The sequence below is a fragment of the Vicugna pacos genome, chromosome 11, assembly GCF_048564905.1.
Source record: "Vicugna pacos chromosome 11, VicPac4, whole genome shotgun sequence".
NCBI classification, from domain to species: domain Eukaryota; kingdom Metazoa; phylum Chordata; class Mammalia; order Artiodactyla; family Camelidae; genus Vicugna; species Vicugna pacos.
Genome location: NC_132997.1, coordinates 61050555 through 61157447, shown reverse-complemented (window position 1 = coordinate 61157447; position 106893 = coordinate 61050555). Strand labels below are relative to the sequence as shown.

Below are 106893 nucleotides of genomic sequence, written 5' to 3'. Positions count from 1 at the left end.
CAATTCAACTGCAAAAATAAGTTCAAAATGGCAATAAACACACATCTATCATTAATTACTGTAAATGTTAATGGACTAAATGCTCCAGTCAAAAGACATAGGGTGGCAGACTGGATAATAAAGCAAGAACCTTCAATATGCTGCATACAAGAGACCCACTTTAGGGAGAAGGACACATATAGATGGAGAGTGAAAGGATGGAAAAGGATATTCCATGCAAATGGAAAAGCCAAAAAAGCAGGTGTTGCAGTACTGATTTCAGACAAAATAGACTTTAAAACAAAGGCCATAAAGAAAGATAAAGAGGGACATTTTATAATGATTAAAGGAGTGATACAAGATGAAGACATTACACTCATTAATATATATGCACCCAATATAGGAGCACCTAAGTACATACAAGAATTACTAACAGAGATAAAGGGCGATATTGATGGGAATACAATCATAGTTGGAGATTTTAACACTGCATTAACATCACTAGACAGATCTTCCAGACAGAAAATAAACAAGGCAACAGAGAAATTAAATACTACAATAGAAAAACTAGATTTGGTGGATATTTTCAGAGCATTACACCCCAAAAATAGAGTATACATTCTTTTCAAGTGCACATGGAACATTTTCCAGGATCGATCATATACTTGGACACAAAAGGAACCTCAACAAATTTAAGAAGATAGAAATTATCTCAAGCATCTTTACTGACCACAATGCCATGAAACTAGAAATCAACAACAGAGAAACAAAGGAGAAAAAAAGAAAAGCATGGAGATTAAACAATATGTTATTGAAAAAACAATGGATCAATGAGGAAATCAAAGCTGAAATTAAAAAATACCTTGAGACAAATGATAATGAAAGCACAACCACTCAAAACCTATGGGACACAGCAAAGGCAGTGCTAAGAGGGAAGTTTATAGCGATACAGGCCTTCCTCAAAAAAGAAGAACAATCTCAAATAAACAAGTTAACTCACCACCTGAATCAATTAGAAAAAGAACAACAAAAAGCCCCAAAAAGCAGCATAAGGAAGGAAATAATAAAGATCAGAGAGGAAATAAATACAATAGAGATTAACAAGACCATAGAAAAAATCAACCAAACCAAAAGCTGGTTTTTTGAAAAAGTAAATAAAATCGACAAACCTCTGGCCAAACTCACAAAGAAGAAAAAAGGGAGAGCACAAATTAGCAAAATAAGAAAGGAAAATGGAGAAATTACAACAAACAAAATAGAAATACAGAATATCATATGAGAATATTATGAAAAACTATATGGAACCAAACTGGATAACCTAGAGGAGATGGACAAGTTTCTGGAAACATACTGTCCACCAAAACTGAATCAAGAAGAAACTGAACACTTGAACAATCCGATCACTAGAAAGGAAATAGAAATAGCAATTAAAAACCTCCCTACAAATAAAAGTCCAGGACCGGACGGCTTCACCGGGGAATTCTACCAAACATACAAAGAAGAACTCATACCAGCCCTTCTCAAACTCTTCCAGACGATTGAAAAGGAGGGAATACTCCCAAACTCATTCTACGAAGCCACCATCACCCTGATACCAAAACCAGGCAAAGACACTACAAAAAAAGAGAATTATAGGCCAATATCACTGATGAACATAGACACCAAAATCCTCACCAAAATTTTAGCAAATAGAATCCAACAACACATAAAAAAGATTATACATCATGACCAAGTGGGGTTCATCCCAGGGACACAAGGCTGGTTCAACATATGCAAATCAATCAATGTAATACATCACATCAACAAGAGAAAGGACAAAAACCACATGATCATCTCAATTGATGCAGAAAAAGCATTTGATAAAATTCAACACCCATTTATGATAAAAACTCTCGCCAAAGTGGGTATAGAGGGAACATATCTCAACATAATAAAAGCTATATATGACAAACCTACAGCCAGCATAGTTCTCAATGGTGAAAAACTCAAAAGCTTCCCAATAAAATCTGGGACAAGATAAGGATGCCCACTATCACCACTCCTATTCAATATAGTCCTGGAAGTCCTAGCCACAGCAATCAGGCAAGAGAAAGAAATAAAAGGGATCCAAATTGGAAAAGAAGAGGTAAAAGTGTCATTATATGCTGACGACATGTTACTATATATAGAAAACCCTAAAAGGTCCACACAAAAGCTACTAGAGCTGATTGAAGAATTCAGCAAGGTAGCAGGTTACAAAATTAATGTTCAAAAATCAGTTGCCTTTCTTTACACTAACAATAAATCAACAGAAAAAGAAAGTAAAGAAACAATCCCCTTTAAAATAGCACCCAAAGTAATAAAATATCTGGGAATAAATCTAACCAAGGAGGCGAAAGAATTATACACAGAAAACTATAAACCATTGATGAAGGAAATTAAAGAAGACTTTAAAAAATGGAAAGATATTCCATGCTCTTGGATTGGAAGAATCAATATTGTTAAAATGGTCACACTGCCCAAGGCAATCTACAGATTTAATGCAATCCCTATCCAATTACCCAGGACATATTTCACAGAACTAGAACAAATCATAATAAAATTTATATGGAACCATCAAAGACCTAGAATTGCTAAAGCATTACTGAAGAGAAAGAAAGAGGCTGGAGGAATAACTCTCCCAGACTTCAGACAATACTATAGAGCTACAGTCATCAAGACAGCATGGTATTGGTACCAAAACAGACATATAGACCAATGCAACAGAATAGAGAGCCCAGAAATGAACCCACAAACTTTTGGTCAACTCATCTTCGACAAAGGAGGCAAGAATATACAATGGAATAAAGACAGTCTCTTCAGCAAATGGTGTTGGGAAAACTGGACAGCAGCATGTAAAACAATGAAGCTAGAACACACCCTTACACCATATACAAAAGTCAATTCAAAATGGATTAAAGACTTAAACATAAGACAAGATACAATAAACCTCCTAGAGGAAAACATAGGCAAAACATTATCTGACATACATTTCAAAAATTTTCTCCTAGAAGAAATAAAAGCAAGAATAAACAAATGGGACCTAATGAAACTTACAAGCTTCTGCAGAGCAAAGGAAACCAGAAATAAAACAAGAAGAAAACCTACGGAATGGGAGAAAATTTTTGCAAGTGAAACCGACAAAGGCTTGATCTCCAAAATATATAAGCAGCTCATACGACTCAATAAGGAAAAAATAAACAACCCAATCCAAAAATGGGCAGAAGACCTAAACAAGCAATTCACCAAGGAAGACATACAAATGATCAAAAAGCACATGAAAAAATGCTCAATATCACTAATTATCAGAGAAATGCAAATCAAAACTACAATGAGGTATCACCTCACACCAGTCAGAATGGCCGTCATTCAAAAATCCAAAAATGACAAATGCTGGAGAGGCTGTGGAGAAAGGGGAACCCTCCTACACTGCTGGTGGGAATGCAGTTTGGTGCAGCCACTATGGAAAACAGTGTGGAGATTCCTCAAAAGACTAGGAATAGACTTACCATATGACACAGGAATCCCACTCCTGGGCTTGTACCCAGAAGGAACCCTACTTCAGGATGACACCTGCACCCCAATGTTCATAGCAGCACTATTTACAATAGCCAAAACATGGAAACAGCCTAAATGTCCATCAACAGGTGACTGGATAAAGAAGAAGTGGTATATTTATACAATGGAATACTACTCAGCCATAAAAACCGACAACATAATGCCATTTGCAGCAACATGGATGCTCCTAAAGAATGTCATTCTAAGTGAAGTAAGCCAGAAAGAGAAAGAAAAATACCATATGAGATCGCTCATATGTGGAATCTAAAGACTCATGGACAGAGAATACAGACTTGTGGTTACCAGCGGGGTAGAGGGTGAGAAGGGATAGACTGGGATTTCAAAATTGTAGAATAGATAAACAAGATTACACTGTATAGCACAGGGAAATATACACAAAATGTTATGATAAATCACAGAGAAAAAAATGTGACAATGAGTGTGTATATGTCCATGGATGACTGAAAAATTGTGCTGAACACTGGAATTTGACACAACATTGTAAAATGATTATAAATCAATAAAAAATGTTAAAAAAAAAAAAGAAACAATAATATCATGACATTAATAGGTAGCTCTGAAATACGTGCCAATTTAAATTCAATAATGTGCAAATGTTTCTCTTAAAGTGATTTATTTTGTGCTAGATGTTTGAGGAAACATTTAAGAAAATAAATATTTATGTTATGAGCATAAATATATAAACAAGAAGGCATAAAAGAGCAAACTTTGTAGATTATAAAAGCTAAAATATTGAACAGCTCTTTCAGCTTAAACACATTTACTAACACAGATATAACTTACATTATTGTATATACTTGGAACATAATTTTAGCAAATGATTTACACATTTTATTATTACTCTTCCTCCCTATACCTCTTTTACAATATCTGTTTTTCCCACAAAATCCAAATTTATCACTCATAAAAGCCTGGGCAACATGTTTCTTTGTGCTATCTATGAAAAAACAAAAATAAAAAATAAGTAAATCAATAATATCAGCAAGACTGAAGGTGAGCATTTACCTGCCTAACAGAACACGCTGTCCTGTTAGTCCGTGCATTTCAGCATTCTCTAAGCAAATACTGTAAGTCCGGAACTGTGCTGGGACCTAGAGAAAAATGGTGAACAAAACAGATTCTTCCCTAAAAGAATTAACCCCTCATGGAGGACACAGGCTCTTGAACAACTCAATTTAGTAAGTGTGACACTGCTTTCAACAGAGCTGTGTGCTAGGCGCTAAGTCAACTCAGAGACAAGCAAGAGGAGACAGAATCAGGGAAGGGAAGGCTTGGTAGAGAGGGTAAGATTTGAGTCTTGGGCTCTGAGAAGCTTGAGCGGCAAGAGAGAGGAAGGACTAGCATGTCAAACACAGGGAAGCTCCTCACAGGTAGAGGCCGAGCTTCCTAAGGTCAGGGCTAGTCTGTCCTGCTCCCCACTCCGGATCCCAGCCCAGTGCCGGGAGCTGGGTGTGCCTCCAGCTGCACACACTCCCCCTTTTTCTCGGGCTCCCTGTTTTCCCAGCTACCACGGGTCAAGAAAGTATTGCTACATGGCTATTTTAGCCCTTTATCTGCCAGGCCCCCAGGTGTTTCAGGGGTCAGAATCCAGTTTTAATTAGAATTTCTTGGCTTCAAGATTTCAGTAACAAGGGGATATTATTAATGAAGATTCAACTTGCCCCTGCCACAGATGGGGCTTTAATTTCTTGCTATTGTTCCACCCAGATTCCTTGTCAGAGACTTGCTTCTGTAAATCAGAATGGTAGTTCTTTCACACTTTTCCATAGATGCTTTCCTATACTATGCATGGGTCTCAGTAAGTAGAAGGAAGACCATTTAATTGGCTTTGACATACTAATTATTCATCATTGTTATCTATTCTTAGAGCAGAAACTCTAGTTATTAAATATTTTGTTAGCATATTTCTGGCCAACATGTGAATTTTAAAGATACAAAGCTACACTTCTTTCAAAAGAGCCCATCTGTCTTTTTGTTAATTTAACTGCAATATCCCCCCATTAATTAATTCCCCTTAACCAGCGGAATTTGCATTGCATTTTTGCTCTACCTACTCAGAGAGGCTGCTGTGGGCAAGGTGCTACCCAGCAGTAGAGATATGTTATACTAATAAGCATCATTTATCAAATACTTAGTAAATACTAAACAAAACTAAACTCTTTACTGTATCGTTTTACTCAATCTTCATAACAACTCTATATTCTAGGTTCTTTTAAAATCCTTGTTTTACAGAGGCTTAACAGTTAAGTGACTTGCCTAAGGTCACACAAGCTAAATGTCAGAGATAAAATTCCAGTGTGGATTTGTTTGACTGGCTAAGCCCAAAGATTAATGATTGTACTTTATAGCCCTTCAATGTGAATACAGAGAGTTAGAAAAAAATTCCAGCAGCATATATCAGTCCTTGCACACTGTAATAACATTATCTGTGTTAACACAACAACTGTATAGATGTCCAGTAAATGTGGGATGGATAAATATATGTTAAAAAAATTTTCCTCTTGGAGATAACTACTACATGTGTCACTGATATCTGTGGAAATCTTAAATAAAGAAAAAATGGCAAACTCAGAAACAGGAGAATGGTGATTGTCAGGGGCTATGGGATGAGGTAAACGGGAAGAGGTTGGTCAAAGGGTACAAACTCTCAGTTATAAGATGAATAAGGTATAACCTGGTGATCATAGTTGATAACACTGTATTGTATAATTAAAATTCACTAAGAGAGTAGAACTTAAGTGTTCTTACCCTCTCCAAAAAAAGTAAATATGTGAGGCGATGGATATTTGATTAACTGAACTGTGGGAGTCCTTTCACCATGTATATGTATATTAAATCATCATGTTGTACAGTTTAAATATATTATGATTTTATTTGTCAACTATACCTCAATAAATCTGAAACCATATCTCTCATAGTCTTATTCCCATTACTAATTTTTTCATATTTTTTATAATGCATAGTCATGTTGAATGGAGAATTGAGAAGAGGGCTCAAAATTCCAGCCCATGCATTTGCCTCACTGCTTTCATTTTCATTTCAGGGGGTGGGGAAAGTGGAGAGAAAATAATAAGAGGCTGAGAATTATTTGCATCAATTTTGCTGCATTTCATGCCAGTGGATCATTAGCTCTAATGCGCCAGAAGCAGTCTCAGTCACTGTTATTATAAAGAAGAGTTGAAACAGGAAATCAGAGATGGGAGTAGTCCTGTCTGGTGTTACTGCCTGGCCCTTTAAACTGAACTGAGGGATTCTTTTACAAGAACTGTCCCCAGTGCCCTCCTTATGAAAAGAATGATATGTATCTTTATTTAAAAAGTCATCCCTGTCCTTTCCTCTAAAGCAAGAGTGAATTTCCTGGATATTCATTGCAAAATCTGCGATCAATTTGGTTTAAAAGTTCTTCACACAAGTATGCCCAAATGCATTGTATTTACTGCTCTGAGACAAGAATACTGCCGTTACAGAACTGTTTTCTCTAATGAAATCGACATTTCTCCCCTGATGATTAATAGCTTCAGGCACCAAAAACAATAAAGAAGAAGAGAGCTGAAACTTGGCTGGTCAATCGCTATTTCGACAGAGGCTGCTAGGGGTGAAACGAGGGGCTCCCCTTGTTTCAGAGGTGATCTACAACTACGAGCCACTGTGCCCAACAATGGGAAGAATCTGAAGGCAGAAATAACGCCTTTAGCCAACTCCATCCTTACAGAGAAAAGTAAGAAACTGTGAGCGGTGTACATTTCCAGCAATAAAGAATGAGCGCTGAAAGGTGAGGCCACGGAACAGTATTTCCTTCAAGCCATCAGTCTTTTTAATAAAGTGGATTTGGGACAAGTTTTTATAATCAGAAGCGATTGATGGTCTTATTTTCTCAAGATAACTCATTATAAGCACAATTAAATGCAATTAATGGTCTCCCTGATATAGATGAGCACAGGAAGTATACCTAAAAATTGTGCCCATTTTTTATTAAATAATGAGCGTTGCGTAGGTGACTGCCAAACCATCACAAGGTTATGGTGAAATCCCAGGTGGCAAGAAGGCCAAAATTAACCCAAAGAACCACATCAAATCTTGCTGCCTCCAACCTTCCTCACTGCAAGCCATCCTACAGTCTTACAGACAGAAGCATCTCCCTCATCTTCGCAGATGACCACTCCCCTCAGATCACTTCACAGCTCATTCATGTGCTCAGGATGGCATCATGGTTAAGAAGGAAGACTCAGAGCCAGACTGCCCAGTTGAATCCTGCCTCAGCTTTTTTGACCTAAGCAATGTACTCAGCCTCTTTTGGGATGATACTTACTCTAGGGTTATTGTAAAAACGTACACGCAATAATCCCACAGAGTACTCTTACCAAACACTCCTTTTGTGTCCCCATTCCGGAATGTACAAATCAAAATCTCAAGAAAGTCTCAGGAGGCATTCGTTGGGCATATGTGTCTTAAAAAAAATCTCTTCTAGTTACTTCGGTTAACAATAAATACGACTTCTATTCAACTGACAACCCTAAAACTTGGAACAAATAATTCTTTCCTAAAGAACAGTTTATCCTCTCGTCCTAAGGAATCAGGCACAAGCCTCATTTGAAATGCTATTAAGCATTACCACTTCTTCTGTGAAATTATCCAGAATGTAACTCATTTCTACCAACTGCTTTGTTTACTCTGATTCCCAGACATTTCTATTTTATTAAAGTTCATTGAGTATGAACTATAAACTTTACACACTATAAACTTTTCCTGGGGCAGATGGGGTTGGCAATCTCAAACGCGCCCACAGGAGCCAGGCCAGTCATGTAAATGAGTGAGGTGTAACACCCAGGTGTGAGATGACAGGGGACACATGACCCTCAGCTTCAGTACCAGAGGCACAATAGGGATTGGCGGGGACTATGGAACAATGGAGTGAAGTTTTGCAGGGCATTACGCAGCTCCAACAGCAGGAAAACAGTAGGAAAGCTGGCCCAATGCTGCCCAGAAATAACAGTTTTTCAAGAGGAATTAGAAATCTGGAATGTTATATGAATATTCGTATTATTAACAACTAAATCAAAATTTAAATCCTGTATGGGTGAACGACATAGATCCAACGGCACTTGTCTGCAGGCAAAAACCAGCTTTGGGGCTAGCAATTATAATCTCCACTTTATATGTTCTTGCTCTTCTGTGAGATGCTCAAGGGTTCCCAGGACACCTTCTTCATCACACTCCTCACACTGCCTGGGTTGTTGTTTACTGTCTGTTTTGCCCATGCTAAACTGTAAGCTCCGTGAGAAAAAACAACCTCTACCTTATCTGCCAGGCACAGAAAAGGTGCTTGGTAAACATCTGTGGACTGTCTGACTGAAGGCAGGGCCTCATCTCTAGCTTCCTCTGTTAACTCAAAAGGACCTGACGACATGTCCTGCATGCAGTGATGCTGCAGGAGTACAGACAGTTCTTGTTCCACCTGGCTACTGTCCAGATTGAATGTACAAGGGACAGTAACCAACAAGGTCCACTGGAGATTATAAAGCAAACTTTCAGCCTCAAAAGCAAACTGGAAACTAGAGGAATTTATGCAAAACCTTGGAAAATAAGATCAAAGTTAATCTACTTTGGGGTTCACGTTCCTTGGTATACCAGGAAATATACAAGTAGCATCTTGAGCATCATTTACCTCAGATATTAATCAGAAGTACATTTTTATGCAGTCTCAACCCATATCCTATTTGTTACCTCTTAAAATATAGGTAAGCAATTATTTTGGCTTTACTCTGTATTTCTTGTCAGTGTTTTGGGCACAGGTTGTACTACTATCAGATTGTACTTGCTATTTTTTTCCACAGGTATTTAACAAAAAGCTAAAAAAAAAAAAAGAAAAGCCCCATAAGACCCCACCTTGGGTAAGTGATTGTTAAATATTGTACAAATAAAATGTATGCTATCCCCATTCCATTCCCAAGTTAAATTAAAAAATAAATATGGTATGATTTGCAAAAAAGAAAAAAAAAGATTGGCATTTACAACTTGGAATGGACATAAACTGTAATTTCTTGAACAGCAATACAGATGACTGAGCCAAAATCCACAGCCACAGCCTACTCAGCTGGCTCCAAGTGATGGTTCAGAAGGTTTTAAAAACAGAATCCAAAGATGCTCCCTTGATAAAGGTTTCTTTTTTAAAAATTTGTGTGAACAGTAATAGCCTGACATCCATTTTGCTCTAGCACAATGCAGACAACGCTAAACCAACACACACTGGCATGCCACCACGGTGTGTCATGGTCACCATGGGTCAGGGCACAGGGAAGTTACAAGAGGGCCATCCTGCTAGTGGGGCCATGCCCAGACAGTGTATCCTCCACCCATTCTGCTGTGCAGCATCCTGAGCTAAACCAATTTAAAATGGCTGTTTTCAGTAAACCAGCTATGACAATTTATACTTGGGTAGTCCTGTCTCTGCAAAAAGAGACTTGCCATTTTCTATATGACAATCCTTCCTTCACCTGGAAATTAGATGTGCATGTACGTGTGCATGTGTGTGTGTGTATGTGATAAACTGGTACCAAGGATGCAGGGTACCACAGGGCTTAGGCTGGTCCTTTCCTAAGAGACAATATATATAAATTAAAAGGAAGAGAATGAGATGATCAAACATTCTTCATTCTTTATATCTTATACCGTATCATGAGAATTTTTTGTATTTTGCTGCTTTGCAACATTCTATTAAGCCTGCCTCCCATTGCATCAAATGAAGGATGGACAGTTGTAACTGAATGCTGTCACCTTGGGAGTAAAACAGGGAGTCAGGTCACCCTTGACCCCAAGGAAGCAGTGACCAGGTGGCGCAGACAGAGGTAAGTAAGACTGGGGGAAAAGGAGAAAGGACAGGAATATGTTTGGCCTTTGGAAAGACTATGCTGTACACCTGAAACTAATATAATACTGTAAATCAACTATACATCAATTAAAAAAGAAGACTTCAAGGACTGAAACCTCACGATTAAAGATCTGACAAAGCAGCTGAGTTTATATGTGATTACTAATTAACACTAAAAACCTATTTTGATTGCTGTCTCCCTCAGAGTGCTCATTTAAAGAAAGAACTGTTATGTAACTAAGGAGCTGGCAAGAAAGGGAAGGAGATCTCTTCTGATATTTTTAGTCGGGAATTTTCCTAAAACTTTTGCATTTCCTCTGGTCGTACAGACCCAAGTTGATGGTAATAATGATAACTAACATTTATTTAGAACTTACTATGTGATTTAACTCTCACAACACCTGTATGAGATGGCATCAGTCTTAGTTCACCTGTGCTCCTAAACAACCCATGCTACTACAGTTTCTGTGTGAGAATAAAAGAAAAAGACTCTGTTAAGTATCTGCTTGAAGAACAGGGTCAACATGCATATAGAGGGGTCAACATGGATATAGAGGTGTCAACATGTAATTCAACCTATTTTACAGAGAAATAGGGTTTTCTCTATTTTTCATTGGAGATACTTCATTAGTATTAAATACTGAATTTAGACCTTTCTTAACATGGAGAACACATAATTTTAAAGGAAAGCATGTTTTCCTCAATCCTGCCTCTTTGCAATCCCCTTGAGCATTGTAGGAAACTCACTGTGAATATTAGGTCTTATATTAGTTTTCTTTTGCTGTGTAAAAAAAGAAAATCACTATAAATGTAACAGGTTAAAACAACAAAACTAGCTCACGGCTCTGTAGATCAAGAGTCCAGAGCCATACGCCTGGATTCACAAAGCTGAAACCCAGGTATCACAGAGCCACATGTCTTTCCAGAGACTCTGGAGAAGAACCTGCTTCCAAGCTCTTTCAGGTTGTTCATAGAATTCAGTTCCTAGCAGATAAAGGGCTGAGGTCCTACTGAGTTTCCTTACTGGCTGTCAGACGGGAGCCACTTTCAACTCCCAAAGGCTGCCTACCTTCCTCTCACGTGGCCCCTTCCATCCTCAGTCAGCACCAGGAAGTCAAACCCTTCTTGAATTTGCAATTTCCCTGACTTCCTCTTCTTTAAAAGGACCTAGTGATTAGAACATGCTCACTTGTTCTCCCTACTTTGCAGTCAAACAATTTGGGACTATAATTAGATCTGTAAAATCTCTTCACAGCAGCCCTTGGGTCAGCCTTTGATCGACTAGCCAGGCACAGGAATCTGCGGGAAGGGAGAGGAGCAGAGAGGAGGCATCTTTAGAATTCCACCTACCATAGGACTGTTCGCTAATTTTCTGAAGCTAAGCTTCTTGACAGCAAGATGCTGTTCTGTAGAATCTGGCCACAAGGCTTTTACCAGAATGAGCCTTCAATTTCCTTACCAGGGATACTTATAATCAGCAACTACCCCACCCTACCTGGTATTTCCCTACTTCCAAGCTAAACCCATGGCCTCAAGATGGGGCTCTGTGAGACGAGCGGGCGGGCTGTGTCTGAGAGTGAAATAAGTGATCTGGGGAGTAGGCAGTAAGGGGCAGCAGCAGTTGGAGCCCCATCCCATCTCCCCATTGCTTCCTGCATATTCTGTATACCACGGGACCACTTTCCTCTCCTTCGGTGCAGTTTAGTGCCTCTGATCAGTTTCTGCCTTCCCTCCCCCTCCTCAGTTTTCCCCAATATTTTTTTGCCCCAATGAGCATGCAACTTTCTGATTAGGATACAACCGTACAAGAATATATGGGGAGAAAGAAATCCTCCTATGGATTCTGCCACACTCTCCCTTCTTTTTTTTAGATTCTGTGCACGTGCGTAGTAACAGTTGATCTGTAGCTGGTTGAGAGGCAGATTAATTTACACATCAAAGCAAAGGGAGACTCCAGGTGTCCTGGGCTTCTTAAACCTCATAATTAGAGCAGGGGAACCTAAACAGCAGGCTTGGGTCCTGCAGAAGAAATAGGGAAACAAATGAGAAAGTTGGTCCTGGGGAGGGTGGGGGATTTACAAGTGATGAGGGAAGTGGAAAGCAGCGACTTCATTCCCCATCACTGTGTTTTCCACCCACCCCTGGCCAGCCCTGTACTGAGAAATGGGACCTGGGAAGGCAGGCAGGAGTTTTGTTTTCAGGCAACATTAGAGCAACAGCTGGTCTTCCCACAAGGAAGCGGGCTAGTGTTAGCACATCCTCTGCCCTTGGGCTCACAGGAATTTCTTACCTAAGACTCACTCAGTTGGAGGCTGCTACCTCATTCAATCCCAAATCAACAGTATCTGAAAATAGGCTCTGTGGTGTGATGAACAAGCATGCCTTTGAGGATCTACGTGTCATTTTTATTTTTAATTGGTACATATTTTACTTCCTATGGGATCCTAGTGCTCAGGTAGTCATTTAAATGTTCCAACCACAAATAAATATAAGAAGGATGAGAAGAGCGAAAGCCCTAGCTGTCCAGGCCACACCCTGAGAAGGCAAACAAGCCTACCAGACACCCAGGAAGCTTTTCTGCATGTCCTTACTCTCTGAGATTTAGTCCCTGTCCAGCAAATCTGATGCAGTAACACTCCAGAATTCTTTTCTCATCCCTCAGTTTCTAAAGGATCAAAAGGATGGCACAGCTTTGGACACTCTGCAGCATCTTACCACAGCTTAAAATTCTGTACCAGGTTTCAATTTCCCAGAAAGACTTAACTCTTTTAGCAGGGGCAAGTTCATTTGTTCTCCCTCCCTCACTAACACATTAGAAACCGAAGGAAAAATTAGCACTCAACACCCGGGCCCAGAAAGTGGAAAGCAATTTGATTTATTGGTTACACAATGGATACTGATGGAAAGTGATCCGACTGCTTCGTGGTTCATCTTCACCAAAGTGAATTAATTACAACCAGGGACTAATTTCTAATTGGTTTCTTTCCACCTCCGGCTATCCATTAAAAGGTAAAGATCACTTTTCTGTGTGAGAAAGTGAAAAATAGCCCCAGCACATGACAGCTAGTCCTTAATGTTCCCAGGGAAACATAAACAACTTTTGCAGAATATAAACAAGAACTGGGCAAGGCTGCACTGTGAAATGGTCCAACAAGACAGAGCTAAGATTTCCCTGACTGTGTCTGAAACTAGACCGAGACAAGGATGCCCTGCAGTCACACAAGTATCTGAACACCCCTCGTGCTGCTCACATGGGGGACTGCTGCTTCTCGACCAGTGCACAGGGACCCCACTATAATCCCTTCACTTCCAGAAAAAATTCACCAAAATACTCTCTCACTTCCTGACAACGGCCAATACAGAACTGTACTCTGCTTCCCTTAAACCCTACTTAAAATCACCCAGCACAAGCCCAAATTCTCCAGGTTCATCCCAACTCCTTATTAAAATGCCCAACAGGTCCTCTATATGCCTCTTGCTGGCTGTAGTAAGTGAAATAAACCTAATTTTGTTTGACCGCAGGTAAGTCTCTGGTGGTCTTCAGCTGATAGGCTTCTTCATACGACTACCTGAACGGCAGGAATTCAAAGTCCGGTATCTCAAGCATTTGCTCTCCTAAGCAGGAAATTCCCCATTCTACATATCATCTGCTAGAGATTTCTACACATCTTTCCAGAGATGATCCAACAATATTTCCCATCTGACATGCTCTGCTGCAGTACGAACTTGCCATTCCCCCATCCCAAAGTAAACTCTAAACCCCCTCTCCTTGAATCTGTACTCACTTTACTGACTCTCCAAAAATCAATGAAATGCAATGGAAGTAATGTTTTGTGGCTTTTGAGTCTGCATCTAAAAAGTTCATGCAACCACCACCCAATTCTCTTGTAGCATTAGCTCCTGGATGACCCCTCCCCTAGACACGTCCTCTCAGAATCTAGCCGCCATGTTGTAAAAGGCCCAAGCCACCTGGAGGGTCAGTGTTTCATACTACAGTTAATAGACTCAACTGAGTCCAGCCTTCAAGTCATCTTGGCCCAAGTGCTAAAACATGCAAATACAGAAGCCTCTACAATGATTCCAGTCTTTAGCCATTGCAGATCAGCCTGGCTGAGATCTTGGACATCATGGAGCAGAAACGAAACCTTGAGCTAATGCCATAATAGGAGGAAACACTGGAGTTTGGGGAGGGGTGTGTTTTGCATGGGAGAGGGATGTGCACTCTTGTGACCACAGGACAGATGAGGCAGAGTGTACTTCAGAGATGGTCACAACAGTTTCTCCCATCCCATGTGCTCTTCTGTATTGTGATCTTGTCACACTTGCTTCAAGAGGCGGAACTGAATCTCCCTCCTATTAAATCCTGGCTGGATTTGGAGGCTTGCTCATAACCAACAGAATGAGGCAGACAGAAGTGACATTTCAAGACTTCTGAAAGTAGGTCAGAAAAGGCCACACAGCTTCCCCATGGTTACGGAACACTTGCTGCCAGGATGCTTCTTCTTAGAATCTAGGCACCATGCTGTGGCAAGCCCCAGCCACAAAAAAAGGCCACGTGCAAGTGAGCTGTCTGGTTGACAGTCCCAATGGAACCTAGTCTGCGAGTCATCCCAGCCCAGGCATCAGATATTAGAGAAGCAATTTCCAGATGATTCCAGCCCAAGCTGAGTCACCCCATCACTTGCAACTTCCCAGCCTGGGCTTCAAAAAGCCATCCATGCTGCCCTGTCTGAATTCCTGATCCACTGAAACTGTGAGCAAAATAAGTCTGGGTGGTTTGTTGCCCAGAAGGAGATAACCTGAAAAGTCTAGGCATTGCATTGTCCAATATGCTGGCCTTTACCCATATGCACTTATTTCCTTTGCTCTCTCTCTCTTTTTTAATGTGGCTATTTAAAATTCAAATCAATTCAAATCAAGTAACATTAAAAAATTTAGTCTTCAGTCACACAAGCCATATTTTGAATGTTCAAAGGTCACATATGGCTAATGGCTACTGTATTAAGCAACAAAGACATAGAGCATCTTCATCAATACAGGAAGTTCTGCTGAAGAGTACTGGTCTAGAAGATACAGGTTTTCTTTAACAGGGGGTGCAAACTGAAATGTTTTCATGATGCGAGGCAGGTAAGCAAATGAATGAAACAGACGATGGAAACGATAGAGACAGCTAGGAAGTTGGCAAACTGGAGATCATATGCCCTAACTTATAACTAAAATTCTAAGCACCCTATGGGACAAACAAAACACATAAAATAGCTGCATTGGCCAACAGTCCATTAGTTTTTAGCCCTCAGTTTATATGAGCAATGTAGTATATACCAGAAATCAGGACCATCCCTGAAAACCAGGAGAATGATTACAATTGGTATTTTTTATAGAACTTTATAGAAATGTTGAGCTGATCGAGAGGGATATTCATTTATTGTCCCTTGTACATTGTACCTCAACCATTAAGTTCTCCAACTTTGAACTGAACATGTGAAATTGCAACTATCAAATAATTGCCTCCAAGATCAAGGTAAGAAAAAAATAGGAAATTCAACAAGAAATATTAAACAAAAAATTTAAAACTCCAAGATCAATAGATTGTTTAAGTTGAAAGGATCCTAGAGAATCTTAAATCTAATCCATTTACTTTATTCATAGAAAAAATGAAAGGCAGAGATATTAAGTGGCTTGTCTAATACCAAACAGGTAGCTATTAGCAGAGCCATCAGGGGCCTTCTATCTGCAAACAACTGTGAGAGATGAAGAGGTTGGCTCATCTGATAATTAAAGACTGAGTGTTGAAGTCACAGGTCACTTGCCCATCTCCACCCCAACCCTAACATAGCAAATTTACATTGAACTGAGTTTTCAATAAAAAATGTCTTTTTAATTTAAAAAGAAGAAGAAGAAGAAGAAGGTTTCAAGGCTACTTGTGAAATCCCTTGGATCATAAAGGTTTCAGGACCCCTCAAATAACATTCAAAGCCAACCTTGAACAACCAAAAGGACCCTGAAAAATAAATCAAACAGAGCTACACCAGCTGATTAAAAAGGAGCTTTCAGAAATAAAAGACACTCAAAATAGCCCTGAAGTTTGAAGTCTCCAGGATGTTTGTTGTACTTTGTGACCTGTATGTGCCTACAAACTCACAAAATTTCCTTAGGCTTTCTAAATGCAGTTACTGCATACAGCTACCTCAAGAAATCTGAAATTGGCTTCACTTTCATGGTGATATTTGATTCTCTTGTCACCATTCCCACCGTGACACAATTCTAACAGCAGAGAAACTGTGAGCACATAAAATATGTTAAAATTACAGGAAGCAAATGTATGTTATGCTACAGTTGCAAGATACTTAATGCTATCTCTTGTCCACATGAGCAAACTGGCAGAAAGGAAAGAAGGAAGGAAGGAAGAAGGAAAAGGGAAAAAATATTCCTCTGGCATAGCTTTTTCAAGTGGTAAGAGATTCCACACTCTAATTAAGGCTCTGTAAAGGGGCCTGACCTTCAGTGATGAGGTGCTTATTAAACTGCTTTGGTCTCAGCCTCTTACTGTGATAGAACTAGATAAAAATCTTACTTAAATGCTAATAAGAACCCATTTTAGTTGAGAACTTTGATGTTACATGTGCACTGTGGATTGGAGACTCTCACTTAATACATAATTAACAGGCTGGGTTTGTTTTTCATATGCCCCATTCTCCAGACCAACTACACTGACACATTTTTGTTTTCTTTGACATCACTTCTTACCTAACTTTAAAACAGACATGACTCATTCTACTATATCTAGCAAGTTTGTTTTGTTTTGCTGTCTCTTTTTTTAATTACACAGAGGCAAGAGAATTGCAGGGTCCGAGTGATCAAAAAATACTGATTTTTAAAAAAATACTGTGACTGAAAAAAGATCAGGATCAGATGGCCAGATTTAATAAACAATATTAAAATTTGTCAAGGGCAACAAATTAAAAATTTTGCATGTCGACAAAAATTCACCATGAAGTCAGAAAGCTGTAGACATGGTGTGCCTTTTATTAAGTTCTGGGGACCATCTACAATCAGAATCACCACAGATTCTTCCTATTTTTTCAAATACAGATTTTGGGGCTCCACCCTAGATTTACTGAATCTCTTTCCTAGAATCCATATTTTAATAAGTTCTACATAACCGACTTACTAGAACATTTTTGAAAATCACCTTTGTAGAGGGACGTAGAACACTACTTTCCTACTTCCTCAAGTAAATTTAATCTAACTTTGTGGTGAGCATTTGTCCTTGGGATAGAAATTTTATTTTACTGTAGTAATAGGAACTGGTCTATCAGATTACCATGCACAAAATAATTCAATAAGTATAATTAATAAATGCAGTTCTATTAAGATCTTCAGCCATCTAATGCACTAACTCATCCATTTCTTTCTTCAGCTAAGGTGGAAATAGAATATTTATTCATATATTATCAAAACCAAACTTACAGAATTCTACAAGAGTTTCCAGAGACAACCGTGGAAGAATTAGGCTCTACAACACAGATGTTAATTAAGTGGGTTTGGGTTAATTGTGCAAATGACTTGTCCTGAATGACTATGGAAGATAAAGGCTTATTAGCAGAGAACAAGGACTTTGAGGGTAGAACAGAGTGGAGAGACGCAGTGGTTTGGCCAGCTACCTCCCTTCTGGAATGCTGCAGGACTCAATTAAAATTCTACTGCAGTTGTGAATGACATGCTTTATTAATGCGCTTCCAGTAAATGTTTGCTCTTGACGATCCTAATACAATTTACTGAAAGCAAAGCCCTTATGTGAAAAAAATGCTATGTTTCACAGAGAGCTGATTTTGATTCTCTGCAAATTATTTTGCTACCTCCCCTGTCCTGGAGAAACATATTTGCAATTACCTGCAAAATGGGCAAGTGTTTCAAAGGAAATATCTATAAAATAATTACAGTAAGTGAATCGGGAAATTTTACATGTATTAGCATAGTATTTTTTTAGAAGATAGTTAACAAAATTAACTGTACATTTATGTCAAGAAGAAATGAAATAAACAAGTTACATTAATGTTATAATGTGATTTTAATAGTCAGTAAGAACTTAGAAAATATCTGCCTCATCAAATTCAGCCCCCAAATAACAAGTCATTGCTTATGGTCCTTAAAAGCAACATGCAAAATTAGATTAACTTATTAATCTTTATGATTGGATTACTGCATTCTGTCATTTCTTATTTTGTAGTTGGCTTTACTCCTTTGATACCTATGTAAGTTTAAAAAGCTAAAGATATAATCTGTTCTTAGGAACAACAATTAGTACATATATGTAAAATAAAAAAAAGTGCAGTAAAATGTATATATGTATTTACATGCCATATAATGTGTATATGAAATCAGAAAAATAGATTAATTTACTAACTTAGATTAAATTATGACCATTTGTTTTGTTGATTTTTATCAATAAATCAAGTACTGGAAGCCTTAGCTCTACGCAGGATACTGTTTTCATTGGAGAGGGACACACAGTTAAGGAGTAGCTGATCTAAATTGGTAATTCTTGATTTAAAAGAACTGGGGACTATTGTGATTTGTCATCCTCAGAATGCTTTTAATAATAGGAAAGCCCTTATGAAGGAAAATTTACCTTTAACATTGACTCATTTTTTTCCTGGAGTGAGTTGAGAGTTAGAAAAGAAAAAAGAAAAAAAAAAAAGCAGATTTTTCTATCGTTATCTCATCACCTGCCAACTTCTTCCATTACTGAGAAAATTAGTCCTGTGAGTGTTCCAAAAGTCAGGTCAAATAACAAGAGCCGTGGACTCAAAATCAGCCAGCTCATTTTGTGCCTCAGCGTTGACTGGGCTGCCAGTCAGACTGCTCTTCCCCTGTGACAAAGCACAGTCACGCTGCCCACTGGTGTCCCAGCACGGTTCTACCACAACGGCAAGGCCTCATCTTCTACTTTAAAACCTCACACGTGGCGTGGTCCGCTGGGAGTCCGAGGTCTGGCAGCCTTGTTAATAATCCCAGAGTCAACCTCTCTCAGTCATGGAGGAACCATACGTTAACATGACGAGGAAAACACGGAACAGGTAGGGCACTCATGCATCTTGACAATTCTTCTTGTTTCCATGGGACTTTGATTACCACACCAGAAACAAATTCTTACCATCGGGAGGAAAAAGAGAATCAAGAATTCTTAGGACTTACTCTCTAATAACTTTCAGTATCAACTGATCCACTCTTAAGGAGCTAGGGTTTTGGTTCCCAATTAAGGATGGTTTTTCAAACTACTGGCCCATTCTTGGTGGAGAGATGAAACTGCTTTCTGAATAAACCACAGGGCCAAAAAGGAGTTGGCCCTCCCCCGATCAATAACTAAAACAATCTGCCCACTGGCTCAAGGTCTTGACTTGGAAGTGGAGCTTCCTGAGCTTTGGCTAAAAAATCAATCGTGAGAATTCAAAACACCATATTTGCCCTGTGCGTAGGAGTGGAGCCCAAATTCTCACCACCTTTTCACTACGCACAAAGCATGAAAACCCAAGTGGAGAAACTAATGTAAAAAGTATCTCTGTCGTCCAAAGTGCCCACTGGACTTTCGCAAAAGAAAATTCCCACTGAAGATGAGCGCGTAAACAAAACGAAAAAGAGCAAGAGGAAACCCACCAGCACGAAAGACAGGCAACCACAGAGCGAATGGGAGAATTCACACCTCATGTGGTGAATGTAGGATAATCCAAAGCAGCCAAGGGACACATCCAAAAGTTAAAAGCATGTCACTATGAAAATACAAGTTGATGTGGGATGGGGAGGGATAGGGGAGAGATTCTAGAAATGAGAAAGAGTCATGGAATTTTTTTTAAATAGAATAGTTCAATAGTGGGCTAGACACCTTTTAGGAAAGAACTGGTGATTCTGGAAGATAGAGCCAAAGTAATTATCCTGAATGCAACACAGAAGAATGGAGCAGAAATACAGGGACAGAGCGGGGATGTTTCAAGTCTAACTACTGTTGGTAGAACACAGGGCAATCTAACCTTAATGAATCCTCTGACACCAAGGGACAGGCTAGGTGCTTCATAATAACCTGTTAATCCAAATAGCCTGGGGAGAAAGCATTGCTAAGTGCAGGCTGGTTCCCGAGGGCTTCATTTCTAGAGTTGAACCTCATCCCTAGGGAGACCGGAATGGGGTGCTCTCACACCCTGCAGTGATAGCAGGGCCCAACAGGAAGAAGGCTCCTTTCCCGAAGAGGACTCCACCAATGAAAAGCCACAGACTCTTTCTTTGCTCTCGACCTCCCAACTTCCTTGTCCTCTCTAGAAAAGTGTCCTTTTTCCCATTCCACATGGGAACTTACCCATGGTTCACCATGGTTGCAGACCCTGCATTGCAATTTTCTGTTGATCCTGAATAAACCCATCTTCGCTGAAGAAATATCTGGCTGCCTATTTATTTCAGGTCAACATCGCCAACCTGCCTCATTGTCCAGGTTCCAGAAACCTCTCCCCACTACTTCCCCTTGTATCTTCGTGGCTGTTAGTTCCTATCTTGCTACTTCTTTTTAATATTTTCAATTTCAAATCCATGGGCTTGAGTCTCAGCTACAGAACTATAACTTAGCCTCCCATTAAATTTGCTTAGAAGGATGGACTTCCCCTACGTGTAACCATGACTGCTGGGTTCTGCAGAACGTGGGTTTGGGTCCACTGTAGCAGTTTTTGTTTGATTGAACATAAAGAGACTTTTAATGTCTTACTTAGAATGGGAAACAGCTACTACAGTTTCTGTCTCACATATTTACTCTCTTCAGTGGACTCAAAATTTTTTACCTATGCTGATTTCTTTCAGAAAGGAATTCTGTGCCCAAGACATCAATTTAAGAAATCTCTGCTTTTTGAAAGACTGACACAGTATAAGATGTCCCAAAACTTGGAACCACACAGTCACATAAGGAAGGACAGGGCCATATAATTTGAAGAGCAAACTGAAGGAAGCCAAGAAGTATCATCTGGCATCCCTAAGTCTCCTTGCCAGGAGGAGGCAGGGAGCCCACAAAGATGCTGTTTTGCAGGATGATCTACATTAGGACCAACAGGACTAAAGTTCTTTTCTTTTTTTTTTTTTTTTTTTTTTTTTTGGAGTGACTCACAAGCGCTTTTGTGATCCTGAAATCTGTTACAAACAAATTCTTGAGCTGAGCAACGCTCCGTAAAACAATAAAAAGGTGCTGCAAGGGCTAAATGATATCTTTCCCGTGACAGCATTTTGAAAACTGCAAAAGATTACTTACACCAATAAAATTTGCGCTTATTCATTTGGAATCAGAGGAGAGTAAGTACATTTTATCAGTTACTTGGATTTATGATAGAAAGTGGAATAGATTTCATTCAAGGGAGGGGAAACAATAAATTAGAAGAATTTAGACTTAAACATTTTTTAGTCTGACATCTTTTTTTTCCTTTAAAAAGAGCCAAACCCCGTCACTTTGTTATCAAAAAGAAGGTCACTTTCAGGAAGATTCAGAGCTGCTCTCTCCTGATACCTGAGTTCAGCTGTGACCTCGCAGAGTCCTTCCACCCAGGAGTCTCCTACCTCAAAACCCTGTTACAGAACAATCCAGAAAATGTCCATTCTTCCCTTCTGAAACACTCAACTCCAAGTGAGCCCCCTTAAAAGATATCAAGGCAGATATTAAATTATCATGGTCTCCTTTTAATGGTGGAAAAAAGGCATAGGGGCATGGTTCCTAGACAGTTAGCAGCTCTTGTCAGACACTGCTGGGAAAGAACCCCTCTCTTGTGAGGGCAAGATGAAACAATAATAAATGTCCTGTAACTTTTAAGAAAGTAGGGCCTATGTATATACAACCAAGGCTGCAGCCTTGGAATCATCAGCAAGTCAGGCAGAGCAATGAGTCAAGAGACCGACTTCATTTATTTTATGTGCTTTGACCTTCTGGACAGAAGACAAGCTAGAAAAAAACACGTAGGTCATCAGATGTTGCTCTCTGATGTAACAGGTTGTGCATGTCAATGTTGGCCTTCATTGTTTTAGTATTTAAGTGTGGTTTCTTTGTTTTTTTTTTTTTTTTTGGCTCCAGAATAACCTCTAGCTTTTCTTTGAATAAACATATAGACACATAAAATATATCTTACTTATATATGGTAGCTTTTAGAAAACAAGAATTGTTTTGCACTTTCTTATACAAATTATATATGGAAGAGGTCTTCAGAGTGGAACTTAAATAGGAATTCTGTCCATCAAAATCCTAGTAGTCATCGGCATAACAGCTGCCATTTGCCCTCCCAGGCAGGGCCACTGTGCATTGGAAGCCGCATCCCATTAATCCCCACAAAATGCCTGGGGGTTGGTGCTATTATTATACCCACTGTGCTGCCCAAGATGGCCTTAACATCCCCTCAGCTTGAATAAACCTGAGACAAGCTTCTAGCCTCTGACCTCTCTTTTCTTAGCGCATTTGTTTTAGAAAACTTGTCATTATAAATTCTTTCCCTACTCTCTGAGATATAAATTGCCTCTCAAGGACCTGGGAGTCGTCCCTTCAAAACGTAATCATCAGGAAAGACAGCACCCTCATCTTTGGTCTCCGTGGTTCAGGAGCTTAAATTCTATAAGAGGAAATTAACAAGCACAGAGGCCTAATAACCTTGACCAGCCTCCTCTTAACATCCTCCAGTACTTTTCCATTAGCTCATACCACATTTTGTCACAGCAGAGTTGAGTTCTCCCCTATTGCCAGAGCCTTGAAGAAAGTCTTTCTTGCCTGTTTAACTCTGTTCAGTGCATTTTTTTCTTTGACAGTTCAGATAAAGAGAATGAGCTCCTTAACTTGCCCAATATCACCCCCTTAGCTGTGAGGCTATAACTCAATCCTTATTTCAATAAGGGTAGAAAAGGATGCCCAGAGGGAACTTGCTGAGCCCTTTATCCTCCACCAGAGAAACTGAAAAAAACTGAGGAAATGTTTCCATCCTGATCCCTCTAGAATCTCTTTGATGCCTGGTGAGAAACTGTGATTTCACCTGCCCCTCTAGGCTCCGACTGCCAGCTGTACCTCGTGCAGGCCCAGGGAGAACATGGGGCAGGACACACTCTCATAGCCTCCTTGCCAAGTCTCCCCAGAGCCTCCTCTGACTCTGCTCCCCAGAGCATCAGCCCCAGGAGAGGCCCAGAGGCACCCTTCAGAAACCAGCTACCAGCTCAAAGCTAATAACAGGTAAGGGGGCAGCCCTTCCTGCAGAACTGGGCCTGCTCTCACTCTTATTCCTGCTACCCTGAGAACCACAAGGAAACCTCCCTCCATCCCTCCCTCCCTGCCTCTCTTTGTCTCTCTCTCACACACACACACACAATTTAATTCCCACAACCTCAAGGGGAAAAGCTGGCTTCTTCCACCCTTAATATTTACCCACACGCCTGCAACCTTCTGACCACCTACCTCCAGTATCTGAATTCTTAGTTAATGAGCGCTTGTCCGCAGCCTCAAAAGAATAAATAAAACATTTTGTAAATATGATGAATTTAGATAAAACTGTCCAGACTCTTTTCCCAAATGTCAAAGCCTCTACCCAGACGCCCCTCAGCTGTTCACACAAGCCCCTGTATGGAGTCTGAGCCACCAGACGCTTCCCTAGGAAGTTGGGTGGGAACCCAACCCGACCTCCCCCCCACTCAATTTCCTGGGTGATTCTACATGCTCAAACAGCAGAAATTTTGGAGTCTTTCTTTTAAAGAATCCAGAACATTTCCATTTATTTTTTCCAAGCTGTAGTCTGTCCTATGGAAAAAAAATTTTAAATTTTGCCAAAATTCAGTCTTCTCAGTCTGTTTTAGTCCAGGCTCCATACAGAAAATTTTCAGCCTGAAAGAACTGCAAAATCTGTGCCCCACAGGAATAACAAGCCAAGCCAAACCTTGCATGGTCCCTGAGTGCCATCTAGTGTCTAAAGGTCGAAATGACAGCCTCCAGATCCTTTCTACGGAACCGCTCCTCCCACCCCCACCCCCGCCCTCACCTCCCCGCAAAAAGGCAGGCAGGATGCCAGGGGACACCCGTTCCTTCTCCTCCCAGAGTGGTCGAATCAGCTGGCCACAACATCCACATACATGGTGAACTAAGGGGGCTGGGAAGCCCTTAGGAGGTTTAGGTTAGAAGAATAAAAGGATTTAAGTGCATGTTAAAAGGATCTCTCCAGAGACCGTGGAAAACAACCCTAAAATTACAAAATGAGTAAAACAGATAAACAACCAGTTTCTTCTGTATAGCACGGGGAACTATATTCAATATCTTATAGTAACCTATTATGAAAAGGAATAAATGTGCGTATGTGTATCACTGAAATATGCTGTTTACCAGAAATTGATACAACATTGTAAATTGACTATAATTCAATTTTTAAAAAAAGAAAAAAGAAACTACAAAATGAAAGTTTGGAGAACAATTGAGAAAATACTGAACAATTCCAGTGACAGCCACTTACGGGTTGCAGAAGGGACGAGGTGGTGAGATTCTGGGTATACTTTGAAGAAGAGCAAACAGGATTTGCCGAAAGGCTTGATGTAAGGTAAGAGAAGAGGGGAGGCAAGGACCACTCCAAAGGTTTTAACTTGATCAATTAATGGAATTGTATTGTCAGTTACTAACTTGGGACAACCCGGGTGAATCTCAATCTAACGTAATCCTGTAAGTGTATAAATAATATTCTATTCCCATGGGCTTGGACTGTATCATTAACTCAAGGCGTCTCTCACTAAAATAAGGGTTGATGGTTGTGAGGAAGACAGGTGAGACTGTGCAGACGAACCCATGACAACCCATCAGTACCATCAAATATGCTCAAGAGCTTAGAAGATTTTTCTACAGCAACAATAGCACACTGCACAGAAAAATAGATGCAAGTCCTTTAAAAGTTGGCCTAGATCATAGCCCAGTGGGTTAGCCCCAGGTCTCTAGACTGCAAAGGATTAGAAGAAAACTCAACAAACATGCAAATTCCAGTAATTTAACTTCCCACCGCCTCTGGATGAACTACAGACAGCGTCCCTGAAGGTGGCTAGTGGGCCTTTGGACATGGATCAGTTTTTGTTAGTCTCATCCAGGACACTCATACCAACACCAGATACTTTCAGGGCAATTCGGAGCCCTCTCCTCGCCATCTGACCTGTGATTATGACCTCCACCCAGCAAAGGTAGCTCTAGTGATAACAGGCCAGATCAAAAGATGCCCTCCTTCTAAGGTTTATCGTTCTGTCTGAAGTTTAACAGCTCCTACCTACACAGATGCCCCCAGAAGTGGTTTGTCACATTGGGGCTGCTGCCTGAATCACTCACTCACTCACCCCACTGTGTTCCACGGGGACTACAGCACACACTGTATTTGCAGAAGGAATCACTTCGTATGTTCACTGTTGTGATACTTATTAAGGACATATTAGGTGCCTGACACTGTGCTAGAGTCTCAGGTTGGATGGGGAGACAGTCCCTCTTTCAGGGAATCTGATGTGTTTCATTCTCTGCTCAGCATATAAACACGCATTAAGTATTAGCTTATCCAAAATCTCAATTCAATATATTTTACCAAAATTTAAAAGAGAAGGAAAGGAGGGGGGTGTCCCTCCTCCTTCCATCTCCACTTCCCTCGGTGTAACTCATTCTCCCAGGGACCCAGGGTTTTGAATCCTCCTTTCCTGTCCCTCCTACATCCCACCAGCCGCCTGGTCCTCTCACCCATCTGTAAAACGTCTCTTGCATCACTTCCCACCTGCCTTTGCTTACTCCCCATCACCCACTAAATCAGGTAAAATCCTCACCCTGACATTCTAGCCATAGCACAGTTGCAACGTTTTCAATCTCGTTGCCCACGACTTCTCTGACCATCCTCTGCCTCCTCAGTCAAACTGGGCTCTCACTAGTCCCAGAGCCACCTCCTGCTTTTCTCTTGCTGTGCCATTGCCGGAAATCCTTTTCCTGCCATCATGACCAGTAGAGGTTCTATTTACTTTTAAAGGCCTGCTTCCTCTATGAAATTTTCCTTATTTCCCAAATTGGATATGGTATTTTTCTCCTTTGAACTTGCGTGGACCTTTCTCCATAAGCTATTTTGCTATGTCATGTCCTGCAATTATTTAATCCTTTTTCATCTCCTCCCCACTAGCTTGTGCATTTCCCAAGGGTCTGTTCTAGGCCTCACTTACACGAGGAGGTAGAGCAGTGATTAACAGCATCAGCCTCCAATTCAGACTGTCCGGGTTTAAATTTTGGCTCTGCTACTTGCTAGCTGAGTGAATTGGCAAATTACTTAATTAACTTCCTTGTGCCTCATTTCTTCATCTGTAGGTTTTCCGTATTTGAAAGAGTTAATGCATGTACATCTGAGGTCAGCACCTGGCACGTAGAATAAAAGACTATTAAAGTGAGATTTCCCTTTCTCAGTTTTGGTCAATACACAGACAAGAGATGCCATATTCCAAGTAAAAACACCACACAGGACGTACAACAAAGAGATGGAAGAAAATCAGTATTGCAACACTTAGCTGACCATCCACCTCCAGCTCTTGAGACGTTTGGAGAAATTAAAAGGAAGAAAATGAGTACAGAGATTTTGGAGTGGATAATTGGTATGTCAAGGGAAAGAAATGGGGGGCCTGCCTTTTTCCCTCAAGGCTACTGTGGAGGCTCCAGGGAGACCACACAGACAGCCCATGCCCCCCACAGCTGGAGAACACAGCAGACAGTGTCCGCTGTTCATCTGAGAGCTCTGAGGCCCAGCATTTGGACTTGCCAGGAGCTGATGACAGATGGATCGAAGGAGGGGAGGCTGTATCACCAGTCATAGTCTCAGGGCTTGTGAGGGAGAAAGAGTCCCTGCATGAGAAGCGGGTCCGGAGAGAGATCAAGAACAGAGAGCCGACCAGCACTGCATTGTCTTAGATGCCGCCTGAGAGGGCCGCCTGGAGCGGTAACCAGGCCTCAGCAGAGAGAAGCTGCAAGTGCCACCGAAAGGCCAGAGGCTGAGGAAGGATTAGCAACAAGCTGAGAACACCTCACTCACAGCAAGGGAACAGGAGGCATGAGGTCCCAGTTGCTGGAGGTGAGACAGGGAGTGAGGGGGTGGTGGGAAGTAAGTCTACAAAGAACCTGCAAAAGAGCCAGTTTAAACACCTGCCTTACCCAGAGAGCACAACTCCTGCTATGCTGGTTCTGGCCAGGTAGGAACTTTCTTGTTCCCCTTGTCTTCTGGATATGCCAACACTAGGGGTTCAGAAACCATGATGATCCAGATGGCTGAAAGAGAAACAAGCATTCGGTGAGGAACAGGAGGGAGCCACCTGCATGCCCTTCTTTGTCTAACTGCATACTTCCCCTGTCAGGACTGAGCTGGGGGAGAAGGAGAAGCCTCAAGGTTAAATCAAGTCCAACATTTTCACTGTAACATAGGAACGAAATTTTAATTACTTGCCTTACCTAAACATAACCAATGACTTAGAGGGACAAAGAGAAGCAAAGTCAAGGTGTTTTATAAGTGCCTCCTGTGAGTCACGCTTGTTCAAGGTTACAGCTAAAGAAGTGGTCAGGGAGTGTTCGCTATTAGTATCCATTTTGTTCCCCCTTGTTTTAGAGGGTCCTGCACGAGCAGGTGCTCATTTACGTACTCAGCCATTCAGTTACGTCCCTATGTGCCGACACTTCACGCCGGGAATCAGAGATGGAGAAATGATGATGACGCAGCCCCTATCACATAAGGCTAATGCCATCACTGATGGATGGCTATGAAATGGGTAACGATGAAAACAGAGAGCAAGAGGTGCTCTGTAGCAATGTACTAACAGCCCCTGGAAGAGAAAAAGGAGTTGGGGAGATGACACAGTAAAAGACATGGTTGAGCTGCTCAAGATGTATTCCTAACTTTGAACTATGCACCTTTTCCTACCTTGAAATTTAGAGGGGGCAGGAAATGTGGATGGTCCCCTTCATTTGAACAGTGATGACCAAGAAACACTGGTGGAAAAAAGCTGAGTTGCTCTCTTCCAATGTGCCCAGGGTAGGGCTGCTGCTCTGAGATTCAGGGAGCCAGATGCGTGGCCACAGCAAACCCTTGGCCCTTGCGGAGAAAGCAGCCTCACCATCAGGAGACCGCCTGTGGGGCAGGGGGTGTATTTCAGAGGCACCTGGCTGGTCCCTCCTGTCAGGCACCCAGAAATATTCTCCCATTCATTTGCCTGAAATTCCATACAGAGCCATTTATTGCTTTGTATGGCACCCATGAAAATGAAGAAGTGAATTATTACATTTACATTTATTTTAGCATGAAGGAATTATTGGACTGTTTCCTGAGGACAAGTTTTGATGCAGAAAAGGGGATGGAAATGCATCACATCTCAAGGGACTAAAGGGAAGGTAAAGAGCACTTGGCCCAAGTTCTCCAGAAGACAGTGTCTTTGCCTTGAGATTTGCATTCAGGAAGTTTGTAAGGGATTGCTCTGGGAGCAAGAGCTGTGAAGGATGAGAGAGGCAGGACTGAACAGACATAGCGCTGAACTGCAATGCAGTTGCAAAAGCAGCACCAGCAGACCCTCCTGGAAGCTCCAGAGCTGGGATGGCCCTGCAGAGCTGTCCCAGTTGAGGCAGGGGGGCCAGATTTTGGTATCCAACACTGACCAGTCACTGGATAAGGCTGCCTCTGTGGGTGGGGGTTGTGAGCTTGGCAAGGCAGCTTTCCTCAGCCAAGGGCAACTCCTGGAGAAGGACTCAGCCTTCGGCCATCAGCAAGTGGAGAACTAAGTGCCTCTGCTGTAAAAGGGATTGCAGCGGTTCCCCACAGACTGCACCACAGCACCACTGAGGCCAGAAACACACACAGGAAACAGCGATCACAGCTGCACACAAACTTCCCCTATTCTACCAGGTAGCCCCACTCTAATAATTTACTTCTCTACTCATTTGAAGTCCTCTCAGTATTAACTGCCAGTAGTTTCTCCTAGCTCCTGAATATTCCAGCCTCTCCTCAAGAAAACCAGTGAGAAGTGTTATTAACATTCCGTACTGCCTCAGTTTCCCCAACCAAGTGTGGAGAACAAAAAGAAAATAAGTCAGAGATTAAAGTAAGCATGAGGTTTATTAGGCCCTCTGGTTAGAAGTATCCAAGAGGGAGGGGCATAGCTCAGTGGTGGAGTGCGTGCCTAGCATGCGTGAGGTCCTGGGTTCAATCCCCAGCACCTACATTAAAAAGTAAATAAATTTAAAAATAAAAAAAGATAAGGCAATCTTTAATCTTTTTTAAAAAAAAGTTTTACTGCTCTGAGGAGGGACCCCTGACAGGCTAGGGAGTAGCTGGTACCAAACTTACCTTCACATACATCACCAGCATGTCCTGAGTTATTATTTCTAATCCTATAGGTCTCTGGATGTCTTTAAGGCACTTCATGGGCTGTAAACCCCCACTGCACATTTTACAGCTCTCTACTGGCAGGAAATCTGCAGCAGCCCATGGGCCCAGTCCATTGGGCTTGGCAGAAGCTGATATCCAAAGCCGCTCTATGAGGAAATAATGCCTGTATCCATTTATTCGCCAAACAAACATTTCCTTAGTGCCTACTCTGTGCCAGGAGAAGTGGATGGCCAGGGGACAGAGAGACAAGCAAGACATACAGCAGCTTTCTAGGGCCTCAAAACACTCTCACAGAAAAGGCGCAGGTGGGACTTAATGCTGTCAAGCAGGATGCTACCAACTTGTTGGACAGGAAGCCAGTCACCAGGCCAAGGCAATCTGTTCTTTCAACAATGCACTGAACTCTGCTAAATTATGCTAACAGCCCTCATCAAAATCTCACCAGGAAACACTATAGCCAAGAGGTGATGTGATCCCTCTGGAGGAGGGGCAATATTTAAACTCCTCTGTAGTAGCAGAGTCCTTTGTGAAGCGTACAATTGGCATGATGATGCTGGGTCTCCGCTGTCCAGACTACCAAGTAATTGTACCTTCATGCCAGGCCCTTTCTTCCAAGGCAAGGTCAAGTGGTTGGAGTCTGCTCCCGTTTAAACAAAAGCACTGAGATTTGGCATCGTCTGCCAGGGAATACTGCTGCGTCTCAAGCTCTGGCTCCCCAGAAGAAGAAATTGAAATTTATAACTGCCTGTTCACCTTCCCAAATTTTCAGTCAATAATTAACCTGTAGTTCCAGACCACATAATTAACGTAGGTCACAGAAAATGTAATTTTGCACTGTTCAAATCACCAAAATTGGAAATAGAAATTGTTCAAAAAAACCCAAAAATCCCTCATTCTTCTATGAAGGAGAATTTTTTAAGGTTCTTTTTTACTTCCAGATGGGTCATCAAAGAAATTACTAAGTAGCTTGTGTAAGTTAGGCGTATCTGCTCCTCAATTCTACAAGTGTTTATTGAGGGCAACCCTGTATGATGCCACGTGCAAGGCTCATAAAACCTGTTGGCACAAATGAAACCAGATACGGGAAGGCCTAGGAAGCCAGGGTACATGATTTGTCCTCAATTCCCCAGGAGGTGAAGAGCTAATGAGGCTTTCTGAGCAAGCAAGAGGCTTGATGAAAATGAATTTTGGAAAGAGCAAACCACAGAAGAGGGTGCAGGGTGAACTAATGGAATTGGGACAGAGTCCAGACTGTGCCCTGTTTCCAGCAAAGACGGTGGCATAGAAAGAGGGACAGAAAGGAAAGGTAAAATAAAAGAAGGAACTCAAAGGAAAAAAATTCAACTTGTTTGGATTCTGATTTTTTTTCCTTAAAACTTTCTTACCTGCTCTGTCCCTTAGTAGCTGAGCCTCCTTGAGGAAGCTAATTAGCTTCGCCAGCCCTCAGCTTCCTCATCTATAAAATGGGGATGTGAATAGTACCTTCTGCCTAGGTACTATTTTTACTTTTACGATCTGAAATGAGGTAATATATTGACAGGGAGTGAGGAAACAGCAGAATGCCTGCCAGCTGTCAAGTGCTCAAGAAAGGATAGCGAATATAATTTGTAGTCAAAATACAAATGACGTAAACCTAATTTTTCCCCTTCAGATAATATGCAGCCTTTAGGATTCACCACCTTTTCAGAACTTCAGATGCATTTGAACAAATACATTTCTATGTACAGAACATCTCTGGAAGGCACAGAGGGAACAGTAACAGTTATTGTCTGGTGGGGTACAGATGGGGAGCGGGGAGAGGGGATGGAAACGGACGGGAGGGAGAGAGAGCTCTTACTCCTAATCTTTAGTACTGGTGGAATATTTTTTACTATGTGCATGTAGTATTCAAGAAAATACATTAAACAAAGTAAGCTGTGACCACCCAAGAAAAGAAATAATGTATCAATTTTGTTTAGACATTTACATCAGATGAGAATAGTACAACCATAAAAATAACAATTACTGTGTACTGAGCACTTATCATGGGCTTGGCACTGTTTTAAGCTCTTTGCGTGAACTCTCTTGATCAGTCCCCACAATACTACATGAGGTTAATAGGATCAGTGTCCTTAAGCACACTGGTGTATTATTAATATCCCCAAGCTACAGATAGGGCACAACAAGTTTTAATAACTTGCAAAAAGTTACCCAGCTAATTAGTAGCAGAACCCTGACTGGAGCCCAGGCAGTCTGGCTCCGCAGAGGTACAGATGTACATATACATCACTTGAAAAGCCTTTTGCTAAGTATCTGTAGGGGCTAAGGAGACATGAGGACCAAATGCAATGTGGGATCTTGGATTGGATCTTGGAACATAAAAGGAACAATCATGGAAAACTGAGGAAATCCAAATCAAGTCTATGTTTAGTTGTAAGTATTGTACCTGTGTTAATTTCTTAGCTTGGACAAAGGTAGCATGGGTGAAGGGGAACTCTCAACACCATCTTCACAACTTTGCTCAAAATAAATTATAAAAAAAAAAAAAAAAACAGCCTCTGCTTGAGCACAACTGCCAAGCCTGAGTGCAATTTCAGAAAGATGCTTCTCTGAGGGGAGGCGCTTGCTTGTTTTCAGATTCTGGTCTGTGCCATGCTTGATCAGCCCAACTCCATGGCCCAGTGGCCGGCCACGTCGGAACAACTTATTGATAGCTCTGGTATTTTAAAGGAAATCTACAGATTGAAACCATTTTACAGGAGAAAGAATAAAAATCTAATTCACCTTTAAAAAAAATTAAATATTTCTGATGCCAGAACACACTGGAACTATTGATCCTCTTCGTATCCAAATTAAATGTCAGAATCCAAGAGAGAGTAAACGGTACGTATTTCCCTCGTTCTTCCAAGATGTTGCAGTTCCTTTTTAGATGTGTCTGCTCTGCACCTGCCAACTGAATTATTGAATATGTGAAGGCGAAGCTCAGCCAGAACTACTGATGAGTGAAATTGGGTGCAACTGGCTGGAAGAGCTGCACTGCCGAGAACTCCAGCAAATGGCAACATCACTCAAAGTGTGCAGGATTCTCCACAGTGTGGAAACTGCATCACTTGGCTGCCTGGATGCTTAAGGCTCAGGGGAAAGGTTATTTTAGGAGCCTCGTGAAACTTCATTATGCTGGGTCCATTGCTCTTCAAAGAAACACGATGAGAGTTTGGGAGAAGGGTGGCCTAACTGTGGAACTGGACTTCATCTGTCAAGATGCTGTTCTATCAAAACCCACTCTCTAGAAAACAAAACCTGGAAAAATATTTTTTAATTTGCCTTTAGAGAACTACCTAATTTCACAATCTTACATTTAACTACCATCATAGGCAGACATTCAAGGCAAAGCGAACGTCATAAATGTGTGCGCTACCCTAAAGGGGCAAATTACTCTGTAACATTCAGCTGAGGTTCCTGAGGCATCGGATGCCTAGGATTTATTCTCAGCTTCGTGGACCCTGAGGTACACTCTAGAGATCATACACCCCAAGGAAAAACTACTGATCTACTTGCTACTCATTTTGCTTTTTAAAGCAAGACAGTTAAAGGCATGTGTTATGGTGAGATATCTGTGAGAACTTCTACAGCAAAGTACAAGTGTTTATTTTTATGGGAAACCACAGGCCACTTGCTTCTAACCTGTCAGGTCAGTTACCTAAAAGTTCTTCAATCAGGTTCCCTCGAAGCAGCACCTCCGTTGAGAAGAGCTCATGCGCAAAAAAAAAAATGATTTAGGAAGTGCTTCCAACAGTAACCAGTATGGGAATGGGAGAAACAGGACAGGAAAGCAGAGGAAGCCAAGAAAGGAAGGGATTTCAGTAACTTCAGCCTAATCCTGCAGGGAACTCAGAAGCTATGCCCCAGAATTTGTCCTGATTTGGGGCAAAGTTGCTGGGCTTTGGTATTGTCTGGGCACCAGTCAGTCGTTGGCAGAAGCTCAGTGTGTGTGCTGGTAAATCCCCAGGCATTTCTGCAAGCAAAGGCAAAGCAGCTTCAGTACCCAAGGGCAGGCATCCAGAGAGGACCACAGATGTGGGCCACAGAAGCAAAGGCACACAGAAGCCAGGAAAGGGATGCACAAAGGGTGAGAGGATATGAGAGGTTCTGGGCACAGCTGGCAGAGCACACTAGGTCTTTGGCAGTTGCAGAGTTTGGTATTCCTATGCCACACGTCACAATTGACTGCAAAACCGTACGTTCACATAGCAAGGCTCTCAACAGGCACCTGAGTGTAGCTTGAACTCCCAAGTTTCTTACTGAAACATGATGACCATTGTGTTGTGTTTCATTGTTTTCAGTTGTTGCCATTTTCATTTTTAATTCTAACTTACTGCTAACAAGACTGCATTGTATACTTGAAATTTGCTGAGAGTAGATCTTAAATGATCTCACCACCAAAAAAAAAAAAAAAGATTAACAATGTGAGGTGTTAATTCACCTTATTGTGGTAATCATTTCACAATCTATATGCATATCAAATCATTGTATTGTATACCTTATGTTTATACAATGTTATTTCTCAATTACATTCAATAAAGCTGGAAAAATTTTATTAAATAAATTATAAATTACTATTAGTTTCATTATCATCATTATCAATTTAGTTGTAGTGGGTTGTTTGGTTAACCCTATGGTACACAGTAAAGTGTATTTGCATCATCAGTACTTTTGACCTATAGTTTTTCAATATTGAAATGTCTATGAATCACGTATGTATCAGAAAGAAGTGTAGGAATTATCATATGCCTGTTGCTGAAGCACATGTATGTATAATCTCCCAAAATATATTTGTTCAGTGGCATATCATATCATCTTTTTCAAAAAGTGGGGCTGAGTCTGGCAGGAGTGAGGAGAGGGGAGCCCAGGGTCTGTTGCTCCTTAAATATTTGACATCCTTTCCCGAAAAAGATTATCTTGAATCCCTGAGCATAAAGCTACCAATTATACCATCACTCTCTGCATGAGGGGAAAGACCATCCATTCTGTAAAGAAGTCCATGCTTTTGAAAGGAAAGGACAGAATTTGGACAGAATGCCACAGGACTCCCATTCTCTGAAGAAGAATCATAGATATTTCTGGTTTCCTCTATGAACTTTTGCCTGCTCAAACTAAAGAAGAATATACTTCTGAAGAATTCCTAAACTAACAGAAAACATGACCCCCGATCTACTTAAAACATTTGAAACTACCATTTCCTATACCAACAATTTATAAAATATTTAAATGGAAGGAATTTTAGGCATTATCTCTTATGACATCTCCTCATTTAGCAGTAGGAAAACTGAGGCTCTGGACAGTTGTGACTTGTCCTGAATATGGTTCTATGTATTTCCAAGTCAGTGATTCCTACATAACTACAACCCAAATTCAGTAAGTAATTGTACCTTGCCAGAGTCACAATTAATAACCAAAAAGAAACATACAACGTTTAGCAAGTCAACTCAAATATCTTTGTTGTACCACCACAAAGTAAGTTTATTACATGAGAATTAGGGTTAAAGAACCCTATTGACAAGCCCTTTGCATTGTAATTCAACTAAATGCTTACCAAATAGGAAGTTTTCAGCATAATTTTCCACTTGCATTCCCTCCATTAGGCTAAATTTACCAACTGCACCTGCTGTCCCATTCACTGCTGGCACTTCTTTCAAACTGGAATTGCTCTCCATCACTTAGTACTCAGGAGTTTTTTAATGGACCAGGAAATGAAAAGTACAACACGGTAAGTTCAGAAATTCAGTTTTTTAAAGCAAATGTTTTGGGGTTTTTTTTTCAATATCTCTCCCTAAGGAAATGCACTTTAAGATTTATAAATTTCTGGTATGTTCCAGGTCATGGCAATTTATTCAAACACCTTTTGTCCATTTGCTACCTACACAGGGTCTCTGGACCACCAAGTCAACTCTGGAGCCCCACCTTGACTAATCACAGTCTCTAAGTTCATCCCATTCTGGCCCGCGTACTTTAAGGAGTTGGTTTACAATTTCAAGCCTGTACTCCTGAAGAGCCTAGGTATACCCACCTCCATGAGTTATGGAGTCTTGGAAATGCCCAATTAAATCATCAAAACCAACATGAGATGCTGATGTCTTGTGATCAGGCATTTCTTTGTTCAAATCCCAAGCCTGCCAGTGAATTCCCATGTAACTCCTCTCATCATCAGTTTCTTCATCTATAAAATGGGAGTAAAATTACCTACTTCACAAGACTATGGTGAAGATTAGAAATAATGATCGTAAGTTGCCTTATAAATGTCCAGTATGTAGTAGACACTCAATAGGTGGAGGTTAATAGCAATGATTTAAATATTGGTGAGCTAGAAAAAGGGAGAGTGGTCAAGGGCTATCTATTGGGAAGTATTTTGGGTACCTCTAACTGGGTGGAGATGTTGGTAGTTCCAAGCACACCCATCCACTACTTTGCTTCAACTTATTTGTTGTATCTTGCTAGGCATTAAATGCCCACCAGTGACTCTGCTCTGTGCTCAGGAATATCACCCACTTCAATCCCACAGATGGGTTCTGTTCAGCCCAAGTGAAACAAAGCCAAAGACTGTGGATCCTGCTATAAATAAATCGATGACCACAACTTGGACCGTGTCAGTACCCACATTTCTATCTTCAGCACTTGGCAAATTCCCCCTGTAATATGTGCTCTGAAATCTTCCTTGGTGAATGAGAGAAGAGCTCCATACCACACTGAAAGAGAAGTGGAAAGCTACAGAAGGATGCTGGGCTTTGAAATCCAATCCTGACTCTACAGCTTAGTAACTCTCAACTTAGTGCAGCCTTGCTGGCATGTTTCATGTCAGTGCACCACACTGGCCTGTTACTTTACCAAGGCATTTAGAGAGCGGCACTTCTTTAGTACCTAGTTACTTATCCTCTCTTACCCAATGTCCTCATCTATAAAATGGAGATATTAGCCTCCCGCCAGACTTGCTTAAGGGTTAAATGAGATTGTATGTAGACCATCAATATGGTACTGCCCTTGTATTGATAAGTGACTAGTATTTTGTTGTCTTTATTCACTGTTACAACTCTATCTTCGCTCATATTTTGGACTCTCATTTTCCTCTTGTTTCTAAGTTATTTTCATTAAAGCTTGAGTACACCACCTCTCCAACCTCTGAGGCAGAACCTCTGCTATTGCTGCTCTTCTGGGCAGTCTTGGCATCACAGACTCCCCACAGGGTTAGAAATCGGGGACCCTGACATTCCAAGCATTCACCTATGATATGCCACAGCCCCCCCAAAAAAGCCAACCCATTTCCTGGATCACTTACAGGTTAGTATTCCACTAGTTCCATCCAACAGTCAACAACTAAGTCCATTTAACTGACAGCTTCAGCACAGAATTAAATGTAATTTGTACTGACATACCTCAATGATTTACCAAAGCTGTCCATTTTCCTTGACATATATATACAGTTATAACTATATATATATATATATATATATATATATATATTCCAATGAAAAGGTCACACACCTGGGATTTGAAACTTGTCTTCTGCTAGATCATTCTGCCTCTGACAGATCACAGGGGGAAAAAAATATGAAAATGATTCATCTGAGCTGTGCCTACATAATACTGAAAAATCAGTTAAAGGGTATTATGATGCCAATGACTCCTCCTGGTAATAGTCACGGACTATTTACTGAGCACATCCACTCTGCCAGGTGCTGGTTGTTTACCATTATCTCTGGTTAATTTTGCATTAAAGCCTTGCCCTGAATATTGGGTGGACTGAGTGCTGTGCAGAACTACACAGTGGAACACCTGTGCCAGTGCTTTCTTCCATGAGTTCCCTCTGCAGTTAGTTTCATGGTGTTTTGCTTTTGCTAAAATACACCGACACCATCACATCCCCACCCCTGGCCCCTACCAACCTGCCTGGAATTCCTATGAGTGTATAAGCTTGGAGTCTGACGTGCCTGTCCAAACTTCTGATTTGTTACGAGATTATTGGAACGGTGGGACAAAATTTAATTAACAGAAAATTATAATACAAAGTAATTTATAATAGCCAGTCTATAATGGGAACATTACAATGAGGCCTGGAGATCATTCCTTCCCAACTAAAAATCACTCCTTTCCTAGGAATAGATAATTAGATCCACACAATTCATTCTCTCTCTCTCTCCTAAACACTGAATTAAACACAACCACCTTCTGTATCTTTGGAAAAAAGTCTCCATTCTTTGAAGTCCTTGACTGGGCTTACAATGACTTAAGGTGGGGGAGTCTTCTCAGTTGTGCTGCATCCTCTCTGATGTAGCCATATGGAAATTTCCATTCATTCAGTCAGTCAGTAAATACTGGAAACCTGCCAGGACCTGTGCAGGTGCTGGTGGTGGTCTCTGTCCTTGAGGAACTTACAGTCTGTAGGATGGTAAAGACTTTAAACAATATGAAGTATAAAACGTGGTCACTGCTTTCAGTAATTCAAGGAGCCACAGAAAATCCCATCATCATTGTTACTGTCACATTCCTTAATTTTCGAGATTATTTTAATCTCTTCTATCCTCCCCCCATGGATTATATTTTCTTTTCCTAGAACTGCTACAAATCTTCCATTTGCTCTCAGACCTACTCTGCACCCCTCTCTACAATGCTATGTGTCTTAGGAAGTATAGAATATGCCAGAAGGCTCCCATGCCCTTGACTTCCTATTGGGTTCAGCCAAAGGGGAGTACTAACCAGATATTTTTTTAAAAAGACAGAAAGTGAGATTTGCATATTTTTCACCAAGTCTCTCCCTCAGCATCCTTGTGGGGTAGCCAAAACCCTCAACTGAAGCCCACAACCCTCTCCATACAGGTCTCTGCCCCTAACTGTCCCCATCTTTGCTCCCCCTTCACCCCACTCAGGTTCTGGTAACAATGCAGGACTCCAGGTTCTGTACTGTCTTTTGGATTTTTAGTAAAATCTCTCCATACCTGTGTAACTAGTCCTTCTTTAAACTCTCCTCAAATTACCCCCTTTGAATGTAGCATCTGTTTTCTGGAAGGACTCTGACTATTACGGCTACTCTGAATGTCTCCTTCATTATGGCTTTTTTCTGTGCAGAGAATTATTTTTGACATTTCCCCAAGTATTTTGGCCGAACCAGTTCAATAGACCTTTACTGAATGCCCACAATATTCTTCACTCTTCAAAATACTGAAGATAAAATGGTAACAGAGAACCTAAGTTTTGCCCTGAAGGAACCTGGTCTAATGACACAAATTGATGCATAAATAAGGTGTGCCAAACTTTGTTCTCTAAACTATAACAATTTTAACAATAAAGGAATTGCTATTAATAATTACACAAGGACAGCAAGTGTAAACCATAGCAGTCCCGAGTTCAGTCTAAGCATAAAGACATCGTTGCATGTTACTATAATGTGCACGCGGAAGGAGTGTGGCCAGGCCCCCACAGGTGAACAAAGCTGAGACACCTAACTCAGCCATGAAGAGGGATCAAGAGGAGGCTTCCTGAAGGAGTCTCAGCTCTGATCTGCCTCCTGAATACCCCACCTCTCGGGAGCACCCTTGTGTCACACCTCCTTGGCTAAAGACTCACTATGGCCACAGCTGACACATTGTAAACTCGGGGCTAAGTACAGCCTTATTTCAACAAGAAGTAAAAGATTCACTCTCTGACTTCAGAAATAAAACATTTTCTTAAAGTATATGTGTAAATAGTCACACCATGACAGACACTTGCAGCTTGTAAATACACCTTAGTCCACAAATTATAGAGTGAAAGCATTATTACATTTTAAAATTTCTTAATTCCACCGGATGGTTGGGTGCATTGTAATAGAGTCAATCCAGGTCCCCCCCCCGACCCCTTTCTCAGGATTTTGGGGTATGCACCTGCGTGTACTGGGGTGAGGCTCCATAGTACGGAGGGTGTATTGACATTGGGCCTTGATGCTGTCACCCATCCACCAGTGAGTTGTGTTGGGCCCCAAAAGTCACCCCTAATTTCTTCTCCTGCCTCCCCACAAAACATCTTCATGTCCTCTCTCTCAGTCTGTGAACTATGTTTCTTCCCCACTCTGGTGCATGAAGACTATCTGGGGCTGGACCAAGGAGGACAGGCCTCCTTCTCTGGGTCTCAATGGCTTTGATGTCCTGGCAGCTCACAACCAGGAGAATCTTCTTCACGCCTAGGGTGCTCTTACTTCCTTTGTATGCTTCCAAATCTGTGTCTTCTGTATCTGGGCCTATGATACTGAATCTTAAGGCTCAAGGTTTTTTCCTTTGTTTCCATGACCTGCTTCATCATTTCTTCAATGAGCAAATCAAGACAGACTGCTCAGCTGTCCAAAGGAAGGAGGGCAGCAGCCACAGGCAATGACCCGTGGGGGAGAGCAGCGAGGCACCGATTCATATTTATAACACTTTTGCACCCCAGATTCATCAAGCATGATTCGTATGTCCGAGAACTGGAGATACAGAGATGAACATGGGAAAGTGCCTGCCCTTTGGAAGGTCACAGCCTATTAGGAATTGTAGAATCAAATTGCCAATGTAACACATACTTTTGAAGAAATAGACTTTCCAGAAGGCTGAAAACTGGGTGAAAAGAAATATTACGGATACCTGGACATTAACTCTACTGTTCTGTTCAGGGATCAGAAACGTTATAGACATTCTTTGAAACTGAAGCATATGATCGCCAGAGTAAGTTTTGTCCTAAACAGTTCAAAATTACTGAGTGCCCACCACATGCTTGGTCAATTACTGGTGTAGCAAAAATTGAGGTCTCCAGACTTGACAAGACTCTATCATGAATGGTGTCACCAGCAGTTCTCAAACTTGGTGATTTACAGTCTCGCTGACCTGAAGTAAGTATGTTCTCGATGAGACGCAATGTCCTGGCTTCTCTGATGAGGAGCAAGGATTCTGCTTCAGCAATCACTTCAGGTCATAACTCACCTTCCCCTAGTCTTCAAATAATAATTCATTCACAGAAGAATAGAGCTGGGAAGGCACCCTGAAGATCTCTGCTGAGTTTATTAATACTGAAACTACTGCCAATACATACAGGCCACATTCCTCAGGCCACTGGTAGGGAGATAACTTAACTCTTACCCAGTTCCATGCCAGGTCCACCTCTCCTAGGAGTTCATTTCTAAACTTGCCACAAAAGGAAAAGTGTTTACTATATGATCATTTCCCCTTTCTCACAGGAAAATTATTGACTAATATTTTTATGACGTGTTTGGAAGCTTTCGACATTTTCCGGGCTGTAGCAATTTGACACAAAACTTCAGAAGTGCACAAGTGGAGATCTGGTTACATTTTCAGACAGAAAACTTCTATTACCCAGACAATCTTTAAGATTAAATGCCGTATAGTCACCGATTTATATACAGAGATAGAGTCTGCTCTCAGTCATAAAATGAAAGCAGCTGCTTGTCACCCACATAATCCCTCCAGATCAGTGAACTGGAAATCTGAGAAACTTCTGCCCTTCAGACCAAAATATCTGGACATAAACTTTGAGGGGACAGTACCTTAGATTTAGAGCTCTGCTTTGATTTAACCTTAATTCTTTTTATAAAAGAAAATCTATCTTTTCCCCCCCAAAAGAACTTCAGCAGCTATCCTGCTAACTAAGAAATCTTACTGACAGTTATAGAACAGCCAATGTGAGAGTAGCTGTGAAGGAACTGACACAATTGAATTGCTATAATCTTTGCTGACAAACAGAATTCTAGAAAGGGTGCCCTTGCCTCTGAGTAGTTACAATTATTCTGCAAGCCTCAGGGGTGGACGAGCTGAGAGGTATTTGCAACTATTGCAAAAGAAACAGACAATAATTGGCTGTCCCCTTATCCTCCCTCTGGCTCACTCTGTAAATTGTTACCACTGGAGCAGAAATGGTATTCTGAATGCTGAGAGGCTTTATCTCAGGGGAATGAATTAAAACTTTTGATAATGTTATGAAAATATCAATCATTGGATTGTCATAAATTCAGTTGAAATAAATAGGATCAGCCTCAACTTACTGTTCCATTTTCCGAATTGGTGCCTAGCATTTTCATCAGCCAAAAACTCAACAGAGGAGGGGTACTTGGATTTCATCCACACATATAAATAGATTTTAAAATACAGAACACAGAAAGAATCAGAGTCCTAAAGAAAAAGTCATCAAACCACTGAGGCGTCTGCTTATCAACTAAAAGTGCCACATGCAGCTGGAGACATCATCTGGAAGTCAACACCAGGCTAACAGAAAGATCAGGTTAAAAAGCAAATGACAGGGAGCAAAAGCTTTGGAAGAAAAGTTAAAGTTAAGAGTTGTTTTTATTTTTCCCAAATGAAATCTGTGTGGAATATATTCAGCACTGATCGCTGATACTAAAAACCCTTAGCAAAGTGTGAAGACAAGGAGAACGCCTTTACGTGGCAAAGGTACTGCTAAACACCGACAGGAAGCTGAGTAGTGATACGGTAGAGGACTCCTGTCTGAGTCAGTGAGCAGCTACGAGGCCTGCTATCATGCTTGAACAAATTCGAATGGAAGGCCCTAGGCAGTGCAGAAAGGGGGAAAGGAAGGGAAGGAGGGAGAGAAGAGTGGGAGACGGGAGACACGAAGGAAGCAAGGGGGAGGAAGAGAGGTCGAGTGAAGGAGGACGGAAAGAAGGAGAAACAGTATAAGGATTGGAGGAAAAGAACAGCATTATTTCTTTTGGCAAATAATGTGTAATTTTCTACATAGAAAATTCAGGAGAGTCTTCAGACCAAAAATTCAAGACAAAGAGCAAGTTCAGAATGTTGGCTGAACATAACATCACTGAAAAAAAAAAAAATCAATCACATTCCTGTACACAAATCACAATCCATTAGAAAATGTAATTTTTTAAAGATACTATTAAAAGGACTTTTAAAATAATTTATAAGATACTTGGCAATAAATCTAGCAAAAGATATGCCAGAGTTTTATTGAGAAAAGTACAAAACTCTATGGAAGGACTTAAAATGTAACTATTCATGATGGCAAGACTCAACATCTTAAGGATGTCACGTATTACCAAATTAATCTATAAATTAACTGTAATTCCAGGCAAAGTCTAACAGGCTTTTTAATGCAACTGACAAGTGCTTCTAAAATTTATATGGAGAAAAGCAGATAATTGTAAGCAAAAAGACAATTTTGATGGAAAAGGACAACGTAGGTGATTCACTATATCTTATATAAAGACGTTATTCAGGGATAGTAATTAAGAAATTATAGTATTTGCAAAAAATAGACAGTTAGAGCAATGGAACAAAATAGAGAGCCCAGAAACAAATTTTTGCTTAAATGGACCTAAGATTACATAATATAACAGAGATGAAGTCACACATCAAGGCAGGGTGATGGACTATTCAATAAACAATGCTGGAAGAGTTAATCAATCTGGTAGACACTAACACTGCTCAACAATGTCTGATTTTCCTCTCCTACTAGACAGACTGAGGTCAACATTGCCACACCACCTTGCAACAGGTCAGGCCATGCGATAAGGCTATGGCGACAACCTGTGGCAGAAAGACTATGAACAGGAGTGAGGGCTCCCCACATCCCCCTCCTACAGCACTGACAGGGGATGCTCTGTAATCTGGAAGAAAATGGCACAGCTACCTCTGCTTGGGTCCCTGAGAGACTCAAGGAGCAGAAAACCAACTGGGCTCACCCCACCCTAGAATGGCCACCAGTGTCGGGTACTCATAAGAAAGAAACAATGGCTTTGTTGTGTCAAGCCATTAAGATTTAGAGCTTAGTTTGTTACTACAGCATAACTAGCTTATCCTGAGAATACAATTATCCTGTGTGCCAACTAAAGAATGTGGCTCCCATCTGACTCTGCAAGGATTAGGTCATGAGCCACTGAAGGCGCTGAACTTTAACACACCCTGAAAGGAGTGGAGGTGGAGATGAGGAGCGAGGAATTCTGTGCTCTGGTGAAAACTGGCAGAACAAGCCTTCAGATAGTTAGATATTTTCAGGAGAAAATTTTATAAACCCAATTTCTTGCATCTTCTCATACCAAGAAAAGCACCAAAATCATTAACAGAGACATCTGCTCTTCGTGACTAGCAGCAACCTTCTACCAAGATGTGTGCTTGATTCCATGTACCCCATTCACCAAAATCATGTATACGCTGACCTAACCACTGCCTCTCCAGCGCAGTTCCTCAGGCTATCTGAGAGGCTGTTTCCAGCCTAAAGTCCTCGGTTAAGTCCCCAAATAAAACAACTCACAGCTCTCACATCGTATTTTTTTTTCAGTCAACACGTGGAAAAAAAGTCAATAAAGCTAGATCCTTACCTCAGGCCACAAGTGGATTTTAATTTAATTTAGACCTAAATATGAAAAGGAAAAACTTGAAAAAATTATAGAAGAAAATATAGAAGGATACCCTCATGACCTTAGGACATAAAGGATTTCTTAAATAAAATAAAACAAAACTCAAACCATAAAAAAAAAGAGATAAATTTGAGTATTTAAAAATTTTTTAAACTTCTCTACAACAAAAGACACTATAAACAGAGCAAAAAATAAAACTTAATTTGGAGAAGATATTTGTAACCATATAACTGAAAACAATTAGTATCTAGGATAAATAGAAATCCATAAAATGATACTATAGTACACCCTGAATAAAGAATATAAATAAATATTCATATTCTAGCAAATATAATTTAAAAGTACATGCATTATATATAAATTATATAGCATATATTACAATAAAAATTAATGTAATACAATAATATTTAATGAAATAAAGTAGATGCAAATGCTTGTGATCAGGAAAACCACGTAAAAGGTCTGACCTGTGGCCCTGATAATCTGCTCTGCTCCTTAGCGCTTCTCTGTGCTAGAGATCCATGGACCAACTTTTTTTTTTTTTTAAGTCTAGTCCTTTTATGTTTGTTTCCCTTAGGAATTTTTTTCCCCTAATGAGATTATAAACTGTCAAGGATGGGATTGAATCTGCAACCCCCATGCCTATTCTACCTGCAGGTGTTTTTGGCTTACCTGACATGATGCTTTTTCAAAGATTTAATTTGACTACCTCTAAGTAAAGCTGCGAAGCTCCTCCATTCATAACAAGCCCCACTATTCTCCACAGTCTTATTTTCAACCCTTGTCACATATTTCTTACCTTCCTGATCTCTGTATGCATTAGAATTATGACTTCTGCCCATGGGCAGTGATTAGCCTTCATTCTTTTAACTGATAAATCTATAAAGTCACTAATGTGACTATTCGCTGAAGCAATGCAAATAAAACACAGTCTCTGCCTTTGTTGGAGCTCAGAGTCTATTAGAGTGAGACATAAGTAAATAAATTATAACACCAGTGAGTGCAATTACAGCTCTACACAAGGTAGCTGCCATAGCTAGGAGAGACTGAATACAGCAAAGGGAGGGCGGGTGGAGGGGTGGGTAGAGGCTGCTTATAAAGGAGCCTTAGAGGGGATGGTATCTGAATTACATTTTGAAAAATAAAGACCCAGGCAGTCAAAAGGCAAGTGAGCATTCCTGGCTGAGGGAACCTCATATCTAAAATCACAGGTGACTCAGGATGGGGAGCAGATCAAGTGTGGGGGGTGATGGGACATGGGGCAACAGCTCAATTACAAAAGCACCTCGTACAACTTCAGTTAAAACTGTGGCTCTAATGCTTGTTAAATAGGTAACTTTAGACAATTTACTTAACCTTTATGAGTCTCAGTTTCCTCAAGAGTCAAGCAGAGATAACATTTTCTTCCCGTGTTCTAATGAGGATTTAATGTGATAATATTTGGTTAAATTCTTAGCGTAGCACCTAGTACAATGAGATGCTATCAGGAAATGTTAGCTTAATGGAACCCTTAGGGCAGTTTTCCAGGCCTTTTGGTCACTTTGATGGCCTTTCTATGGAGGTCCACTACAGCATTTCTCCTTAATGTTTACCTGTATTTTCTAATTTTTCAATGATAAACATATATGTCTTTCATAATAGAATTAAATAAGACTTTTTTTTTTATAATGCATGACTCTTTTGGCAGGCATGGACAAGACTATTTTAAATTTATATCGAAAGGCAAAGAACTTGAGATTGGTTAAACAATTTTGGAAAACAAGAATAAAGTTGGAAGAATCAGTCTATTTAGACCAGGATGTCAAGACTTACTCTACAGCTACAGCTATCAAGAGAGTGTGGTGCTGGCAGAGGGCTAGACACACAGAGCAATGGAACAGAACAGAAAACCCAAAATGGACCTACAGAGAGAGAGGGAGAGAGAGATTGACTGATTAATTTTTTAAACTGGCTCACTTAGTTGTGAGGGGCTAGAAAATTCAAAATCTTGCAGGGCAGGCCAAGCCAGGCTGAAGAACCAGGGAAGAGCTGATTTTGCAATCTTGACTCTGAAGGCAGTCAGTCTAGAGGCAGAATTCCTTCCTCCCTTCGGAATCTGAGTCCTTTCTCTTAAGACTTTCAACTGATTGAATGAAGTCCATTCACATTATGATGGTAATCTGCTTTACTCAGAGTCTGGTGTTTAAATGTTAATCACATCTGAAAAACATACCTTCACAGGAACATCAGACTGGTATTTGGTAGGGGAGTGGAGTTCGGGTTTTTTTGTTGTGTTTCGTTTTGTTTTTGAGAGATAAACGATTTCTTTGGGTTTACATTCTCCTATGAAATACAAATGCTGATTCAGTCTGTCAATGTATGAGAGAAGACCCTTTTAATGATACCATCTTTATAAACACTAATTATCTTCCGCAAGTCTGGATTTCCTGGAAGTCACATCACTCACAATGAAGCTTGTCTTTCATTTCTGTCATTTAAAGGCTGGCGTACTTCTAGCCTGAATCAGGAAAAATGTACAGAACCCACCACAATTTGTCCAGCAGGCTGACAGTGTTTTATGTCAAACTCTGATCCCCGCCCTGTGATTAGTAAGAAAATTTTGCCACTTCACTCCTGACAGTCCCTGCTGCGGGCAGAACTGGTATCAGATGTTCTCTGAAACATACTGTCTTTCATCTAGACTCAGAAGTTAGATATACGAGAAGGAGGAGGAGGAGGAGGAGGAGGAAGAGAAGGAGGAGGACAGCCATCAGCCGTGGTTGTGGAGGAAGAGACTGACAGACCTAAGCCAAACAGGAGAGAACAGAGGTAGTTCTTGCTACAGCACAATGGAGATGGATAACCTCACAGCTCCCAGACTCACAGACTTCTAAGCTTCCAGCCACCTCACCCGTGCTCCACTCCAGGAGTCATGTTTGGCATTAGGCGAGCTGAGGCTTATGGGCTTCTCCTTGTGCTTCTTCCTGTGGTTTCAGCTGGGGGCCAGGGATCTTTACTATCTTAAGGATGGGCTGCTTAGGGAGCTGCCGTGGGAGGACTGTTGCATAATTCAGCTCCCAAAGGGGTTTATCAGGTGCTTTTCAAACATAACATACTCCAGGACATCATTGGCCACACCTTCCTGTCCATATATTAACCGTCCAAATTGATCATAGATGGTCAGATTCTGCTAAGTGTGTATGAGGACAGCGATGTGGCCATTCATGTTGTCCTGGTTCCGCATGTCTGAGAAGCAAATCTGAACCACTAGGGTGGCTCTGAAGAGTCTACAAAGCTCCAGCAAATGGTCTTATGTTTGATGTCCCAGACCACGTCCAGGAAACAGTTATCAATTACCAAGCTATGAAGCTGATCATGATCTAAATTGTTTAGAAAAAGGTGAGCATCAATAAAGATAGCCTCAGCTTTCTCAGGGAAGTCCTTTGTTTTCAAATTAGCATCATATTCTTTTACCTTCTGAATGGACAATTGTGAAGCTACATTCTTCTTCAGCTGCTCAGTTCTCTGTGTCAGTCCTTTCTTTGAAAGAGATGACATGAGCGCATTACCCTCAGGAGGAATACAGGTGTCAAAGATACCAGCTCTACAGGCCAGGTGCACGGGATGCGCCAAATGTTCCAGAGGCATGGCCAGTCCTGCTTTCCCAGCACATTCTATAAACGCCTTTTTCTGATTTGTATTTGGGTTCAAAAATAGGGGGTGTGAAATGTGTTTTAGTTCTCACAGCTGTGTACTGAGTCACCAGGACTGACCACAGAGACCACTATTCAGAAGCTCTGGATAAGTAAGACAACCTCCCCCGGCATGGGGGCTGCCGCTTCTTTCACACAAAGCCCTCTTGAATGGGGACTAGGAGTGAAGAGCCGGGGGCCGGAGAGAAGGCACATAGGGAGGGGCTAGCTGCATATGGAATCCAACTGAGTACCATGACCTAGCCAAAATGACACACAAAATCAATAATAACAGCAACTTTTTTCCTAGCAAAAAAATGGAAACAACTTGAGTGTCCTTTACCAAATCAGTGACTAAGCAAACTTGTACATCTATACCACGGAATACTACTCAGCAATAAAAAAAGAGCAAGCAACCACTGATGCAGGTAACAACTTAGAGAGAACTCAAAGGCATGCTGAGTCAAATAAGCCAATCTCAAAAGGTGTTGTATGATTCCATTTATAAAACATTATTAAAATAACAAAATTATGTAGATGGAGAATAGATTGGTGGTTACCCAGAGTTAGGAATGAGGACAGGGGATTGGTATGGCTATAAAGGGATTGTAGGAAGGACTGATGGAACAGTTCTATATAGTGACTGTGGTGGTAACTACACAGATCTACAAATGTGATGAAATTGCATAAAACTATACACACACACGTGCACATGCACATGCACGTGCAAAACTGGTAAAATCCAAGTAACCTCTGTAGATGGTACCAATGCCATTTGCCTGGTTCTAATATTGTGCTATGGTTGCTACTGAGGGACTGAGTGGAGGATACATGAGACCTTTTATATTGTTTTTGCAAATTCCTGTGAGTCTAAAATCATTTCAAATTTAAAAGTTTTTAAAAGTGCATGGGTTTAAAATTGCTTTGTCTTCCAATTTTTAGTTTGCACATAACCAAATTAATTATTCACCAGTATCTATGACTTACTCATTGTACATCAGCTATATTACACAGACTTTCTATTGGCAATTTTGTGCTCCATTAAAAAAAAATCCAAGGGCCTCTGAATGCTTCTCCAAAATCTTTAAAAGATTATGCATGGTCAGCCCTATACGCAGACACCAAAAGAAGCTTCTAACCGTCAACCTCTATGCCATTGCCTAAGCTCACCTAATGTTAATCCTCTAGTAACTGTTAAAATACAGACGGACCTTGTCAAAATGGAAAGATGTCACCCTTGCTGGACTAAGAATGGCCTTTATCAGGGTCATTTGGGAGTCACCAGGTGTTACTGAGTCCCTCTCTCACTACACAAGGTATGTCTACAAAATCCTCCTGTTGCCTCTGGAGGGCGCTGATCCCGTTTTTCGTGCCTCCAAAGTGAAATTCTTTCAGAGCCAGACAGAGCCTAGAAAATCACAAGGGTCCCTCATTACCACCACAGGGCGACCTTTGCCAAGTGCAAAACAAAATCATCTGCAGAGTCTCGGCTGCTGTGTTAGTGCCTCATTCAGCACCACAGACTTCGGTGCACGGTGGAGCAGGGCCACATTCACAGCCTAGCTGTCCCTGCAGCCCAGTGTTCCCAGGCCCTGACGCCACCTGTGCCTGCTCATCTGCAGTGACCTCGCTTAGGTGGCTCCCCTCACGGGTTTCCGAGGCCCTCGTTGGGGTGAACTGACTCAGGGTTCCCTGGATGCTTCTCTTCTTTCACCCCTGATTTCCTATGCACGCAGGGAGCAGGGCAGGGAGTTTTCTTTGGCTGACTCGGTGTTTGGCAGCCACTTAGGAGTGAAATTGCTCCGTGCTGGGCAACTGAGATGAAAACCAGCAGGTGCAGCCAGAGAACAGGCCTGGAAGACAAAGATCTATTCCTTGCACACAATGCAACTGCAGTAATGACTACTAATATGGTGGGAGGTGGGGAGGGGCATAGTTTTTCCATTAGTAAAATTTTGATGACAAGGGGGCCGGGTGCCCGATGCAGAAAGCAGAGGGATGGTGATAAAAGGAACCACCTAAAATTAAACTGTGAGTAAACACTAGGATCAAATTATGAGATAAGTTTCAAACAGTGATCAAAGTTTGCGGACGTCCTAGGTGCATTTCCTGAAAATGTAAATTGATATGTATTTACATATCTTATATGTGTCTATATGATTCCCCAATTAGATTATAAGTTTCTCAAAAGTAGGACCCCGAGAATGGCTGGTCTCTTTTGCCGCATGTACTAGAATTCAATAAATTACAGAAGGCTACTCACATTTGCCCAGTACCTAGTCTGTGTTCTTTTAAAGATGCAAATTCATTCCATTTAATCCTCACAGCAATGCCATTAGCACATATTATTGCCTGCATTTTGCAGATGTGGAAAAGCACTCAAAGTTTTAGTGACACGCTCAAGGATTTATAGGTAGTTAAGTGGGAGGATTGACATTCAAATACAGGTCTGTGTATCTAACCCTAAGACCATGTTCTCTCAACAGCACCAGTCTCCCAAATATTTATTCATTTACTTCAGTTCAAATGTATGCAAAATATATATGTGTATATGTACATTTTAAATGCCTAAGGTAACCCAAAATAAATCTTTACTAACTAGCTCACATTGAAAGAAGGCTAGGTTCGTGATTATAGTTCTAATGACACAAAAACTTCCTTAAGTGCTTCCTGAATCGAGCAATAATAAGTCATGCTCTGTATCATTTGTGTTAATTGAAAATGGGAAGTATGGGTACAGTAACTCTTTATGAAGAAGGTAACTTGTCTAAAATGTTTCCCAATATTAAAAAAAAATAATAATATTAGTTGGAGGGAGACAAGGGAGATGGAGAAACCAAAAGGAGGGAAAAAAAGGTTGCTTTTGTGCTGGCTTCAGAAAGGAACTCCAGCGAAATTTCAGAGCACTGTGGGGTTCTTTCAAATTCTGAATTACAGCAGCTTGCTAGGCAGTTAGATAGAGATGAGCACTGGGCACGGAGAGAGGAAGGGGAAAGGAGCAACCCAGAAAATAATGGTATGCCTGCACTCAGGACAAGGGGCTCCAAAAACTTTCTCTAAATGAGGGCCAACAAAGAAGACAGCTAGGATCCAATGCTGCATCCATGCAATAGAGAGAAGGAGCCGGCTTAACCTGGTCCAATGCTCATTATAATGTAATTAATATTAATTTTGAGCCCCCTCCCGTGGGTTTCTCTGTGTGCTTCATGGGTAAGAACCTGCCCAAAAGGGGATGGGTGCACCTGAGCACAAGGGACCTGAGCCGTCAGTCAGCCTGAGCACTCAAACAACCTGAGCCGTGAATCAATCAATCAATCACGAAAAACACCCCTAAGCCAGGATATAGAAACAGGAGAAATAAAGGAATGGCGCCATTCTTCCTCTCTTGGACTGGCCCGCTCCCAACAATTGGGAGCGTACTCTATTTTACTACCTTTTTGCTTTACTAATAAAATCTAGTTTATATCACACTTTCTGTCCCTCATTAAAAATTCTTTTTTTTTTTCGAGTGACTAAGAACCGAGGTAATTCTTATTTCCCTCCTCCTGGTAACACTTTCAGTTACAAAAATTTTTGGTGACGTCTTCGCTAGCGCAGGTAGTATTGTTGCCGATAGATGGAACCGGTGTTCCAGGTTCTTGTCCCGTCCCAGAAAGAATTCAGAGACAAGACGTAGTGGTTAAAAAAGGTAAAGTGAGGATTTCTTAAAGGATGGATAGTACACTCCCAAGGGGAGAGCGGTTAGGCTCAGGTGAGCAGCTGCCCTGAGTTTCTTTGGCAAGTTAGCCACATAGGGTGTAAAAATGAATGGGCGGAATATTCATTAGCGAGGGAAGCGTTTGGGGTTGTATTCCCTGATTATCATCCCAACTCCACCTTCCCAAAGTAAGGAGAGATTCTTGTCCTTATTTAGTCTGGATCGGAAGTGTCATGGCATCGGTGCATGATGGGTACTTCTGATCAGCAGGGCTAATTTTATTGAAATGAGTGCATAATGAGCAAAAGGTTACATTCGGACACTAGAAATTCCTGCCTTTTCTCACCTTTCTTTGTTCTTCTCCAGGCCACCTGTCACCCCAAAAGGCATGATCCCTTATCAGCCCAAAGGTTCCTGCTTTTCTTTCTCTGCCCAGGAACCCCTGCGGCTAACACGATGTGTGGTTTCCTGCATTTGGCTTGTGCCCCTCCTTTCTGCCCAATTCCTGCCATTTGGTCAGTGTCCCCCTTTCTCTGCTCATATCTAGCTACCTGTCTGCTCTACCAGTATTAGGAACTTGTGTGTTGGAGGACAACACAAATTGCTTGACAGAAGTGACAAGCTCTGCCCCATGCAAAATCTTACTTCCACCTGCCAAGTAATTCCAGAGGCTTTTTTTTAAATAAAGGGTATTATAAAACAAAAAAAAAATCTGATACAGTCTCTCAAATACAGCACAGGATTAGAGCTGAAGTCTGATGTAAAATATAGCATGAACTGCATTCGCTGCTGAAAACGTAGAACTTTACCTGAGCCTCAGATTCCCGGAAAACAGGGATAGTCAATACATCCTTTCATATTTCAGAAAACAGTTTATTGCAGAGCAGCATCCTTTCACATATGACTTGTATAAAACCCATGGACGACCCCACTGTGTGTCTCTGCCAAGCCCAGGCACAGGCTCTTGAAATTCCCATTCTTTACCTAATAAATGATTGCTTGAACTGTTTATCCCCACTGAACAGTCCGGACAAAATGCTCACTAACTTGACCTGACCAACTTTCATCCGGCTTCTCTCTTTCCCCCAGAATCCTGAACTTTGGCCCACAGTTGCGCGCAAGCAAGCATTAGGAGCTTAAGGAAGCACTGGAATACAGAACAAAACCCCTTAACAGCCTCTCCTGAGAATCAGCTGACCACAAAAACAGACATTTTCTGCTCAACTGACCAACCAATCCCCGGCTCACCCCACTCTCCACACCCAGACCTTCCTAGCCTTGTTTATTTCTCCCTTTGAAATGAAATCCCTTTCTGCCTGGCCTTTGAGACCCTTATAGATAAAATGGTCGGAGCCTTCTGTTGCAATAGTTCCTTCCCTCCTACTGTAATAGCCCCCCTCTCCCAACTCCCATAGTCTTTTCAACTGAAGTCCCTCCTTACTTGAGTCTGGGTTTGTTTTTTTTTATTTGACACTGCCTGAAGATATAGTTTCTAATATTTTTGGAATTATTTTCTCCTCTGTCATGTTTGCTTTTATTTATGATTTCACTTTTATGGATTTTAAGTATTCACGGCTGATACAGAAGCCCCACAGGCAGAGGGATCAAACTCTCCAAGGGTATTAACAAGCTCCCCACATACCTCTTAGGTTAAAATGGAAATGAATAGATAGGTAGGAGGGCTGCTTCCATATGCAAACTCCTCCAGATAATCAATTCTATTCTAATATCTTGCTGGCTGCAGAATTACAGCTTCTGGGGCCATTTAATTCACTTCCAGCTAACGCCTAAGGTGCCAATGCATAACAAAGGAAAAAGAAAAAGTAGAGATCAAACTAAAATATTTCATTAGATCACAGCAAGTTAAAAGCCTGGCCAACTCTAAGTTTCACAGAGCATCTCTGTCATCTCATTCCTGAACTGGCCCAAATGAAAGGTTTGCTAGTGTTTACAAACTATCAACTTTGCACCTTGAAAATACTTATGTTATCATAGGAAGTTCAATGATATTATTTTAAACAAAAGTTAGGTTATACAGACTGGCAAAGGATGTTTTTTGACAAGTGTATTTAGTAATAGATAAAACCATAAGTTAAAAATTATAAATCACATTTAATTATACATATTTAATGAATTTTTCACTGAAATCATAGCTAAATTTAAATATTCAGATTACGTAGTATCCGTAGTCATAGGGTGCTTTTGCTGGTTTTGAGACAGGAAGAAAGGGGACAGGGCACGTCCATTCAAGGAATGACACAGCAATTGACACCAAGATTGAGGAAGATTCAACCCCCAGTGGGCCTTGAGGCTCAAGATGGTGGGAGATTTGACTTCTGGTAGACTTTGAGCTTCATTATACGCTCATTGTAATATATTAGCGTGGTAAATGGCACTCCCATAGGCACAATGACAGTTTGGAGGCTGACCATAAAAGGTCAAAAAGTGGATGGTGGTACAGTTCCTGGGAATCCCAGCCCCTTCCTCAAAGTAGCTGGAATAATCCTCCCACTTGTTAGCATATAAAGTTACCCAGCCTATAAAAACTAACACCCGCCACACCTCATGGCTGCTCTCCCTTCTGAGTGAGACAGACTGCACTCTGTCTGTGGAGTGTGTAACTACTCTGAGCACCCAACCCCCACACCTAGTGGCCTTTCTCCTGCCTTCTGAAACAGCCTGCACTCTGTCTATGGAATAAGTATCTCTTTGAATAAATCTACTTTTACTCAACTGTGGCTCACTCTTGAACTCTTTCCTGTGCGAAGCCAAGGACCCACACTTGGCGGAGCACATCCCAGGGACTCAACAGAAGTTGCCTTGAAGTCTCTGTTCTTTGTTGGAGATTTGCAGATTCGTGGGGGGTTGGGGGGGTTGGTTTGTTTTTGTTTTCTCGTCATTCTATTGTGATATAAAGAAACTAAGAAGCCTAATGAAAAAATAAAATGCTTATGTTGGGACACAGACATCCTCTCGCCCCACATTCTTTTTCCTGTATCAGTTTCCTGCTCAGAAGTTTCTGGTACACATTGTCATGGTTACCAGGATCAGCAGTATAATGAGAAATGTTTAAAAACTGGCTCTGGAGGAGAGGGGATGTGTAGCACTTGCCGATTTCCATGGTGTAAATACTCCCACCATGGTCAATTTCAAGCTCGCAATGTGACTGCACTCGGAGTTGAGAAAGAGATGCTCAGCAATCAACCACACAGATACAATAGATGTATTGTAACCTCAAGAGCACAGAATAATAAAATGAGGTAAAATAATTAGGAAGTGATGAGTTTTGAGTACATATAATTTTTGGTTTTAATATAACTTAATTGTCAGTTTACATAATTTACATTTTATTAATGGCTATGTGAAACAACAGGCTTGCAAAATTCCTGGAAATTTAAGTCAGCTTCTGTATGCTGGCACAAGCTGGTACCAGTGCCTGCAATCCCTAGAAGCCCAGGTAACATTATTTAAGACAGAAATGATTCAGCTCACAGAAGCTTAAGCTTTTACTGACCAAAAGGCATATATCACCTGTGGTAGTTTGAATGGTGGCTCCCAAAAGATATGTCCAACTGGAACCTGTGAACATGGGCTTATTTGGAAAAAGAGTCTTTGCTGAAGGAATTAAGAACCTCAAGATCAGATCATCCTGGATTATCTGGATGGTCCCTAAATCCAACAGCCCTATGTCCTGATGAAAAAAGACACAGACAGAAGAGAACACATTGACACAGGGAGAAAGGCCACGTAAAGAAGGAAGCAGGGTGGGTAGGGTATAGCTCAAGTGGCAGACCACATGCTTAGCATGCACAAGGTCCTGGTTCAACACCTAGTACCTCCTCTAAAAATAAATAAATGAATGAACCTAATTACCTCCCCCTTCAAAACAAAACAAAACAAAAAATTTAAAAGAAAGAAAAGAAGGAAGCAGAATTTATGGTCAGTTAATACACAACAAAGGAGGCAAGAATATACAATGGAGAAAAGACAGTCTCTTCAACTAGTGGTGCTAGGAAAACTGGACAGCTACCTGTAAAAGACTGAAATTAAAACATTCTCTAATACCATATACAATAAACTCCAAATGGATTAAAGACCTAAATGTAAGACCAGATACTATAAAACTCCTAGAGGAAAACATAGGCAGAACACTCTTGGACATAACACAGCAATATTTTTTTTTGTAACCAGCTCCTAGAGTAATGGAAATAAAAGCAAAAAAAAAAAAGGGATGTAATTAAATTTAAAAGCTTTTGCACAGCTAAGGATACCATCAACAAAACAAAAAGACAACCTACAAAATGGGAAAAAATATTCGCAAATGATGTGACCAATAAAGAACTAATTTCCAAAATATACAAACAACTTACACAGCTTAACATCAAAAAAAAAAGCAACCCAATCAAAAAATGGGCAGAAGAACTAAATAGACATTTCTCCAAAGAAGACATACAGATGGTCAATAAGCACATGAAAAGATGCTCAACATTTCTCATTGTCAGAGAAATGCAAATGAAAACTACAAAGAGATATCACCTCACACCAAACAGAATGGACATTATTAAAAAGTCCACAAACAATAAATGGTGGAGAGGCTGTGGAGAAAAGGGAACCCTCCTACACTGTTGGTGGGAATGTAGGTTGGTGCAGCCACTATGGAAAAACAGTATGGAGATTCCTCAAAAGACTAGGAATAGACTTATCATATGATTCAGCAATCCCACTCCTGGGCATATATCCAGAGGAAAATATAATTCAAAAAATTACATGCACCCCAATGTTCATGGCAGCACTATTTAAAATAGCCAAGATAAGGAAACAACACAAATGTCCATCGACAGATGATTGGATAAAGAAAATGTGGTATAGGTATACAATGGAATACTACTCAAGCATTAAAAAGAATAAAATAATCCATTTGCAGCAACATGGATGGATCTGGATGGAGACCATCATTCTAAGTGAAGTAAGCCAGAAATAGAAAGAAAAATACCATATGATACCACTTATATGTGGAATCGTTAAAAAAAAAAAAAAGGAGGGGGGACACAAATGAACTTATCTGCAACACAGAAACAGACTTACAGACAGAGAAAACAAACTTATGGTTACCAGTGGATAAAGAGAGTGGGAAGGGGTAAATTGGGAATTCAAAATTTGCACCTCTTGGGGAGTGATGGAAATGTTAGCTATCTTGATTGTGGTGGTGGTTTCACTGGTATATACATTTATCAAAACTCATCAAATTGTTCATCTCAAATATGTGTAGTTTACCGTACAGGAATCATACCATAATAAAAGTGTTTAAAAAAAAAAAAAAGAAGGAAGCAGAGACTCGGGCAACCTATCTACAAGCCAAGGAAAGCCAAGCATTGCCAGCAGCCACCAGAAGCTAGGAAAGCACCCTGGAACAATTCTCTCTCTGATCCTCCAGAAGGAACCAACCCTGCCGACATCTTGATTCTGGATGGCTGGCCTCCAGAACTGTGAGAAAATTAACTTATGTTGCTTTAAGCCACCAAGTTTGTGGTAATTTATTATGACAGCCTCAGGAAATGAATATGCTACTCCATGACAATTAGCCCTGGTCAAACTAAACTCAAAGAAAGAGGCTTTCCAGATTTTAAAAGCTTTAAACTAATACCTTGGAAAAATTTGCAGCCCTGTAATCACGTAGGATCACAGTGGAGAAAACAGGTAAAATTTAAAAAGAAAGACAGCTTACTGCTGGTATTCCTTTTTGTCGTAAAAAGTCATCTCATATCTTAGTACTCCTTATAGGTCAGGCATGACTAGACTTCCTGGTGACCTAGACCCAATCTCAAAACTACCAATAGCCAGAGCTTATTTACCAGGTGGGGAAAACAGATGTTCTTAAATTTCTCAGCCGTAGCCTTCTTTTTATGTCCTGTTTTAATTGTATTTAATTCCTGTTTCCTAACTCTATTAATTGGGAAAGAAAAGAGTAAAGAAAGAAACTGTGATAGGTGAACATCCAAGAGACCTTGTAAAGGATAGCAGGCTTGAAATTTTCCCATTGATTGTCATTATTAATCTGACTACATAATTGGTAGGGCCCAGTGCAAAATCTCAAGACAGTTACAGCAGAGCATTAAACCAAGCAGGAGCCCTTCTAAGCACGGGTCTTGTGCAACTGCATGAGTCACGTGTCCATGAGTCCAGCCCCATCAATGGGATATCAAGCCGAGCTACTACAGATTAGAAATTTTGATTCTTGAATCTAATATACTACTCTCAACTTTTTTCCTAGTTCTTATTTCAATTTAGAAATGACTTGCCACGTTATCTGTTGCAAATAAATATTGATATGCATTGAATTTTTTTTTAGAAGCTTTATTCACAACCACCAAAAAATGGAAACAACCCCAAGCTTTCATCTGGTGAATGTAAAACGAACTGGTATATCCATACAATGGAACACTGCCAAAAAGCAACAACATGGATGAATCTCCACGATGTTATGCCCGGTGCAAGAACCCAGCCTCCAAAGGTCACATCATGCATGATGATGTGACACCCTGGAAAAGGCAAATCCATAGGGATGGAGAACTGATCACTGTTTGCCAGAGGCTGGGGTGGGGCAAGGGCTTGACTCCAAAGAGGAAGCACTGGGGAATATTTAGGAGGAAGGGCCCTGCTTTGTGTTCCTATTGCAGGGATGGTTACATAACACCATACATGTGTCAAACCCTTAGGACTGTACAACCAAAAAAAAGTTAATTTTATGGTATGCTAACTTAGGAATTTTTTTGAATGAGAAAAAAATTGGCCATATATATCCAAATACATTTTTCTTATAAAGTACTTTAAAAGAAATTTTCCATCTGAGTTTCTGCCAGAAAGGCTGCTTTGAGGGGCTCTGCCACATCAGCCCTGGTATTCTGTGGGACTGTTTTTCCATCTGTGAAACAAGATCTGTCCAGAGCAGTGATTTGGCATTCATTTTCCTCCCCAGTTTCATCCCTGGGCACTCCTTTTGTGAAAGTGAGGCAAGGGCACATTTGGAGATGAAGAATGTTCAGCATCCACCAGGCTCCAGACCCATAGCTCTATATCAATTGGAGCAGTCGTGCTTTTGTTTATTTCGTGTATCAGTTGTCTGCAGAACTTTCATTCAGAATAGCTGTTCCCAAGCCACATCCTTAGGTATCTGGGGAGTTTGAACAATCCCAGATTCCAGGCCCTAGTGGTGGAGTCAACTCGACTGTCCGTTGGGCAAGTGCCCCCGTGGATCTTGGTGGTTAGCCAGAATGAGGCACTGGTTCTAATGGTCAGTGATGTCAAACTAGATGTTTCAGGGGGAGCAGGAAGTGTGGGTTCTTGCTTCAGAACCTTTGGATACATAATTGGATTCTGAAAAGGCTGCTAAGTCTAGGCCTCCCCTGACACAGGGTCTGAAAGGACCTTAAACTTCTCCCTCCCCCCACAGGACAATTTTAGAGAAGAGCACTTTGTAAACAATAAAGAGCTGTGCACAGATGGGGGAAATGCTGTTATGAGGTTGAAAGTGGTGACCAAAGACCAGCAGGACCAGGGAGTATCATTAATAACAAGAGCTGCCCTTTACTCCAAGCAGGTGCCCTGTGCCAGTCCCACTGTTAGCGATCCTTTTACCCTCACAACAACCCTGGGAGAGAAGAGCTGTCATTGCAGAGAGGGGTAAGGAAACTGAACCCCCAAGAAGCCCCAGGTCACAGGATGACAGAGCTGGGTCCCAGCCCACACCCCCAACCGTCTGGGCCAAGAGGAAACCTTGAGGTCTGACATCAGGCCTGCTCTCTCAGCACGGGCCCCAGAGAAAGAGACTGATGCTACCTTCCATCTAAAGGCTGGTGGGAAGTCACCAAAGGCACCTTGAGACCTTGCCATCTGGAATAGCTCTCAAAAATTACTTTCAAGTTTTATATAACGAAATGCTTTCCTCAAAACCTATCTTATGCTTAAGTCTAACCTATAAACCCAGAGTTGGGCTGCTGTGGTTGAAGGTGGGGGGCAAGGGTGGCCAAAGGTTCCCAAGGCTCCTAGAGCAACACTTGATGGCCACTTACCTAGTAAATTGGCACTTCCTGTGAGAGGTATAAGAGCCATGATGCCTAAGGCCCTGGTTTTGGGTTCCAAAGAATGAAGTGGGACACTGGCTGCCTTGCTCCTGTGAAGTCCATCCCGGGAAGGGCTGCAGGATTCCAGGCCTGCCACATGCAACAAGCATGGGGGCAGGTGCATCTGAATGGGCAGCCCCTGCTTCCCCCACTCTGGCCTGGCCCCAGCGGTCGTGCCCTGACACTCACAAGATAGGAAACTTATTTTCACCATCTTACTTTTAGTAAGAGTTTTACTCCTCAGAGATACGGATTATAAGGTTAAAAACTGCAGTCGCCTTCCCTTTTTTCTTGGCTTTATAAGAGCCATCATCTGATTTTCTCTATCAACTAAAGTAGAATGTTCAAGCTCAGATCTTGGTGTGGAATCAACGGCAGATCCGCACCTCTGACCCCTGGGGCAGGGGCTGGCCAGGACGGCTCACTGTTTGGCTGCCATCAAACGGACTTCCTTCTCATAGACGTCGATGATCACCCCCATGGGGAGTGGACTGTATGCTCAGTGTTATTGCCAAACAGCTGGAACTCGTAGTGGACAGCCGTTCCCAAAAACCGATGTTGGGCGGGATGACGGCCGGCGCGGCTTGGTCCAGGCGTCGTCCAAGCAGCGCGGTGGCCGGTGCTTCCGGGGGCGGCAGAGCCGAGGGCGGCAGAGCGTTGGAGCAGAGACGCGACTCAGCGCAGCAGGGGACGGCCCTGCTTCGTCTCCCTACCGTGGGGGCGCTCAGCGGCGGGGCCCAGGAAGTTGCGGGGCACGAGATGGGCGCATCTGCCCCAAGCACCTGCACCTACTGCATGTCCTCCTATGAAGTGTTCTCTGTCTCCACCGAGACGTTGATGTCACGGTGATCTGGAAGCGGGACAGCATGAGCTTGTTGCTGGCGGCCACACCGAGGCTGATGTACAGGCTGCTGGTGATCTGTGAGAGGGCGTTGGCCGAGGGCTGCCGGAACCGAACCAGCAGGGCACACGGGAGTGCGATAACCAAGGCCGCGGAGGCGCAGTGGCCAGCAAAGAGGGAGCACTGCACATTTCTCCCAGGCTGAATCCACCGAAAACTCTCAACCGTCGGCGGGTGGGCTCGTTCACGAAGCAGCCGCACCAAGAAATGCTGGGAAAGGGTTTAGAGCAGAGGAAACCAGTCACTTCTTCGGAGCCACAATTCCCGCAGGGGCTCTGGTTTCCGGGCAGGCATGAATGGGCCCTGGCGGGTCCTCAGAGAGATCCAGGCCCCGGCTCCCAGGTTACCTGCCTGCAATCGCGAAGGGCCCCCTGGCGACCCTACTCCAGAAGTGCGAATTAAATCTTGCTGAGCCTTATAAATAAAAATCAGGTAATTCCTCCCAATTTCTTAAGGAGTTTCGAATGCAGCTCACTATCTCTTCTTAAGCACAAACGGAAGAAAACCCATGTAGTCTACCATATTGGATATTAAATTCAGAACAAAAGCTATTGAGAATTGGAGCACTTAGCACTGGAATGGAGCTTAAAGACAAGGCCCTCCCTGCAAAACTTCAGGATGGCATAGATACCAGTTACCTGGGACCTTTTCAGTGAGGCCATCTAAACAGCTCTATGAGAGTTGGGCCCAAAAGCCAAATGAAGGACTCCCAAAAAACAACCCAGAAGTCAGAGAAAATGATGTCCTCAGCCACCTAGAATGTTTTACTGATTTCCAAGAGATACCTGTGTCTTCGTAAAAGCAAATACTTAACATTGGCTAAATTTTCTTAAGTGCTGGGAGGACTTCCCACTGGCTGTGGCTGTTACTGATGTTTAGGATTCGTGACTCATCAGGCGGCAGCTTACAGGCTTTCGAGGGACCATGACCCTGCCAACACCGTGATTTTGGACTTCTGGCCCCCAGAACTGTGAGAGAATAAATTTCTGTAGTTTTAAGCCACCCAATTTGTGACATTTTGTTGCAGCAGCCCTAGGAAGCCCATACACTTCTCTAGACTTTTACTCACGAAAGCAGGCCTTAATGCAAGCAAGTGAGAGGGACGATCTTATAGGAACAGCCTTGAATTCACACTTTTAATATGTATCTCAAATCTCACTATTTTAAATGTCATCTGTAACAAGCAACCCATGACACACTTTGCAACCAATCACAACACACCCAAGCAACCAACTCACTGCCTGAACTAGGAACTGCCAGTCTCACCCAGCAGTTTCATTTTACTGAGCAAATGGCGCTCCCAAGAGGCCAAATGGCTCACCAACTTAGCTACGTGTTCTTCCTCATATCTAGCCCACCATGTTCTAGGAAGTTCTTTGAACACAGGTAGAAAAAGACAGCCTGAGGAATGTAGAGGACACCTCATCACTGCTCACATCAGTCCCCAGATTTTGCCCTCTGACTCCAGCTTAAATCACTTTGTGCAGGGTGGCTGAATGCTGAAACTTCCATAAGCAATTCTGCTCATAACTCTAACTTTGAAGGTAGATAAAGCGGTGCATTCAGGCTGCTGTACAAACTGAGAAACTGCTCGGTGTTCTGGGATTCGGATGTGACACAATACCCGTGCCGGGGCACATAGATCTTGGGCAAGAGAAAAAGAGCATCAGTGCTTTGCTATTGCTGTTAAGAGACTCAGATTTATTATTAAACCCTCCTTGGGTAGAAAGAGCAATGATGAGTTTATCAAGAAGCCTGCAGCATAATTTTAAAGAGAGTGATTTCTCTGCACCTCAAGTAAAAGTCTAATGCAGGCCTTAAGTGTAGCCAAGATAAAATGTCAGAAATCTGTACATAAGGAATTTATGTCTGCAATTAACTAATATCTTCAGCCTGAAAAGGCTGTCCTCTCGGTTAGGATGCCCTTCCAACAAGATGACTTTTGCTGACCCAGATTTCTCACTGTTATAGTCCTATTTGCTTCCCGCCTAAGTGCTAATTAAGTTTTCATCCATGTTTCAGAAAATAATGTATCTCCTATTTTTTTTAAATCAAAGTATAGTTGAATTACAATGTTGTGTTAGTTTCTGGTGGACAACATAGTGTTTCATTATACATGTATATATATAATGTGTATATATATATATTCTTTTTCATTATAGGTTATTATAAGCTATTGAATATAGTTCCCTGTGCTACATATGTCACTCCTATTTTTGAGACATAACCAACAAAGTTATAAGAAACTAATTGCTATGCCAGTAAACGTACTCTTCTTAGAAAGAAACTGGAGAATCACATAAGTCATCTAAACCTTCCAAGGAGGCCCAAATACACACCAAATACAAGCCCTGAGTTAAAGCAGGATAACCTCCCTAAGGCACTAGAAGAAGGAAGAGCCATGGGCTGGGAAATGCCAAGGGTCCAGGAAAACCAACCCATGTGCTTTCTAGCCAAAGAGAAAGCCAAGAATAAAACTGGGAGAAAGCAACTAGGATCCTCAACAATGGCTCTTAATGAAACTGGAAGGACCTACAATGTCAGTGAGTCAAAGTAGATTAAAGACATGATGAGATATTTTTCTAAATCTAAAACAGCTGACTTTATTTATAAATTAAACAAGAAGGGTGACTTGTTCTGTAAAAAAAGAAAAAAGAAAAAAGTTATTCTCAAATACCACTTACCTCCTTAGCCAGTCAGAGTTCCTGTTACCTCTTATAGTCTGTAAACATGCCTGTCCTAATCTCAACCCTGAAGCAGTCCAAAGTACACGTTAGCCATTGTAGGATTACTATGATTGATTGCTTGGATCAATAGTAGACACTGGATCCAAGACTGGGCAATTCACTCTCTAGCCAGCACCCAATCAAAATACTTCAAGAATTTAAACTAAGTGGAGAGGGTGTATCTCAATGGTAGATGCGTGTTTACCATGCACGAGATCCTGGGTTCAGTCCCCAGTACCTCCATTAAAATGAATAAGTAAATTAAATAAACCTAATTACATGCTCCCTCACTCCAAAGAATTTAAACTAACAAGCATCCCAGCTGTAATCAGTGGGTAGAATGCAGCTAAATTAAAGGGATGTGTGACTCTGACCTAGATCACCATTTTGGTGAAGACAGATGTGCAAATAGATGACGCTAGTCTGAAGGCAAAAAGATTAGGTCAACATAAAGAAAGAGGCAGACACTTGAAAGCCTGTGGTCCAACAAAGAGTGAGAGGGAGAGACAGGAAGAGAAGCTGACTTGGTAACTGATGGCACAGAAGTCCTAAATCACAGTTTGTATGAAATATCTATAGGTACCTTGTCTCAGTGAGCTTTCTGTATCCTTTTGTTAGGTGTCTCTTGAGTTTTGTCAAATTCCCAAAGTCAAAGGATTTTGGATACAGCGACACAATTAGTTATTCCCTAACTATATTCCTACTGTTATTAGATGGCTCTTGGGAGGGCAGAACTGTCTTCTACAGAAAAAGACAATTCTGGAAAATGAGAGGATGCTAAGAACAAATTATCCAAATGGTACTCTAAAAATAAAACACATTTATATGTACATGTCTGCATGTAAAACAGTATAAAATAGATTCGTTGGTGCTAACTGGGACAAACTTAACTCTTGCTTTTAGGAAAGCTACAATTAGCTTCACCCACAGGTAACGACTGTTCATAATGATCTCAGGTTCCACTGGTATACATATCCCTTTTTATTTCTCTTCCTTCTCCCTCAGAATAATGAAGACTATTCTCAGTGTTACCTGAGGGAAAAGCAGTGATATCTATCTGTTTCTACAAGATGAATTCTAGATGAGAAAAGCTAAACAAAGTTTTTTTAAAAAGGCAATTTCATCACTTTTACAAACTGCAAAGGAAGGAAAGTGGATCATTTTGTCCCGCAACTTTCAGTGGAAGGCAAAATTCAAAAGGGAAATATGCTGTGAAAAGAACTTTTTTTTTATGCTCTTGGCCACAACATGCAGGATTACCAAAAAAAAGGAAAAAAGAAAAAAAGAAAGGGCGGGGAATAACCAGGAGACCTAGATTATCAGACACACATCACTAGTTCCTACATGAAGACCCAAAGATAATCACTTTAATAAAATCATATTTAAATGATGTACTCAAAACCATACTCAAAATAAAATCATGCCAACAAAACAAATAGAAATAATTCACTTTTTTTTATTCAGAGGAGGAAAAAAAAATCTCTATAAGAAAACGATGATTTTAAAAAAGCTAGCAACAGCATTCTAGACAGAACAGCACAGTATAGCAGGCTGTCACTGCTGAAGAACCTTGCTCTCAAGATGGTTTATACAAGGCAGTTCTTTCCAGAGGACGTCGAACACGAACCAGGTGAAAAAGAAACAGTGAAGAGAAAATGTTGAAGGTGTCCAGTGTATTCTCATCTTAAAAGACATTTCTACTGCTTCAACAGAAGAGATGCCTTTATGGTTGATTTTACATGCTTGCCTTAATAGTTTCTTTTGTGAATGGAAAAGATCTTCAATTATAATAAAGACTATAATAGCAGCACGTCCAGAATTTATCAAGTCTTATAAACAGATCATTCTATAAAAGAAGCTGTTTGTATCAACTCTAGTTACCAGACTTTTGAGGGCAATAGGTAGAAAGTGTCCATTCATTATGGGTATCTATACATAAATATACCTGGATGGCATATTTAACACTGAAACAGAAGATGACAAATAGATTTTGGGGGATGGATGAGCCCAAATGGTGAAATGGAGATGGTGTACATAGTATTTCATGGATAAGCCCACGCACTGTGATGATTAACTCTTAAGGCGTTCCAAGCTGTGTATTCACGTAGAGCAGTTAATCTCTCCCCTTTCCTCATCTACAAAAGCAGCATAAGAGGACCTAGCTCATAGAGTTCTTTGGAAGATTAGGTAAACAAACACATAAATCACTTAACACAGAGCCTGAGTCACTTTAAGTACTGAATAAGTCAATGTGATGATGATGATGATGACAATGACAATGATGATATTAATTTCAGCTGCCTCCTCATTGTGGGTCCAGTAATGATCTCTGTGACCTGTGCCTCTGCTCAGGTCCAGGCTAAGCATTTTTTGTCCCCACGTTCTCATTATGCTACTTATCACCCTCTGTGTTCCCTGAGTCTTTTCCAGTATTTGATAGGGGGAGGGGCATTTTCTTGTTTCACATTCCCAGCAGTTCTTTGTACATGGTTCTTAGTCTTTGAGCCTAAAAATACATAAAGTTCTCTTCAGAATCCCTATGAAGAGTTTTTCTTTCCTTATTATTACCGGTAAATGTGACCTGCTTACTTTCCTTGCTAGTACAGGAATAACGGCATGTGTTAGCCTCTCTGAAGCTGCAGTGCTTTCAACTCAGCGCCAGTCCCTCTGTCCCTCTGTGTTCCCTGGCATGTCAGTACTTTAGTAAGCTGTAACATTCCAATCAAATTCCAGCTGAAAGCCAATTGCCTAACTGTGCAAGAAGAAAAAAAAAAAACCACCCAAACATGATAGTTCCTACAGAACACCACTAAACATTACTCCTGATGATTAAATTATGCCATGGCTTTTGCAGCAACATGGATAGACATAGAGATTATCATACTAAGTGAAATAAGTCAGACAGAGAAAGACAAATATCATAGGAGGTCACTTATCTGCGGAATCTAAAAAAATGTTACAAGTGGACTTATTTATAAAACAGAAACAGACCCACAGACATAGAAAACAAACTTACAGTTACCAGAGGGGAAAGTTTGTGGGAGGGATAAATTAGGAGTTCGGAATTAGCTGATACAAACTACTATACATAAAATATACAACAAGGTCCTACTGTATAGCACAGGGAACTATATTCACTCTCTTGTAATAGAATATAATAGAAAAGAACCTGAAAAAGAATATATGTGTACCTGAATCACTTTGCTATATACCAGAAACTAACACAACATTGTAAATCAACTATCCTTCTATTTAAAAATTAATAAATTATGTCATGGCTACTATTGTTCATCCTACACTAGCCAAGTATTGGACTTGAAAGAGTGGACAAGAAATGCTTGTTAATCCAAATTAAACTGAATTATAAAGATAGCATGGAACAGTGAGGTTTCAAGGAGCCTTTGGCAATCTGTTTCAGCCTCCTGAGACCATGGCCATTGCTGTATGATGAGGTGTCCTTCATCTGGGAATATCTAGACATGAAAAACATTCAGTAGGATGATGCCACTGGTTTAGGATAGGAAATTCCCACAAGCCATGGGAGATGGAGGAGACAAAAGCGTGAGCAAAGTTCTTCAGTCTTACATCTTATCCTATCTAATACCACAAGAATTTTTGCATCTTTGATATCCTGTAATTATTCTACTCATGAGAAAAGGTAAGCCTATCTCTCTGCCCAAATAAGAAAATACATGTTTTCATGTAGTATCATCATTTCACATCATCTTGTCTTAAAGGGGAGGTGGGGGGCAGGCCAATTGGCCACGAAGGTATCAATCTTGAGGTCATGCCCATGGAGCTTAAATAATGAGTGAACCATTAATGTGGTCCCCACTTCTCTGATGTATAAATTATTCAAGGAAAGAGACTTCACCAGCTGATGGCTGAAAAACCAGTGTGGGTAAGGAGTCAATTATTCCTTAATATTATTCTAGGCAGAAAATAAAACAGAATTTGTAGGGGGATAAAAACTACCTATTTTGTCCAATATTCATTATTCTTCTCTCAAACACAGCTCCATCATTTCCCTCTGCTCAGAGATGTTGAAAGACACCCTTACAAAGGACCTGGAAAACTACAATGGACACCCTTAACGTGATCTTTGACAAAGATGGCAGGAGGAGTCCAGGACAGTGGAGCCATGCCAGAAGGACAGCAGTTCTCATGACCTCTTATTTGACTGATCACGTAAGGCAGGGCCAATCAGAGCACCCCACAGCCCATACCATGAGCAAACTGAGTATAACATCATTTCTGATCTGAGTTAGTAAGGAAACAACACCCCAGATAATAGGTTGTTGAACAGAAAGAAAACATTATCCAGTGCCCATGAAAATAACAAGAGAGTAAAATTCAGTAAGCAGAGGAGTGACTGCTACTGCGAATCTCTGTTGCAGCCCTACTGTGGAGGACTAGAGGGAAGGTTGCTGTATTCAAACCCAAACTGTTGCCTAAATATTCTTCCAAGTGCATCAGTAGATCAGTTGTCCCTTATAAGTATTTACAAGTCACTGGACTCAGTATATCATATTCAATCCATGGAAGATGAAAGACAAGGCAAAAATCTTGAGAGAAGCCAAAGGAAAAGCGTCACCTTAGCTATAGAGCATCCAGAATAAGAATTACATCAGACTTCTCTCCGGAAACCATCCAAGCAAGAAGAGAACAGAGTGAAATATTTACAATGGTGAAAGGAAAAAAATCCACAGACTTCTGTATCTGGTAAAATTATCCTTCCAAAGTGAAAGAGAAATTAAGACTTTCTCAAACAAACAAAATCCAAGGGAAGTTGTTGCCAATAGAACCACCTTGCAAGAGATGTTAAAAGAAATGTTATTTGAAAGTGGCCTTGGATTACTTGGAAATGTATACTAAACACTCTAGGGCAACCACTAAGAGAACATTGCCAGTGGGAATGTAAAACGCTGTGGCTGATAAAAAAAAAGTTTGCCGTTTCCTCAAAAATTTAAACATACAGTTACTAGATAACCCAATAACTCTACACCTAGGTATATAAAAAGAAATAAAGAAATGAAAACCTATATTCACACTAAAACTCATACATGAGTGTTCATAGAATCATTTACAATAGCCAAAATGTGGGAACAACTCAAATGTCCATCAACTGTGAATGGATAAACAAAATGTGGTATGTGGAATGGAATATTATTTGGCCCTGAAAATGAGTTAACTACTGATACATGCTACAACATGAATGTACCTTTAAAATATGCTAATTGAAAGACACCAGACACAAAAGATCACATATGATTCCATTTATAGTAACTGTCCAGAATAGGCAATCCATAGAGGTAGAAAGTAGATTAGTTGTTGCCAGGGGCTGGAGAGAAGGAGAACTGAGGAATGACTGCCTAATGGAATCATTCCCCAGTTTCTACTTGGGATGATGGAAATGTTCCAGAGTTAGACAGTGGTGATGTTTGCACAACATTGTGAATATACTAAAACCACTGAAGTGTACATTGACTTGTGCAGTATACATTTCCAACTGCTTTTAAAAACAATGTAATATATATTTATAAAATAAAGAAGAAAAGCTATGTGATCAAACTAGATACAGAAAAAGCACTTGATAAATTCAACACTCATTCATAATAAAAATTCTCAGAAAACTAGGAATAAAAGGACCCACCACAACTTCATAAAGAGATCTATGACAAACCTACAGTTAACATAATATTTGATAGTGAAAGAGGGAAAGCTTCTCTCCTAAAACTAGGAACAAGCAAAGATGTTTTCTCTCACTTCTACTCAGTATTATGCTGGAGGCCCTAATCAGTGTAATAAGGCAGAAAGAAGGAAGGACGGAAGACAGCAAGGATAAGAAACAAATCATAGAATATCATTGTAACTTGGAGATAAGCCAGTATTTGTTAGACAGGACACATGAAGAAATAAGCACAAAAGAAAAATAATTAAAAAACAGAATTTATCAAAATTTAAAAGTTTTACTCATCTAAAGATACTATTAAAGAAAATGAATAGGCAAAAGCACAGAGTGGGGGAGAAGGTTCAGAAGCATACATCAGACAGCTGTTATCTTGAGTATATAAAGATTTCTTACAAATAAAAGTAAAAGACAAACAACCCTAAGAAAAAATGTTCAACATCATTAGTCACGAGACAAATCAAACTGAAACCATAATGAGCTCACACCACCCATTCATCAGAAAGGGTAAAATAAGTATGACCGGCAGTACCAAATGCTGGCAAGAGCATCAAGTAACGAGAACTCTCATACTTTGCTGGGAGAAATGTAAAACATTACAACTTTGAAAACGGGTCTGGCAGCTTCCTATAGAACTAAATATACCTCTTCTTCATGAACCAACAATTCCAGTGTCTGGGACATATCCAGAGAAGCAACATTGTTATTCAAACTTTACTCACAGCAACTTTATTCAAATAAGAAAAAAAAAAAAACTAAATGTCCATCAACAAAAGAATGGATGAACAAGTTATGGTGTCATCATACAATGGAATATTATAATACACAATGGGATAAAAAGGAACAAAATAGTGATACAGGCAGTAAACAAAAGGAGAAATATCTGAAGTATCATGCTAGGGGGAGGGTATAACTCAGTGGTAGAGTGTGTGCCTAAGCATGCACGAGGTCCTGGGTTCAATCCCCAGTAACTCCATAAAAACAAACAAACAAACCAACCAACCTACCTCCCCCCCAAAATAAATTAAAAAATACATTAAATAATGAGGAAATTTTTAAAAAAGTATTATGCCAAATGAAAGAAGACTAAAAGAGTTTATAATTCATATTTTATAAATTTGAATGAAAATTTTAATAAAATTCTAAAATGGGCAAAACTCATTTATGGTGGAAAACATCAGAACCCTGGTTGTCTCTGGCAGATGGAGATGGGAAGTGACTAGGAAGGAGTAGGAGGAAATTTTCTGGGATAGTAAAAATATTTGTACCTTAATAGAGATTTAAGTTACATTAACCTTAACATACAGGTCAATTCCCTTAACTGTAACTAATCTCTCAGTATCATTTTCACCACTCCTACACCAGTGCAGACCCACTCCTCCACCCACTCAGGGCCCAGCATCCCACACTGAGCCACCACCACCACCACCCAGCCACATGGACAACCTTCTAGGCCCTCTTTGTCTCCAACACGCTGCTCTGGGCCACAATGATTCTTCAACACATGCCTACCTTATTCAGCACCATCTAATGCCTTTAAGGGGAAGGGCTTTTCTTTTACATTTGAAAAGACCCTTCCATTTCATTTGAGCCTTCAAAGACAGGATGATGTAGGCAAGGTAAGTCATTTTTAACCCATTTGACAGGTTGCAAAAGGTTAAAAATCTTCTCCAAATGCTTATTGGTAAGTGGGCACTGGCCAGAAGACCAGATGCCTACTCTAATGTTGCTACTACCATCCTACGATGAAGTCCTCATCTGTACCTCCAATTCCTGAATCCTATCTTCAGAACCATAGGATTTAGAGAACAGAGAATCAGGAAGAAGACAAAATGGAGCCTCTGTGGTCAAGGTGGGAACCACCATAACACACCTCTCATTTGGTTGTACAATCTGTTTCTGCAAATAATCAACCAAACCATGATACTTACTTTCATGTGCTTCTGATACACACCCCAGGGGCCAGGCCCTCCGGTTCACTAACCCAACCATTCTCATAAGAGGAAGAGTTAGGGTGATGTATTAGAATCCTATGGCTGCCCTAAAAAATTACCACAAATTGCCACAAATTTGATGGCTTAAAAGAACACAATTTATTCTCTTACAGCTCTAGAGGCCAAAAGTCCAAAATCAGTTTCAATGTATTGGCAGGGCCTCACTATCTCCAGAATCTCTACAGAAGAACCTGTTTTCTTTCCGTTTCCAGTTTCTAGAGCTGCATTTCTTGATTCATGACCCCTTTCTCCGTCTTCAAAGGCAGCAGAGTAGTATCTCCAAATCTCTCCCTGCTTCCATCATCACATCACCTTCTGCCCCAGTGTCAAGTCTCTGCTGCATTTTCACATCACTTTCTCTTCTACCATAAAATCTCCCTCTGCTTTCCTCTTATAAAAACATTTGTGGAAAACACACACAAACACACACACACACACACACACACACACACACTTGCGGACTTCTAGGGTCTACCTGGATATCCCAGGATAATCTTCCACCTCAAAATCCTTAAACACATCTACAAAATCCCTTTTGCTATACAAGGTAGCATCTGCATGGTACAGGGATTAGAACTTGGGTATCTTTTAGGGCTGTAACCCAGACTCCCACAGGGACCAGTGGAAACTTACCTCCTACAGAGGCAAGCCCTAAGCATGTGTTTACTTAGGGTTGGTCTGGGAAAAGTTAGAATAAAGTAGATTTATTTTTCCATTCATGGTTAAGATTATGCCACCAGCTAAGGCATTTCAAACATTTTAGATAGTCAAGAGTATTGTCCTGCTCATTTTGTTTTACACAAAAGAATTGTTTGTTGAAATTTACCAACTAATTTCAACAGCCTCTTTCATTCAAGTAGCTTTTCCATCTCCAATTGATGCATAGAGCCAGGGAATTAGCATAGAAATGGAAATGTTTGGGGAAAACTAAATATATTTTCCCTTAATATGCACTTTGAAAGCTTTGCCCAAGGAGTTTCACCCAAAGAAACAATTATTTTAAGCATGAAATTGAATGTTAACATTCTGAATATGAATGAACGCTGTCTCCTTTGGTCTTTGTTGTCAGGGAGGTGGGGGAAGGTACCCCAAAAGCACAGAAATACACAATTATTTTAGTTGTTCCTAATTTTTTATTACTTTGTTTTGTTTTACTTATGTTTTATTTTAGAAAGTTTCAAGTTAATTCAAGAGCAGAAGGAATAATATAACTCCATGTATCCATCACCAGCTTCCAGTTACCAACACTGTGACACTATCATTCTATATACTTCCTGCCACTTTTTTTTTCCGAATTATTTTTAAGCATATCCTAGATATCACAAAAATTTCTCCTTAAATGTTAGCTATTATCACTAAAAGTGAGGACTCTTTAAAAAATACATAACCAGTATATCAGTAACACATTCAGCACAATTCACAATAATTCATTAATAGTTTCATTACTAGTCAGTCTCCACTTTTTTCAAAAACATCTTTTAATAGGTGGCTTATTCAAACCAGAATCCAAACAAGATTATTATTGTTTTTAAAACCTATGTTGTATCTACAGTTATTTTCTCTGTTTAAATTCTGTTTTGTTTTGTTTTGTTTGTATCCTTTCTCTTTTTCCTTGATCTGTCTATCAGTTTGGGTTTTATTAATCTTCTCTATTATTTTTTGTGGCTGCTGACCTTTTTTTATTGTGGTAAAATCTGCCATCTTAACCATTTTTAAGATTACAATTCCGTGGCATCAAGTACATTCACAATGTTGCACAACTATGATCGCTATCCATTCCCAGAACTTAGAAATGAGCAATTTCATAGGGAGACCCAAGACTGTGGCTTTAGCTTTTCAAGAACTTCTATCCTGAAAAATAGGTTGAATGCAGGTTTCAGAAGAGATTTACAAATTCATTAGTAGTTTCCAATTTCATGCCAATTTTTAAAGCTCTGACCTAGATCACAGTTAGGTAGCTTTAGCTGGCATTTAATAAGTGTGATTTACAAGAAAGATATATAACTGCATTAAATCCTCCTTCAGATAAACTGTCAAGGCATTGCCTATTAAGTATTGATCTTTTGTATTCACACCCCATCAAACAGCATCACATGGTAAATGAAGCTGCTGATTTCCTCCCAAGGGTCATAGAATTATGAACCTGTTTTTAAAGACTGACTCACTGATGAATGGCATCTCAATTTATAAGCACTGGTCTATTCCTTGAAATGTTTGGACCCCGTCAACAGTCACAACCTCATCGAGCCACTTTCCCTGCTACTAGTATTAATTAGAAATGATACAAACATTTCTTAGGAGAATAACTAGCAAGCCGTCGGCACTCTTCTTCAAAAATGCATTGGGACGAAAGCAATTAGCAAAAGTGTAACTTGATTAAAACAATTGGTAAATTGAAGAGAACCTGAATGATACCATTTGCTCCTCTAGTTTTACTGGCAAGACACTGAAATAAAATGTGGTACATGTACCTTTTAACTAAGCATTCATTCGAGGAAATCAAAAGGATAAGAAAGCAGACATCCTGAACATTGCATGGAATATTCCACATGAGATTTAGTCTGTGGCATCGCAGCTCACCATCTTAGAAAATGTGAGAGATCCCATCAGTGATGGACAGGCCATTAAGTACTCTGATGCATGGGTCTCCATTAAAATGAGATTCATTTTTGATTGAAAAAATTCATAGACTTGAAGAGGAGAGGAAAGGGGAAGAAGTAATCCTATTTTTACGTCTCATCCAAATATGTAGATAACATTGGAAAACCTGCATGGGGAATAAAGGTATGAAATTACTTTCACGGTGTATGAACATCATGGTCACTGCCAGTCTGTCATAATATTCTTTAAGGGATGTTTTATTCCAGTACTTTAGATTTCAGCTCTTGGCTGATAGCAGCCTACAAAACATCAGCATGAATTAAACATGGAAGGATCACAAAATTCGGAATGAAACAAGTAGAGGCTGATAAAGTTTGGCTTCTTAGAGGTACAATTAAAATAAGACATGATAGAAAGTCCTCAGAGACAAAGGAAGCAGTTTTATAGAGGCGTGAACAAAAATGCCTCAAATGTAATTAGCTTAAATAGGAATAAGAGAAAATGAATGTTGAGCAATTTTACTTCTGCAACCGATTTTTTTGATTCACAGAAGGAGCAAGAAAACCCGCTGTAGAGCCAATGCTTTCATCATTCATTCGTGGAAAACGCGAGTGCCTCCCATGTGCTGGCACTAGGCTAGATGCTGGGCTAGAATGGGGAACAAAACCTTTTCCCATCTTTATGAAGCTTGCGTCCTGCTAGAAGAGATAATAAATAAGTAGATGTTTTTTTAAAAAGTAAGTCTCACAACCTACCCTTGGCAGAAGCATATAAAACAAGTAATGACAGCAACGTTGGCAGAAACAAGGATACCCCAGAGGAGATGTGAGTGGGACTCTCTGGTCACTAATTATTATGTCTGTGTCTTCACTTGCTGGGTGTTGGTTTTTCACAGTAGTCAGCCAGACCCCCACAGAGACACATCTCACTGATGATGCTGGTTATGGATGCAAACTAAAATGAGGGAAGAATCATGTGTGTCAAGCACTTAGGAAACTGAGCTGCTCTGGAAGTCTCCCTAGCTATGGCAAAGGGTCAGAACCATGCTACTTTTACAAGAACACATGTAGACGTACTCAGAGAAGATAATGTATGCAATATAACCCTGCACTGTGCTACAAGACAGAAACGACTCTAGAAAATCTGTCCCTATCAGAGCAATCTCTACTCATTTAGCCAGTTGAGTCCCTGTGCTCTTCTTCATCTCATTACAGGAAAAAGAGGAGCCAGTATCAAGCTCCAACTTCCACACCACAGTCTGTCCTGATCAAGCCCTGATGGGTGTGAGTCAAAGAGGCCTCCATTCTCCACCTCCACCCATTCCTTCACCTATAAATGCTTATCCTAAGACTGAATGTCCCGCCTAATGTCCTCCTTTGGACTTAAGACGTTGAGAGCATCAGTTCATATTCAAATGTGTTGTTGTGCAGGTCCACCTGACCCACTACCTGACTGCACGTGAGAATCACCCGAAAAGGCTTCCAGAATTTTTTTGGTGTCACAAATTTTGATTTAATTGTTTGGGATGGAGCTCAGCATGGATATATTCGAAAAGCTCCCTGGGTATTTCTAATGTTGCAGCCAAGGCTGGGAACCACTGCATTAATGCTTTTGTAAGAATTAATTTGTCCCTTTTAATGACAGGGGCCAAAGAGAAGAGGACCCATCTCACTAGAAAGGGACAGACAGACAGGGAAGAACCTCTAGGGTAGGCGCAAGATTGGAGAGCCTTGAGGAGCCAGGGGTCATGAAAAGACACAGGGAACACTGGAGGAGGCACAACATCTGTGAGCCCCTGAACAGGAGGGCCCTGATGAGTTACGTGATCTTCATCTCTGGAGCATGGGTTGTAGGAATAAAGAAGGCTGCTCCTGGGACGGGGAGAGAGCAGGGTAATGAAAAATCTCAGTTCTCCTCTCTCTCCTCTTCTCTTCACGTTACTCGCACGCTCACAACACTTCTGACGTCAGCTGCGTTGGGGGGAGGGGGATTCCCACACCAAGCAATTCTCTGTGACACTAGCTGAACGTCCTACAATTTAATTCAATTCTGACGCTATCTACCTGGAGATAACGTAGGATCCCACAGCTAAGTGCTCAGTCGAGACTGCCACCCACTTCAGATGCCTCACAAGTAGCAGGCCCCAGGTTCCCCACAACGTCTATCTGACTTGGCCACAGATCCGAACTTCCCATGACTTCCCCCTTGGATTCACTGATTTGCCAGAACAGCTTACAGAACTCAAGGAAACACCTACTTACATGCTCACCAGTGTACTGTATAATAAAACACATGATCAAGAATACAGATGAACAGTCAGATGAAGAAATAGGGTGAGGTCTGAAAAGGTCTCTTTTGCCTCCCCAGAGCTGGGGTGTATCACACTCCTGGTACATGGATATGTTCAACCTGGAAGCTTTCTAAACACTGTTACACAAACATTTGATACTTTCGACACATTATTCTTAAAATGAAATTTTAAAGCAGAGAAAGGCATTAATCGTCCTATCCAACAGCCTTGATCTTTATTTTGTGACAGATATTACAAAGAAAACTTGTCATTCATTTTGCACCGATATTGTTTAAGAGTGCATCCGAAAACCTCTTCATATTGGGTATCAGCATACATACTGCTTTTGATAAGCTCATTTTCATTCATGTTTGATTTGGGGTTTGACATTGAAATTGATATTGCTTTTGCTAGAATAGCTCTTAGGTCATTTGTGATTTCATGTCAGAGTATTCCACATAAATATACACATCTTTTCTGTGTTTCTCTGTTAAGGTATTTACAGAGGTTCTGGAAAACACCAGCAAACATTTTTGGGTATATTCTAATAGCCTAAAATTCAGATCTTCTAGAAAAGTTTACAGCACTAGTAGAAATCATGTGTCAAAATTGCCAATTTAAGAACAATTTTGCCTACAAAATGTATTTCTTGGAACACCACTCATTTAACTTGCATATAGTATATAATGCATGTAAACGTATTAATAGTAATATCTCTTTTATTTATAAAAATGACTCGCTGTGTGTGAGAAGCAGACAAGGCCACAAACACCCACTTACAACAAAAGCTGTAAGACTCAGTGATTCTATCATGACCAGTTCTCCTAGGTGCTCCTGTCCCAGTTTCCAGAAATGTCGAACTTAAACTTTGACTTCACATGTCAGCTTTCCTGTTCTTGCTTTTAACTAGACTTCAGTGGATTCCTTCAAACCAATAAGATCTCTCTGTTGACTGCTGAACTTTAATTCTTTCATGATCTGGAATTTTTAAAAAACATGCAAGTCCCAAGAGCTGCAAGGAAGAATTTCTGCATGGAAATACTAAAGTTATTAATAAATAAAGGCAATAAATAAAATGTAAGTGTTCAAAATTCCCCAACCATGGGCACCATGTTCTAGTAAAGCACTTCCTCTGCATCCACTGTATGAGCTAAAGGAGAGCGGTACCATCCCAGCTTCTGTGATTTCTCTAAGGGCGGGAGCTCCCCACCATGCTAAGAGAACCCTCAAGAATCTAAGGAGGTAACTCAGAGGGATACAAAGAAAAGGTCAGGGAAACTTCCATCCTGAGCATCTCCACTTACTTCTGTTGTCTTGAATGTAAGATTTCCTGCTTTGGGGTGGGGGGGGGATGTCTTGAAAATGTGAGAGTTGATATCAGAAACACTCAGCACAGGACTAGGAACATAGTAGACTCTTCTGGTTTGTTTGAATAAAATCCTTTGAAAGTTATACCCTGGCGGTGTCCTTTCACCCTGAAAATCCATTCAGGGGGTCATTAATTTTCACTATATGTTAAGCTTCTTGGGTTAACCAGCATCCCCTCACCTTGTCCCCTGTGCTACACACCTGCATTGAATTTCTTTCTTCTGCAATCCCATTCCACTGTTGATACAAGCTTGGGAGGGGTCAGCTTGATTCCATTATTACACTTCTAACCATTTTGCAGGGTCCAACTAGGCAGCCACAGAGTCCACAGGACAAGGAAGAGGAAGGAACAATGGTGCTAGTTTAGTTCTAGCATTTCCAAGGCCTAACTGTGGCCTTAAAATTTGGCAAATGACCCAGAATACACTGACCAGGAATTCACAGCCAAGAAACATGAAAAACTGAGGAAACCCTGCAAATAAGCCTTCTTTCTACCAGCCCACTTCTACCCATTTTCTTGTGATCCTCTCATTTTACTTGCTCGTTTCCTTTTTATCTCCTTTCTTCCCTCCTTTTGTATCTTTTCTTTTTCTTCTCTTCTCCACTTGCTCCTCTGCCTACTTCCTCCTCACCCCCCGCCAAAAATTGATATAGACAAATAAAATAAACATAAACACTGAAGTCAGGTGAAAGAAAATAAATGTGGAAAAGTGGAAAGCACGTACACATTCAATCATTTCTTGCTGTGTGCCCTTGCATAATGTGTTCACTGTCTCTGAGCTTTATTCTACCATGAAGAAATAATACGTATTTCATAACGTTATGAGAATTAAGTAGGAATAATATATATATAAAGTGCATCTCGATTATCCATAACTAAAAGTACTCAAAAATGGTAACTACTGTCACTTATTATCATCAGCAACATAATCTGCTATCTTTTGTTGGCTATCTCTTTCTCTCCATATTGTGCTCCTTGAAATTCTCTTTGCCTCCCATCATCATGAATCCTCCAGAGATGATGTTTGTGATGATAATCATGATGGAGAAGGGGGAAGGAAAAAGGAAGGGGAGTGATTTGCAGTTCATTTTATGTTCCTGATATGCCTTATCCTGTGCTAGATGTTTAACATGTATCATCTGATTTAATTCTCACAATAATGCTACTGGGTAGCCATAGTATTAACATTATTCCCATTCTACAAATGAGAAATGGAGGCTTGGAGAACTTACTTAACTGGACTAAAGTTCACACAGTTAATAAGCTGCAGTGGCAGAATTTGAAAAGAGTGTCCTTAACCACTACAAAACTTTGCCTCCACAAGATGATTCCCCACAGTCAGAGGCAGACACATCAGCAGGGGCACACCTCATCTCATATTTAGCGTTAAGGACTTCTTTTTCCAATTTGATGATTTATTGCTTGAGTTTCTTTTTTTTTTAAATTGAATTATAGTCAGTTTACAATGTTGTGTCATTTCTGGTGTACAGCATAATGTTTGTCATACTTACACAAACATATATTCCTTTTCATATTCTTTTTCATTATAGGTTATCACAAGGTATTGAATTATAGTTTCCTGTGCTATACAGCATAAACTTGTTGTTTATCTATTTTATACATAGTTAGTATCTGCAAATCTCAAACTCCCAATTTATCCCTTCCCACCTCTTTCCTCCCTAGTAACCATAAGTTTGTTTTTTATGACTGTGAGTCTGTTTCTGTTTTGTAAATAAATTCATTTGTGTCTTTTTTTTAAGATTTCACATATGAGTGATGTCATATGGTATTTTTCTTTTTCTTTCTCTTTCTGGCTTACTTCACTTAGAAAGACAATCTCCAGGTCCATCCATGTTGCAGCTAATGGCATTATTTTATTCTTTTTCATGGCTGAATAGTATTTCATTGTGTGTGTGTGTGTGTGTGTGTGTGTGTGTGTGTGTGCGCGCGCGCGCACACACAATGTCTATATCCAATCATCTATCAATGAACATTTAGCTTGCTTGTCTTTATGTCTTGGCTATTATAAATAGTGCTGCTACGAACATTAGGGTGCATGTATCTTTTTGAATTAGAGTTCCCTCCAGATAGATGCCAGGAGTGGGATTGCTGGATCATACGGTAAACCTATTTTCAGTTTGTTAAGGAATATAAGCTTTTGCACAGCAAAGGAAACTATAAATAAAACAAAAAGACAACCTACAGAATGGTAAAATATATTTGCAAACAATGCGACTGACAAGGGCATAATCTCCAAATATACCAACAGCTCATACAATTTAATAATAAAAAAACAAACAACCTGGTCCCAAAATGGGCCAAGGACCTAAACAAGCAATTCTCCAATGAAGACATACAAATGGCCAATAGGCACATGAAAAAATGCTTAATATCGCTAATTATCAGAGAAATGCAATCAAACTACAATGAGGTATCACCTCACACCAGTCAGAATGGTCATCATTCAAAAAATCCACAAATGATAACTTGCTGTAGAGAAAAGGGAACCCTCCTACATTGTTAGTTGGGATAGAGTTAAGGGATTTTTATATAAATACAGGGGTGGGAATGCTCACAAAGTAAAACATTGTGGAGAGAGAGAGACTGTCAGATGGCAGTGTGGGGGCTGACGGAGCTTCCCCAGGAATCCCTAAATTCTTAGTATTGGAGAGGCTCAGGATCTATGTTGTTCCCTGAGGTTTAATTGGGCAAAGTTCGTGGTTCCTTTATATTCCCTTCAAGTACATCTTTCTTCATCCTAAAGACTAAGGAATATTGTTATAGATTGTTCAAGTTCCTGGATTACTGTCCCAAGAGGTAGAGCTTCCAAAGAGACTGGAGTTCAAGCATACACGACCCTGGTTTCTCTCTAAATACACTTTATTCCTAGAGGCTGAACAGAGCAGAGGTGTAATTGGCTCAAAGAAGGTCTGACTAAATCCTCCACTTTATTTTGGACTCAGAGAAAGAATTCAACCATAGAACCCAAGGAAAGAAAGAGATTGAGAGGAAGATGGAGAGAAAATGTACGAGTCTTAAAGAAAATTGACACCAAAAGGAAGAAACAGACTTCAGAAAAGGCCAGAAGATGGGCAATGCCACTCTAGCAGGTTGCTAAAGTTTGCAAAAAGACAAGAGCTTTAGATGCCCCTCATGGGTAAAAGACAACTTGTTAACAGTAGTGGGTTACCCCCCCACCGAGTACAAGAGCTGTTGTGCCACAATTAACTTCCCAGTGGGAGAGTCCTCCCAGTGGAGTCGTAAGTTCACAGATCCTCCACTCTGGAAAACTGGCAAAGAATGACTACCACCTGGCAAAGCTGGAACCAAGAAATCTCTGTCTTTCTCTTCTGTTGCCTCCATCCATCAGCTTCTCCCAGACACATCTCTTAGTCTATGGTTCATATCCACAGTGTGGATCTAGACTTAATACATGTTAATTTCCAACTAATACTTTGTTGGGGGACATGTCACTCTATGAGGAAGTCTGCTCTGATTGAGAGTTGCTGAAGCAGGACTATTTGTTGCTGCAGTTTTACGTGTTCTATATTGTTGGAACTCTAGAACCGTAAGACACATGTGGAAGCTAGAATTACATTAATTGACATTTTGAGATGTGCAGTGGTGCTGAAGGAGCACCAGGGCAAGGCAGCTGCTGTAGGAGAATCCCAGATTCCAAATAAGGTGCCACTGACAGAGAACATCAACCAAGAGAAATGGTTGTTACACATAGTTAAGGACTTTTGTTTTTCTATAGCAACAAGAAGAAAGGAGGTTCGTTTTACTATGACTAATCTCTCTGGTGAAACAAGGGATTCACATACTAGGGAAATTCATATCACTCAGGTTTATTATGTTAAGCATTTAAAGTAGATGAGCCTGGGTTAAAGTCCTATATCCGTCGCTTATTAACATATTGTTTTAGCAAATTACTCAGTGTCTCTGAGCCTCAGGTTTCTCACCTATAAAATGAGACATACGTGACACTAACCATCTCATAAAGTTAATGTGAGACTTGAGTTCTAACACACTTGAGTTCTCATAATGCCTGAAAAGTGCCTCGCACATAACAATAGTTCAGTAAATGTTAGATGCTATTGTTACAATTATTAACTTCACCCTGGGCAAATAGTAAAACACTATCTGGTCACTGGGCTGGAGAAGTAGGGGAGGAGGAGGAACATCTAGCACTGAATGAGCACTTACTTATGTGCTAGACACTGTACTGAGTGCTAAGACATAGACTATATTTAAATTTTACTTATTATTTAATTATTATGTGTTTATATTTATTGTTTAGTACTCAGCACAACCTTATGGAGTAGGTACCATTACTTTCAAGATGATGAAATTGAGGTTCATAAAGACTAAGCATTTCACTAAGGTCAACACAAGTAATAATTAGTGGCTCAAGAATATTAAATCCCGGGGGGAGGTGGGTAGGAAGGGATAAACTGGGAGTTAGAGATTTACAGATACTGATTGGTATATATAAAATAAAATAAATAAAATAGATAAAGAAGTTTACACTGTATAGCACAAGGAAATATATTCAGTATCTTGTAGTAGCTTGTGGTGAAAAAGAATATGAAAATGAATATATGAATATTCATATATGACTGAAACATTGTGCTGCACACCAAAAATTGACACATTGTAAACTGACTATACCTCAGTAAAAGAAAAAAAAAAAATTAAATCCCAGTGATACGACTCCAGGGTCTACAATCTTGACAAGGATCAAGTAAAACATATGTCAACAAAATTCATGTCAAAAATAAAGAGTATACAACTTCTCAGGTACTGTACAGAGCGGTGTTGGGACTAATCTCAAAAAGGTTTCTAGGGCAATGTCAGAGGCATCATAAAAGCCTTGAAAGACTGAACGGTCCATCTCACGGTCACAGGTACACAGGCAGAGCGTGAGCCAATGATCTCATGAAAGTGGGATCAGGACTGTAATAATTTCCTGACCTTCATATCTCATTCTACTTTTAAGGATGAAAAGCTTGTCTCCAGGTTGACCTCTGTCCTTGAATGTGCGTTTTCAGAGGAGTTAAAGATCATGTGCATACATGTATGCTCTTTTCCTTGTATTCCCCTGATTCCTTGAAGCTGAAGAAGGAAGACAGGGGCAGGGCCTGCTCTGTCCTAGGAGAAAATCTGTCCCTCTCTGTTATTTTCGCCCCTTTCTCCTTTTTTAGACCTACATCATCCCAACTGGTGAGGAAAGATGAGTCCGCAGTGACTCCTTCCTGAGGGCTTCAGAGCTCCTTGTTCTCTTTCTCATCACTGGGTGCTCTGGCCCTGCCACTGAAGCAGAAAGACCTGAGACTCAGGGGTGTACTTAATGGGAAGGAAGCAGAAGAGAGTCGTGGTTATTATCCTTGACTATACACTGGAATCCACCTTGTTAGGTTTTCAAAATTCTGTTGGCCAAGCCACATATTATACCAAATTAGCCAGTATCTCTGCTGGCAGGAGAGAGGAGAATCCAGACAACAGTGTTTTTTAAAGTCCTAGATCAAAAAATATATATTTATAAAATAAACGTCAGATCATTCCACTGGGCAACTAGCGAGCTAGACCACAAGACCTGTTTTGATTCTAGACCTCAGAACTGTCCTTAGGATGGAAAAAAATATGTTTTCTGTATGACTTGGTATAGACTTAAATTGTACAACAGGTTTCGGGGCCAGAGTCAGAGCATAATAAAGAATGCTCCTTGGTTCCACCAATTTATCCTGTTAATATATACTCTCTCTAAGTAATTAAACTAGAATAATATTTATTCCAAGGTTGTGGGTCATATACGAGTCTCATGCTCTTACCCCATGATATTTCTCACAAATTGCATAAGCCACATTTCTCTCTAATTACAATTGTGCTCTTTCCCCTTCCTGTTTCCCTCAAGTCTTCAACAATGCTTGAGCTGGAAATTAGGTTCTCTATAATTATGACATGGCTCCATGAAATACCAGAAATAATTTTTTTAAGTATCATAAAAACAATTCCAAGAGAAGGAAATGCTTGTATCTACAGAAATACGATAGGTCAGTCAAAACTTCTACTGATGTGTCATAAAACAGAAACAAAGTTCTGTTTGTCCTAGAACCATGAAAAAAAAATCACAAATTATCTTCACCAAGGAAGAAACTTTTTAACTAATAATATCAAATTATGCACTGAGGGAGAAGTTAAACAGCAGTATCAGAATGAAACAACATAGCCATTAGCAGTGGCTCTCACCTTAATATATTACAACTCCTAGTGAGCTTTTTAAAGATGGATTAAATCAGAATCTGCATAGATAAGACTTATGTATGATGTTGGTGGGGTTTTTTTGTTTTTTGTTTTTGTTTTTCAACAAGCTCCCCAGAGGACTCTAACATTCATCCAAAATTGAGAACCAATTCTCAAGCAATGTTTCAGGACCCTGGACAACTACATACAGCATTAGGCAGTAGGAAGACAAAATAATAATAAATTGAAACATTGTTTTTGAATGATCATTTTTCACCAGAGACAAACAAGTAGAAGAAAATAGGAAGGGGTGGGGAGCACAAAACATAAGGAGAAAACCTCATCCTTGTTTAAAATACTGTTCTCAAACCAAAATGACTTACAGGGTCCAGGTAGAAAATGTTAAGAAACAGACAGGGTTTGTCATATAATGATGGTTTGTTTATTCTTTTGACAAAGACCTCCTTTGCATATAGACTACTCTTCAGTAACATGCACACACACATACACACGAACACAATGTTCTTTGATTTTTCTAGAAAAGCCTTGACCTTCTAGGACTGGATTTTACTTTTCTACTTTTAATGGAAAAATATTCATAAGATATAATTGCATTTTCCTTTTCATTCTACTATAAGAAAAACAAGATGATAATAAAAGGAAACTTTAGGGGACCAAAACATGAAGGCTAACCAGAACATATCTGTACGATGATTCTGGCATATATAACATCAACTTGCAACTAGATGACATTAATAAAATAATGCAAAACATATGAATCTTTCTTTCTGACTCACTTCAAAACTAAGCTCAAATTAACTCTCAGGCTTAAATGTGCTTTATGATTTATGGGGTATTTAAGGGAGAGAGATCTTTTCAATATTTATCAGCTTTCCAACTTTCCAGTCAAATTACATTAGCAAATTTCTGTTTTGCAAAGCACCTGTTGGCCTGATAGCTACAGCTCACACAATGCAAAAAAAAAAAAACTGCAGCAATTACCTGGATAATTCATGATGAACAGGGCATTTGCATAGCATTTAGGACACTCCATTATCATTTTCATTACAATGTAGGCAAATTATTTATTGGAAAGCCAGATAAAGCAGTTCACATTTATCAGGCAAAACCACAGAGGTGCTATGCAAATACTTCAGCCTTTTCTGTCATTTGCGGTATTTCAGTCCGTTCATCATCAAAAGCATCTTTCATTAAGCAAAGGAGTCTGGCTGTGAAGGCCTAAAGCCAAGCAAAGCTGTTTTTATCCAACCCAGCATGAGGACATAGATAGTGCCCACATTATCTAATTTATTCATAACTGATTAGTCACTGAAAGTCGAAAACAGGAGAGAAATTTATCTTCTCCACGAATAAAATAAATCATTTTCATGTTATTTTTTTAAGGAAGGATCCTTTGGGCATCTGGTCCCTCTTATCTATGACTACTGACCTCCTGATTTTAAATAGAGTTCAGCCAGGTAAGGTAAGAAGCCAGTTTTTCAAACCATCCCGTTGCACTCCTGTGAGCTCTGCGTACTACTGTTTCTGAAGAGAATGGTGAGCCCTGGACCATGCTTCCTGTAACTCCCACGAGGAGAAGCATTAAGGCACAGTGTCAGAAATATTTACAGTTGCCAACAATTCCATCTCTGAGCTAAAGTTATAAACACTTGACTAAATTCCAAAGGAATATTTATGAGCTCTTTTTTCCCCTGAGAAAGAATTGCAATCTCCAAAAATGTAAAAAAAAAAAAATTAAGTTTGGGAAGTGTAAGTCTCTTTCTGGTTTCACAGAACTTTGGAATCTGTGGTACAAGAGGCGCTAGGGCTCATCTCTTCAACCCTGAGTGCTCCCCAGGTATCACGTGCCAAACTTAGAGGCTGAGGCTGCTCTGAGTGCTTGTTGAGGCTACCAGGGCTGAAGGCCTCCCTGGTAGATCCTGATTCTTTTCATTGTGGCTCCAACCTGCCCATTAATTAGGAACTGGAACAAGATCACTGTAAATGTTGGCAGGCTAAGCAAATCGGTTTCCAAAGCATATTATCTCCAAGATTGATTAACCACATGGGCAACCAGAGACTACCAAATACCACTAGTGCACAGTCCAGTCTATATCCTGAATTCTGTGTTTGCTTTCCCTGAGTATAATTAAAGGCCAATACAGAGAAAGACTAGTGATTTGTAATAAAAGCTAAGGCAGTAGATGGCTAATTTATGATTGATAGAAAGTTCTTCCCCAAGTGAGAAATGTTGCTCTTTCTAGTTATTGTGTGTGTGAGAGTTTGTGTGTTTTACTGAGGTGAAATTCATACGACATAAAATCAACTATTTTAAAGTGAATAATACATAATCATCTTTCTAGGTATTTTAAAGCCTCGCCTGGCTACCATGCCTTTCCAATGCTAAATGTGAAAGCTACAATCAGTCAGAATTCTTTTGTACTTTAGGTTTATGCTATTTTTATGCCAAAAGAAATGTTCAACTGATTTTTTTTCACTGAACTGACTAATTTAAGACAAAACTAACTCAAATTGACTAGTTACTCAGGGTGTGCTTATATAACAGTAAAGAAACAGTTCAGACCAGAGGAAAAATAATAATTAGGTAGATTGTGTTCTTGGCTGACTAACAACATTTTTACTTTAATCTACCATTATGGTGTGTTAGAGACTGAACCTCAACAGTAACTCTACTGAACCCTGAGACCTCCACAAAGAGAACCCTGTGCTCATGACCAGCAGACCTGACCTCCTCTCCATCACCGCTCAGATTAGAACACGTCTTTGACACCACTGGATTTAGCTTCTTCATTCCCGCCCAAGGAAGACTTATACCACACGCTTGACTTCTCCATACTTAGCAGTGTGCAGTATACTGCAAAATTAGAATACACATAAAGTCGGCTTTGGGGAACCTCCAAATCCGCTTATCAGAATTCTCCTGCCTTGTTATGCTCTGGTAAACAGTGAATTTCTATGCCTCCACATAGTCAGACCTGCCCGTTCCAAGAAGACACCAAAAATGCTAAACCTTTCTCAGCTATGATCACCCTAGTGCTTAGTGCCCAGTGCTTTATTGACTGTTTTTGATACTATAATAAACAATTCAGAACTATAAAGCTAAAGACTGATGATGAATGACACCCCATGTTACTGGGGCACTTCAGCCTAAGAGATACAGAGGAGGAACCAGTGAGAAGACTCAAACCTTCTACTAGATGGAAGGGGAGAATAGATTTGGGACCCCTGGGTCTTTTCTGTGCTCCTGAAACCACCGTTGTGGGCTGTTACCCTGGTAAGTTGATCTTGAGATTGAGTTTACTTAATGCTTAAGAAATTACAAATGTTACTCCACGGGTAGAATTTTCACTCCAGAATTATCTGTGCAGATTCTCAAATGGAAGATGCCCATGCCTATATGTCCCACCTCCAGGGATGCTGTCTCCAGCATCCAGGCACCTGCACATTTTGAAAACAGGGTGAGTTCAGCCACAGTCAGGGTTGACTCCCTCTCAAAGAGATTCTGTTCATCATATGATCACCAAAGGCCAACCTGCCTCTGAAGTTCTATGATATGCAATGAAACTCTTCTCTCTCCACATTCACAAGAGAAAATTACATCCCACCATGGGTTCTGTTAGCCTCTTCTAGGACCCAGAGATTTTTAGTAACAGACATGACATCCAGGTTTTAAATCAGATTTCATTTCTCTCCTAATACTCACCATTGATGAATGAGAGGTTGAGGTCCGCGTGACTCCATTCCATTACCGAAATGAATTGAAAGACCTCAAAAAAGCATCCCCAGCCAAGTCATCAATAATGTAAAAATATGGTCCCCGTGGATTGCAAAAACGATGTCTATTTCGATGGGAACATCCTGTGTGGCCTTTGTGTGTGAGGAGGTGACTGTTTAATTAAGAAAGAGCATCGTCCCTGTCAGGACAAAGTCGCTCTCCAAACGCGATCATCAAGTCTTAACAAGAGCACGTCTGCCACCCAGTGTTCAAAGCCAGCATAACACCCCGTCAGCCTTCAGCGATGGACAACTTTCATCTCAGGCCCACTTCAGTCTCCCTTTCTTTAGGAAAGGTCAGTTCTGGAGTGCTTGGGGGTAACACTGAGAGGTATTATTTCTGGGTGAAACCTATAAAAACACAAACACTTACACTCATTACTCACTCACTGGAGACTGAAATTCAATCCAAAAAGTCATGGTCCCTCCGCCTGACCCTCATTCTCGTTAGACTGGCTCCACAAAGCTGGAAACCAGAACAACACACGTTTGCAAATGCCAGACCTGCTATAGTCATATATGTGGTTTCTACATGTATATCTCTAACTCTGAGAAGTTTTGCTCTGCCTTGGCTGTATGTAGTCTGTACAATTACAGTAATTTAAATTTCAACAAGAGCACAACAATGAGTTAACAAGGGAGGATTTAGTATTTCACTGCTGAAATTCACATTTCACAAAAGACAATTCACATCAAGATGTCTGTAGGAAATGCCTGGGACTCATAGCTCGGTGAACTAAACAGTGCTATCTCCCCAGGTGATCGTGATAAAGACATTTAACAAAATAAACCTGAACTTACAAGGACATATTGCAGGGTATCTGTGATGTGCAAGGGTAAAAGGTCTTGTAGCAGCAAAGATGCAGGTGCATTTATGTGGTATTGTGCCCTTTCAGCAGCCAGAGTAAGAACTGTCCTACAGCCAGTGTGAACAGGGATGGATCACCAGGTGATGGATTCACAGAGAGGACCTGTGGGGATAACCAGCCCTTTATTCCTCATGGTTCCACCTCTGCAATGCAGTCTACCCTCTTGGCACTCTTCCAGGTTAAAGATAAAATCTCTGTGACTCTCTGGGAACTAATAAAAGACCAATGGCTATCAGGAGAATTTATCCAGGTGCCACTGTGAAATTAACTGGCATCAATCAAGCACTTATCATGTACCAGGCACGGTGCTTTACATAAGTATTCCAGTGAGACAGAATCAACTTTCTGACATCAAAGCCCATTCGCTTCCTGATACCCTGTGCCACTCAGATGAAGAATCTTGGGGTCCTCCCTACATCCAGGGAATCCCCTCATTCCATTTATCCTTGGTACCATAAGCTGGTTGGCTCTGGGAACTAGGAGGGAAAGAACTCCAAATAAATATTACTTACTCAACCATGTTTGTATAGTCCGATACCAATACGTTCATGATCTAAACTTATATCGACATAAAGTCACCCAAGATCCTTTCCCCTCATGTCAGGATTTTAACAACAGTCTCCTCACTGATCCTTCAATCCATTCATTCTTCCCAACCCACTACGCTCTAAATTCATTTTTCTACATACCTAGTTTATCAAAACACATTTAAGCATTCATATGTTTCCTGTGTTCCAGGATAAAATCCAAACTGCTCCATGTGGCATTTGAGGTTTCCCTCAGTCTTACCGTCGTCTGGAAATTCAGCTTTTTCTGCTGCTCCATTTCACGGATCTTCCTTCTAATCAGGAACGTGTATCTACTTGTGGGAAAAATGACTCTGCTTCTTCAGTAAGCAGGTAGGGTAAGGGGTTTCCGGAGAAAGAGAACCAGGCATGGCTTTCTTGACATAAGAGAAACTATTCTTGGCCTAAGCCACTTTGTAATCCAAGTCTGGCCACAATGCTTGCTCTTAAACAGGTCTCAGTAATTAATGACCGTAAGGGAAGTGAGAAAATGAAGGAACAAAGGAAAAGCAGTCTCTTGACAATAGTTCAGCAATAAAAAAAAAAGTCCTAGTTCCTCCTCAAGGGATGTTCCTAACAATCTGATACTTATCTTTGAGCTCTGCAGGCACCAAGGCCCAGGAGGAGGATGGACTGATGAAGTTGGCCTTTTCTGACCTTCATGACTTCAATCAACGAAAGTTTGGGAGTAGACCTTGGCCCCAATTCGGTGCTGAATTCTCTTCTGCTCAAGCCCCTTCATGAATATATAATATACTCTTAGCTTAAAACTTCCCCGATTTTGCTGTTCCGGGAGACACTGCTTCACGAAAGACCCCCGTGTTCTCCTTACATGCTGGAGGTGATAAATCCTTCCTCCTCCCGATCTTTAGCTAGGTTGTTGTGTCTTTTGGCTCAACGCCCACCAAGAGGCAAATCCAGCTTTCGGATAACACTTCACCTACTGTATTCCTCAGATTAGAAAAAACTTGCCAATCCTCCCTGCCTGAGCAAATGCTCCCACCTTTTTCTAGTCTCAGCTCCTTTATAAGAACTTCTCTATCACAGCTGCCCTCAGTGGTGACTTTGACTACAGAACTCCTGCAGGCTTTGATGTCAGACTGACTTAGTAGTGTGTGAGTGTATGCGTGTGTTCCCGTTGCACTGAAACTGTTAGAGCAGGCAGATAGCTAGATATGAGCAGAAAAAGGGGGACAAAGGCCAAATTGGCAGGAAAGCATACATCATGTGAACAACTGGGGTCCTTGGGCAGACAGAGAAAGGCAGGAACCTCCAGACTGATAAGAGATCACACATTTCGAGGTGACAAGTGGCCTGGAGGCTGACAAAGAAAGGTGGGACTGGGCAGGAATCTCCAGTGTCCGAATGTAACCTCCTGCTCATTATGCCCCTCATGTCAATAAAATTAGCCTTGCAGATTAGAAGTGCCCATCATGCAGGAAATTAAAGAAGACTTTAAAAAATGGAAAGATATTCCATGCTCTTGGATTGGAAGAATCAATATTGTTAAAATGGTCACACTGCCCAAGGCAATCTACACATTTAATGCAATCCCTATCCAATTACCCAGGACATATTTCACAGAACTAGAACAAATCATAATAAAATTTATATGGAACCATCAAAGACCTAGAATTGCCAAAGCATTACTGAAGAGAAAGAAAGAGGCTGGAGGAATAACTCTCCCAGACTTCAGACAATACTATAGAGCTACAGTCATCAAGACAGCATGGTATTGGTACCAAAACAGACATATAGACCAATGGAACAGAATAGAGAGCCCAGAAATGAACCCACAAACCTTTGGTCAACTCATCTTCGACAAAGGAGGCAAGAATATACAATGGAATAAAGACAGTCTCTTCAGCAAATGGTGTTGGGAAAACTGGACAGCAGCATGTAAAACAATGAAGCTAGAACACACCCTTACACCATATACAAAAGTCAACTCAAAATGGATTAAAGACTTAAACATAAGACAAGATACAATAAACCTCCTAGAGGAAAACATAGGCAAAACATTATCTGACATACATTTCAAAAATTTTCTCCTAGAAGAAATAAAAGCAAGAATAAACAAATGGGACCTAATGAAACTTACAAGCTTCTGCAGAGCAAAGGAAACCAGAAATAAAACAAGAAGAAAACCTACGGAAGGGGAGAAAATTTTTGCAAGTGAAACCGACAAAGGCTTGATCTCCAAAATATATAAGCAGCTCATACGACTCAATAAGGAAAAAATAAACAACCCAATCCAAAAATGGGCAGAAGATCTAAACAAGCAACTCTCCAAGGAAGACATACAAATGATCAAAAAGCACATGAAAAAATGCTCAATATCACTAATTATCAGAGAAATGCAAATCAAAACTACAATGAGGTATCACCTCACACCAGTCAGAATGGCCGTCATTCAAAAATCCAAAAATGACAAATGCTGGAGAGGCTGTAAAGAAAGGGGAACCCTCCTACACTGCTGGTGGGAATGCAGTTTGGTGCAGCCACTATGGAAAACAGTGTGGAGATTCCTCAAAAGACTAGGAATCCCACTCCTGGGCTTGTATCCAGAAGGAAATCTACTTCAGGATGACACCTGCACCCCAATGTTCATAGCAGCACTATTTACAATAGCCAAAACATGGAAACAGCCTAAATGTCCATCAACAGGTGACTGGATAAAGAAAAGGTGGTATACTTATACAATGGAATACTACTCAGCCATAAAAACCGACAACATAATGCCATTTGCAGCAACATGGATGCTCCTAGAGAATGTCATTCTAAGTGAAGTAAGCCAGAAAGAGAAAGAAAAATACCAATGAGATCGCTCATATGTGGAATCTAAAAAACAAAAACAAAAACAAACAAACAAACAAACAAAAACAAAACATAAATGCAGGACAGAAATAGACTCACAGACAGAGAATACAGACTTGTGGTTACCAGGGGGGTGGAGGGTGGGAAGGGATAGACTGGGATTTCAAAATTGTAGAATAGATAAACAAGATTACACTGTATAGCACCGGGAAATATACACAAAATGTTATGATAAATCACAGAGAAAAAAATGTGACAATGAGTGTGTATATGTCCATGAATGACTGAAAAATTGTGCTGAACACTGGAATTTGACACAACATTGTAAAATGATTATAAATCAATAAAAAATGTTAAAAAAAAAAAGTGCCCATCATGCAACAACACCACGACAAGTCCTATCCAGAGTAAATAATGACAAAATCCCTCCTCCCCTCAGAAAGGTGGAGCCGGGATGGAAATCAAGGAATATGACCCCAAGCCCTTCCCTCCCCAGTGAATACTGCCCCCATTCATTTTTACACTCTATGTAACCAACCTGCCAAAGAAACTCGGTGCAGCTGCTCACCTGAGCCTGCCCGCTCTCCCCTTGAGGGTGTACTATCTATCCCTTAACAAATCCTCGCTTTAATTTCTTCACCTCCAGGTCTTGTCTCTGAATTGTTTCTGTGACGAGACAAGAACCTAATCGCTGGCAACAAAACACCATTTGAGGGCCATGTTCCCAATTTAAATTTTAAATTTAAACTATAGTTACTGAGAATCTACTTTGTACCAGGCACGATGCTTCATTTGTAGGGGAGCTAAATTGGCCACCCCAAAATGTCTCTTTGGCCTGAGGTTTAATTTAGGCTGATTTAATTATTTTTAAGAAACAGAAGACTAAGGAAGTCTGCCTTTTTACCTCCTCCTTAGCTACCTAAAGAATTTAGATAAAGGACCTGTTCCCAGTAGTCTATCACCAGATATACACATAAATGTGGTGGAGAAACTCAGCAGGGCCTGGAGACAAGTCCACTCTGTGTATCCAAGTGTATCTTAGTGTATCCGAGGCTAAGTTATAAACTAGATGAAGCAACTTTGTTATAACAAAGTAGTTTGAACATAAGCACACATACTACGTTTGAATTTTAGGAATGTGGTAGTATTAAGTATTCTTCTCTAAAAATTAAACTTCTAGATCAACCACCAGTTTATGGAAAATACAGGGGGTCTAGGGTCAAGCTGAGCAATGCCATGATCAATCAGCCAAGTCCAAAAATGTGGAGCATTTTCCTGAATAAATGACTGAATTTGGGCAGTAGATCAATGGCACAGCAGTCGTGGCTGAGCCAGGGCTGAGCCCAGGAAATGGGCAGTCAGCTGTAGAATAATGCTCTTAAACACTGCCTCTCACTGCCCCCTGCTGCACCCCCACTGCCCCCCACTGCCCCCTACTGTCCTCCACTGCCCTCTGAAGCACGTTATACATTATCCCTTGACAGGCCAACAAAAACAAAAAAAGAAATACTTCAATGTGATGCCATTTAAACTTAAGTCAGAAACTGAACAACTGCACTTTTTCTAAAAAAAAAGAAACAAAAAAAGAAAGGAAAATCATTATAGAGATGGCTAATTCTTTCCCAGTGGTATAAATATTTCTGACAGTTGGTTCCTGAAAGCATGGCTCAGTGCCATGATGAAGAATGAAACCACAAGAGCATCCCTGGGGCAGCACCTCTGACATCAGCAAGCCCGGGATGGCCGTGGTGGCCCTAACAATGGTGTCCATCATTGTCTCACGGCCTCAGTCCTCCCCTTGGTTACACAACATGACCACTGCATAACTGAAGTTCCTTTCTACTAGGTTACCATTATTGCAATATTGGTAATAATGCATCCACATTATTTGCAAACATTTACAACATTTGCAAACATTTGCAGTTTCCCAAACAATTTAGGACAAAAAATTTCAAGACAATCTAAGTCAGTGAGTATTTGCTATGGTTTTAATTTCTTTTACTGGATTTTTACTCACTTGTGGTGCACTCTTTCCTCCCAGCAGACAAAAATGTGTTTCTGCCTTGTGAAAAAGCTTTAGGAAGACAGCCCTCCCAGGGCTTAAGTCAGTGGTTAAGACCTAACTAATCATCAGAACTTCCAGGTCAGATTTTCACAGGCTCCCAGGCTGCATCCTGGAGCATCTGAATCTAATTCTGCTGAGGCCCCCAAATTTATAATTTTTTAAGACTCCCAGTGATTCTGATGGTCAGCCAGGTTTGGGACCCTCTGCTCCAGACAGCAGGAGGAGACCTTCTCTATTTTTCTCTCTGTTCCTACATTGGCTCATGAAATAGGAACTTCCACCATGGATTTTACCCTACGTGTTAGGGGAAAGCTTCCGTCAGCCCTTGGTGCCTCTTCCCCTCACTTGCTCCCACCTGAGCAGAGGACTGACCTGCCAGATAGGGGAAGTTGAGGGAAGGTCACTGAGCCTGCACGGCCCGTCCCTGGGACTCAGGTTCTTGCTGTCTTCCAAGCAGGCCAAAGCAGAGCATCTTCTCCCGTCTGCTCCCACTTCCATGCTCTACAATGGCCCTGTCTTCTAGGCTTCTCCCTTGGCCATCCGACTCTTGTCTGTTTAAATCCAAAGGGCCATGAGCAGGCTGTGACCCTCCAACTATCTGGACAGGGAAGCAGCTGCTTTATAAATCCAGCTCGTCTACATACAAGTCCCAAGGTCTAGACTAAGGTGTGGGTAGAAGGAGATTCCTGCAGAGACGACAAGATGGATCATGCATTTTAATTCCCACCTGGTCCTTATATCTACTTCTTGGCTGGCTCCTGCAGAAGTAACACAGACCACCTGGCAACCAGTCAGATGACTATAATCTGGCGCTACATTTCATCATCAGTCAAGAAGTGGGTACACCACAAGCCCCAAAGGAAACAAAAAGTTGGAGAATTTTGCAGAGGGTGCCCTTTGGACTGCCCCTGCCAAATGCTGCACATCAGGAAGTTCAGACTAGGGGATGGAGCAAGGAGGATTCACTGGTCAGAAATATAAAAATAAAGGAATTGCAAGGGACAAAACAAAAAAGACTCTCTCCTAGTTGTCTTTCCTTAGTTAAGCCAGTTTTACGAGCATCTGGGAGTAGAGGGCTGATCCTCATAACCCTTCTTTCCTCCCTCCCATAACACACACACACACACACACACACACACACCTACCTCATATTTAAGGTTCTGCCTATGGTTTGCTCACCTGACCCAGCAAAGACACATCTTGGGCATGTTATTTTGCTGAATGTGTTTCAGTGTGAATTTTCTATACAATTATTGCACAAAATTTCATAGCAGTTTTCCCAAAATGATTGCTAAGGAAAAAAAAAAAAGACTCCAAACTCCTATTTCACATCAGCTTGCTTTATACAAACTCCATTACACAGCAGATGGACAGAGAGAGGTAGGCTTTGGTTTTGTTTTGTTTTGTTTTGTTGGTCATATAAAAACAAAAATGCGTCCAGGTTTTTTCAGTTGAAAGATAAATGCTCTTTATGGAATAATAAAGATCGAGTTCTTGTAGAGAAGTAAATACACCTTTCAAAGCTCTTCAGACCAAACCGTTTTGGGGATGTATTTGTGAAGAGTGTATTGGCAGAGCAGCAATAAGAAAAAAAGTGAGAATGAATCATTACACCAAGAAGCAACTCTGATGCCAAAAGATAGAACTAACAGCCTCCTTGTGTTACAAAGTGTCTTCCATCAGACTTCAACTAACATACATACGATCAACATGCATGGAACTTTACCAACTTGAAATTGACTATAATTCACCACGGTGGTTGATTTTTTTAAATTTTCTCATCTATGGTGAGAAAAGCTTTATGAAGAAAATCAGTAGTGTTGACAGTGTATATCAGAAAGTAATTCTTAAATTGAAAGCAAAAAGTGCTTAAAAACTTTATAGAATTCTTTTGCAAAAAGTAATGTTCACTTAAGAAACAAACACTTTTGCCTCATTACATATAAACATCTATATGCTGTCTTTTTAGCTGGAGAAGATAAGGGAAGTACTGATTTGCCATCAAGAGGGTCTCCCACCACAGTGAATGTGCTCTCATTCATTCTCATTTTCTTCCATGAGCCTCCTACTCACCAGCTGGGCTCATCTACACAGTAAAATTAACTGAACAGAGATGGTCCTGGGCCAGTGAGACCTGTGCCTTGATTTGGTTGGTATATAGTCCTAGCCAAATCTGAAACGTGGTTCGAACAGATCTCACTGTTTATTGCTTTATTGTGTGTGTTGTGTCTGTGTAACTCAACCAATACCCTTAAGCTGCTGGTTTCATGAACTTATCTATTCATTAAAGTAAGCCTTCTAGGAGGCCAGCCAGCAAACACTGGGGAAAATTCAACTGAATTCATTTACAATTTTTTTCAAATGTATTTGATTTACATAGACATTTCTACCAGTTCATCTAAATAAGCTACGTAGAGCTATAGTATTGAGTTCTTAAGAATTCACCTGATGTGTGCTCTACAAAATGCTCTGTAATAATGAGATAAATTATAACAAAGCTCCTCTGAACTTTCCTTTAACTAAGAGTGATTATATATTGTCCATCTTGCAGCTAGCATTTAGAAATAAACCACCTCAATACAGTATACATACACATAAAATATTTAGAAAAGGTCACTAAGGATTTAATTCTGCTACTTTTTAATATGCCTCATATCAAAGGCTTTGATATTCTTAAGTTACCAGCAAGATGACATCCTAAGCCAAATATAATTTAAACAGTTATTTGGAAATCATCCAGTTTCACATGAGAGTGAGGGGGGAAAAACACAGTCACTGGCAAAGAAAAATGTATTTCCACCTATAGGAATATTGATTTGCTTATATGAATGAAAGATCACTGATTTACTTTATCAGCAAAAATATGTCATTTGGATCCTCAGAGTCTATTTTGTACTGTAATTGCAAACATTTGGAAGTTAAATTCTTCCAACAAGTTCCAAACTTATTCCTCTTGCAATAAAAATTTATTCCTCTGCATGATTTTCCCACTTTAGCACAAAAATGTATTGCTAGATGCCTTTATAAGACTATAGGAAATATGATTGCCTTTTTGACATCCTGTTAATCAAATAATGGACTGGAATCCACAGGGGCCGTTTAGTCACATCTGGAAGGAGGGAAATTTAACTAACTTGCTATCTTCTTATGAAAGTGTCAAAAAAGGGATCTTTCCAAATAATTTCTGCTTTTGTTAAATCTTTCTTCCTAAAGAAAAAGTCAATAGTTAAGTGATGGTAACAAGAAAATACATATTGTATGCTTATGCTTTTTCATTTGGAAAAGATGAAAAGGAAAATATAAAATTCTTATTCCATAATCATAAGAAATAAAATTATAACTATCCCAGTAGTGTTGTGTGTGAAAGGAACTCCTCAGAATGTTAAATGTTGAGGGAAATACAGTTGACCCTCCATATCTGTGGGTTCTGCATCCATGGATTCACCCAACCAATGGATCAAAACTATTTAAAAAGAAAAAAAAAATTCCAAAAAAGCAAAACTTGAGTTTTCCACACACCAGCAACTATTTAGATAGTATTTAGTATTTACATTGTATTTGCAACTACCTACATAGCATTTAAGTTGTGTAGGTATTATAAGTAATCTAGAGATGATTTAAAGTAGAGGGGAGAACACTCCTGGGCATATATGTAGAGGGAACCCTACTTCCAAAAGACACCTGCACCCCAACATTCATAGCAGCACTATTTACAATGGCCAAGACATGGAAACAACCTAAACGTCCATCAACAGATGACTGGATAAAGAAGTTGTGGTACATTTATACAATGGAATACTACTCGGCCATAAAAAAGAATTAAATAATGCCATTTACAACAACATGGTTGGAACTGAAGATCCTCATTCTAAGTGAAGTAAGCCAGAAAGAAGGGGAAAAAAACCATATCATATCATTCATATGTGGAATCTCAAAAAAAAAAAAAGACACAAATGAATTTATTTACAAAACAGAAACAGACTCACAGACATAGAAAACAGACTTATGATTTCCAGGAGGAAGAGGGAGCAGGAAGGGATAAATTGGGGGTTTGAGATTTGCAGATATTAACTACAATATATAAAATAGACAAACAACAAGTTCATATTGTATAGCACTATCTCACAGTAATCTATAATGAAAAAGAATATGAAAAGGAATATATGTATATATATATTTGTATGACTGAAACATTATGCTGCACACTAGAAATTTATGCAACATGGTAAACTGACTATACTTCAATAAAAAATTAATTAATTTAAAAAATAGAGGGGAGAGCATGCAGAGGTTATATGCAAATACTATGCCATCTTTATTTAAAGGACATGAGCATGCACAGATTTTTCATCTTCACGGGGTCATGGACCCTATCCCCTACAGATACCGAGGGGCGTCTATAAATCAGCATCCCTCTCCACTGCAAGAAGGTGTTCAGTAAGACAGCTGACATACCGCCAAATCCCAACAACCCCAAAGGAACTGTGCTACTTAAAGTGCAACGTATTTCAGGCGCTCCTGTTCAAGATAGTGACATAGGAAGATTCTGAACTCACTTCCTCCCAGTAGCACACCAACGTATACCTATATATGGAATAATTTCCTCTGGGAGGGGAAGAAAGCCAAAAACTAGCTAGCAAATAGGAAAAAATACATATACTGAAGGGGTAGGAGAGGCCCGGATACATTCTCACCATAAACCATACTCCCCGCAGGGCAAACAGTCAGAAAGGAACCGGAAACCCAGAGCTTCTCCCTGAGGAGCGAAAGGCTGGGACTCCGCATCAGGCACCCCAGCTCATCAGACCTGTACCTGAGAGACAATCTCTGAAAACATCGAGCTTTGAAAACCAGCGAGCCCGCATCCGCAAGACCCCTGGGGCAGGAGAGAACCGAGAAGCGGCTCTTCCGGGACCCGCACGCGAACTTCCCTCACCGGAGGGCTCAGCGCGCAAGCCGCCTTCGAAAAGCGCGCAGGCGTTCTGTGAAAGAGACTCGCTTGCTCATTCTAAAGCATTGAACTGAGGGGCAGCGGCTTGCTGGGATCCTCAGGGGACAGTTTGGTGGATGCCACCTACCTGCTCGCCCCCTGCTGAGCTCCAGGGCGCAGGTCCCTCCAGGAGAGGGGCTTCTACACGCATCTGGTGCCCCATTTTCTGCTGCTGGTTTCTGGAGGCGGGGGAAAGGGGGAAGGGGGCTTGCATTGTATTTTAGTATCTCTTAGAGTTGGACATCGGAGGCTGTGTATCTACTCCATCCCTTTCGTTTTATACACGAGGAGGCTAAGTCTTAGGAAGTTAAGTGACTCGTTCGCGGTTACAAAAGAAGTACTACAGGTGGACTAGAACTCCATGGCTTCCGGCTTTCAGGCCTCTTCTCTACGTCACGTATCTATTAGCTCATCCAGCTGGCTTGGGGCAAAGGATCAAGCCAACATTTACTGAGCACTTACTACAAGCTGAAAGGAAACCCTGTGTGCCAGTTATCAATTTATTGCCTCTCAGCTTTAAACTCTCCCCTCAATACATGCTCAGCAATAAGGGGTGGATTTTCTTCTGCATTTGTCTTTTACAGTGAGTGCAATTTTAAACTTATTCAGTAGAGGGCGCTGCAGGAAAGCACCAAGAGGAAGGCAATCGGTCGTTTCCTGTGCAGGGTCAGTGGGTAGGGGTGGTGTGAGGGCATCAGGTAGTGCTTGGCCCCAGCCAGGTCCCCAGAATGCACGATCCCTTGACGACCTTGCAGCCCTGGCCTGGCTTAGCTATCACCTTCCCAGAGCCCTCTTAACCCTGGTAACAACCGGCACTGGTGTCCCCTCTCCCTCTAAACAGCCGCCTGCCAGCCCACTGGATGCAGCTCTCCTGTGCCCCACGTGTTCCTGGAGAGTTGTTTCCTGCTTGCCCAGAGCATACAGACCAGCTCTGGCCCATGCAAACCAGCAAAAAAATTTTGCCATCCAGTGGGCTGCAACTACATCTTTTGCAACAAAATCTGAACCCTGGCCTTAAGGGTGAACCCCTCTTCCAGGTGTGTCTTTCCTGTGTCCTTCAGTCCTAGGATATCCTATAAGGTCTCCTTTTATCTTATAGTTGTCCTTTTCTCATTGTTTAATAATTCTTTATATTATACATCTCCAGTTTGTGGTATCTGTCTCCTGACTGGATGCAGGTTGTTATACCCTGCCAGACATATAGTCACAGCCTAGTCAAACCAAGAAACATGGCACTAAGAAAAGGGGTGAGCAGAAAACTCCCTTTTGCAGATGTCACGGACTAAACCAAGTCACCAAAGGTGCCTGGTCACTGTTCAGCTAGATGACAGGGGTTCTGTTTTGTTGAATGGACTGCAACTTTGGATGAGAATTGAATTGTTCAGGATCACAGGATTTGATAGCCTATGAGCTAAAAGAAATGAAAGAGGTACGAAGAATATGGTAGCTGGAAAAGTGAAGAACACATCAGCAAATGCAGAATTTGGTTATTTTGTTGTGTCGTGTAAATCCTCATCCACATGTGCTCAGGAACATATTCAGTTCTCATGCACACAGGAGGAATGTGGGTCTCTCTAAGGACTCAAGCTGAGTCCTGACTCAAGGTGAGCCCACAGCAGGAGAGTCTGCCCACAGAACCCTGCTACCCTAGACTTATATTGATCAGATAGTCCCATCCCTGTGCAGAGGCCCTGTGGGGTGCTGCAGATGGGTCACAGGGATACTGACGTATTGATCTCCTCAGTCTTTGGATGGAGCCTGAGGCAGCCAGAGCCTCCAGCCAGTTGCCTCTGGCAGGGAAGAGCCATATTCAGATCTTGAGGGATTGTAAGAGGAGCAAAGGGGGGAGAGACAAAACACAAAATTCTCCTAACTTTTACCGTTTAAAATGGGATTTTCAAAGCTTATCCAACAGGGGTATTTCAGAAAGCACAGTTACAGAAAAGTAAAGAATAAGAGCAAAAGGAAAAGGGGAAATGGAATTGGCAAAGAATAAAAGAGTATAGGATTTTTAAAAAGTGGTATTATAGGAAGGGAGGGAGGAAAAGAGCAAATGAGGAAAATGAGGTTGATTCTGGGAAAGGTTCATAAAGAACATGAGTCCTCCAAATCTGATCCACGTCCTGGGGTGAGAAGTAAAACAAAACAGCAAACTTTCATTTGTGCCCGAGGGGTATGCAGGGCAGGCTACCCAATGCTTCTGTGTGAACCCAGGAGAGGAGCCCTAGAGTCTTTAAAGGACTTGACCCACCTTCAGGGATGAGTCAGTCCTACTCCTAGAAGTCTAGCATATGATGCTTCTTAACTCATCCAGCCCCAAAAGCTTTCCCTGAAATGATCTCTCCCTGCTCTGCTCTGTGCTTTGCTGGCTGAGATCTTCTAAACACTTCCTGCATCTCAGCTTGCAGGAAATTGAGGTTAACCTGTATTTCCAAACTTCTGACCATTGTTATCCATTTTCTGCCCTGAATTCTGAAGACTCTGGTGACATTTTCTAGGTAATAAAAGAAATCTCTAATTTCCCTCACCTTCTGGCCATCCATGACAATATAAATTCCTTTGGGACTAAATACCTCTTCTGGACTCCTTGTTCTACAATCAAACTGATGTTTGACTCTGGAGGCCAAACAGAAGACCACGGAAGCACTGGACCTGAGAGGGGATCTGATACAACCTGCCTTTTTGGCGGCCCCTGCCCTGTTGTTCGTTCATTCAGCGAACACGTGCACTGAGGCACCCCTGTGAGCCAGGCATGTCGTCACGGCAACCTCAGCTTTCTCAAAGTTGAAAATCATATGGGGAGACCAAAAATACACACGAAAGTATTGCAAGGAGAAGCATGGGCTGCTGTGAAAAGGAGGCGGTGGTCAAACCTGGTCAGAAGGATCTGAAAGGCTTCTCAAGGTGGGAGGATATAGCTCAGTGGTAGAGTGCATGCTTAGCATGCATAAGGTCTTGGATTCAATTCCCAGTACTTCCTCTAAAATAAATAAGGAAACCTAATAACCTCCCCTCTGAAAAAAATTAAATTAAATTATTTCTTTTAAAAGAAAAAATCTCAGAAGACGTGACATGTCAGCAGTTGAGGCTTAAAGGATGAGCAGGAATCATCCAGATGATCATCTTCTCACCCCCAGTGTCCAGTCCCTGCATTTCCCAGGCTCCAAAGGGCACCCTCAATGTGGTGCCTCATCCTGACTTTCCTTTCCCAGGAGACACTCCCAGTCACTCGCAAGCTCACTCCCCATAATGAAAAAGTAAGTCCCTGTCTCATGTTGTCTTGAGCCCTCTGTAAACAGTCCTCAGAGTCACATCATCTGAGATCAACATTCTGGCCCTGCCACTTACAACTTTGTGAATAAGGCAGATCATCTTTCTTTTCTGATCCCCTCAATTTTCCTCATCCTGAAAAATGAAGTTATTCACACCTTCCTGCCAACTTCACAGAGAGAAAAGTAGGTAAAACAATAATTATCATTGTTACATTATAAAAGACTTAAAAGAGGTAAAATTATCTAGTAGAGTGATTTCAGTTAAGCCAGATGCCTCCAAAATGTCCATCCTTTCCCATGGTGTCATTAATAAGGATAATTATTATCATCATCCCCATAACAAAAGTGAACATTTTTTATCACTTACTTTGAGAAAAAAAGGGAGTGGGCCCAAATCAATAAAATCAGAAATGAAAAAGGAGAAGTTACAAACCCACACCACAGAAATACAAAGGGTCATAAGAGGCTACTAGGAGCAACTCTATGCTAATAAAGTGGACAACATAGAAGAAATGGACAAATTCCTAGAAAGGCACAATCTCCTAAGACTGAACTAAGAAGAAGCAGAAAATATGAACAGCCCAGTTACCAGTACTGAAACTGAATCAGTAATTTGAAAACTCCCAACAAACAAAAGTCCAGGACTAGATGGCTTCACAAGTGAATTCTATAAAACATTTAGAGACGCGATAATGCCTATCCTTCTGAAACTATTCCAAAAAATTGCAGAGGAAGGAACACTTCCAAACTCACCTATGAAGCCACTAGCACCCTGATACCAAAACCAGACAAAGATATCACACACAAAAAGAAAATTACAGGCTAATATCACTGATGCACATAGCTGCAAAAATCCTCAACAAAATACTAGCAACTTGTTTCCAACAATACACGAAAAGGATCATACACCATGATCAAATGGGATTTATCCAAGGGATGCAAGGATTTTTCAATATCTTCAAATTAATCAGTGTACCACATTAACAAATTAAAGAATAAAAAATGTGATCATCTCAACAGATGCAGAAAAAAGCTTTGGATAAAATTCAACATCTATTTATGATAAAAAAAACTCTCCAGAAAGTGGGCATAGAGGGAACATACCTCAACATAATAAAGGCCATATATGATAAGCCCACAGCTAAAATCATACCTGAGGGTGAAAAGTTGAAAGCATTTCCTCCAAGATCAGGAACAAGACAAGGATGTACACTCTTGCCACTTTTATTCAACATAGTTTTGGAAGTCCTAGCCACAGCCATCAGAGAATAAAAAGATATAAAAAGGACCAAAATTGGAAAAGAAGAAGTAAAACTGTCATTGTTTGCAGATGACATGATACTGTACATAGAAAATCCTAAAGATGCTACCAGAAAACTATTAGAGCTCATCAATGAATTTGGTAAAGTTGCAGGATACAAAATTAATATACAGAAACTAGTTGCCTCTCTATACACTAACAATGAAATAGCAGAAAAAGACATTAAGGAAACAGTCCCATTTACCACTGCATGAAAGAGAATAAAATACCTAGGCATAAACCTACCTAAGGTGGCAAAGGGCCTGTACTCCGAAAACTATAAGACATTGATCAAAGAAGCTGAAGATGACACAAAAGATGGAAAGATATATAATGCTCTTGGACTGGAAGAATCAACATTGTTAAAATGGTCATACTACCCAAGGCAATATACAGATTCAGTGCAATCCCCATCAAATTACCAATGACATTTTTCACAGAGCTGGAACAAAAATGTTTTTAATTTGCATGGAAACACAGAAGACTCTGAGAATCAGTCTTGAGAACGAAAAACGGAGCTGGGGGAATCAGTCTCCCTGACTTCAGACTATATTACAGTAATCAAAACAGTACGGTGCTCGCACAGAAACAGACACCTAGATCAATGGAACAGGTTAGAAAGCCCAGAAATAAACCCATACACTTATGGTCAATTAATCTACAACAAAGGAGGCAAGAATATACAATGGAGAAAAGACAGTCTCTTCAATAAGTGGTACTGAGAAAACTGGACAGCAGCATGTAAAAGAATGAAATTAGAACATTCTCTAACCCCATGTACAAAAATAAACTCAAAATGGATTAAAGACCTAAATATAAGACCAAATACTATAAAACTCCTAGAGGAAAACATAGGCAGAGCACTCTTTGATATAAATCACAGTAATATTTTTTTGGATCTGTCTTCTAGAGTAATGGAAATAAAAACAAAAATAAACAAATGGGACCTAATCAAACTTAAAAGCTTTTGAACAGCAAAGGAAACCATAAACAAAACAAAAAGACAACATACGGAATGGGAGAAAATATTTGCAAACGATGTGACTGACTACGGCTTAATTTTGAGAATATGTAAACAGCTTACACCACTCAATATCAGAAAAGCAAACAACCCTATGAAAAAATTGGCAGAAGATCTAAAAAGACAATTCTCCAAAGAAGACATACATGAAAAAATGCTCAACATCGTTAATTATTAGAGAAATGCAAATCCAAACTACAGTTAGGTATCACCTCATACCAGTCAGAATGGCCATCATCAAAAAGTCTACAAATAATAAATACTGGAAAAGGTGTGAAGGAAAAAGAACCCTCCTACACTGTTGGTGGGAATGTAAAGTGTGCAGTCACTATGGAGGACAATATGAAGGGTCCCTGGAAAACTAAAAATAGAGCTACCATATGATCCAGCAATCCCACTCCTGGGCATATATCAGAGAAAATTCTAATTAGAAAAGGTACATTTACCCCTGTATTCATAGCAGCACTATTTACAATAGCCACGACATGGAAACAATCTAAAATCTAGATGAATGGATAAAGAAAAATGGATATATACACTGGAATATTATTCAGCCATAAAAAGGAATGAAATAATGCCATTTGCAACAACATGGATGGACCTAGAGATTAGCATACTAAGTGAAGTAATTCAGACAGAGTAAGACAAATATAATATCATTTATAGGTGGAATCCAAAAAAAATGATACAAACGAACTTATCTACAAAACAGCATTAGTCTCACAGACATAGAAAACAAACTATGGTTACTAAAGGGGAAAGAGGGAAGGGATAAATTAGGAGTTTGGGATTAACATATATAACATAGATAAGCAACAAGGGCCTACTGTGTAGTATAGGGAACTATAGTCAATATCTTATAATACCTATAATGGAAAAGAACCTGAAAAAGAATATATATATTTATATAATATGTATAAAATAGCTGAATCACTTTGCTGTACACCTGGAACATTGTGAAACAACTATATTTCAATAAAAAAAGAAAAAATTTTGGGCTTTAGATAAGGAGGATGAATATTGGGGAAAACTATATGTTTTTAATACAGATATTTAAATAATTACTTATATAGTACAACACAAGCTAGTAAGTGCTAATAAGATAAAATGAGGGGCTGGTGTGTTTGGCTTTATATTTCTGGCATGCTAAGCATCCATAATGCAAATTGGTGTCCTGATAACACTGCCAAATTAGGCAATCACTGATCCAGAAGAATACTAAGTAATGATAAAAGTCAAATTGTGGCAGCCAGAGACTTCAAGCACATCACTTACACAGCTCAAGATGTTCCCCAAATACATGGTTTTGAGAGTAATAGTTAGATAATTTTTTAGACATTGGGAGTTTACCATTTCAGATCTTCAAATCATGTCATAAACAGTCACAAGTAGTTTACATGACAGTGTTGAGATTAATATTAATTAAATGTTTTCCTTGTTCTGTTATTAAGAAATTAGAATCAAAGCCAAGACAACAGAGTATTTAAGAACTCCACAAACTCTGCAGAATACAATGAAGAGCCTTGCTTCAAAGATTCTCACCACTATGCTGGTATTGTTTGTTTCTTTATGAGGGGGAGGTAATTAAGTTTATTCATTGACTTCGGTTTGGAGGAGGTACTAGGGATTGAACCCAGGATCTGTTAGGTGCTGAGCGTGCGCTCTACCACTTGAGCTGTACCCTTCCCCCAGTTCTCGCCATTATGGATTCAGCTTACATGTCCAGACTCCCCTCCCAGAGATGCACAGCACTGCCAGTGCTGCAGCACAACTAGATGTTCATTCTGCAGTCCACCCCCCCCCCCCCGTTTTCAGCTGAATCTTTTAGTGATGCTAGGCTTTCTGGGCAAGACTCCCTGAACACATTCCTTCTTGTTGAAATTCTACCCTTCTTTTCACAGTTGCAAAGTCATTAAAGAAGAATGGATGAGCACAGGAGGAGAGAGAGAAATAATAACTAAAATAAAACTCCCTTCTCAACATAAGAATGCACTATAAATGCCAAAATAATTGGAAAATCCAATCAAGCCAAGATATAAATACAATCAACTTCTGTAATTGTTTGACAAAAGCCAAAATAAGCATAAGATTCTCATCAAAATTATTGTAAAAAGCATTATTCTAAGAACAACTGTAATCCTAAAATTATGTTATAGATTTATGACATAATCCTCTCAGAAACTGATGTAATAAGCAGATGAGAAAAGTGAAGCTATCAAAGACATGAACAATTAATATTGTATTGGACAAAGCAAATGTTGGAATACCCACACACACATACACACACACACATACAGCCAATGAAGAATATATACTTTTTGGATATACATGCAACATTTAATTACAAATAAACCATGTTAGGCCTTTGAAGTAATCTCAAATTCCAAAAGATCAGTACACAATTCAGATTATTTACTCCAATCATAGAGCAATAAAATTAGAAGTCAGTGCCAAAAACACAGCTATTAAGACATTTCAAATGTTTCAGAACTAATAACACATGACCAAGCAACCCATGGGGTTTAAAAAAAAATTCTAAAGGAAATGAAGATCTACTTAAAACTGAATACAAATGAAACACAGTTCATGTAAAAATGTGTTTGACATGGCTAGGGCAGCACTTAGCGGGAATCTGTTTGCTCTACATGCACTCATTAGGAATTAAGAAAG

General features: G+C 40.5%; 2 pseudogenes; both read right to left on the bottom strand.

Moving 5' to 3' along the window:
• Positions 1–47148: 47148 nt before the first annotated feature.
• Positions 47149–59704, bottom strand: LOC116276547 (large ribosomal subunit protein mL45 pseudogene; annotated as a pseudogene).
• Positions 59705–60050: 346 nt separating this feature from the next.
• Positions 60051–89017, bottom strand: LOC102528787 (dual specificity protein phosphatase 18-like; annotated as a pseudogene).
• Positions 89018–106893: the final 17876 nt, after the last annotated feature.